This window comes from Neofelis nebulosa, chromosome 2 (genome assembly GCF_028018385.1).
Source record: "Neofelis nebulosa isolate mNeoNeb1 chromosome 2, mNeoNeb1.pri, whole genome shotgun sequence".
NCBI lineage: Eukaryota > Metazoa > Chordata > Mammalia > Carnivora > Felidae > Neofelis > Neofelis nebulosa.
In genome coordinates this window covers 8,001,404-8,143,046 of record NC_080783.1, presented here as the reverse complement: position 1 = coordinate 8,143,046, position 141,643 = coordinate 8,001,404, and the positions used below count along the sequence as shown (strand labels likewise).

The 141,643-nt window shown below is 47.8% G+C and overlaps 3 protein-coding genes and 1 long non-coding RNA gene across 7 annotated transcripts; 3 read left to right on the top strand and 1 right to left on the bottom strand.

The window, feature by feature from the left end:
• Positions 1-5,530: 5,530 nt before the first annotated feature.
• LOC131496136 (uncharacterized) lies at positions 5,531-8,999 on the top strand. Its single transcript, XR_009254334.1, has 3 exons — positions 5,531-5,938; positions 6,224-6,312; positions 7,729-8,999. It is a non-coding gene; the product is annotated as an uncharacterized LOC131496136 (long non-coding RNA).
• A 35,092-nt stretch (positions 9,000-44,091) lies between these two features.
• Positions 44,092-49,090, top strand: PTMA (prothymosin alpha). Of its 2 annotated transcripts, none has more exons than XM_058701317.1 (5): positions 44,092-44,333; positions 47,080-47,151; positions 47,418-47,514; positions 48,019-48,092; positions 48,339-49,090. In XM_058701317.1, the coding sequence occupies exons 1-5, from the start codon at positions 44,289-44,291 to the stop codon at positions 48,384-48,386; spliced, it is 336 nt and encodes a 111-aa protein (XP_058557300.1). In that variant the 5' UTR covers positions 44,092-44,288; the 3' UTR covers positions 48,387-49,090. The 2 variants fall into 2 exon arrangements, with proteins under 2 accessions (XP_058557300.1, XP_058557311.1); XM_058701328.1 differs by having other exon boundaries at positions 44,093-44,333; positions 47,421-47,514.
• Positions 49,091-64,199: 15,109 nt separating this feature from the next.
• Positions 64,200-116,832, bottom strand: PDE6D (phosphodiesterase 6D). The gene is made up of 6 exons (XM_058719541.1): positions 116,736-116,832; positions 116,246-116,537; positions 68,236-68,324; positions 67,501-67,626; positions 66,673-66,778; positions 64,200-64,805 (listed from the first exon to the last, which is right to left on the bottom strand). The coding sequence occupies exons 1-6, from the start codon at positions 116,830-116,832 to the stop codon at positions 64,724-64,726; spliced, it is 792 nt and encodes a 263-aa protein (XP_058575524.1). The 3' UTR covers positions 64,200-64,723.
• Positions 116,833-116,859: 27 nt separating this feature from the next.
• On the top strand, positions 116,860-141,157 carry COPS7B (COP9 signalosome subunit 7B). Of its 3 annotated transcripts, none has more exons than XM_058701294.1 (7): positions 116,860-117,077; positions 123,774-123,951; positions 127,659-127,734; positions 129,063-129,151; positions 130,816-131,018; positions 133,336-133,441; positions 139,707-141,157. In XM_058701294.1, exons 2-7 carry the CDS (start codon positions 123,790-123,792, stop codon positions 139,863-139,865), a joined length of 795 nt encoding a protein of 264 aa, XP_058557277.1. In that variant the 5' UTR covers positions 116,860-117,077; positions 123,774-123,789; the 3' UTR covers positions 139,866-141,157. The 3 variants fall into 3 exon arrangements, with proteins under 3 accessions (XP_058557277.1, XP_058557290.1, XP_058557283.1); XM_058701300.1 differs by lacking the exon at positions 116,860-117,077 and adding an exon at positions 121,538-121,645; XM_058701307.1 differs by lacking the exon at positions 123,774-123,951.
• The last annotated feature ends 486 nt before the right edge of the window (positions 141,158-141,643 follow it).

Below are 141,643 nucleotides of genomic sequence, written 5' to 3'. Positions count from 1 at the left end.
ATTAACACGCTATAAGAAGCCCAAGTTCTAATCACTCCTTTGAATTACTTACCACTGGTGCTTCCTTGTGTTTGTGTGATGTACATTTTAATAAACGTGTTTGTTTTTCTCTTAGTAATCTGTGTCTGACAGACTAATTTACAAGGCTCCAATCAGATAATTTAAGGTGGTAGAGGAAAAACATTATGTTTCTTCTCCTATACTCCTAGAGGAATCACCATAGTCTGATTTTTTTCTGTGTCTCAGCTCCTGTCTCTCCTACCCCTTAGTTCCCATGCCCGGCCCTTCTGGACTTGTTCAGCTCTTCAAGTTTAATGTGCCTCTTCTCTCTTCAGAGTTTAAGAGAAGGTTCAGCTCAGCTGAGGCATCTCTGCATCCAGGAAGCCTTCCTGGTCTTCTGCCTAAGTCATGGCCACTGCCACCTCGTGTTAGCACCCCACCATCCTACACTCACCATCAGGGTCGTATGCTCAAGGTGGGACTCCATCTCATGAACCATGAGATCATGACTGAGCCAAAATCAAGAGTCGGACACTTAACTGACTGAGCCACCCAAGCATCCCTCAGTGTTTTTTATAGTCAAGAATGTTTCTTGGCTTCTCGCTTTCCTCCTTTGATCATTTATTTCTTAAATTCCACATATGAGTGAAATCATATGGGATTTGTCCTTCTCTGACTTATTTCGCTATTATACTCTCTAGACCCATCCGTGTCATTGCAAACGGCAAGATTTCATTCTTTTTAATGGCTAAATAATATGCCATTGTATATAAATACCACATCTTCCCTGTTCATTCATTTATTGATTGACATTTGGGCTGCTTCCATATTGGCTATTATAAATAATGGTGCGATAAACGTAGGGGGTGCCTGTATCCCTTTGAATTAGTGTTTTTGTATTTTTTGGGTAAGTACCCAGTAGTGTGATTACTGGGTTGTAGGGTAATTCTATTTTTATTTTTTTGAGGAACCACCAACACCATTTTCCACAGTGGCTGCCCCAGTGTCCATTCCCACCAAGAGTGCAAGAGAGTTCCTTTTTCTCTACATCCTCACCAACACTTGTTGTTTCTGAGCAATCTTGGATGTTTTTTAGGGTAGAACTGAGCAAAATGCTGTGTTCAACAGAGAACTATATATTAATGTTTTCTCAAATGCAACCAGCTAGTTAATCCTGATACTTCCTTAACACAGAATAGCAACCAAACACGATAGCTGCCACTTGTTTATTGAGCACCTATTATGGTCAAGGCACTTTAGAAACATCATCTCCAATCATCCTCCCAAAACTCTGCCAGGACATATTCTTATCCATATTGTACATATGAGAACACAGAATCAGGAAATAAGTACTTGGCAAAGCCACAAGCTACTAAGTATTAAAGTACTTTGTTTTACACAATGTTAAGGAAAGGTAATTATCTAGAAAGCTTTTCACAGACACAAGCATCTTGATTTTCTAGGAATATTTCAAAATAATTATCAGGAAGCACGCTTGGCTGGCTCAGTTGGTGGAGCATGAGACTCTTGATCTCAGGGTCTTGAGTTCAAGTCCCACGTTGGGTGTAAAGATTACTTAAACAAATAAACTTAAAGATGCCTATGGGGGGGGGGGTGCCTGGGTGACTCAGTTGGTTAAGCTTCCAACTTTGGCTCAGGTCATGATCTCAAGGCTTGTGAGTTCGAGCTCCGCATTGGGCTCTATGCTAACAGCTGGAGCCTGCTTCAGATTCTGTGTCTCCCTCTCTCTCTCTGCCCCTTCTCCATTCATACTCTTATCTCTCTAAAAAATAAATAAACATTAAAAAAAATTTTAATGGGATAAGAAGGATTTTGATAAACAGATGAGTCCTTAAAGGATTAATGGTAAAGAGGGATATGTTGGCTGCATACCTCCCCACCTGTTTAAGAAAAGACCATCTTTCCCAGACTTCAAGCTGTATTACAAAGGTGTACTCATCAAGATAGTATGGTACTGGGGCGCCTGGGTGGCGCAGTCGGTTAAGCGTCCGACTTCAGCCAGGTCACGATCTCGCGGTCCGTGAGTTCGAGCCCCGCGTCAGGCTCTGAGCTGATGGCTCGGAGCCTGGAGCCTGTTTCCGATTCTGTGTCTCCCTCTCTCTCTGCCCCTCCCCCGTTCATGCTCTGTCTCTCTCTGTCCCAAAAATAAATTAAAAAAAAAAAAAAAAAAAAAAAAGATAGTATGGTACTGGCACAAGAACAGACACTCGGATCAATGGAACAGAAAAGAGAACCCAGAAATGGACCCACAAACATATGGTCAACTAATCTTTGGCAAAGCAGGAAAGAATATTCAATGGAATAAAGACAGTCTCTTCAGCAAGCGGTGCTGGGAAAACTGAACAGCGACATGTAGAAAATGAACCTGGACCACTCTCTTACTCAAAAATAAACTCAAAATGGATGAAAGACCTAAATGTAAGACAGGAAGTCATCAAAATCCTCGAGGAGAAAGCAGGCAAAAACCTCTTTGACCTTGGCCACAACAACTTCTTACTCAACACGTCTCCGGAAGCAAGGGAAACAAAAGCAAAAATGAACTACTGGGACATCAAAATAAAAAGTTTCTGCACAGCAAAGGAAACAGTGAGCAAAACTACAAGGCAACCGACAGAATGGGAGAAGATACTTGCAAATGACATATCAGATAAAGGGTTAGTATCCAAAGTCTATAAAGAACTTCTCAAACTGAACACCCAAAAAACAATCCAGTGAAGAAATGGGCAAAAGACATGAATAGACACTTCTCCAAAGAAGACATCCAGATGGCCAACCACCATGTGAAAAGATGCTCAACATCAAGGAAATACAAATCAAAACCACAATGAGATACCACCTCACACCTGTCAGAATGGCTAACATTAACAACTCAGGCAACAACAGATGTTGGTGAGGATGCGGAGAAAGAGGATCTCTTTTGCACTGCTGGTGGGAGTGCAAACTGGTACACCTACTCTGGAAAACAGTATGGAGGTTCCTCAAAAAATTAAAAATAGAACTACCCTACAACCCAGCAATTGCACTACTAGGTTTTTATCCAAGGGATACAGCTGTGCTGTTTCAAAGGGGCACATGCACCCCAATGTTTATAGCAGCACTATCAACAATAGCCAAAGTATGGAAAGAGCTCAAATGTCCATCAATGGATGAATGGATAAATGGAGTATTATTCGGCAATCAAAAAGAATGAAATTTTGCCATTTGCAACTACATGGATGGAACTAGAGGGTGATATGCTAAGCAAAATTAGAGAAAGAAAAATACCATATGACTTCACTCACATGAGAACTTTAAGATACAACAGATAAACATAATGGAAGGGAAGCAAAAATAATTTAAAAGCAGGGAGGGGGACAAACATAAGAGACTCAACTATGGAGAACAAACAGGATTACTGGAGGGGTTGTGGGAGGGGGGATGGGCTAAATGGGTAAGGGGCACTAAGGAATCTATTCCTGAAATCACTGTTGCACTACATGCTAACTAACTTGGATGTAAATTAAAAAAAAATAAATAAATAATTTTTTTAAAAAGAAAAAAAAAAGAAAAGCCCATCTTTCACCAAGCAAGAAGAGCACCTACCATTTATCAGCTGGGTGTTGCAATCTCTATATTGTCAAAGTTGTTAGACATAAAAAGACAAACAGGGACATAACAGATCCCATGGAAGCTGAGGACTTGCCAGACTGAGGTTTTCGCAAGGCAGATGCCTCAACTTAGATGAAGCACTTCTCCGCTATTATTTGATGAACTTGGTCCAGACTTCTAGCCATAAATCTCAGCTGCTTCACCTGTAAATGAGGAGATATGCCTGCCCTGCCCTCTCTTAAACTGACCTTACTCTGATCAAGGAAAATACCTTCCTTCCTCATAGGCTGAAATGGGCTCGGGAAATTAAAGTACGGCAATTATGACCTGAGAAAATGCTACAGTAGGAAAAAAGGGAAGGAAAAAAGAGAGGAATAAGGACCCTTTTCCTCCCAACTCCCAAAAATGGTCACCAGTCATGTGAATTCTCCAGGATCACTAGAGGCCAACATTCTAGAGTTGGGGTGCTCCTCGGGCATCAGCTAGTGCTGTCTCCAGACTAGGCAGGACCAAGCTGCTCCAGGCACAGTGAGGAACTAAGGAACCGGCACTGCCTGGTCCCTCTGAGCCTTTCTCATTTTCCAAACCACGGCCCTGATGATCAAGAGGCCATAGGCTGCATGTAACTTGAACCAAACTTATTCTTTTTTTTTTTTAAGATTTTTTTTTTCAACGTTTTTTATTTATTTTTGGGACAGAGAGAGACAGAGCATGAACGGGGGAGGGGCAGAGAGAGAGGGAGACACAGAATCGAAACAGGCTCCAGGCTCCGAGCCGTCAGCCCAGAGCCTGACGCGGGGCTCGAACTCACAGACCGCGAGATCGCGACCTGGCTGAAGTCGGACGCTTAACCGACTGCGCCACCCAGGCGCCCCGAACCAAACTTATTCTTAACGGACAGAAAAACACTGGCGGGAACCAGGCCAGTTTATGAAATAGTGATTGTCTTGAAAGGTGGGTTTAACACTTTTTGTACTTTCCTGTAAGTACTTTTGTGTGCTTAACCTCGCTGTGTTTATTTCTCCATCTGTACCTAGTTAGGAAAATTATAGCACTTAAAACGGTCTGACATGTAACTATTCAGTGAATGCCAGCTTTCATGATTTCTTCCGAGATTTTCTACGAAGAGGGATTTGTATCATGAAAAATACCCTTTAAAAGTTCTATTATTGTTTTTAACAAACATCCCATAACGGAAAAATTTTTACCTTTTCAGCATTAGTATCCTCACCCCTTCCCTATTTCCCAATTTGAAGTAGCAAGTTGCAAACTATTGTAGTAATTTGCGGAGATGTCGGCCTTTTTTTTTTTAACATCACATTCCAAACCTTTATAAAGAGCTGCATCGGTCAACTCCCGCGCTGAAGCGCGCGGACCGAGCAAAGAAGCTGGAGAGAAGGCCTCTGGCTTTCCCAGAGGCGAGTCGTTCCCTCCGCACCCGGGTAAAAGCACCCACTTCCGCCATTAGGGCGCGCGACGGAAAATGGAGGCGCCAGGCCCTCCCCGCGGCGGCCGGGAGTTCAGCGCCTGCGCCCTGCCGGCCCGCTCCGCCCCACCCCAGCTCGCGAGGCCGTTACGGCCGTTGAAGGAAGACGAGGGGAGGGGAAGGAACGCCGCCCAACGCCCCACCCGGCGCCCCAGCGCGCGGTTCCGGCGAGCCCGGCTCCGGCCCCGGTAGTCCGCTCCAGGCCGCTCCGGACCGCTAGCCGCTCCGTAGGTGCTGGCCGCGCTCCGTGCTTTCCCTCCAGCCCTTTGTGTCCCGGCGCGCGTCGGAGGGAACGCGGGAACGCGCGCCGTGCCGTGCGCCTGCGCAAGGGGGCGGGACGGCGCGCCTTGCCAGGAGTCGTGAGTGGGCGCTGTTCCGGGTCGCCCCGTCCCGCCCCGCCCCCAACCGCCATTTCGTGCTCCGGCGCGCGCGGACTCCGCGTGATGGACGCCCGGAAGCAGGGACAACAAAGGCCCCTGCGCAAGGGCCGCCCGGTCTGCTGATCTTTCCGCTGCTCGCGGGGCGAAGATGGCGCCCAGACCCTACAGCTGTGCCCGAGTTTGGGTCGAATGGGCGCCTCTACTTTCTCTGGACTAGGCCTGAGAGTTGGCCCAAGGGGCATGCGGGACCTCGTGTGTGCACAACCCTGGGGTGTGCCCCTTTCCACGTGTGTACAACCTCGGGACAGTGCACTCGTCCCAGTATACGTAGACTTGTGTTTGCACCATCCGATATGCACGAACCGGTGGGTTTCCACGTTTTCCTCTGTGCACGATCTCAAGGATTTGCTTTTCACACGAGTATGCGCACACTTGTGTTTGCACCGAATGGCTGCCCACAGAGGTAGGGGTGTGTACGGATTCCTGTTCGCACGAACCTGAAATGTGCACAGGTGCATGGATGCATGAGTCTGGTATATGCACCAACTTGTGTTTGCCCTGGGACGTGTGCAGACCCATTAGTGCAAGCTCGGCCTCCCGCAGTCAGGAGCACCCTCAAAAACTATGGTGTTTCTGGACTATTTTGGATTCTTTAGCCCTTGCTGAGTTTACATGCGAAGAATAAACAGCTGCCTGCTACTCTATGCTATTCTTAAGCTTTCTTTTAATCTTTTTTCTTTCCTTCCAGCTCATTGGGCGTCTCCCACTTTGCATTGGGGCCACGCGGTGACAGCGATGGGCAGCTAGTGAAAGAAATGGGCAGTTACGGGCAACACGGTGACGTTGGGAAGGAGTCCCCTGGCCTGAAAGATTTGAAAAACCTTTTTGGAGAAAGCATGAGCCAAGGCCAGGGCCTGGCTACAGAGGGAATCAGGGGTCAAGTCCCAATTTCCTGTTCAGGCCTGAGAAGTTTTTTCTAGAAAGCATTTAAACAGGAGATGCCACCAAATTCCTTTTGAGACTATGGGATTGAAGGAGAAGAGGCGGGTGATAGGAGGGTATGTGGTAAAGAGGACTGTTTGTGGGGCCCAAGGGACAAGAGAGTGGGAACAGGCTCAGAAGGAAAGTGGCCTCCCCAGGGAAGGAATGGGGTATAAAAACAGGATGGGGGACTGTGGTCTCCCCAGCTGTTTACACCTCCTGGTGTTTCAGGCTCTTCTGTGTTGAGCACACTCCTCTCTACGGGGGAGAGACAAAGACTTAAGCCCCAGGGCTGACCTTTACTGGCTGGGTGCCTGGGCAAGCACCTATGTCAGTGGAGAAGTCTGCAGGCACAGCAAGAATAACCCAGAATACACATGGGATGTTAGCATTTATGCTGGACTGACTTTAGAAGTTCCTTGTCTGACCCACCTTGTCCTGTTATCAAAGAACCACCTCTTCAGCATACATTTCATATGGTTATGAATATTTTCTTGTTATGCTTGCTATTCGTAGGTATATTTTATGGGCATAAAAATACATCAACTCTAACATGCCTCTACATTCCCATTGAGAACCCCTCTACAACAACCCCAATATGTTATCATTTGAATGTGTCTCATGATGGAGGACACTTCACAGGACAGCCTTAAAGCATAAAAAATTTATCCTCATGAGCCCCATATCTTTAGGATATGAAATGAAGTTCCGCGCGTGCGTGTGTGTGTGTGTGTGTGCGCGCGCGCGCCCCAAAAGATAATTTTCTGAGCGTATGCTGTGTGTTAGGCTTGTGTTAAGGCTAGGCATATAGCAGTGAAGGGGAACAAAATATACTACCCCAAAATATGCCTCTTTAGCATAACGATTATTTTAGGCTGGTTAGTTTTCAGAGACTGCAAACACAGGGGAAGCTCTGAAAACTGAGTAGAAGTTACCCTTTTGTAAGAAACATTTACATTTATAAGGGAAATCTCCATTTCTAAGGGTGACTCCTTCACTGTACTGAGAAGAGGAGGATGACTCTAAATCTTTAGAAATTCTTATCAATGGAGAAGACAAGGACTTAAATCTACAAAACAACCTTACACTTTTTTACTGTGCTTTGCTGGTAACTTCCTATAATTGATCCCTACCCCCAGCATCTTTTGTCTTTAGCTGAAAATGGTATCTAAGATGACGGGTTTGGCCATTTGGGGATTTTATTCAATTACGCATGTATGCTTTTGTTTGTTTTTCTCTTGTTAATCTCTCTTGTATCAGTTTAATTATTAGGCCAGCCAAAGAAACTAGAAGGGAAGAAGGGAAAACTTCATCACCCCTGCAGCAGCCAAACACTTCCTGCCTCTAGGAGTTTATAGACCCAAATTGCAGGACACTAGGGTCCAAGAGCAAAATAGCTTCGTCACACCTGATATGATGCTGAAAGTCTATCCAATGTGGATTACAGCCCGCTGGGCTGCCCCTGTGCCTCTGGGATTAAAACTCTAGGGATGAGGGGCGCCTGGATGGCTCAGTCGGTTGAGCGTCCGACTTCAGCTCAGGTCACGATCTCGCGGTCCGTGAGTTCGAGTCCCGCGTCGGGCTCTGGGCTGATGGCTCAGAGCCTGGAGCCTACTTCACATTCTGTGTCTCCCTCTCTCTCTGCCCCTCCCCCGTTCATGCTCTGTCTCTCTCTGTCCCAAAAATAAATAAATGTTAAAAAAAAAAAAAAAAACCCTCTAGGGATGGGACACCTAGGTGGCTCAGTCTGTTAAGTGTCCTACTCTTGATATCAGCTCAGGTCATGGTTGTGGGATTGAGACCCATGTTGGGCTCTAAGCTGAGCATGGAACCTGCTTGGGATTCTCTCTCCCTCTTTCTCTGCCCTTCCCCCACTAGAGCATACGCTCACACGCTCTATCTCTCTCTCTCAAAATAAGTAAAAAATTGGGGCGCCTGGGTGGCTCAGTTGGTTAAGTGTCCAACTTCAGCTCAGGTCGTGATCTCATAGTTCGTGAGTTCGAGTCCCATGTCAGGCTCTGTGCTGACAGCTCAGAGCCTGGAGCCTGCTTCAGATTCTGTGTCTCCCTCTCTCTCTGCCCCTTCCCCACTCATGCTCTGTCTCTGTCTTAAGAAAATAATAATAATAAAATAAAAATAAATAAGTAAAAAATAATAAAACATTAAAAAATAATAAAACAACTCACAGACCTGGCTAGCTTAGTCTGCAGAGCATGAGACTCTTGTTCTCGGAGCTGTGGGTTCGAGCCCCACGTTGGATGTAGAGAGTACTTCAAAATAAAATCTTTGGGGAAAAGAAGAACAACTGGGGAGCTGTGAAGGTGCAGACTGGATGGGTGCACAACCCCTGCTACCCTACCATGGGGGGTGACCTTGCCAAACATAGCCTCCCTCTCCCATATGCATTCCACAGTTGCCCCAGTCCTGGGCATGGTCCATAGTCCTTGCTACGGGGGTTAGGGAGAACTGACCTGATCAGGAGCACCAGGCACTTTATGCAGAAAAAACCACTAGGGACCTTCCTCACAAGGGCACTGTGGGCTGTCTTTAGGGGTGGGAGCAACCCTGCCGAGCCCTCTTGGCAGCCACTTCTTTTTTTTTTTTTTTTTTTTTTTTTTTTATTTTTTTTTATTTTTTTTATTTTTTTTGGGAGAGAGAGAGACAGAGCATGAACAGGGGAGGGGCAGAGAGAGAGGGAGACACAGAATCGGAAACAGGCTCCAGACTCTGAGCCATCAGCCCAGAGCCTGACGCGGGGCTCGAACTCACGGACCGCGAGATCGTGACCTGGCTGAAGTCGGACACCTAACCGACTGCGCCACCCAGGCGCCCCATTGGCAGCCACTTCTGGGCAGCCCTGCCTTCCTGGGAGGTGGGGCCTTGGGGAAAAATGGCTGCTGTAACAGTGTCACTCAGGCAAGGGTGACATGCCACCACTTTAATCCACCAGCAGGGCTGGCCACAGGCTGGCACCTCCTAGGAAACCAAGCCTGAGATCTGATCTAAATCAAATCCACGTAACCTGGAAGGAGGTGAGGTGGGCCCACCCCCTCTCCTGCTGAACGGGCAGGTTGTACTGGATCACCGCTCTGCATTTCACACTTTTTCCAAAGGCCAAGGATCTGGGTGATATCATCCTCCCTGAACGGCTCTTTTTGGAGTATGCTCCAGACTCACACTTCCCGGTCCCCCAGTCCCTGAGCAGAGGACCAGAACTGCCCCCTCTAAATGCTGGGCTGGGCGTGGGGTCCGGCCCAGGAAACACCTGGTGGGGAATTCATCTAGCTCCCAAAAGTAAACCACAGAGACCTTGAAGGCACCGCCCTTGGGCAGCTTCTTACCTCCAAGGGTCACATTTAAGTGGGGGGGGGATCCCTGGAGAAATGAGACCGTTTGTAGAAGAATAAATACCACCTTGTGCCTGCCGACTTCTTGCAGAGGTCTGTGGGCTTGTTCGGGGCCTGTGCAAATAATTTAATGGAAAACTCCAGAAGGGAGACAGTCCACGTGAGCCTGACCTTGCCCGCCAGCAGGCAGGTTATAATATGTTCCTCCTCTAAGGAGTGACTGGGACTCAGGATGCCTCGGTCCCAATCCAGAGAAATAAGACACTGCTCTGGACTCCCGGAGAGGGACAGCTGGCCGAGCGTGCCCGCTTCTAATGGGCGGGAGGGATTTCTTCAGGGGGACCATCCCTCCGGGCCCGGGTCACACATCCCAGCGTCTGAGATGGCAAAGCCAGGGAGGGCCCTGGTGGTCCCGGACGCGTCCCGTCCTCTCCCCCACCCCCATCCCCCGCAGGGCAGCCCGGGTCCCAGCCTTCCGCAGGGGGCTTGGGGCAGGAGAAGGCTTCCGGCCGATCCCACCCAGCCCGGCAGGCCGTCCCCCTCGGCGGCAGGGCCGGCCAACCCCGCGAGCCGTCCTCCCAGTCCGCCTCCCAGGGCCGCGGGCGGCTCCTCCTCGGTGCACCCGCCCCTGCCCGGCCCGTCCAGGAGGCGGCGAGCGGGGAGGCGGGGAGGCGGGGAGGCGGGGAGGGGGGCGGGAGCGAGCGGGCCGCTGCCCAGGGGCCGCGCCGCCCAGGCGCAAACATTTCCTTATGTGGTGGCTCCGCGGGCCGGGGCGGCGCCCGAGGGGCTGCTGGGGACGGCGGGCACGCCCGGGGCCTCGCGGCCACCCTGGCTCACTGGCACGGCCGCCGCTGCGCGCGGGAACCTGGCCTCCTCTGATGGACAAAACCAAGGGGAAGGCCCCCTGCCCTGTTCTGTGTCCCCCTGCCCGTGTCGCACGTTCCCCTAGAAGGAAGTGGTCACTGTCTGTCGGCCAGAACCCTCCCGCTCGCCGACTTCCCCTGCGTTTGTGGGCAAAGTAGCCCTGAGATCTGGAGTTCAAGGCGGAGACCTCTCAGGTCTGGGCGAGGAAGGGGCGAGGGGTGGGCTGCCTGGCCGGCTGCTGGGTCCCCTCGCCTGGTCCACCACCCTGGCCCCTCCTTGGTCCATCTGCACAATGGGGCACCCTCATTTGCCTCGGGGAGCTATATTTGGCCGTGGAGGGATAACAGGGTGACTCATGGGAGGGATGGCCCAGGGGCGGGAAGTGGATGAGAGGCATCGCAGAATGCCTGCTGCCTTCTGTTTCAGGGGGGGCTTCAGGCTCCGGGCCTCCAAGAACGCTCCGCATCAAAACGTGGGCCCCATGGTCTGCCTTCTGGCTGCAGGGGCAGGCCTCCAGAGCCTGATTAGGGCACCCCGGCCCTGACACAATCCCCACCCGAGGTTCTGAGCTGTCTGCCCTGACCCTCTGAACTGGTCTGGATTCTGAGTCCAGTATCTGTGCCAATTACAGCCTTTGAGCAAACTTTAATGTCTGATAGGGTAGGTTCCCTATGGGATATTTTTTAAGTGGGGCTTTCAGCAAGAAGCTTGCCACCCTAGTGAATCTCTAATTGGTCTAATTTCAGGGAGTATAATTTGACGCTGCATCTCAGGGATATGTCTGGTCCTGGAGGCCTTGGCATGCAGCACCACCCCCAACAGGCTGAAGGAGAAAAAACTCTGCTTGGCTCCCAGCCCTCCTCTCCAGCTTCCCTGTGACTCCCATCCCTCCTTCTGCAGCCCCTAGATTCCTGGCTCCCTGGGGTCTGCCTCTGAGTCACGGGGCACTCATGCCCAAGCTGCCTTCCCCAATACCAGAAAATCATTTCCAGCCTTAGACCCCCCACCACCACCGCCCCAGGCCACTCACCCATCCTTGTTCAGTGCGACAGAAGGATTCAAGACCCCCAGTTAGAAAACCACTCTTCTATAGGATATAAGGTTCCAGAAGCTGAAGTAAAGAATCCTGTCAGTAAGAGATCGATGGCCGTCCTTGCCCATCAATGGATAGACTCTTTTCACACTGGGGAGAAGCCCCCCAAGGAATCTGAAGAAAGAAGATGGGGAAATGGACAGTCAAAAGCATGAGATACTATAATCCATACACAGATAAAATGGCCAAATCTTCGAGTCAGAAATGATCTTTTTTTTTAATGTTTATTTGAGAGAGAGAAAAAGAGAGAGAGAGTGTGCACGCATGCACAAGCAGGGCAGGGGCAGAGAGAGAGGGAGACAGAGGATCTGAAGTGGGCTTTCGGGGCTCCAACTCATGAACCGTGAGATCATGACTTGAGTTCACGACCTCAGCTGAAGTCAGACCTTAATCGATTGAGCCACCCAGGCCACCCCAAGTTAGAAGTGATCTTAGTGGTGGTCTCTGTCACCTCAACACCTAAAGCAGACATCTCCCCTACTTTGTTCCTGGATTACTTCCAGTGGCAGGGAATGTACTTCTTCTGTGTGTTATGTCTTCAATAGAATTGAAATCTGCTTTCTTTAATGTCCGTCTTCATGGTCCCGGTCTGTGTGATCGTGTGTTCTAAGAAGGCAGGCTCCCAGGGTCCCAGAGCATCGTGGTGTTCAGTGAATGTGTTGTCAGAATGAATGATGAAATAATACTGAATGCTCACTGAAGTGTCATCTGCTCTGGGCTAAGCCACACCAGCTTTCCCCACCATTCCGTGTATGACACTGTTTCCAGAACACTCTTCATCCTTCCCACCTGGCTACCACATCCAGTGTTTCTTGCAGGCAGTAGTGTGTTCTGTGTTCCAACCTGTGCAGCCTGACCCTGCGAGGCCTTATTGCTAGTGTCCCCCTGTGGCTGTGTCTCTCTCAAAGGTCACAGCTTTTTACTTTCACAGTTTTAGCAAAGGGGAGGGCTCCTTGCTGCATATGAAAATAGTGTCATGGCCTGGGATGCAAACCAGCATCTCAGGAGGCCAGGTTAGGCAATGGGCAGCCCAAGTCCTGCTGGATGGTACCTGTTTACGGGGCCACGACCCTGGTTGTGGGCAAAGAAGATGCCAGAGTGTGCCCTTTGCTCAGCAAGCAAAACCTGGCTTTGGGGCTCTCACCAGGACCCCAAGCTAAGACCAGTTATCAGGTAATTGTCAGGTACCTGACCACAGTTATTGGAGCTCCTTAAGGTCTCAGGGCTTCTGGATACTGTGGCTCAGTCTTGCCCCTTCACAAAGCTGAATAGGTGCAGGGTGGCTGTGAACACACAGCTGGGGATTAATACATGTTTGTTGGCTGACTCCTGGATGAATAGGAGACAGGGAGCGACCCTATGCCGGGTCTACACTTTGGACATCCGCGCCACCCCCACCCCCCATCTCCTCTGCAGTTTGGGGCCAGGGCAAACTCACACCTCTTGCCATCAGTTTGTGGATCTGACAAAGGGTGGTAAAATGAAGCTCTGGCCCTGAGGATGCCTCAGGGGGACTGAGAGTCTAGCTGGGATCAGGCCTGCCCTGAACCTGCAGACTAAAGGCAGGTAGCAGGTGGAGTTCCCCAAGTTCCCCTAGGAAGGGACCGGGGACCTCTGCCCAGAGAGGTTTTTCTCCCCTAGAGGGACTTTATGCTACAGAGTGCCCACCCTCTGAAATGCCAGCCAGGGAGGGCCCAGGCATCATTCCAGGTGGTCGTGTGCCTGGCAGTGCAATGGTGGGAGCTCAGGCAGAGCCAGGCCAGTGGGGGAGGGGCCCGAGGTGGGGGAGGGGCCTTGCTCCTGCTCTATCCCATTGCAGGATCATTGTTTGACAGAGAGGAAACCCCAGAAACCAACAAGGTCAGTGCAGGGCAACTGAAAGGAAGATAAAATTCCCCCGAGTCTCAGAAGGAAAGGAAGGCTCAGGAGAGGCCCGCATGACGGTGACTTTCCTGGTTCCTGTGTGCTGCAGGCTCTCAGCTCTGTCCTGGCGGAGGGCAGGGAGGGCACTGGGGCACTGGCTCAACCTAGCTCCAACAGGACACCAGCTTGGCCCCCATACCGCAGGACTCACTGGGGCGGCCCAGATGTGCCAAGGAGAGCGGAACCCACGCCCAGACCCCACCCTCACGTTCGCTGTCCTTCACCCAGCTTCTGCACACACCTTCACTCTACCACCACCTTCCCGACTGTGCTGGCTCTGAGTGGGGGGCAAGTGCCTTCATCCCTGCTCCTGTACTCATGCTCAGGCTCAGACCCTCAGGTCTGAGGGCCCTGAGAGAGCTCCCTGAACCCCCTCTGGTCTAAGGGTCTAAGACAGGCTGCACGTGTAGGGAAAGAGCCTGGATGGATTCTCAGGGGCAGGGTTGAGGTCCAGCTCTGACCCTAGCTGGCTGGATGACTTGGAACGGCTCACTGTGCTCATTGGCCCTCAGTCCTAAGATCCCAGCTATGCTGGCCAAAGGGTAATTGTTCTGATTCTCAGAGAGTAGACCATAGGAGTCTTTCCTAGGTGGGAAGGAGGAGGGAGGAGAAGGTCAAGGCCAGAACCTGGGCGTGAAATGCAAACAAGAATTCAATATGTAAATCAGTCAGTGCTTGTTCCTGCTCTTCAGACAAGGCCCAGTGAGACCCAGATGCTCTAAAGAGTGCCTGTGGCCTGGCCTCTGGGTGTCCTCACAGAGAGCAGTGGGCTGGGCACCTGGGGGGCATGGTGGCATTCAGGTGCTGGGGACAGGGCCCTGGCTGGAAGCCAGCCCTCCTCTGCCTGAGCCCAGGGCCCTTGGTCCCTGTCCAATGAAAGGCACAGCATTCTGCCCCTCTGAGGCCACTTGTCCCACAGATTGTTGGTGGCATGCTCCCCTCCCCAGGCTCAGGGCGGAATGTCTTTCAGTCTGGGGCTGAGTTGGCCCTGTGGGTCTGGTGGCTGATGTGGCAAAGACCTTTGAGGAACTGCCTGGCCACCCACTATAACAGGGACAGTTGTGGCTTTGGCCAGGGGTCTCTGTAAGCCAGGCCCCCAAGGCTCTTTCTTGCATGAAATATCTTGGGATGAGAGGGTGCCAAGCTTGGGATCCTGCTTCAAAGGATGGCAAGTACTCAAATGATACTGATCAGGGTGACACCAGCCCTGGGGGGAGGGGTGGCTATTTCCTGAGGCTGCTGGCCAGGCTAGCAGCTGGGCCACTGGGGCCCTGGGGAGACCCAGATGTTGTCTCTTTTCAGCTCACTGCTTCCCAAAATGGGAGGGGGGACACTGGGGAGGCCACAAGGAGGAGCCAGGGGCCCCCAGGGTTTACTGAGGAGCCGTCAGGGAGGGGGGGCCATCTGTTCCCCAGGTTGCAGGCTTCAGGGAGCAGAATGGGCCATAAGGAGGGGCTTACCAGCACCACCCTACAGGGCCACCTTCCAGGCCTCACTCCTCCAGAAGGTGGCTCCAGGGGTCCTTGTGGGGGGCCAAGTGGATAGAGGAAGAGATGGGAGTTTGGTAGGGAGGGGGACATGAGGCCAGGAAAAGAGGGTCAGTCCCAAGGGAAGATGGGAGGGTCTACCCCCCAGGTCTCTCTCTCTGCCCACCTGCTAGAGGGCACCAAAAACACCTTAGACCTAGACCACCTGGCAGGCCCTGGACAAGGACAGAAGGTCCCCATTTTACTGAAGCTCTTGTTTTTCATCAAAATCAGTGAGCCTCAGTTCTTGAGCGTCCTAAGAGTCTGCCTGCAAGGGGGAGCTGGGTGAGAGCCTCAGGAAGGAGGCAAAGGAGACAGGTTACAGATCTGGGTGACTCTGGGCCCTGGCCCCCTCCCCGGGCTCTCACATCTGATCCCCAACCCCCAGCCCTGAGCCAGCTGGAAAGCCCCACTCCCTCCTCTCTACTCCTCCCTCTTCTTGGCTCCCATTCCCTACCGGCCAAGTCCCAGAGAAGAGAGAGCCCCTCCTGCCTGGGCATCCTACTTCCTGCCTCAGTCACCTGCCAACAGCTCAGATTGCTATCCCCCATGAGGAAGCAGAGGTGGCTCCAGCCACTGTGCTGTCTCCCACCCTGCCCCACCCCTGGTCCTGGGCACCTGACTCCAGCTGATACTCAGTGTTGGCTCCTTCCCATCAACACAGAAGCTACCAAGTCCTCCATGTTAACCCGAGTACCCTGAGCCCACCTCCCTCTTGGCTCCCTTTCCTCACAGCCACACTCTTGACAGAGATGACCTCACCCGGCAGTACTTCCTCCTCCTCTCCTCCTTCCTCAGCTCCTGGCCACCCTGAAACCACTCAAAGGCTAGTCTCTGCAGCGCCGTGTCTGGTTTGTTTGCTGACCTCCTTCTTCTGGACTCTTCCCACCAGTGTCCACCTCTCTGGCCCTTCTTGCAGCTGTCTCTGTCAGCCTGGGTCTCAGTGCCAGAGTCTTCCAGAAGTGGCAGAGGGTGGGGAGGGGAAGGAGGGGAATCAGACATCCTGGGTTCAAAGAGGCCTCACTGCCTCCCAGCTGGCTGACCTGGGGCAAGTTCTGTCTCCCTCTGTGCCTCAGTCTCCTCACCTGGCAAGGGGGTAGGGCCGCATGGAATGACCTCTCGGGCCCTGTGAGGATTTGGGAGCATGTGACCTCCCTCAGTGCAGGCTGACGCCAGCAGTGCTGTTCAGAGGAGCCAGAGGGAGCACCGGTTCTGCGCTCTGCCTGGTGGTCCCCGGCACAGTGACAGGGGGCCAAATCACTAAGCAGGAGGTTCACAGAGGGCTTCTCAGGGCTTCAGGTGGTTTGGCTGACTTGGGAATCCCAGTGATTTGAGAAGCTAAACACACACACACACACACACACACACACACGCACACACGTGCATTACTCTTCCTGAGCTTAGGGCGGGAACATTTTGAGGGACTCAGTCACTTGCACAGAATTCCATGTTGTCCCCACAGCACGGCTCCCAAGGAGGCCAAATGCCCCCAGCTCACCCTGCCCTGGCCATATCTACTCAGAACCCAGACGCCCCAGGGGCCTAAGGGGTGGAGGCTGGCAACAGACGGGTTAACTCCCGGCCTGGCTCCTGGAAGAGATGCTTTTTAGGGGGAATTGACACCCCACTCCACTCTTCCAGCTTTTCTCTGGCCCCCAAAGCAGCCGGCACCCCTCCCCTTTCCACACATCCCCCTCCACTCCCTCTTTTCTGAAAGTGACAAAGGGCTCCCCCAGGTGGCCGAATGCGCCAAGATTAGAAGCTGGGCAGTCTGCAAGGACTCGCTTCAGACATTTTGCTCCTTTAGCCCCATAAATACATCGACCTGGTCAGACCAGGTGCTCCAGTTTGAGGGTGGGAAAATGAGGTCTCCCACATGTGTGTTCCTGTGTGTATGACACAAGTGATGTGTGCAGTCCCCGTTTGTAAAGGATTCTCGTCCAGCCTGTGGGCAACTGCTTGCAGCCATTCTGAACACTGTCTGTAGGGCCTGGCCCAACACTTTGCCTTGTGCCATGGGTCACAGGACAGAGAGACATGGGGACAGGAAGCAGAGCACAGAGGCCCAGCCAGAAGCCAAAAACCTACCAGCGCCAGTAATCACCCCCATTTATCACCTACCATGCCCCAGACTTTCTTTTTTTTTTTTCAATTAAAAAAAATTTTTTTTAATGTTTATCTTTATTTTTGAGACAGAGAAAGAGCGTAAGCGGGGGAAGGGCAGAGAGAGAGGGAGACACAGAATCAGAAGCAGGCTCCAGGCTCTGAGCTGTCAGCACAGAGCCCGGCGCGGGGCTCAAACTCATCAACTGCGAGAACATGACCTGAGCTGAAGTCGGACGCTCAACTGACTGAGCCACCTAGGCGCCCCACCCTCCCGCCTGCCAGCCTTTCTATTCTTCATTTCGTTTACTTGCCACAACTGCCTAAGGAAATAGGCATTATTATTATCATCATTGAGCAAATGAGGAACCCGAGGCCCGATGAAGTCAAATCCCTTGTCTAAAAGTACACAGCTAGGGCCAACCTGAATCTGAACCCAAGCATGTCTGACTCCAAATCCCTTGCTCTTACACAAGCCTGCCTACACATAGGAAGCTAATCTGGCAAAATATCTGGGAGCGACACAGGTAGACCCATGAGATGCTCATGATGGCGATGTACACAGCTGGTGGCCAGCAGAAGCAAGCGGAACTATGACAGGCCAGTTATACAAGTACAGTGAATACTGAATTGGTATGTACGTGTGAGAGAGGGAGGAGTAAACCAGCTCCCCTCCAAGGTGGAACACGGGCCCAGCGATGACTGAGACCTGTTGATGTGTGCAAAAAGACTCTGAGTTTGGGTATTGGTCTTTCTGGAACACGGAAACCTGGACACCATGGAGCTCACTAAGATCTAGAAAGTTCCAGTAATAGGCTAGAGCCCACTCTCAGCTCACTGGCAGGCTGAGGCACACAGTGTGCTCAACCTAGATGGGGCCCAGTGATAGCCACACACAAGCAAGGGACATATACACGCATGCGGGCTTGGACACCTGCGCCCTCCCCCCCCCCCCCCCACATACATACATCTGAAAAAAGAAACTGCTGCCGCCATGTGTAGACACACTTGACCTCTTGACCTCTTGGGTGCACAGTCCAGCTCCTATTGACAAATATACACACACACAGAACTCTCAGAGAGAAGAGGAAAAAAGGTCGAGCTGGCCAGGGGGCTGAAAATCCCTGCAGCCGCATAGACACCTGGGGCCTAAACCCTGGGACTAACCGTGGGTTGCAGCAGAGTCTGTCCTCAGACAGCCTCCTCCCACCTTCCCAGGCGTTGAAACTGTCTTCTGCCCTCCCATTTTAAAGGTTGGGCCAGGTCCTCGAATGCCGAGGTTGGCCACATGGGGGCGCATGAGCACTGACTAATCCCCTCAAGCCAGCCTCCACCCCAAACCCTTATTCACTGATTGCTAAATGTGTAACAAGCACACATTCTTTGCTAGGTGATAGGGCGCAGAGAGGGGAGAGGGGAGGGGGGAAGGTGGTTAGGGCAAGGGAAGAGGCACTTACCTATGCTTCAGTGGACTGGAGGTTAGATGGGCAAAGGTGTTGGCAGGAGGGGCTGGGTCAAAAATAACAGCTAGAATGTACTGAGCACGACCAGCTGTGCTCCCAGTTCTTCTAGATTTTTTTTTTTATTTTTTTATTTTTAAAAAAAAATTTTTTTAACGTTTATTTATTTTTGAGACAGAGAGAGACAGAGCATGAATGGGGGAGGGTCACAGAGAGAGGGAGACACAGAATCTGAAACAGGCTTCAGGCTCTGAGCTGTCAGCACAGAGCCCGACGCGGGGCTCGAACCCACAGACCGTGAGATCATGACCTGAGCCGAAGTCGGACACTCAACCGACCAGCCACCCAGGCGCCCCAGTTCTTCTAGATTTTGACATGCACTAGCTCATGTAATCCACAACTGTATGAACTCGGCTTTCCCATTATTCTACTTTTATTGTGGGTATTGTGGGTGCAAGCATGGTAGTCACCTCATAGAGTTGCTACAAGGCTTAAATGGGTACGTATGATTATGCGTAAAGCACTCGGAACACTGCCCAGTTATTATCCCCAGTTGTTGGGAACACATCCCCATTTTACACATTGGGAAACCAAGGCACAGCTAACAAGGAATGGCTTCAGGATTAAATCATGAGCCGGCCGGTTGCAGAGTATGGGCTCACCCAGTTACTAGACCCCCTGGTAGGTCCAATCAGGGGATCCTGGAGGCAGCAGGGAGCCACTAGAGAATTTTAGTAGGGAAACAAGACTTAGTTTGCTTTGCACGCTGGCTATAGAAGGGGCAGCCTGGTGGCAGGGTGATACTGGTCAGGTGGAGGCTGTCCCATGGTCCCGGCTGTGACTAGGATAGCAGTGGAGGCGTAGAAAGAAGACATTAGAGAGACATTAAAGAAGCACCTTGGAGGGACTTGGTGACCAATTTCAAACCAGTGCTGGGGGAGCGAGGGGGTGGAGGGCAGTGGATGGGAAAGCAGATTTGGGAGAGGATAGGGGTGTGTGGGGCATCTCAAGGGAGAAGTCTATAGGCCCCTGGCCTGCCCTCTGGTCTTGACCTGGGAGAGGACTTGATACCCTTAGGGCTGAACATAAAAAAGAACCACCCCTAGATCCCTCTGCCCCATCTTTCCTGGAGAGCCTGGGGATGGCGTGAGGCCAGGTACCCTAAACTCAGGCTCTCTTCTGTTCAGTCTAGGGGGCTCTGGGCTCCCGGGGAATGGCACCAGGCTGTTGTCTGCCCTCAACCTGGCACCTCGGTCCTTGCTCCCAGGGCAGGACAGGGGAGTTTCACCCACCCTCTCCAGCTGCCCTACTGTCCAGCATGGGACAGGATGATCCCCTCCTTTCCCACACACACTTCGACGCTTCAGTCTCACAAAGCGACGGGATCTCATTTAATCCTCACAACAACCTGACAGTGGATCCTTTCTTATTACCTGCAGGCGCCACTTGAGAGATGAGGAGCTTGCCCTAGCTTCACATAGCCTGTGCCTCGACTGGCCCTCTGCTGCAAATCTTGGGCTCCTACCCCCTCCACTCCCAGCACCCTTAGTTCTTGGTGGCCATCTTGGGGCGATGGAGGCCGCTACAGCCCACAGCTTAGGTCTCCGGGCAGAGCGGAGAATGGGGCTGAGAGAGCGGCATGGTTTGGAGTCACCAGTGCTCCGGGGGAAGACAAGGGTCCAGCGTCAGTCTCAGCTAGGGGAACCAGAAGAGGAGGGAAACCAGGTGGGTAGGGGAGAGCCTTCCAAGGGTGGGGGTGGAGTGGGACGTGTCTAGGCGGGCAAGTGGGGACAAAGAGGCTGCCAGGTGTGCAGCCAGCCCCAGCCGCCGGCCCAGATTCAAACCGGAGCCGAGGCTGTGATTGGTGGCCCGAGTCCCTCGCCCCACCCCTTCTCTCTCACCTCCCAGGCAGCTTGGGCAAGAGGGATGGGATTGAGAAGGCCCCTCATCACGTAAATTCTTCAGCTCGAAGCGTGGCCTGGCTGGCAGTGAACTCAATTAACTTCCTCTCCTACCCCAAGCCCTGCCAGGACCCTGTCTGGTATTCTGGCGCCGCCATCAGCCCCAGTGACTCCCGAAGCTGCCAGGTTTGGGTAGCCCGGGCCTCAGGTCATCCAACCACCCCTTTTCTGGGCCGTCCTCCAGCCCGCGCCCTCCTCCACTCCTTTCACCCCTGGCCAGTCCTCTCTGAGTGTCTCCTGTTCTCTGACCCCTCTCCCAGGCTAGCCACGAGGCCCGGGCCAGGCTCCCGCAACGGGCGGCTTCCTGGGCCCTACCGCCTTTCTAGGTGGGCAACCTGGCCCTCCAGTGCCGGGGAACCGTGCCCTTCCGGCCTCCCCGCGGGGCGTGCGGGCGAGGCCCCTCTGCCTGGGCCCTTGGGGACCCGCGCGCGGCTGGGCCGGGGGCGGGGCTGAGGGCAGTGGGTGCACAGGTTGTCGGGCTGCGCGGAGTGCCAGCCTATGGGGGCTGGGCGGGAATCCGACTCCGGCCTGCACCCCGCCCCCCGGCGCAGATGGCGGGGGCGCGGGGCGGGTCCCGGGCGGCCGAACGGGGCTCCGGTTTCGGCCGCGAGGGGAGGGGCGGGTGCGAGGGGCCCGCTGGGGCCGCGGCCAATCACCGCCGGGCCGGGACAGTTTTCCGCCCCTCCCCCCCCCCCAGTCACCAATCACGGCCCGGCCTGGCCGCCCCCGCCCCGCCGCGTCCTTTGTTCCCGCTCTCCCCGGCGGCCCCCGGCGCGGCCCCCGCCGCCCGGCTCCAGGCCTCCAGCCCTGCGACTTCCGGCCCTCGCGGACCGGGCTGTGTGCATGCGCCCGTGTGCTCGGTGTGTGCGCGCGCGTCTGTGCAGCGCCCCCCTCCCCCCCCCCCCCCCCCCCCCCGGTCCCTGGGACACTCCGCGCCCAGCCGCCAGGCACAGGCCTGCCGGTGTCCTTGCACACTCGTGTGCCCCAGGGACCCCAGAGGCCCTGACCAAAGCCCCAGTAAAGCTCTTTGGAGAGGCTGAACTTTGACCGTGGGCAGGGGCGACGAGTGAGCACCAGGACCTGGGCAGCGGTCCAGCCCATGCTGCACCTTTCCTTTCTGGGCCCTGGTTTTCCTCATACTCTCACGCGTCTTTACTTTTGCTCGGCCCACCTGCCTGCTTGCTGCCTCAGATACATCCACCTGATGAGCTCGGAGCCTTCTTTTCAGGTTTATCTCGGGGGTTACGTTCTCTGTGGCGCTCCTGGGAGTCGCCGGTGCCTCCGGTGTCCCCCCCTCTCCCCCCCATCCAGCACGTGGTCCCCTCTGGTCTGGGTTTGTGGCATCTGCAACAGCGACGCTCCAAGGGACTCAGACTCAGTAACCCCAGCGCTTGGCAGAGCGTGGTGCTCCGTGGATGTCTACTCAAGGGACAGCAACAAGCTGTCATCCTAAATACTTCCAGAGTCACACAGCACCGTCAGGCCTAATAATGTTGGTTCCACTTGAGACTGAGGCTTGTTATTTCAAGCCTGTTGTAAGGATAAAAGTACCAAAATCTTTGAAAAATAGAGTGCGCACCTGGTAAGGAGCCCTGGCACCCGCTCAGGCCACAGTCCCTGCCGTACCATGGACTTGCCCTCCCAGAGCTCCTGGCACTTACAAGTTCCCAAATCCAGTGGGTATTCCTCTTGCCCCCCCCTCCCCTGCTGCCCCTCCTCACAGTGCCCTCCCTTGACCTCTGAGCCTTCTATTCAGGACTCCGTCCTCAACTGCCTTCTCCCCTTATTCCCTCCACCCCCCCATCATCATCATCATCTTCTTCCCCTTCCCCTTCCCCTGCCCCTTCTCCTTCTCCTTCTTCTCCTCCTTCTTCTCCTTCTCCTTCTTCTCCTTCTTCTCCTTCTCCTCCTCCTCCTTCTTCTTTTTTAAAAATTAAGTAGGCTCCAAGCCCAATGTGGGGCTTGAACTCACAACCTGGAGATCAAGAGTGGCATGTTCTACCAACTGAGCCAGCCAGGCACCCCTATTCCCTCCATCTTCTGTGAGCTCATCCACCCCCAGACCTGCACCTGCCCTGCCACAACCAGTCTGCTGGCTCCCCTGGAAACCTCCACCTGGATACCCCTCAAGCATCTCAAACCTGGTTTGTCTCAAACTCAAGGTCCTAACCCTGCCACACCTGCTCCTAGATCTGTATCACCATTGCCCACGCCAGAGACTTGGGTGTCATCCCCACCCCTCTTGCACACCATCTACTGTGACCAAGTCTGCACTTCCAGATCTGGCTGCCCTGTTGCCCTAGGGCCAGTACCTTGACCTGAGCTCTTCTACTTTTTGCTCGTTCTCTGCCTCCACAGTCTGCGGGGCCTGCTGCTGGCAAAGTTCCTTCCCCCATTGTCCTCAGCACCTAGTCCCAACTCCTGGCTGTAACTCCCAACTCCTGCTGCCTTCGCATCTCTGCCCCAGGTACACAGAATTACTTCAGTTGAAGCCCTTGACACAAGTTAGAAGGTTGGGAGTGGGTCCACATTCCCAGGGCTCCCCAGTCGAAGTGGTGCCAGGCACAGTAGGACACTTAGGTCTAGGGGGTAGACTGGCTCAGCAAACAGGCTCTGCAAACAGGCATACCTGGGTCTGGGTCCTGGCTCTGCACTTGCCCACTTTGTGACTTTGCTCTGTCACTCATCCTTTCTGGCGCTCGTGTCACGACCCAGATGAGTTTAATATTGCCTCTTTGAGGGGCTAGAGGAGAACTTAGGACCAGGGCCAAGACTGGCCAGGGGCTGCCTCCCCTCCCAGGTACCCCCCAGAGCCCCAGCTTCTAAATCACCTGGAGGGAGAGGCAGGGCCTGAGATGGGAAAGCCATTTGGGAGGCACTGGGGAGGAGGGAAGGGGCAGGGGGGAGGGGAGGCTGACAAAAGAGACCAGCTGCTGTTTGCACACAAACCCCAAGTTGATAATGAGTGGAGGGGCGGGGGGCGGGGCGGAGAAATGTCTTGGCAGGAGCCTCTGCCAGCTGAAGAGTCTGCCCAGAATCATTGTGCCCCTCCCTCCGCCACCCCCCACCCTGTGCCTTCACCGCTCACACCCAGCTGTACATCTGCTCCTGGGACTGCAACAGGGGAGGGCAGGAAGGACCCAGTCTTGGTCATCCGGCCCCTTCAGCCCAAGGCTCAAATCCTCCCCCTCAGGCCACACACATCCTGACAGCAGCCCCAGGGAAGCCCGCAGGAAAGGCGGGAGCCTAATAGAGCCCAAGGGCGTCCGAGGACTTGGAGCTGGCCCAGACTGTCAGTCTCTGAGCGTCTAGTCAACATGAAGGCCCTTGGAGTAGCTCTGAGTGCCTGGAACTCTGGAGAAGAGAGGAACCTCCCAAACGTGAGGCCTGGAAGAGTCCTCCGGCCCTGGGGCCTACCCCACAGGGCAGAGCAGCAGACAGAGGCTGTGGGGGAAAGCCAAGAGGCTCCGCTCGGCCCCTTGGCCCCCAGTTATGCCAGGAAGAGCCCTGGGTGGCCCATCAGAGAGGATGCATATAAACAAGGAAGACCAGACAGGACCCCTGGTGTCTGGAGTGGAACCCCTGCCACCGTTTGGTCACCCACGCCTGGACCTTTGTGGAAGAGGTTCCTCTCCTGTGGCCCCAGGGCCATGTTCTGTCTGTGCCCATCCCCCCCGCCCCTGCCCCCAGGGTCTGGCTGGCCTGTTGGCATCTTCCCTGGGCAGAGAGTTGCCCATGGCCGCGGCCGCTCCTGCCATGTGGGCTGTGGGTGCAGCTGACAGGCTGTGCCCGTACAGGAGTGTGTGCTCCTGCTGCTGCCGTGTGCCAGCCTAGCAACCGCCCCCAGGGGCAGGGAGAGGCAGCGCCAGGAGGGGATGGCAGCTCTCGTGCGCTCCCCTCTGCCTGCTGCCTCCTCTTTTCCCTTGATGTTTGAGCTCCCTGCCAACACCTGCTCCAGAAGAGGGTCAGCCTGCCTACGACACAGGCTCCAAGGACAGAGGCAGGGCCATGGCAAACTGCACATCTCAGAGCCTGGGGCTTCTGTGGGCTGGTCCCCAAGCAGCCTGGGGCTGAGCTTTGCAGGGAGCAGCAGGGAGGAAACCTCAGCAGTAGGGCCATAAGCTCTGGGCCAGAGCATGGTGGTGGGGAGACTGTCCCTTTCACTTTCAGCAGCCTATCTCTCCCTCTCCCAAGGCCCGAATGGGACTGAGTACGGTGGGAAGGAAGAGAGGGCAGTCCAAGGAAGCAGGAGAGCTGAGCAAAGGGGTGCAGAATGAGAGGGGCACAGGAGTAGGGGTTCACAGTGAGGAGGAAGTATGTGGTCCGGTGACAGACGGGCCTTGAACGCCAAGGTGACAGGAATTTATCTGAAATCTATGGGAGCCACGGAAGATGCTAAGCAAGGAATAAGATGGAGTGGAGAACAAGGGCAGTGGCGAGCCCACGGCCACAGTCCACGGAGAGGCAGTGAGGTGTGTTTGGATGCGGGACAGCAGTGGCCTGTTGTGGGGATAACACCAGGGGTCCCGGGGTCACACAGATCTGGGTTCCAACCTCGACCTCGAGCCTCTCTGGGCTCAGCTCCCTTAACTGTAATTTGAGGGCAACACGAGAGTTCCCTGTGGGTCTGCTGGGAGGGTTGGATGATGTGATGCACGCAGGAACTCTCCTGAAAAGTGCGCTATCGTCACTAGTGGGAAAAAGAGTGGTTTTTACATTTATTTATTTTTGAGACAGAGAGAGACAGAGCATGAACAGGGGAGGGGCAGAGAGAGAGGGGGACACAGAATGGGAAGCAGGCTCCAGGCTCTGAGCCATCAGCCCAGAGCCTGAAGCGGGGCTCGAACTCACAGACCGCGAGATTGTGACCTGAGCTGAAGTCAGACTCTTAACCGACTGAGCCACCCAGGCGCCCCAGAAAAAGAGTGGTTTGAACGGGGGCTCAGGCTCCTGAGTCACAGGGCAGCCTCCGTGTGGTCCGAGGCGTTCACTGTTGTGCACTTCCCTTCCCGGTGAGTGGGGGCAGCAGTGGTGTATACAGTGAGAATGTTGGTGGGCTCCCGAGGGGGGTCCTGCACAGCAATGGCTGTGCAGCTGGGGTCCAGAAACACAGGATGTGTCCCTGAGCCCAAGCTCAGCCTGAGCCGGCACGTGGGTGGGCAAGAAGGAGGCTGTTGGAACAGTGGCCTGCAGAGACAAACCACTTTGAGGGGCTCCAGGGCTCCCATACAAGGCCTGAGTGCCACGTAGGAAAAGGTAGGGTGCGGGCAAGAAGTCAGCACCCCACAAGGTTGTACACAGTGAATGGAGCTTGACATAAAAAGGGCCATTGGAGGGACCCCTGGGTGGCTGAGTTGGTTAAGCGGTGGGCTCTTCATTTTGTCTCAGGTCACGATTTTACCGTTCGTGGGATTTAGCCCCACGTCCGGCTCTGTGCTGACAGCGTGGAGCCTGCTTGGGACCCTCTCTCTCCTTCTCTCTCTGCCCCTTCCCCGCTCCTGCTCATTTGCTCACTCTCTTTCTCTCTCTCTCTCTCTCTCTCTCAAAATAAATAAACTTTTTTTTTAAAGGCCATTGGAGTGTAGAAAAATAAAGCTGCGTTTCTCCTATACACAGGCATGTGTGCACACGTGCCCATTGTCTTGAGCCCGCATAAGTGTGTGTTCAGGGAGATTTTCCTTCAGCTTGATTTCATGAGCTATAGGACCAGCCTCGGAGGGGGCTTCAGGATGGAGAATGCCCACTTAAGACCCTGAGGCCAGTGCCGAACGGGCCAGCCTGGTGCCACCCTGAGAGGGGACCGGGCTGGCTGAGGCCCAAGGCCTTACCCAGCCTACCCTCCCAGGCCCAGGCCACAGAGGAGGCATTGATGGCAAAAGAGGCGCCCAGAGGCCACCGCAGCTGGTGCAGCATGGGCATCGCTGGGCCTTGGAGGGGAGGCAGGATGATCTCGGCGGCACCCGGGCCTCCACGGGGCTCCAGGGCACCGCATCTGAGCATCTGTGGTCAGTGTGCGTGCCCTGGGCATCCTTGTCCTGAGGTACTTTTTTTTTTTTTTTAATGTTTATTTCTTTTGGAGTGAGAGAGCATGAGTGGGAGAGGGGCAGACAGAGAGGGAGACAAAGGATTCAAGCAGACTCTGAATTGTCAGCACAGAGCCTGTTGTAGGGCTCGGACTCGGAACCGTGAGGTCATGACCTGAGCCGAAGTCGGGCACTTAACTGACCGAGCCGCCCAGGCGCCCCGTCCTGAGGTACTTCTGTGCAGCAAAGCAGAACTGACTCAGTGCCTACACACCCTCAGAGGGAAGAAACCACGGGCCTTCCTTCCCAGGTGCTGGCAGGAGGCAGAGGGCCCTCCATCCACCCCGAAGCCCCGCAGTGTTTTTTTTCCCCTGGCCAGACTTCTTCAGGGATGCACCCTGCCCCACCAGGCAGAACGGGGGCCCCTGCGCCTGGCCCCCTCTCTGGCCCAGCTCTTCACCACTGGACTCCGAGTGGACTTTTTGCTTGTTTGTCTGGTGTGCTCTCACTTCCCGCTCTGATTCTCTGCTTTCTGTGCCCTGAGGCCTCTGCTCAGGCTTGCCTCCTCCATGATCCGCTTCGGGATTGCTCCAGACGGAGAGAGACCTTCACAGGCCGGCCCGTGTGCGTGTGGTTGCCATTCATCATGCGAGATAGAACTGTTCGCGTGTGAGCTCCTTAGGGACGGAACCCAGCTCGATATCTTCCTCTCTTCCTCCTCACAGGCACAGAGCAAACATCAGGGTGGCCAGGGGCCCACTCTGCCCCTCCCGGCCTCCCACTGATGCCCACGTGAGCTGTCCACTCCAGGGACCACCTGACCAGGGTGCTTTCTGCAGAACAAATGCAAACCTGGCAACCGCTACAAGCCAAGGCCGGGCTCTGTTCACACTCCACACACCAGGGCCTAGGCGGACATGCACGTTCACACAGACACGTGCACACGCAGGCAGGCACGGCTCACTCACACACATCCACACAAATACAAGCACCGATGTGCACACGTACCAACACGCACGTCGATAGGTGCTCACGCAGACACAGATATGCACACACAGGCACACACACATACACACACACATGCTCGCCTCGCACAGGCACCCATAGACACGCTCACAGACACGTACTTGCACACACAGGTAGCACACTCAGCCAGGTCTCAGGTTCCGGAGGAGGAGGAGCTACTGGTCTCGGCCACCGTTGCCACCTCCTTCCTCCTGGAGACACCAGGCCAGCAGAGGGCGCCCGAGGCCCCTTCCCTCCAGGCCCAGTCCCGGCGGGAGGGGGAGCATGTGGTCACCACCCACCTTCCCAAACCGGGTCCCCTTTGTTCCCCGGCCTGGGAGGAGGCCACCGCGCCTGGGGATCACTTAGTCACAGAGTCCTCTGGGCCCTGCTTGGTCTCACTCGTCTTGGCCCAGGGGATGAGCTGGGGGGCCACAGGGCAGTGAGATGGCTGACGCTGAAGGCCAGTGCCAGCACAGGGATGGCAGCCACAAGGAGGGAGAGCCAGCCCACTGCCCAGGACGCATCAGGCAGGACCGTGCAGCCCCCAGGGCTCTCACGGGCTTGCAGCCCTTCTCCCCTCCCCATTTTCTGTCCAAGAGTTTGTTAACGTGTTGTCTCCTGGGAGGAGAACCCTGAACACTGAAATGGAGAGTCCTCCCCTCTCACCAGTGCCCAGCTCTTCCGGCCCCGTCAAGCCACTGGGGAAGCCTCTGATTCCTCAAGAAATAAAAGCCTGAGGTTTTCCCGACCCCCAACCCTGGAACCCAGAGTCCTATGCTAAGCAGAGGCTATGCCTGGGAATCATTGGAGATCTGCCTCTGCTGCCTACAAGTTAAAAGCCTTGAGCCAGTGATCCACCCTTCTGAGCCTCAGTTTTCTCATCTGTAAAATGGGCATCCTTAACGGTTGCTGCCCTCAGGTGTATGCAAGGACAAACAAGGTAGCACATGCAGAGACCTGGTTTGGGGCCAGGCACCTGGCACATGGAAGTCGGGTGTTATTCCCTTGTGATTACTGTGTGCTGAGCCCCTTCCAGGCTGAGACGGTGTCTGGACCCCAGCAGAGAGTCGCACAGTATGTGCTCACTAAACCCGGGGGCATGAGCACGATAGGGGTCAGCCTGGGAATGGCACACCTATGCCATCAGCAAACAGCAGGCATCAGGGAGCACCTGGCAAGATGCCAGGCCTTGTTTTCCAAGTGGTTTGTTTCTCAGGGACTTGAATGTCTATTCCTGGTGGGGCCAAGCTCTCAACCTGGCCATGGGCCTGGGCTGAATGAGGTTCCTCCTCCTCCTTCTCCCAGGAGAGGAGGACTAGGCTAGTCCTCCCTGTCCACTTTTCCATACCCAATTCTTAGCTGTCCCACCATAACCAGGCTCTGCAGAGCTCAGGAGTGGGCATCTGCACCTCCTCTTCGCCCCAGGCTGGTCCGGGGTGGGGGTCTCCCCATCCCTCGAGGCACTGCTGCCCCTTCTGAAGGCAGGTAGGGAGCCCTGGCTGAGCCTGTGCCGGGGTGGGCCCTCCTATCTCCTGCCACCCGGCCCCTTGCTTAGTGGTGAGCTGTGCCTGGGGCTCAGCAGGGCCCAGGCAAGCTTCTCTTGTCATTAGCAGCCCGGCCTCACTCCAAGTGAATTAGCTAGTCCTCGGGGAACGAGTGCTGAGGCCTGCAGGCTCCTGGCACTGGCCAGTGATTCATTCACCATAGCCTCACCCCCTCCAGAGGCCAGCAGTGTCCCTGCCCCCAGACCACTGGCCTGGCTGGCGGCCGGGGAGCGGGAGGCTGGTGCCCAGAGCAGCCCCGGCTGCCCATCCATCTGCCTGTATCATCCTATTAATCAGGCTGCTCCCTGCTCCGTCCAGTGGCACTGGCTTCCATCCCCCTGCCCCTCCTTCATGCAGGCCCGGTGGCCCTGGATCTGTGCGCGGCCCCGCTTCCGCCAACCTGGCCACCCTGCCAGGCTCTGTCTCCCATTCCCTTCATCCCCTGGGCCCTTCGAGTGACCCAAGGGAGTCCCCCTCATCCTTTCCCTCTCCCTCTTTGCCTTCCTGCCCCCTCAACTGAAGCCCTGGGATTCACTTAACCAGTCTTGATGAAAAACAGAAGCGCTGCCCATGCCTTAGAAGTTCCTAGTAACTGCCTGAGGCCGGTCCCTGCCAGCCTCAGGCTGGGTCTTGGCTTTAGGTCTAACTGGATGAGGAAGATACCACCTTGCTCTCTACCACGAAAGCCCTTAGGAGCCCACAGGCATCCCTTCAATGACATCCCACCCCTCATTTTCATTTACTCAACAAGAAATGCATGTTTATTTTTTATTTTTATTTTTTTTAATTTTTTTTTCAACCTTTTTTTATTTATTTTTGGGATAGAGAGAGACAGAGCATGAACGGGGGAGGGTCAGAGAGAGAGGGAGACACAGAATCGGAAACAGGCTCCAGGCTCCGAGCCATCAGCCCAGAGCCCGACGCGGGGCTCGAACTCACGGACCGCGAGATCGTGACCTGGCTGAAGTCGGACGCTTAACCGACTGCGCCACCCAGGCGCCCCAAGAAATGCATGTTTAGAAACAGGTGTTGATGAATGAATGCCCTTCCCCACAGCAAATGGTGACTTCTCTTCATCAACTCACGTGACTCACATCTTCTCAGATCTCTGGCTTGAAAACTGTCCTACTGCCCCTACAGAGTGGAAAGCACCTGCATTCTGTGGCCAGAAGATGCAAATTCCAGCCCCGGCCTGTTGTCTCTAAGCCGTGCGATCAAGTCTCTGAGCCAACAGGTCCTCACGGTCATGTTGGGCTGATCCCCCTCCCCCAGGCTAGCTTTGAGGATTAGAGGCGTTTTATCTTGTGCAAAGAAAACAGGGCATAGAGATACCACCCAAATGGCAGCCACGAGAGGACTCCGCTCAAAGTGCTCTTCCCGGGGGGCCTCCCTGGCACATATGTGTGCCATTTCCCCTGTATTGTTCTATAATCCTTGATGGTTGCTCTGTAATTGCTCCCAAATGGTTTCATCGTAACAAATAGCATCTGCAGAGCTGTTCACAGTTTACAAACTAACTTTTCCCCCATCCCCTTCCCACCTTTGCAAAAAGAAACTTAGAGGCCCAGAGAAGTTAATAGATTTCTCTAAGACCACACAGGAAGGAGGAGGCAGAGCTCACCTCTCCCCAGCCTGTGGAGCCTGCTGGTCCCTAGACTACTGTCTCCCTAGTTCCAGGCGGGAGAGTGAGGCACAGGGTAGGAGCGGGCAGGAGGCAAGGGGTCTGATGGCCAATGGGCAAGGTGGGCATTTCCAAGGCAGGCTGGGCACACGGGTGTCTGTGCAGGATTGTGTGCTCATCTGTGTGTGTGGCTGTTCAGGTTGAGACAAGGTGATCCCGAAGGAGGCTTATGGAGGGATCATGTCTCCCAGGATGTGATGTGGAACTAGGTTATTTCCATAATCTTTCTGTTTTTATTTTAATTTATTAAAAACATTTTTTTAAACATTTATTCATTTTTGAGAGATGGAGAGAGACATAGTGCCCGCGGGCGTGGGGCAGAGAGAGGGCGACAGAATCTGAAGCAGGCTCCAGGCTCTGAGCTGTCAGCACAGAGCCTGACGTGGGGCTCGAACCCACAAACCGTGAGATCATGACCTGAGCCAAAGTCAGACACTTAACTGACTGAACTACCCAGGTGCCCCACTAATTTATGTATTTTATTTATTTTTTAGTGTTTTATTTATTTTTGAGACAGACACAGACACTGTGAGCGGGGGAGGGGCAGAGAGAGAGGGAGACACAGAATCTGAAGCAGGCTCCAGGCTCTGAGCTGTCTGTGCAGAGGCCGATGTGGGGCTCCAAACCCACAAACCGTGAGATCATGATCTGAGCCAAAGTCAGATGCTTAACTGACCGAGCCACCCAGGTGTCCCAATTTATTTTTTAAAAGTAGGCTTTATGCCCACCATGGGACTTGAACTCACGACCCCGAGATCAAGTGTTGCGTGCTCTACTGACTGAGCCAGCCATTTGCCCCCTCCCTTTCTGTTTTTAGACTTAGGTGACTCAGAAACTTCCAGAGAATACTCACTCATTGGAATGAAATGTCTCCACTGGAACTGAAGTTCCATTATCATGCAGATAAGCTGCATTATTAGCTGTTTGTTTGATTTGCTTATTTTGTTTGTTCAGAAAACTGAGGGACCTGTCCAGGACATGGTCCTGTCGTGGAGGTGCAGTGAGGTGAGGATGGGAGATGAAGGCAGCATAGCAAGGAGCCACAGAGGGGTGGCTCTGTGGCTCTGCCCCGGGAGGTCCAGAGCCTACCCAGAGCAGCACCGCTCATCATCTTTGGAGGAGTCCCCGTTGGAGGATACTTCCTCTGGGAAGCCCTCCATAACTGCTCAGGCAAAGCTCATGTGCTGTCTCCTCTGGTGTCCTCTGCTCTGGCCCCAGGACCTTCCCGACTGTGCCTGCCTCTCCTATTGGGTGGTGAGCAGGACAGGGAGCCTGTGTGTGTGTGTGTGTGTGTGTGTGTGTGTGTGTGTGTGTATGCTTACAGTTGGGAAGGTTAGAAAAATACAGAAGAGTCCAAAGGAGGATGAAGCAAACACCCATGCACCTGCAGGGTCTGGCTTCGTGCCCCAGTCCCTCGGTGGGAAGGGGGCTTACGTGACCGCTGACGTCCCAGGCACATGCTCATGTCTGCACGTGCGCGAACACACGTGTCTGGCCTGCACTCATGAAACATGTCACCCGACGTGGGGCTGTGTTCATGGTTGTACTTACAACACACGTGCACACCCGTAATCTGGAAGGAGGCGTGTCGCAGAGAAGAGGGAAGCTGGGCCGAGGCCGGGTGTGGCCGCTGCTGGCCTGCCCTGTCTGCTGACGGTTTCCAGGCCAGCTGCCCCTCCCACTCGGGCTTCCGTCTGGATAGACAAGGCAGCCTACCTTGGCTACCCAGAGCCCACACGTGAGCCAGCAGGGCTGGGGCTTCCTGACCCTATTTCCGGGGTTTCGGGCTGCAACACTTGGCTCTTTCCCAGCCTTTCCTGCTGAGCCCTCTGCCAGCCCTGTCCCCTGACCTCCAGCAGCAAGGAGGTAGCAGGCAGGCCTGTCTCCAGGATGACTTACGAGCACGGGTGTGGCTGCCGGGAACAGATAAAGACCTAGCACACGCCCCCCCCCCCCCCCCAGGAGGGGGACCAGAGGGCAGGGATCAGTGCCTTCAGGGCAGAGCTGGGTGACCTCAGAACTAATACCACCAACCACACTGCCACGGTTTCTTGAAAGGCAGCAATCACGGAGCTTTGTGCACGGAAATTACCATCAAGTAATGATAATAAAAATTACCAGTATGTTCGAAGTCGTGGCTTGCTGTCACTGAGATGTGAGCAAAACAATTGCTGCCCAGTGTCCTCGAAGAGCTCAGGTGCCCCCGTATCCTGCAGAGTGGTTCAGCTCTCTCCACCTTGACCCCAGCTCAGCTCCTAGCCCCCAGGCGGGCACATCTTGTGCCTCACGGGCTCTGAGCCTGCGAGGACAGCTGGGGTCATCGAGAGGGTCTTGTCCATATTTCGCTGGGCGTTTGTGAGCCCCTCGGGGTCCTGGGCTTTCCCCAAGGCCATCCAGGGAGTGAGGGCGTGTGCTCGGCTGGGTGGTAGCTCTTCCCAGCCTGCCTTTGGTTTCTCTGAGGGACCAGCCCAGGCACAGCCATGGAACGTCTAGGTTGACTGTCCCAGGAAATAGTCAGGGAGGCTGTCCGTGCCCCCCTGTTCCGAGATCCCGAGGCTCGTTTCTTTTTTTTTTTTTTTTTTTTTTTTTTTTTTCAACATTTTAAATTTATTTTTGGGACAGAGAGAGACATAGCATGAACGGGGGAGGGGCAGAGAGAGAGGGAGACACAGAATCGGAAACAGGCTCCAGGCTCTGAGCCATCAGCCCAGAGCCTGACGCGGGGCTCGAACTCACGGACAGCGAGATCGTGACCTGGCTGAAGTCGGACGCTTAACCGACTGCGCCACCCAGGAGCCCCCCGAGGCTCGTTTCTGGGAGTGTTTGGGGCCACATCTCCTTAAGGCTGAGAAGCGTGGCAGCACTTGGGGGACACATTCCTGTCACTTGAGGAGAGAGCCAAATCTGAATTATTCGATGTAAATGCCATGAAGAGGGTCGTGGAGAGGCTGATTTTTCACTCCTCCTCAAATCATGTGCTGAACTTTACCATCTCTTGGAAAGTCCCCAAAAGACAAGAGAATGGTAATGGGAAATGGAAGGTGGGACGGAAGTAAAGTGTCAGGGAGGGGCAGAGTCACCAAACCACAATGGGGCAGGGACGCTGGGAAGGGGCCAGAGCAAGGGCGAAGGGAGGCCAGTACTGGCAGTCGGGGCAGAGGGGGCGGACCTGTCTCTACCCCATCAGCACCCTTTGGGGGCCTCCATTTCTTCTCCTGTAAAATGGGGCAACCACCTGGCTTGAGGTGAGGCTTAAATGGCACAACCAGTGTGGAAGTGCTTTAGGTATAAAGGGCTCAGCTTGTTTAATTACCACTTTATTATTTTTTAAGTTTATTTATTTATTTTGAGCACATGTGCATGCACACATGCAGACGAGGGGCAGAGAGAGAGGGAGAGAGAGAGAATCCCAATCAGGCTCTGCACTGTCAGCACAAAGCCTGACATGGTGCCCGAAGCCAGGAACCGTGAGATCATGACCTGAGCCAAAACCATGAGTCCAATGTTTAACCACCTGAGCCACCAAGCACCCCAGTTACCACTTTAATTAATTTAGGCCTCAGCTCTAACGTATATTGAAATACCTAGAGGCCAACAGAAAAAGAATCATTGAAGAAGCGAGGCTAAGGAAATAAGGCAGCGTCTATGAGGAAGCCAGGCATTGGGTTCCTCCTATTAACCTCAGGGTATGTTCTGGAACTCAGAAGTGCCCTCAAGATGGTTGCTGTGCTTCCCACAGCCCAGTCAGAGAGGGAAATGGGATTTGGTACAAGATAAGGAGGATCTATAATGACAAAATGAAACATCCTATTCAAGAGAAGTCTTAGGACGTTGTTACTGAGTCCCATTTTACAGGTGAGAAAACTGAGAACTGGGGGGGGGGCAAATCTTGCCTCAGGACCCACACCAAGTCACAGAGGTAGGCGGGGAGCCCTGATCCAATGGGTTCCTCCCCTCCACACTCCTAGGGGGACATGAAGGGGACACCTGGGGTTTGCACTCCTAACCAGCAGGTCACACTGTCCTGCTAGTGCTGATGCCAGAGAGAAATTTATCCCGAGGGTCACTATAAAAGGAACATTGTGCAATGTTGTACATTCAGAGCCCAGGGCCAGGCTGTGGTGAACAGCAGCCCGTAGAATGTCTAAGGCAGATGTTACCAGTTGTCTACTGATGCCATGAAAAAATTCAATGGAACATCCTGGGAACAGTTCCTTTTCAGGAGGCCGATTTTCTCGTCAGCCCTTGGTGACAAACAGTTGCAGAGTGCCCTTTCACCCAGGTCTCTGGGTCCCACTGGAAAAAATCTTGCCTCACAACCAGAAATCACCAATCTGAGGAAGACTTCATCTCCTGCAACCTGAGAGACACCTGCTGGGGGATGAGAGCCTTAGTGGGTAAAAATAAACTCCTTAGTGATCAACAGAGGAAACCCCAAGATCCTGTCCCTGACGTTTGAAGAGGCGGGGTGGGCAGAGCCTGGTGGTGGTAGGGCTGCTTAGGACCAGGGACTTTTCCCCGTGAGAGCTGGGGGGCTCTGGACCCGGGCTGCCTGGTTTCAAATCCCAGCTCCGCCACTGACTTTGGGCCACACCTGCCTGCTCTGTGCCTCAGTTTCCCCTTTCGGAAGGCAGGGATAACAACAAACCTCACAGGACTGAACCAGTTGATTTGTCTAGAACTCAGAACGACATCTGGCCCAGAGATCGTTCAGGAAGCAGGGCCACCACTCTCTCGTGGCCTCTCTACTGCAACGTGCTGGGGTTGGGGCTATGGTCCCTTACTGTGCCCCCGATGGGGCAGGTCTGCAGGGTTCCAGTCGTGCAACAAAGTGGAAGTGCACGCTTGAAATGTCTCCGTTCGGTCGGGGCAAGCCAGCTTTCAGAAGAGCCCCCCTTCCTGGTGCCCCTCCTGCTGCATTCTCTCCTCACGCACTCCCCTGGCTCGCTTCCGTGTTGGAGCTGCCCAGACTCTCACTCCTGCTCTCACCCGCACATCCTGCCCTGACTTGGGGCTCCTGCCGCGCCCCGCTTGCTCCAGGATGCACCCCCTGACCACTCTGGTCTCTTGAGTTTCCAGAGCTAGTGTCAGTCGGGGCTCCAGTCATTCAGTGAGAGGGAGGGCTGGTGGCATGGAGCCCTGGCAGCCAGGGCCAAGGGGGGCTCTATTCCTGGCCAGGGGCCCCTCTGCTGGCAGATCAGTCTCCCATTTTGGGTCCCGGCGCCTCCATCTGTAGAAGGAGGCTCCTTTTCGTCCTCTCCATCTGCGGGGGTGCTTTGCCATAACTGCTTGAAGTAGGTTCAATTTTTCCCTTCTCTGGCACGAAGCAGGTGTCAACACCCTGGCATGGGGGCTCAGTGAAATGTCGAGCCCAATTCCATGTGATTCAGAGCAATCCAGCGGGCATTTCTTGATGAAGCGTCCCCAGGCATACAGGGCACGGGGCCATGCCGGGCGGGGTCACAGCCAGACCCGCCCTGCCACCACCAGCTCACAGCACACGCAGAGAGGTGGGCACTTACGTGACTGTCCCGGTCCAGAAATCCCTTCTCATTTTAGCTCAGATAATGGGAACAGGGTGGGGACGGAACCAGTGTCAGTTGAGCCTAGGGGTGGATCCTCCAGTCACTTGTGCGCCGATTCCTACCGGTGGCCCTGAGACGAAGAGAGGCTGGGACTGAAGAAAGCAAACACGGAGAACCCCCACCACGGCAAGATGACAGCCTTCCATGAAGCTGAGAGCTTTGACTAATTACAAGCTGGGATTCTGAGCTAAGATTCTTAACGCTCATCCCTCCCTGCTCTAAGAGCTGTTTCATTTCATGTAGGCTCACTTATTTACTTTTTTTTTTTTTTTTTAAGTAGGCTCCATGCCCAATGTGGGGCTCGAACTCACAACCCTGAGATTAAGTGTCGTATGCTGTGCTGACTGAGCCAGCCAGGCACCCCCCGCCCCCCGTGTAGGCTCACTCATTAACATTAATCATCAATTTCTAATTTCCCTTTTATCTGTTTCTGCAGGTATTCAGAATACATTTGACTCTCTTTCATGAATGTCATGAATTCTTTCATGAATGTCCCTGAATCCAAATTCAGCCTTTATAGTAGTGGTGACTCCTGAAGAACGTTCTGGAATACATTTTATCATCCTGAAAGTCTCGATTGAGGGACACCTCCAACGTATGACATATGGCCCAAGACTGATCACCACAAGGTGATAAATACTTTGGGGATCTCAAAAGCACGTCTTGGCCAAGGACTTTGCCCCTCAGAGCGCTGTGGCCCTGCAAACAGCCCAGGAGCATGGACAAGCAGCCATGCTGTTTTCTCCCTGGGAGCTGTGCCATGTTCTCTTCGTTTAGCAAGTGGGAAAACTGAGGCCCTGCCAGGAGCCAAGTGGATTGGGAGGTGTCTGGCTGATGCTTTTGAGGTAACACTCCTAAAGCGCCTCGGTGGCAAGAGACGGCATAATCTGGCACAATCTGGCGAAAGCCACTGAGAGCCATGCAAGGCCTGGCCCCAGGCAAGCGACTGAGAAGTGCCCCAGCTGGGGAAGATGCTGGGGCTGCTCGCAGTCAGTCGAGCTTTCCTCTCAGGCTTTAACGGCACGGCACGAGGCGCTCACATTTCCCTGGAAAAGGGACGCCAGCTGCCCTTCCCTGGGGAGGTTTGGGTTTTGAGGTAATGCTTCATCCTGCTTTGAGATTTTCCTGCAGGATCGTCCCAGTGAGAGCCATGCTTTTTCTCTCCTGTGAGATTCTCAGAAAACCTCTTGGAGGGAGTATTTCTTTCTTTCTTCCTCTTTCTTTTTCTTTCTTTCTTTCTTTCTTTCTTTCTTTCTTTCTTTCTTTCTTTCCCTTTTCTCTTTCTTTCTTTCTTTCTTTCTTTCTTTCTTTCTTTCTTTCTTTCTTTCTTTCTTTCTTTCTTTCTCCCTCTCTCTCCCTTCCTTTCTTCCTTCCTTATTATTTATTTTTGAGAGAGAGAGAGAGAGAGAGAAAGTGTGAGCACGGGAGGGGCAGAGAGAGACGGGGACAAAGGATCCGAAGTGGGCTCTGTGCTGACAGCAGTGAGCCCGATGTAGGGCTCGAACTCACAAACTGTGAGATCATAACCTGAGCCGAAGTTGGACAGACACTCAACTAACTGAGACACCCAGGCTCCCCTAAGTGGAGAGGACATTTTTTTTTATTAAAAAAATTTTTTTAATGTTTTTGTTTTACTTTTTGAGAGAGTATTTAAAAAATTTTTTAATGTTTTTATTTTACTTTTTGAGAGAGAGAGAGAGAGAGAGAGAGAGAGACTGAGCAAGAGCCAGGGAGGGGCAGAGAGAGAGGGAGACACAGAACCAGAAGCAGGCTCCAGGCTCTGAGCTGTCAGCACAGAGTCGGGCGCGGGGCTGGGACCCACAAGTCGTGAAGTCATGACCTGAGCGGAAGTTGGACGTGCAACTGACTGAGCCACCCAGGTGCCCTGGAGAGAGTGTTTCTGGAAGGAGTCTGAGACGTCTCCCCCTGCTCTAGAGGCCCTGGCTCCCACCTGGATCTAGAAAAAGATTCCCGTGCTCGTGACTGTCACCGCGCAAGTCAGCCTTCCCGGCGCATGGCAGCTGAGAGCCCTCTCGGCAGGGTGCGGGAGGTCCTGGTCCGGGCGCCGCCAGCTTGCTCCGTGATCTCCGCTAAGCCCCTCGATCCTTCTGCTCTGCCATGTGCAAACCAAATGCTCCCAGCGTCACCCTGGATCCTCCACGGCAAAGACAAGCAGAATCCAAGTGGGGGGCTGTTTTGGGACCGGGGGCCACGGGACGCTTCTTGGCCGTGCTTATAGATTTCTTCAGAAACGCCATTCTCACCCGCTTGTGGACAAGGACTGAACCAGTGTGACCAGCGTGTCCCAGGGTGCCTGGGAGTTTCCTGGTTGTAACACTGAGAAGCCCCGTGTCCCGGAACAACCTGGAGAGTTGGTCACTCTGTCCGTACTCCACTTTGGTGTGAGAGAATGAGTAAATTCTGGCGGGTGGTGCGTCCTCCACACCTTACACCCTCTCCCTGTAAACATGGCTGGAGGTGGCTTCTCTGCCAGGGGTGAAGGGAAGAGACCCGTTGGAGATTAACAGAGATGAGGAAAGCAGACATTCCAAGCTACCTCTCCCCAACTTCGAGCTTACTTCTGACCTGGAGGGGGCACACAGACCCTTATCTAGGACCCACTGGAGACTCCTGTCTTGCTGGGTTCCCGTGTGGGGCCAGGTGGCAAGAAGGGACAGGTATGGAGATGTCCAGTTCAATGCCTCCTCATGTCACATATAGGTGTTTAACCTTTCCTTGGATGCGCCTCCCTCACAGGCATTCACGGGGCAGGGAGACCGATGTGCCGGCACACGTGCACCCCCCCCCCCCACCCCAGCACCTTCACCTGCCAGCATGATGCCGGGCCCACGCACTCACGAACGGTAACCAGAGCTTAAGCAAAACACCCACGGAGCTTGAGCTATGCAAATAGGCGTGCACACACACACACAGATGGATGCAGGGAAGAGGGGCTGGGAAACGGCATGGGCAGGCAGAAGATTCCTGGAGACAGCATGGGGGGGGGGGCATGTGCACGGGAGTCCAGAACGGGCACCATGGCGCGAGCGTGCTCAGGAGGCGGCGGTGGCCATGGACACAGCACACACACCTCCCCCAGCCTCCTTATCTAGTCTCCAACCAGAGCTCCAGTTTGGCATGTTTGGGGGCAGGCCCTGAACATCAAGAGATGTCCCCCACCCTCCCCCTGCCAGGCAGGAGCCTCTTGGACCTCTGGCAGGAGCTGCCAGACCTGTGTAGGTACCAGGGCCTTCTGGCACAGCTCCCCGGGAGAAAGGGCAGGCCCGGACGTGCTGCACAGGGGAGCAGGCGTGTGGGGGGTGGCTCTTACACAATCCCATCCGGGCTCGGCAAGGCGGGAGAGTTGAAAGGCCCCTGGCAGCTCCCCAGGCCCTTCTGCCCGGGCAAGGAAACCACAGCCTGAAACGCCTGGGTTTCTGAAGGGCGGGAAGGCAGGAGTTTTTGAGGCCTGCTCCACTCAGGCTGCCTCCCAGACTCGGTCATTCCTCTGAGGCCAGAGGGGCTGCCGAGCATGTCGGGCACCAAATCATCGGCTTCCGGAAACTCCGCTAGGCTGGTGCCCTCATCTCCCACTGAATATGGGAAGAATTTGCTGAAGACATTGTTCCTTTGCCCAGAGACCTGCAGACACCGAAACCTATCCACTTAGGTGCAGAAAGCAGCTGGAAAATGGGGTCCTGAGAAGACCGATGGTTTTCCTGGATGGATGGATGTGCCAGATACTCTTCTAAGCACTTTCTGAATATTAACCAGTTCAATTCCCACCATAACCCCAGAAGGTAGGCAACTGTTATTATCCTCTCCATTTTTTTAGAGGTGAGGAAATGACTTGCCTAGTTTCACACAGCTAGCATGTGGCAAGACTGGGATATGAACACAGGCAGCTTTACCAGCGTTTATAACCTTTTTGGTCTTTTGGGAATCAAGCAGACTTGTGAGACAACCAATCAGGAATACATTGGAAATGGCTTAGGAGCAAGGGTTGCAAACATAAGTGCCTACAGGGCCAGACAGGTGAAATAAGTGTGACTCAGGCCTGGCAGTGAGAGGCCTGTGGTCCCAAATGGAGAATGTGTAGGTAACCCAGAGGTGTCCTTATACAAATTCCTTAAAAACAAAACTTGCCTGGGGGCCACTTGGGGCCCCTGCCTTAGAGAAGCTCTAACCTAAGCCCAGGGCACCTCTGACATGCACGTGGAAATGTGGTCTAACAGGGCATACCAGCTCATCTTGGGAGGTTTCAAAGGCCACAGAAGCAGCAAAGGACAGAGATGTATCAGTGAGTGGAAGTGACAGAGGACAGGAAGAACAGCCATTCAGAAACAGCAAAGATGATGTGAGTGGCCTGTCCCTGGAGGAACGGAGGCTCTTGATAGCCTAAATAACTCCATCACTTATGAGTCCAAGGAGGTCCAAGGAGGCCACTTCTGCTCCAGGACACATCTAACAAGGCAGAGTCTTTCATTTTAGGATTTTAGCCCCAGCTTGGTCACTGATTCACTTGGTTACTTCAAGTTCCTTGCTATAATCCTTGGTCTGCTCTTTTGACTTGTTACAAGTAAAGTGATATCATATTGGAGGCTGAACGTACAAATTCGCTGATTTTCAATTGGTTTTGACCTACAAAAACATCAGTTTCGTATGATTCAACCCTATAATTGTCCTGTCTACCTTGCAAGATGCAGAGGATAAATGAAAATGCTTGAGGGGGGAGCCAAAGACTCCCTGCTATGTACACAGCAAGCGCTCAGTGAATGCTTGCTGAATGTAAATACTGGTTCCAGAACCAGGTGCGCAGGAACCTTCCTTACTGCTTCTAGCAGAGCTAACAGCTTGGGGGACAGGGGGTGGGGAGGGGGACAGGGTCAGGCAAAGCAGTTCTTCGAGGGAAATTCACGCTCACCCAGCTCCTCCCAAACGTCTGCAGCATTGCCCAGAACCACTCCCCTACGCTCTCACCGCCCCCCCCCCCCCGCACCCCGCCCCTACCCCTGACCCTGCCCCTGTCCCTGAGCCATAATCCAGAAGTCATGTCCAGTTTTCAGCTTGGATATACAGACTGCCCAAGGTCACCTTCCAGGGAGGTTAGAAGCCTCAATTGCTTAGATGTGGCACAGACCAAGCTCTCGCTGCATCTGGGTTTTGTGGACTGAACAATTCCTTCTAGGGTAAACCAGAGATTAATGGATGCAAGGAAGGTAGAAGGCGCTGTCCTGCCTCATTTACGATGCCGCACAATCCCTCCAGTTCTTGGAGACTGTGGCACAAAGGAGGAGATCACAGCGGCAGCGGACAACAAACCCTTTCCTCCTCTGGGGCGAAGAACCGCCCCAGGTCCACGCCGCAATAAAGGCAGCTGGCCGGGGGAGGAAGGGACCGAACAAAGAGTTGGGACGCGTGATCCTTGGGGATACTATTGCGAGTCCCTTGGACTGACGCGCGCCCACCCTGCCGAAAATCCCACTTCCAGCCATTGGGGTGCCTGGGGGCAGGACGGAGACCCGCAGACGCCCCCTCCGCTGCCGCGTACCCGGGACGGGATGGCGACCGCCAGGCAGCAGGAGGTGGCGCGATGCTCCCGCCCTTTCCAGCACCTGTCCTACGTTTCTCCCGGCCAAAGGACAGGGAGCCCGGGCTTCTCTCTTCCCAGAGGACAAGTCGCTTGGGAAAAGCCCCAACGGCCAGACTGACAGATGTGAACCAGGATGCGGGCCTGACGCGTGCGGGACAGGGGAAGCGGGGAGGGGGCCCAGACCCAGGTGGCGCCCCTGCACTCCGTGCCTCCTCCCGGCGGGGCAGCGGAGTCCCGGGTCATAGGAGGCAGCCAGGCGGATGCGTGGTAAGCTCAGCAAAGGGAGTCTCGAGGTGGGAATGGGGTCAGCCAGCCCCTGACCTAAGAGAAACAAGAAGGGCGACTCAGTCTCTCCTCCCGTTCCTCACTTGAAGCTCTACTGGATTTGGCATCCGTCCCTCCTCCACGACTTAAGACTCCGGGTTTTCTCCATTCCCAGATCGGCAGCCCCAAGAGACAGACAGCGGAACCTGCCAATGGCAGGACGCAAAGCGTCAACTTTGTGTTCGCCCGCCACTCTCAGCCAGTGTGCGCCCGTTCCTCCGGAGTCCCGCCTTCCGTGTCGGGCGCCCCCTTCTGGCAACACGGGGATGAACCCTATCTGTCGCCATGTTGAGTGCGGCACAGAGAGTTTATTTTTTTTTTTTTCTGGAACGTTTTCCCATCTATTCTAATCTTTCTTCCCACACGGCTGGCCTGTTACTTCGACAGCCAAGCGCGATTGCAATAAGGAGGGTGTAGCCTGCGGTTTTCGGATCGTCTGCGTGATCTGATCGCCACGTCACGCCACGCTTACCGAGCCCAACGCCATCTTGAGTGTGGCGCCTTGATGGTTCTCTTCTCAGGGCTCCGCGTGGTTCCCTAAATGGCGCCCCAAACTTCAAGGAGTCCCCAAGGACTAGCCCAACTGGTCTAAAGGACGATTATTTCTCCCAGTAAACCCTCAGTGTATAAGCTCATGTGCCCCTCGCAGCCCCTTAAGGGCGGTGAGAGAGGGTAGACTCGATGGCCGGGCCGTGGAAGGAGGCTCCCAGAGGCTGTCACGACGGCAGTGACGGTCCGGGGTGCTGTCCAATGCCCTGGGGTGCGGAGACCGCTGTGTGGTGCGACGCCCGTGGGATTGTCCTGTTCGAAGGCAGGAGCCAGCACCGGCCCACGACTCCCCTCGAAGCACGAATCCCAGAGAGTATGCTTGGCACGGAGCCCGCTCGTCGGGTGGCTCAGGCGGCCAACGCCGGGGCTGGTCGTGGGCAAAGGGGTCACCTCTTCAAAGACTGGGGCGTCTAGGGCTGGGCAGAGGATGTTGACGACGTAAAGACGGGGCGGCCTAGGAGCGCGGGTCTCGGCCTCGCGCCCTCAATGATCGTCTTAGGGCTACCGCCCACTTGCCATGGGACAATTCTTGGTTGAAGGTGCCCAGGAGCGGGGGGCGGGCACCTCCCCGGGCACTGCACAGGGCACCGCCCCGGGCGAGCGCAGCCCAGCACCCGGCCCTCCCCTCCCCTCCCCTCCCCCTCGCTGGCAGCCGTCGTGCGCGCCGGTCGCCGCCTCCTCTTCCCTCCCCCTCCTTCCGAGCAGCAGCGGGGAGGGGAAGACGGGGGGGCTGGGCGGGCAGCTTTGCCGCGCTTTGGCTTTCTGCGTCAGCAGCCCCAGCAAAACAGCTGCGGGAGCGCGCGCCCAGAGCGCGCTCGCGCGCCCCTCCCCCACGGCGCCGGCGCCGCCGAGACCCGGCAAACTAAGGCCCTGAATGACAGTGCGGCCGGCGACTGCGCAGCGCGGGACGCACCAAGGCACTGCCGCTTTAAGCACGCTTGCCCATTGTTCGGAATCGAGCCAATGAGCGAGCGCCCGCTCCCTGTGCTCAGCCAATAGCATTCGGGCAGAGGAGGCCGAGCGCCGCCCACTAATCTATATTAAAGGTTCTGGCGCCGCGTGAGTTCCCCACTGGCTGCTCTGAAAAGCCATCTTTGCATTGTTCCTGCGTCCGGCTTCCCGTTCGCCGCAACCACCTCCGCCGCGCGCCTCCTCCGCCGCCCCGGACTCCGGCAGCTTTGTCGCCAGAGTCCTCGAACTCTCGCTCTCCTTTCAATCCGCTGCATCGGATCACCGGCGTGCCCCATCATGTCAGACGCGGCCGTGGACACCAGCTCCGAGATCACCACCAAGGTGAGGCTGGACGCCGCCCGCCCCTTCGGGGTCCGAAGGCTGCCGCCGGAGCGGTGTTTGGCGCGCGACGGCTGGGCTGCCCCAAGCTCGCTGTCGTTTCTTCCTGTGGAGAGACTGCTCGCCCCCGGCCTAGGCCCCCCGGCAGCCCACTCTTTTGTGTGCGGGGGAGGGGGCGGGAAGCGCTGCGGGCAGACGTGATGCCCGACGAGGAGTGGGCCGGGGTGCCCTCGGGGTCCGGAGGGCGGGTGCGGGGGCTGAGGGGCTCGGGTGATGGGTGTCGCACAGCTCCTGAAACTTGTTTGTGACTCGTCTGAACAGTGGCGGGAGGAGAGGGGCCGGGCTGGGGGTCGTCAGCCCGCAGGGCACACGGAAATAACTTTGAAACTCGAGCGCGTTTGGAATCGGAAGTGCTGGGGGGGGGGTGCGCGTTGCAGGCGCGGGTCGGCTGCGGGAAGTGGCGGCTCCGCAGCGAGCGCCCGCCGGCGGCGCTGCTCTTTGTTCGGAGCCGGGCTGCCTCGTTTCGCGCCTTGCAGCGGGTCCGAGGAGCTTTATCGGGACTAAGCTCTGATAAGGCGGAGTGGGGCAGCGGGTCAGCCGGCCGCTACGTCGATTGTCTCCGCGGAGGTGTGAAGGTCTCCTCCGCCCTGGGGGCCCTCAGGGAGGGCGGGGGTAGGCGTCCTCCGGGGAGAGTGCTCCGGGAGCAGCCGCCCAGCTTCAATAATTCAGCGGTGCCGGGTTTGGCTGTGGAGGAGGCGAGCCCACGCGCCGTTGGGGAGGAAACGGAAAGTGAAGGAACGGCGCGCCGCGGCGACGATGGGCGCCCCCCGCGGCTGCCCGGGAAGCACCGTGTGCGCGGCCGCTCCGGAGGCGACGCGGACACGAACAAAAGCTGTGGCCGCGGCTGCCCCGTTGCGGGGTCAAGCCGGGCGCCAGAGGTGTTTGGGAGACTGGTGCTGCGGGTTCACTGCCCTCGGTTTTGAGGTCTTGGGCGTTTGGCGCAGTTCTGGTCCTGCGCGCCGGGTAGTTTCCGCGGCCCGCGCGGCGAGCGTCTCCGCCCTCAGCGGGAGCGCGGCACTTCAAGGCACATCGGCGTTTTTACCCTGAGGCTCTTGTCCGCGCCTCTCTCGTGCCCCTACGGGGACGGGGACGAGTCACCTTGGCGTCTCCTTAACCTCTGTGCCCCTGGCGTCACCTCTGGCTCTCTCCCAGGGGTGACTCCCCCTGCGGAGTGGAGCTGGCGACTGGGATCTCCGCAAGGGCTTCAGCCCGGCCCCCTCTGGGCCCAGCCCGGGAACTAGTCGGGGGTGGAAGGGTCGGCCCTTCCCGGTGCGGACGTCCGCGTTCGCTTTCCTTCTAGGCAGTTTCCCGCCGGGAATAAATAGCGCGTGGAGCGCGTCCCCGACGGCCTCGGGCTGCCGGTCTGAGAAAGCCCTGTGGACTTCGGGGCGGCCTCCCGCGGGACTTTGCCCGCCAAATGCGAGACGCAGGCCCACGCGTCGAGGCCTGTGGTGGGGGCGTCGAGAGACCCGGAAAGACCGGCGCGCAAGTCGCGCAGTGGCCGGGCCAGCGCAGCCCGCACGCCCCTGGTCTCCAGGGTCAGGGGCGCACTCGGCGGCCCTGGGCCACGTGCTCCGCGCGCGCGGTGCGTGCCGAGGTCCGCGCGCAAAGCCCGCCGGGCGGGGGCTGCGCGCCTGCGCGCCGCGTTCTCCCCGCCCCCACCCGCTCCCCGGGGCTTCGGCCGCCAGGGGGCGGGAGCGGGCGGTGCCTGGGTTCGCGGCCCGTCGGCCCGGGGTAATGGGGCCGACAGGTGCCCCGGGGCCGCTCACTGGATGGAGGCCGAGCTGCACCGGCGCCCGGCCCGACGCCTGTTTGTGTTGGCAGCCGGCTCGGCAGTGCCAGGTGGAAAAAGTTACGGGGCTTTGGGGCGCCCCCGACGGCGTTGCCCTTTGGACCGTGTCCACTCCTCGAGGTGCGGCCGAACGCTGAGAGCCGCCGCGCGGACAGCGAGAAGCTGGGAGGGAGATGGGGAGCTCCGGGCCGCGCGCATCTGAACAAGGGTCGAGTCACCCAAGCTGGGGTGCATTTCCTGGCAACGGTCTGGGACCTCCTGGGACAGCTGTCACATATAGGGGATTGGTGGGTTCGGGTTTTTTCCAACGACCTGCCCTTGCAGGTCCTGGGCTACGGTGGGCTTGGAGCTTAAGCTCGGCTCTAAGGCGGCCTCCCCAGTTCTGCCTGTTTGCTTCCTCCCATTCCCTTCCCAGGCTAACCCGCCCACGGGAGTTCTCCCCGCAGCTCCCGGGCCCTCCCTCCATTACCTTATTTATTTATGGCGCATACCTGCTGTCTTCCAAGGAGGATTTGTGAGAGGCGGAGCTCCCTCTGGTTGGAAACCAGTCTGTGATGGGTGTGTGAGAGTGAAGTGTTCCCGGGCTCGTCTGCCCAGCCAGACGGGTTTAAGGCTGTGGTGCCACAGTGGCTCTTTTCCTAAGAAGCATGAGTAAGGGACGGTGGGAACAACTGTAGGGGACTCTTTGGTGTGTTTCTTAAGGGTTGAGAAATCGGAGGAAACCTTGACCACAGACACCCTGGGTATTCTGTGGCCCTTCCTTGCAGTATTTCCAAGTGTAATACGGGGCTGTTAGGACACCCACATCAGCGGTACATACATGCCTTGAGTCCTGGGCCTCTTTGCCAGCCCTGGGTTTCTCAAAAAGACTTACTGGTTCCCTCTTACTTTTTGAAGGACTTAAAGGAGAAGAAGGAAGTTGTGGAGGAGGCGGAGAATGGAAGAGACGCCCCTGCTAATGGGAACGCTGTGAGTGTCCACCTTCCCCATGACCCCTAACTGCTCCCGGCCAGGAAGTTCTCACTCCAGCTTGGGTTTAATCTTGGTTAGGGGAGGAGGCTGAGCCCTCGGACAGTTCCTGCATGGTGGTCCCCTGGTGGAGCTTTAGGAAGATGAATTGATGAGTTCTCTTAGCTGGTCTGGGACTGTAGACGCACTGGTGGGGTCCCGGGGAAGGGATGGGGCAGGACCGATGGCCTGTTCTCATTAACAACCTGGTTATGTTTTCTGTCGAGGAGAATGAGGAAAATGGGGAGCAGGAGGCTGACAATGAGGTAGATGAAGAAGAGGAAGAAGGGGGAGAGGAAGAAGAGGAGGAGGAGGAAGGTGATGGTGAGTAGCCTTGTTCATCTCCCCTTTTGGGGTTACCTTTCCCTTGCTTTGTCTAGAAAAGGGGCAGGAACTGGGGGTTTCTGGGGTTGGAGACCGGTGGACCCCCTGCAGCCGGGTTTGTACTGTGGAGTTAGGACTTTGTTGTAGGCTAGTGAGGCGAAGCTGTGCCCTGTGCGCCCACACTGACTCCCTTTGGTGCCTTCCGCTCACTGATCTGTTCATCTGTCCTCTTGGGGTGCAGCCGGCTATGTGGGCCCTTTTTCTTCCTCCGAAGACCTGTGCCCGTGTGGCTGGTGTGGTACCCTGGCTGCCCGGTTTGTCGGGCTGCAGAGATCAGGGGTCTCTTGTCCTGGCGATTCTGTTCCTGGCAGATCCCCTGAGGCGCTGTGGTGTTGCGTGTCTCTCCCCCCGCCAAGTTCTGGCTGTCGCTGGGTGGGCAGGGTACCAAGATTCTTCCCTTCGTTGAGGAGGCAGCATGGTTTACCCTGGGGTTTGGTTCTGCAGGTGAGGAAGAGGATGGAGACGAAGATGAGGAGGCTGAGGCAGCTACGGGCAAACGGGCAGCTGAAGATGATGAGGTGGGTCCTGGCTTGGGTGTGGCTTGGGGGCTAAGGTGTTACCACCCGAGGGGCCGCTGATTGGAGTCTGGGGTGGTGAGTGGTCCTGAAAGGCAGGCTCCCTTGTCTTGAGCAGGAATAGGAAGGAACCTAGGCCTGCCTTCCCAGAGCTCCGGAAGCCTCTGGAGGGGCCAGTGCCTGGCCCCTGCTTGGCTATGCCAAACGGTGGGGGCGCCGCAGGGGCCTTGACTGTCTTTCTCTGCCCAGGATGACGATGTCGACACCAAGAAGCAGAAGACCGACGAGGATGACTAGACAGCAAAAAAGGAAAAGTTAAACTTAACAAAACAAAAAAAGGCCACCGTGACCTATTCACCCTCCACTTCCCGTCTCAGAATCTAAACGTGGTCACCTTCGAGTAGAGAGTCCCGCCCGCCCGCCCCACGCGGGCAGCGCCACCCGCAGATGACACACGCTCTCCGCCACCCAACCAAAACCACAACGTGAATTTGCAACAGGGGAGGAAAAAAGAACCAAAACTTCCAAGGCCCTGCTTTTTTTCTTAAAAGTACTTTAAAAAGGAAAATTTGTTTGTATTTTTTATTTACATTTTATATTTTTGTACATATTGTTAGGGGTCAGCCATTTTTAATGATCTCGGATGACCAAACCAGCCTTCGGAGCGTTCTCTGTCCTACTTCTGACTTTACTTGTGGTGTGACCATGTTCATTATAATCTCAAAGGAGAAAAAAAACCTTGTAAAAAAAGCAAAAACAACAACAAAAAAACAATCTTATTCCGAGCATTCCAGTAACTTTTTTTGTGTATGTACTTAGCTGTACTATAAGTAGTTGGTTTGTATGAGATGGTTAAAAAGGCCAAAGATAAAAGGTTTCTTTTTTTTCCTTTTTTGTCTATGAAGTTGCTGTTTATTTTTTTTGGCCTGTTTGATGTATGTGTGAAACAATGTTGTCCAACAATAAACCGGAATTTTATTTTGCTGAGTTGTTCTAACAAAGCTGTCTCAAGCCTGTTTTTTCTGTGTTTCATTTCTCTTTAGACTTGAGGAGGGGGTGAAGATGGGAGGGGGAGGGTCTTGAGCTCAAGCCCAGCTATGTTTCCTGGGGATAGTGGGCCAAAATCCTCAGTTTGCAAGAAGGATGGATATGCCCGTTGGGCTGCATGGTAGGTGGCCATGGTGGTCAGCGACTGAGCCACGACAGGCCACCGAGACATGGGGAAGGACCCTGGAGTTCCGGGTTGAAGGGCGAGCTGCTTAACCTGGGTCGGTCTCCTGCTTACCTCACAGGGTCGTCCCACGACCACCTCATTGGGTACCCTGGAAGGTGTGATGTCTGCAGACCCAGGGATTCCAGAGGAACAGGCCCTAGGGTTGGGGTCTGCACTGGCCAGATGTGAGCCCGGGGGCCAAGACCCCAGCCAGGCTGCCTCCCGCCCCCTGGTAGTATAACTGACAACTTTGGCCTTTCCTGCTGGGGCCTCCCAATTAGTGTGGCCACAGTGGCTCCCCCTGGTGGTGGCATGTGGCATATGCCACCTTCTGGTCCCTTTAAACTTTTCAGGGCGCTAATGCAGCCTTGCCCTAATTTTCCAAGCTCCAGCCTGGAAAAGGAAGTAGGACCTTGGTTAGAAGGGCAGGCCAGCCTGACCCTTGAGCTCAGTTGAAGGTGGTAGGTGGGCACTTCGGATTTTCAGACACAGGTTGTGAGCAGTGAGGAAAGCTGAGTGAAGCAACGGTGACCTCAAGCTCAAGCCCTCAGGGAGAGGGAGCTATTGGAGCCCCCTAAGCTGCCTGAGGCCTGAAGATGAGCTTCACAAGCAGAAGCCCCCTACAGGCATCCCTAGTGTGTGCCCCTGAATCGTGGTGGTACCCATTCTCTAGGCTGTCAGCGAGATTGAAGTCCTACTGGCTAACAGGCTGCAGGACCCACTGTGAGGGGCCTGTTCACTGAGCATGTAAATGTATGGGCTCTGCCACCTGCTGGGGGGACCCTGGGCCTCCTCTGTCCCTCCCGAATTCGGTCTTAAAGATGCCTTGCTCTTAGATACGCAGGGATGAGAGGGAAAGGGGGCTGGAAGGGGGTGGTGCACAGATCCATCCTCAGGAGGGATACGTCTCAGGTCAGTGTGCCTGAGCCTATGCCACAGGCAGGAGTGGACAGAGGAGGAGGTGGGGACAGAAAAACCATGCACCCTCCCTACCTCCCAACACGGTATGTGGGAGTTCTTGCCTCGCACTTGAGCTGACTTACCCACTGCTTTATCCAAAGAGACAACCCTCTCCTGACAATCGCTCCCGTCTCCCTCTGCCCTCCCTCCACCTCAGGCCCTGCTCTGCATTAAGGAGTCTTCAAAACACCCGTGGGCAGTGAGGGGTTGGGGGGAGGGGGATGTTAGCTGAGGTACGTATCCACAACTCTTTAAGGAGAATCTTGGACAAGGGGACTCTGAGCACCAGGACAAGGGGTCCCGACAGCAGGGAGGGCCTCCCTGGGGAGGCAGCACTGAAGCTGAGACTGGAAAGGCCAGGAGGATGAAAAAGGAGACGCGGGACAGTTGGGGCGGGGGGGGGCAGCAGCAGTGCGCGGCCAGGCCCTGATGCAGGAGGGTGCTAAGAGCGCACGGGCAAAGGGGGCAGGCAGTCTGCACCAGGTGCTGAGGTAGGATTTGGGGGGAAGCCATGGAATGGCTTTAGTAGGAAAACTCCCTGGAAAGCACTGAAGTGACATCTGCGGAGGCAGGGGTCCTGGATTAAGAAGAAGTCCTGGGTGGAGGAGAAACAGGTGCATTTGAGATACAACACGGGGTAAAGTGTCAAGACTCCGGGATAGGTTGGGTGTTGGAGGCCAGGATCCCCGACCCCAGGCTGGGGCCTGAGCCCTTCGGCACAGGGAGGAGCCACTTGCCACGTGGAAGGGGCTGGAGATGAAGGTCTAGACCTGCACGATAACCTTGCTGTGTTTGAGGTGAATTGTCAGAGGCTGTTGGGTGCACAGGTCTGGGGGCAGAAGAGAGGCCTGGGCTGGGCCAGAGTAACCGAGGCCGAGGTACGAACAAGATAGGCCAGGACGAGGGCCTGGCAAGAAGACACAGGGCATTAAGTCACACCAGGGAACACAGAGCTAGATGCTGTCCCTCTCAGTAAGTGAAAGCTCTGAGCCCAGGGCCACCTCTCCCTTCATCCCAGGCCCCGCCTCCCTCGCTCCCCAGCACATTAGCCTCCTTGTGTCCAAGGCAAGCTTGGTCCTCCCGCAGGGACTCTGCACTTGCCACTCCTGCCCCAGGGATGTCTGATTCCCAAACTTCTCATGACTCGATCCATGTTAGGTCTCAGTGCCAGTGTTACCTCCCCAGACAGGCCATCCCTGTCCCTGACTTAAAGAAGGCCTTCCCCGGTTCTGTCCCTCAACCACAAAGCAGGTCTCACAATGTGAGCTCGTATATTTTACCGGTTTGTGTGTTTTTTGGCTGTCCCCGTGCCTTGTTTACCACGTTTCCCTGCACACAGTATTCTGCCGATTCCATTCATTCATTCGTTCGTTCATTCATTCGTTCATTTACATGTGCGCCCAGTGCTCTCCAGACACCACAGGGCACCTCCGGGTTGTGAGATAGCATTCCACACCTTTGTCTCCCCCACCCTCGTTCGTGGATTCTGCTGGGCACCCCATTCTGGCGGGGGGTGGGGGGCTTGCCCTGCACAGGTGTTGGAGCCTGTGAAGACAAGTGTGGCGAGTCCTGGGCTGCTCAAGCCCCAGGCTGCCTGTCGCCCACTGAACTGCACCCAAACTGCTGCCAGGGTCGGGGTCAGATCAAGGCGTCGGTAGGAAGGAACTTCTGGCCCTGAGCACCCACCCCATGTGTCCCGCACAGGCTGGGCTGGTTGGCTTCTCGAGGCAAGGCTGACCAGCTCCAGGGCAGCTCGGTCCTGCAGATGTTCCCAAGGCCCATAGCCCTGGCTGGGTCTCTAGCCCAAGGGGCAAAGAAGGCAACATAGAAGGCAACGCATGGAGCTGGCATCAGGCTCCCAGGCTCCCTCGGGCTTGGAAGGAACTACTATCCTCAAAACTTCTAGAAAAGAGGTAAGAGGCTTAGCCCCATCCAGACACAGATTTGACAGCTGTGTTAATGGGCAAGTAACTGAACCTTGCTGGGCCTCCCTGTCCTCCTCTGCACAATGGGAACAAGAGTGTGAGTCATGAGCCAGGCCCAGGGCTTTCTATCTTAATGTCCCATGTCCGCACCTAGCTCCCGGCACCCTCTGTCCCAGCCACATGGCCTCACCGCATCGCTTCGCCCCCCAAAGTTCGGCCTGGAATAACCCTTTGCTGCCTTTGGCACTTTGGCACTAGTCCTTCTAAAGGCTGCTACACTATTTGTCACTCCCTGGGGACCTGTTCTCAGACAACCTGTTCTACGCATCCATCTTCCTCCCAAAGTCCCCTCCGTGGGCCAGGCTGCCCGCACGGCCCAAATTGGAAGATTTGCAAGGGACGGGCTCCCTCTGGTGGACATAGAGGAACTGCAGGGGGCTCTGCTGGATTCTGCTCAGTCCGGGAAAGAGCCCTTCAGGGGCCCTAGCCTCGGGGAGCGCAACCTCAGCCACCCCCACCCCACAAAAAGACCTTCCTCCCTCTCTGTTTCTGGAGCCCCAATCAGACCTGAGAGTCAGTGGTCATTTCGCAAGCCTTTCCTCTGGGCAGCTGATGGCCCAGGAATCTGGTCCTTATTTTCCTCAAGGGGAGACCCCAGGACCCTCCAGAGTCGAGCTGAGGTCAGGGGCAGTTCCTCCTGTGTCTACCTTGAGTTCCGGTCCCCCGAGCTCCCTCTTGCTTAACTCCGGTCAAATGCTTGGTGTACACAGCACCCTTCTAGGGCAGGTCCAGCTCTTGGTCATCTCTGCTCGCTATTCACAGTGACTGCTGACCTAAGTCACAGTCCCGGGAGCCTCTGCTCCTTGGAATTGGGGGCTGGAGGTCCCAGGCTCCCAGAGGCACTCCCTGGTGCTCTGAGCTGCCTGCCAGGCTGCCCCAGGCCTGAGTGCCAGGGTCTGGTCCCACCTCTTCTCGGCTGCCAACGCCGGCCCACGGGTCCAAAGACGGCCTACATCCCCAGCCTTCTGCCATGCTTCCTCTGAGGCCTCCTATGTCCTGGATACCGGCCATCCCTGCCCGCCTCAGGCCCTGGCCACTGTGTGGTCCCTGCCTGGTGAAAGCTGCTTCATGGGGATGGAAATTCTGGTCCCAGCTCTCCTTGGGGTAGTACAATTTTGCAGTGTAGCCGCTTGTCAACCCCTAGCTCTAAGCCCTTGAAGGCAAGGGTAGGGCCAGCCAGGGAAGGGGGCAGTGCTCTCCTCAGGCCTGCCTCTTCAGAGACCTCAGCCTCTGCTCACAGGGTCTGGTCTGAGTTCAGAGAGGCGATGAGAGCTCCAATTAGGAAACAGCTGAAACATTCTAAGGCTGCCTGCAACACGGACCTTATATACTAGGGGAATGGTACCTAGTGCGTGTGCGCAATTTACCGAGAAGGCCTAGCAGCCTGTGGCTGGCCGGGATTCCGTGAGGTCCTGAGCATAGCCAAGGGACCCAGCTTGGAGGGTGTACGCCCTCGTGAGCTCTTTGTCAAGGCTGCTGCCTTTGGCAGCAGAAATGCAGCAACAAGAGCCAGGTGGTCACTCGAGACAACCTCATTTCACATGCACCCATGCTGGGGCCCAGCTGTGAGGCTCTTGGCAGAGAGCAGATCTCTGGCAGGAAGGAGCTGCTGGTGAGGATTCCATAAGGTACCAGGGGACATATGTTGTTTTTGTCACCAGCAGCCATCCCATCGTCCTTCTCTTGGCAATAATCTCCTGGAATGGCGTCCAGTTTGCCTCTTAAAGAACTTCAGCCCGGGCACTCTCAAATTCCACCGCAGAGTACGTGACTTGGTCTTGACCAATCAGTGCCCAGGAACCCCTGGCTGTACTGATTGGCTCAGGGTTGGCCCATGACCCTAGCTGGTCCAATCGGAGTGAGCCTGGGGATTTTCAAAAAGTAATTTATTTATTTATTCATGCACGTTTATTTATTTTGAGAGAGAGAGGGAGAGCCAGCGAGCAGGGGAGGGTCAGAGAGAGGGAGGAGAATCCCATGCAGGCTCCATGCTGTGCCACCAGCACAGAGCTGGACACGGGGCTCAAACCCACCAACCCTGAGATCATGGCCCCAGCTGAAGTCAAGAGTCGGACACTCAACCGACTCAGCTACTGAGGCACTCCTTAAATGCTTATTTATTTTTTTTTAACGTTTATTTATTTTTGAGACAGAGAGAGACAGAGCATGAACGGGGGAGGGGCAGAGAGAGACAGAGAGAGGGAGACACAGAATCGGAAGCAGGCTCCGGGCTCTGAGCCATCAGCCCAGAGCCCGTCGCGGGGCTCGAACTCACAGACCGCAAGATCATGACCTGAGCCGAAGTCGGACGCCCAACCGACTGAGCCACCCAGGCGCCCCTAAATGTTTATTCTTAAGAGAGAGAGAGAGACAGAGAGAGCACAAGTAGGGGAGGGACAGAGAGAGGAGGACAGAGGATCCAAACCATGCTCTGTGTTGACAGTAGTGAGCCGATGTGGGGCTTGAACTCACAAACCGTGAGATCATGACCTGTGCTGAAGTCAGACACTTAGCTGACTGAGCCACCCAGGCACCCTAGGATTGTTTGTTTTTTAAGTAAGCTCTAGCCCAACAGGGGGCTTGAATTCATGACTCTGAGATCAAGAGTCACGTACTCCACCAGCTCAGCCAGCCAGGTACTCAAAATCTGGGATTTTTTTATTGAGTTGTTGAAAAGGGAAGAAACTTGGACCTGGGAGGTGAGCCTTGAACTTAGATCGATGGTGGAGACTGCAGTCCATACAGATAGAAGCAGAGTTGAGCCAAGAGGCAGAGGAACTCTAAGTTCTTTTTTTTTTTTTATATTTATTTTTGGGACAGCGCAAGTGGGGGAAGTGGAGAGAGAAGGTGATAGAGGATCCCGAAGCGGGCTCTGTGCTGACAGACTGATGTGGGACTTGAACTCACAGAACTCACAAACCACGAGATCATGACCTGATCCAAAGTCAGATGCTCAACCGACTGAGCCACCCGGGTGCCCAGAGGAACTCTAAGTTCTGATGACATTGCTTGAGTCTCTGGGTTGAGCTGTGCCTAAATGCCGTGCCAATCTCTGGACTTTTCAGTTACGCAAGTCTGTAAATTTCCTCCTAGTTTAGGCTGGTTAAGGTTGGGTTTTCCATCGTCTGTAACTGAGTCATATTAGCAGATAGGAGAATAGGGGGCTCCAGGCTCCAATCTCCAAAGCCAACCAGGCCTCCATGAACAACAAAGACAGCTTGAGGAGGGAGGAACGAAGAGGTGTGGGCATTGCTTTCCTGGTGTGTTTTCTAGGTTGAGGGGGAGCAGAGGGAGGTGAGTCAACCTCAGAAGATACCGCGATGCTCATGGTTCATCTCTCAGTGGGATCGGAGTACTGCTTGACTCATTCCCAGCTGGGTTGGGGGTGGGGGAGCACAGCCCAGCCACCCGAGCTGCCCACCTTAATTCCACTGCTTGGAGTTGCCCTTTCGCTCTTCTCCAGCCGTTGGTGCTCTCTGGTCCTCTGGCCTCCCAGCAACTCACTGAACTTACAGTCTTCCCACCTATGCCTCACAGCCGAACACAGTCTCACTGGACTCAGTCGCTGTGCGACTCCTGAATAAGGGGAGAGGCCCCCCCGCCCCGCCCGTCTTCATGCAGCCTGGCACCTCCCAATTGTTTCTCTGCTCCAAGGTGTGCCTGAGAGGTGAGATCCATCCAGTTTGCCAAAGTGCTGAGGTAAGCAAGGTTGAAGGGTTTTCTTTCTGGAGAACAGGGTCTCACTGGGTCTTTAATATACAATGGAGTCTCTAAGAGGAAAATTTCACATGTGCAGCTCATTCCAAATTCGACCTGGATTTTTTTTTTTTTTAATAGAAAGCCTATTAACATATTGAAGGACATTAGTGTCCAGAAAAAGCTGACCTTGTACAAGGATCCCCACCAGGGTTCAGGGAATGTTTGCTGAACTAAACAGATGATAGGAAAGGATTCCTTTGGGAGCTGGTTCCATAGTCTGGCTCACAGAACCCTGCATGGGCCTCATGCAGGCTCTCTCAGCTGCCGGTAGTCTGGGGCCCTGTGACCCTTGTCAACACGGCCCAGGAGGTGGTTGGTATCAGTAGGTTTGGGTGGAGCAAAAAGTGGAAAGTGGTACAAATCTTTCTGGAAAGCATTTGACCCTGTATATCAAATTAAAAAAAAAGGTGCACATATTCTTTTGTCTTAGGAATTCATCTGCAACTCCATTCTGTACCCTAGGAAAATCGCTACCACTTCCCACAGGTATTCTCTGGGTCCTTCTCACCAATCTCCCCACAATGTCCCACTAGAGCTGGGGGCTGTGGCCTGTTGGAGACTGATGATGGGCAGACATCTAGTCTTGAATAGGGGCGCCTGGGTGGTGCAGTCGGTTAAGCGTCCGACTTCAGCCAGGTCACGATCTCGCGGTCCATGAGTTCGAGCCCCGCGTCAGGCTCTGGGCTGATGGCTCAGAGCCTGGAGCCTGTTTCCGATTCTGTGTCTCCCTCCCTCTCTGCCCCTCCCCCGTTCATGCTCTGTCTCTCTCTGTCCCAAAAATAAATAAAAAACGTTGAAAAAAAAATTAAAAAAAAAAAAAAAAAAAAAGAAGATACTGAGGCTGGATGGGTTCCAGCACCAGGGGGGAGGTGACAGTGGATTCTACAATTTCGACCCCTTTGTCAACATTGTCCCTAGCCAGCTTTGAGGGGCCGCTGGCCTCTCTACTGGTCAACCTCTCAGTAAATATCTCTCTCCAGGAGATGCTCATTTCTTTCCTTGGAGACAGTGTGGTCTGGACGCATTTCATTTTATTGATTTATTAAAAAAATTTTTTTTAACATTTACTTTTTTTGAGAGACAGAGAGCACAAGCAGGGGAGGGGCAGAGAGAGGGGGAGACACAGAATCTGAAACAGGCTCCAGGCTCTGAGCTGTCAGCACAGAGCCCGATGTGGGGCTTGAGCTCATGAAACACGAGATAGTGACCTGAGCCGAAGTCGGCCGCTTAACCGACTGAGCCACCAGGCGCCCCTGGATACATTTTAAAGACCTTGGCATTAAATGAGTCCCATTATTAGGTAGGCGGGCTTTATATTATTTTCCTGGTCAGCTCAGGGGCTTGCCAAAATCACAAACAATGACTTAGCTTTTAAATGGTAGCCTCTTGTGGGGCGCTTGGATGGCTCAGTTGGTTAAGTGTCTGACTTTGGCCTAGGTCATGATCTCGCCATTCCAGAATTCGAGCCCGGTGTGGGGCTCTGTGCTGACAGCTCAGAGCCTGAAGCCTGTTTTGGATTCTGTGTCTCCCTCTCTCTCTGCCCCTCCCCCCACTCATGCTCTGTCTCTCTCTCTCTCTGTCTCAAAAATAAACATTAAAAAAAATTATAAACGGTTCGTCTCCTGTAATGCCATGACATTTTTTAGATGTGGCACTCCCAGTGGCCACTTGCCTCTGCAAGGAGGCCAAGGAGGTGCCTGTGGGCAGGGGCAAGGTTTTTTTCAGCAAATGATTGTGTGTCTTCTTCAAAAAGCCACCAAATCCACAGTGAGGTCTCAGAATTCTGTGCCAGAATGATATCATCTGAGCCTGGAAATGTTTGAGGATCACTGTGGCCATAAAACCACCCGAGTATCATATAAGGTGTCTACTTTTGGGGTGCCTGGGTGGTTCAGTCGGTTAAGCCTCCGACTCTTGCTTTTGGCTCAGGTCACGATCTCCCGGTTCGTGGGTTCCAGCCCCACGTTGGACTTGCACTGGCAATGCAGGGCCTGCTTGGGATTCTCTCTCTCCCTCACTCTCTGCCCCTCCCCCACTCACATGCACGTGTGCTCGTGCACTCTCTCAAAATAAATAAAGTGTCTACTTTTAAGTAGATGTAAACCCCTCAAGAAAAACCTTAACCTAATTGTACCAAATGTATTGCTGATCATCGCTGAATACAAGCCAATTAAAAGAGGGTAACAATTAGACAATCTGCCAGAAGAAGGGATTTGGATCCCAATCCTGACCAAGGGCTGAGCCCTGAGTAAACAGTATATATATGGCCAATAATATACCATGAAAGAAAAGAAATGACCATTATCAATCTCTAACAACATAAAAAAGTGGAATGAAATTCCAAGTTCTGTAAATTGAACCCCTGATGACATAGGGGTTCCCTGTGCACCATAAAATATTCAAATACCATATTGTATGGCTTTAATACACATATGTTAGCCCCAGATGAAAATAATTATACATAAAACATTCATGTGATAATAATCTTGCTTATCCTCTTATAATTGAGAAGAGCTATTTGGAGGATGATTTGAATAAATCAAGTCACTTAAAAAGCCACTCTGAGAAATTTGAATAAATGCCTTCTTTTCCCTTGAAAACATTTCCTCTAATAAGTACAAGAATTCAAAAGCATTCCATGGAACCAAGAGCTGTCTGAGTTCGGGAGATGGGGTGGGGAGGGGGTGGTCAATACCCAGTTTTGCTAGCTGCCATTGAAGGTTTATGTGCATGTGTTTCTAGCCATCTGAAAGGTGGATTTCATTTTATTTTAAGTAATCTCTACACCTGATGTTGGGCTCAAACTAATGACCCCAAGATCAAGAGTTGCATACTCTACCGACTGAGCCAGCCAGGTGCTCCTGAAAGACATATTTTTTTTGAGATTTTTTTTCCTTAATGTTTATTTATTTTTGTGTGAGAGAGACAGAGACAGAACATGATCAGGGGAGGAGCAGAGAGAGAGGGAGACACAGAATTTGAAGCAGGCTCCAGGCTCTGAGCTGTCAGCACAGAGCCCGACATGGGGCTGGAACTCACGAACTGCGAGATCATGACCTGAGTGGAAGTCAGACGCTTAACCCACTGAGCTCCCTGAAAAGCATATGTTAAACTAAAGGCTTAGGGCACCTGGCTGGCTGTTGGTAGAGAATGTGACTCTTTGATCTCAGAGCGGTGAGTCTGAGCCTCACACTGGGTGTGGAAATTACTCGAAAATAAATCTTAAAACAACAACAACAAAACACCTAAGGGCTTTTACTAGAAAGTCCTTAAACTTCCTCTGTTCACAGCATCCTTAGCGTGTCAGTAGTTTTTTCATAATGCAACGAAACCAAAATAAACAACACTTCTCTTTATGATGTAGTATATTAAATATTTATATCCTAACCTAGTTAGTCGCTGTCATATTATCTGGGAAAAAGAAAAGCCACATAAATTGCGAGAAAAAATATTTTTATTTTATTTGTAATCACAATGACTTACTGATGGGCTATGTGCTTGCTGAGCACCACACAGCTTCTCAAACTTTGGAATCAGATTGGACACAACCACCCTCATTTCCTATTCACATGGATTTTTAAGGGGAGCTTACTTATCACCCAAACTTCCCAAAACTCGGTTTCTTAAAGATACCTCCTCGAAAAGAATGTAGCGTGGTGTAATGTGATGTTGAAACCGAACTGCCTTAGTTCATAGTGACCAGCGTACAACATATGTCCCAAATTGTTGCATTTCCTTTGAAAATTAAAATATCCTTTGGCACCCTTGTGAATTTGCTGAAGTGCCCTGGGGTGCCTCGGTGCACAGTTTGGGAACCAAATCTCTACTTTTCACTCCATTCCGCTTCACCCCTCTGTTTTATTCAAAACTACAGCCAAAGATGCTAGTTTCAGACCCAATAAAAGCACGAAAAAAACCGCTGAGCAGATTATGTCTTCACTGTGAGGACTATTTTAACAGTGTATTTTGAAAGCTGCCAAAACAATTGCCTGCTCACCAGCAAGAAATTCTAAAAATAAACCATTCAATACAGAGGGATTGGCAACCAGACGCACATTTTTGGGGCTCTTTTTGGCCGTGATGCGTAGGATAAATCAGAAGGGGAGGCAATGCAGTTGGCCCCACAGGCCCAGGTGGTTGTAGGAACCACAGCACGGGGAGCAGGGCTGGAAAAGATGTCTGTAAAGCTGGTCAACAGGCTGGTCTGAATTGTGGGGCGGCCCATTCTCCCCACTCACCTCCAGGGAGTGGTCATCAGCTCTGAAGTTCTCCTCCTTCCCTGCACCTGGGCAGATGTTTCTGCCTGCCAGTCCCACCCGAGCCTGGGGGGTGGTGGTGAAGGAAAGCAGGGACCTCTGTGGCCCGTTTTCTCCTCAGTTCTCCTCTCCACCCTGCACCAGGCTGCATGGGGCCGGTTCATGCCTCTCACAAGGAGGAGTCCCTTGTAGTAAATTAGAGAATCGTGGGTACCATACCAGGTTCTTGCTTTGTTGATAGTTTAGGGGACTTAAAACATCTTTTCGAGTAAAAGCCTGGCTGTCAAAGGCTGTTGGCTTGCTGGGGACTCATCCAGCCTGTTTTGGTGGTCAAAAGCTGAACGCCGTCTTCTGTTCCTTTTCACACCAGACTGATGCTGCCATTGCACTGTCCTATTTCTTCAGAGCATTGATCACTATCTGAAATTATTTGCTTTCTGTCTCCTCTCATTAGAATCTAATGGTAGGGACTTCCCTAGTCTTGTCCAGCAAGTACCTCCACCATTTAGAACAGTGGTTGGTATATAAAAAGTGCTCGATACATATGCGTGGAGTGAATGTATAATGCTTAAAGGGTTTGCATATTGTATATTCTCGATATTCAAGAGCTAAAAAAGAAAGAAAGAAAACAAGAGAAAAGAAAAGAAAGGAAAAGAAAAGAAAAAACAAGAAAATCCACTAACAAACATTTTAGGGACAAGGTGGTTGGAAGCAAATCAAGAGTCTGAAAGGAGCTGAACTCCCAGAAGAGGGGCTCCCAGAATCCAGAAGAATCTCCAGATGTCAAAAGGATTAAAGGCAGGAGACAGAACAGGAAGGACCAGAAGGGGGCAGTGGATCAGTGGCGTTCGAGTATGCACTGGAGGAGAGGAGGCCGGGGCCAGAGACAGACAGCAGTGGCTGAGGAGTGAATGAGAGGCAGGGAGTGGAAAGAAGGAGTAGAGACAATTCCAAGGAGTTTGCATCTGCAGAGAAAGAGAAGGATGCAGCAGGACTGAGGGAAAATGTTATTTTTAAAAACTTGGTTTTTAGGGTGACTTGAATACATTTTGAGGTTAAGAACTGAAGGACTCAGAGAAGAGAGCTTTGGCTGATTTTTCTGAATTGTGTGTCATCTCTTCTTCCTTTTTAAATTTTCATCTTATTCATTTATTTTTTTATCTCTCCTTCATTTCTTTTAAAGTTGTATTTAAAAAAAATTTTTTTAACGTTTATTTTTGAGACAGAGAGAGAGCATGAATGGGAGAGGGTCAGAGAGAGAGAGGGAGACATAGAATCCGAAGCAGTCTCCAGGCTCTGAGCTGTCAGCACAGAGCCCGAAGCGGGGCTCAAACTCACAGACCGCGAGATCATGACCCGAGCCGAAGTCGGACGCCCAACCGACTGAGCCACCCAGGTGCCCCTAAAGTTGTATTTTTTTTTTTTAATTTTTTTTTTTCAACGTTTTTTATTTATTTTTGGGACAGAGAGAGACAGAGCATGAACGGGGAAGGGGCAGAGAGAGAGGGAGACACACAGAATTGGAAACAGGCTCCAGGCTCCGAGCCATCAGCCCAGAGCCCGACGCGGGGCTCGAACTCACGGACCGCAAGATCGTGACCTGGCTGAAGTCGGACGCTTAACCGACTGCGCCACCCAGGCGCCCCTAAAGTTGTATTTTTTTTTAAGGGGCTCAAACTCACAACCTCGAGATCAGGAGTTGCACGCTCTTCCGACTGAGCCAGCCAGGTGCCCCGATCTCTTCTTCCTTTAAATTCACCCGTGCTTCCCTTATGGCAGGCACTTCTACCCGTCACGTCCCTCTACTAGAGGCACGTGAAAGGCAGGCCTGTGCCTCACACACACATATATAGTAAGAGTATAAGTGTGACCTAATGTGGCCTTTGGTAGACTTGACTGCCTGCAACCCCTGCTTTTGCCCAACTGGGGCCAGACTCAGTGCTTCACCACACGCCCACCACAGAAGTCCAAAAACACTGGCAAGGAACGCAGCAAACCTCAACCAGAGTTTTCTACATAGAAATCTATGTTTGAAAGGGTCTTCTAAGTTCTCCCACAGCTTTCTCCAAGGTCATCTGTCTTCTCCTCCCCTACCTACACAGACTCTTCAGGTCCTCTTGATTGCCCGCAGCATCTGAATGCTGACCCTCTGCTTGCACAAGTCCGAACTGGGAGCACCCTTTGTTCATCAAGCATGCTGCCCGGAGACTTTAGTTTATCTTACAGCCACCTGTGTGGCTGTACATATTTACTTCTCTAACTTTTCCTCAATGTCTCCACCAGTACTTCTCAAAGTATGGGCCACAGACCACCTGCATCAGAATCACCTGGGGTGTTCTAACAGGTGGATTTCTAGGCCCCGCGCCTACTGAATCAGAGTCTCTGGCAGGTACTTGTAAATGTTTGAGAACGAGTGGCTGTACGCTGTGCTATGCCTGGGCTGTATGCTCTCTTTCATAACGTTCTGTGGCCTTCGATGTACCCACGGACGGCCCAGCTCTGCAGGCATTCGGATCTGCACCCACTCTACCAAGGCGGACTTGAACCTACAAGGGCCTCGTCCCCGCAGCTCTGTCCTCTCCTTCTGCTTGTGCTCCCCGCTGCCCGTGCTCCTCCCCCCTTCTCCTAGTCCACCACAGCTGCAGCCCCCCTCTGGGCCTGCTCCGGTCCCTCCTGCACGGTCCCTCTATCACACTGTCCCTGGAGTACACACTTTTTTGGCCTTAGTTGTTTCACGATAAGATGATCCACGTTGCCTGAGCATACGCACTGTTGCCTGAGGAGACGGTAAGAGTCTAAGGAGGACTGGGCTGTAACTTTTTTTCTAAGAGCAGCTGGCAAAGAAGTGTGTCCCTGACAGTGAAGGAGGCTCTAAGCAGGTGGAGAAGCTTCCCTGGGATGGTCTTTTCTCCACTGGGAGGTGTCCAGTCCCCTGAGAGCCTTCCTTGATGGGGAGCAGATACAGTTTAGGAAAAGGAAAGGAGACGAGTTCTCACTCTGAGAAAAGAGATGGTATTTCCAGAAAGTAAAAGGAAACCTGGATTCATTGAACTTTGTTGTTGTTGTTTTAATCCAACCTTGGAATTTAAAAATTGGCTTTTGAAGACAACAGCCCTAATGTGAAGAATAGAATTACCACTGAAAGAGGGCAATAGTCTACTAAAAATGTACTTCTCTCCCCCCCATCCACAGATGCAAACAGACCCTTCGGCAACAGACAGAAGGAGAGGAGGAATCTGGGAGCAGGGGCTACACCACAGAGGGCCCATCTCTTGGTGTAGTCTCCTCCCTCTGGCCTCAGACCTTACTACTGTGGGAACCGCAAAACTTTTAATTGTCGGTATTTTATAAAGGATAGTGAAAGCTACTGGGAGGTCAGAGTAAGCTCCTAAAAAAGATCCCTTCTCTCTCTCATGTCGGACTTGCAGGCACTGCAGATATGATCGCTCTCTCCCACACCACACCGGTCACACCGCCATTTGACTGGGTCTTGAGGCCTCCCAGCACCCCACCCCATCCCAGATGCATTCCTATCGTTCTCCACGTGACTCGAAGGAGATTTTTTTCCTCCATTTTGTAACCTCTGTTCTCTCACTTAGGAATATAAGAGTCCCTACTCTGCCAAGGAAATCTCTTGAACAAATGTACATCATAAAGGTATGAAAAAAGTTAACAACAAACAAACAACGGGCGCATCTATGTTCTGGAAGAGAACCACTAAATATCATGTCTAAAAGACAAATGTTAAGGTCATGGGTCTTGTCTGGGTACGTTGTAACATTCTTGGAAAGCAGCAACTGAAGCAACAGGAACCGCAAGATCTATCAGTCGATCTCTGGAGTAAAACATAGTGGTGATCCTACGGTCTGATAAATGTCTTTCTTCCCATCATGGGGCCGAGTTCATGTTCCAGAAAAAGTAGAGATGAAAGCAGTGCCATGCTAAAGACTGTAGGAATATTTTAATTCATATGTTTTAATTCATTATGTAATAATAATATCAGTCTATTTTACAAGTTAGATGTATGAGAATGTATGAAATAGAAATGGTAGGAAAAAAACTAACCCTAAGTCAGGAATATGAATTTTTCCAAAACCAGGGGCCAAAGGAAGATGTGTTGCCTGCAGGGCCCAAGGAGGAGGCAGGGAGGGGGTGGGAAGAGCATCCACTCTCGCGGTCAGCGTTTGTCCCTGTGTCACCGTGGGAAGGACTCAAGGCTCGCCTTCTACCCCGGCCTGGGGTTGGGAGTTTAGTCTGGTCAGTGGAAGATGGCAGCTTGGGAGGAAACAGCCATCTGGTTACCTACACAGAACCGGTCCCCTGGTGGCTGCAGGTGGGTTTTGCCATAGAGGGAATTAGGGGTGAAAGTGTCAAAAACCAAATGTGTGGAGGGAAAAAGTAAACCGTTTCCTCCTTTCCCCCCCAAACCCCAAATTCTTGAAATGCACACACATTCTTCTCTCAAACGTAGAAAAGTCTCACTCTGGATGTGCTTACAAGAAGATCGTCGTCAAAAAACTTTGTCTCTATGATAACATTCCCACTATAAGTAAGAAAAGAGGGCAAAAGAGTGAATGTGTTAGGCAACAGATTTCATTCTCACAAAGTGGTTTCAGTTTGGGTCTGCTGGGCTCAAGGACACGCACCCACCTAGAACCTTGGCTTGGGGACACTAAAATCTATGTCTAAATGGGGTTAGAAGTCTAATGTGACATTTAACTTTCTGCAAGTTCAGAAAACAGAAGAGAGAGCATATCTTAATCCTTGATATATATAAAGCCCTTAGTAGAGGACTTTGCACACAGGGGTGCTTATAAAATGTGACTTTTTTTTTTTTTTTTTTTTTTTTAAATAACTGACTTTTTGATGCGCCTGGACACCTGCAGGCCTCAGGGGTCGTCTCTTTCCCTACAACACCTACTGTGGTGGACAGCTGAGGGTCGGCCTTTCCTGCATCTGTTCTCATCACTTTGGGTAACAGCACTCTGCTCTTCTTTTGGGGACCCGCACCGTCTCCAGTCTGTGTCAGTCAAGTAGCCCCCGCTTCACCTGGCAAAGAGGTGGGCGCAGGACATAATTTGGGCCAGCCAGACTCTCTCCCTAGAGCGGGATACTTCCCACGGCTGCTCCCGAAGGAGATCGCCCACGGATCCCTGCCATCTGCATCTTTTGAGCCGCCCAGGTCTCAGGACGCCCCACACCTTTCAGCTCTGTCCTATTAGCCGGAGTCACTTTCTACGGCTTGCCGCCAAAGAACCCCAAATGATACACCTGTATCGCCGCACAGAGTGGAATCTCATTTTTCTTGGTGGGTATCTCAGTGTTTCCAAACCACAGCACTCTTGAACCAAGTTAAGGGCAACAGAGGAACTGATTTCAGGTTCCAAAAAGTAAAATATGACCGAAATAACCTAGATATGTCATCTACCTGAAAAAAATTGGGCCTGGTCAAGGAGGAGTCAAATGAAGGCCAATAAAATATAAAAAATGCCCTTCTATATACTACCCTGTACTTTTCCAGGGGAATTAATAGCCAGCAGATACATTTTTGCTGGTAATTAATTACAAAGTAGGTACATAAGAAACTCAAGATTTAAATGGCTAATAGAATAGAAAAACACCTACTACTGTAATTAAAAATCTGTTAAGGACTTATAAACAACCTCTATATTCAGTGTGGCTTTCATCAAGGATCTGTTTAAAGGGACAATCCAATATTACACGATTATCTGTGTGAATAACCCACTACAACACAGTATTACTAAAACCTTTGAAAGACTAATACCTTTTTCCAAGAGAGAATGGTAAGTGGGTTGTTACTGACAGTGGTTTTGGACAAAGGACAAACTAATTATTCTTTGAGCAGGAAGCAGAGCTATTAAAAATGGTAAGCTAGTCTCTGAAAAACTGTAACCAAAGATTATCCTCTAAAACAAAATTAGCCCTTTGACAGACTCCATTAAAGGCTATTCAAGAAACGTACAGAGTATCAGACGTTTGGTAGTCAGGAAAGTGAGCAAAGTAGCATAGATTTAATATATAGCACACGCCAGTGTCCTTCCATATCATCTCATTTTGTCCTGACTACACGTCTGTGATACGGAATTATTAATTCTATGTTTAGAGAGGACAAAAATAAGGCCAGAGGTATTGTCCAAGATTGCACAGCTAGTTAGGGTTAATCAGGAATTTAGTCTAAATCTAAAGTTGTTTACTCTAAAGTTGTGTATATTTTCCATTTGATCACACTATCTTTTTCATAATGACAGAAGTCAGTAACCTGTAAATCTGATACTCTGGATACTCTTTACCCTTATTTCCAACCCAGGTTGCCTGCTGACCAGTCCCCCCACTGCCTGGAACGCCTGCTTCTAGACACACTCCACAATCCCTGTGGTCTGCTCACTCACGTTAGCACGCTGGCAGGCATCATCTGGGACTCAGGTGCTGCCTCTATCAGGGACTGCCAGGTGTTTGTGGAGTTAGGGATCACAAAGCCAAACTCGAAGAACCATTCTGAAGGAAGAAGGAAAAGCGAGTAAGTGGGCATCCCGGACAGTCTCAGGACTCTTTGTCCGCCCCCCTTTGGAGTGAGCCTCTTCTTACCCCAAGAACCATAAATGCAGCCGTCAGAAACCTCTGGAGCCAGAGCCATAAGAAAGGACATGGAAGCCCCCTCAGGCTGTCCTCTGAACCCACCAGAGGCTTGCTGCCTATGCTCCAGGGTCTAAAGCACTAGGACCAGTGGGCAGATACAGCATAAGCAAGGCTTTCTTAGAAGTAGGTAATATGTAAATGATAAAGAGAAGGACGGAATAGGTCTTCTACTTGGAATCTCAGCTCTAACACACATACGTGCACTCTTACAGTCCATGGTTAGAAAATCAGTGCAGAGTGGCCTTGCCAGTTAGATCTGCCTGAGACTGTATGGAGAGCACTGTACCAGGCCCCAATCGGCTGCTTCCTCGTGACCTCGTTACAATTCACCAGTGACAAAGTAGACACCGACCCAGGACCACCAGGGTCAGAAACCCTTTTGTTGGGCTCAGTGTCCCTTGTCATCAGCTTTGTTTTTGTTTCTTTTTGCTGGGGCCCCCAGTCTCGCAGGGTGTGGGAATCCTATCACAAATTGAGTTGCGAAGTGAATGTTACCAAAGCAGTGCTTTAGTTCCCTGGATCTTGCCTTTTTTTCCCTGTCACCCTAAGTGTGGCTTCTAGGCACAAAGGCCACAGAATACCTTCTAGGCATTGCCCTTTGAAGTAAACTTTTTGCTCCAGGCGGAATTTTTCCATTTGCTCTGCTGAAGAGAAGTTCAATTCTCGAGACACTGCCTTGCACTTGAGGATTTTCTTGGGAACACGGGCTGGTAAAGAAAAAAAAATATTGAAGCCACCCTCAACAAAAATCACATACTATGGTGCTTCAAGTTTCTGGAAGCTTTTTAGAGCTGATTTAGAGAACACATTATCTATGTTAAATTTCAGAGGATGCCTTGGTAACAGAATTATACTTTTTAATTTAGGCAGAGGTCCCCAATTGGTCAAGTGCATCTGACTGAAAGATCATCAAGAAACACAAGATATAGTGCATCTAAGGGCCTTCCCTAGCTGCTGTCATCAGGAAGTGGGCTGAACAGGCACCTTCTCTACTGTGTTCTGTTAGTTTTAACCCCTTAGTTTTTCTTTTATTTCAGGGGGATAAAAAGGCAAATTTTCTTTTGGAAAAAAAAACCAACAAAGTTGAGATCTTGGTTTGTATCTTTAGGTATGTTCTGATGCTAAAATTTCAGCACAAAGTGGACTTTGGGAAGTGAGAGAAAGAACGATAGGAAAGGAACTAGGAAGTTCAACAACATGTGCCGTGCCTGCAGGGGCTTGCCCCCCATTAGGGTCTGCATTAATTCAGCTCCCTGACGCTTGGGCCCTGCTCCCGAAACATGAGAGCCCTGTGCAGATAAAGGGTTGGAGAGTACCTTCATGCTCCACACCGGGGACTGACAGGTCTTCTGTTCCTTGCCATAGTATCTTCCCTGTCTCAGCATCCCGGAGGTTCATCCAATTTCTGAACAAATATACTAAGGAAAAATAGTGCACTGAAAGTGACTCTTACTTGGTACTCTAGATGTGTTCTAGCTCTCAGATCTGTTCCTACTGACTCCTGTTTACTGTTTAGCAAGTTGGCCTATCTGCTAAGTGCCATGGAAGCAAATAAGAGTACAGGAGGGTCTAAAGGACATCTAAAGAAAGATTTTAGCAGAGACCCAGTGGAGATATTTTTATCTACAACATAAGAACCAAAGACCATATACACCTAGAAATTGCAAGAAAGTGGTAGAAAATAAATAGTGCAAAGTTAGAAAATTTCCAACAGAATCAGACCAGCCAAGATAAAAGACCTAAAGAGGGGTGCCTGAGTGGCTCAGTCAGTTAAGGGTCTGACTCTTGATTTCAGCTCAGGTCACAATCCTGGGATGGTGGGACTGAGCTTCGCACTAAGCGTAGAACTTGCTCGAGATTCGTTCTCTCTCTGCACCTCCTCTCCCTGCCCTTCTCCCCTGCTTGTGTGGTCTCAATAAATAAATAAACAGACCTAAAGAAAAAGATAAGACAGGTATACCAGTACACATGCAGACCACCCCACCCCACAGTGAGGCTCACAGCCCGTAAGTTTTACTCACAAGTCCAGAGCTCTCACGCACCTGTTTAGTGGCCTGCTCTTAAATATCAGAAAATAGCCAAGGATCACCAGAAATTGAGGAAAGCATTTACTATGAAAGATAGACCAAAATAGGGAGAAAAAAGCAACTCAGAGGAAAAAAGAGAATATACAGGAAGATACAAACTTTTAAAAAGATACATTAAAAACAAACAAAACGGCCAGAGATAACATAACCCTTACGGTCGCTAAAAATTATATACAATAGAATTTTGTATATTTTGGTGATTTTCTCTGGCTCAAGCTTACAATTTTTTTAAAAATTTATTTATTTTGAAAGAGAGCGAGCGAGAGAGAGCACTGGAGGGATGGAGAGAGAGAGAGAATCCCAAGCACAGGCCAGAACTCACGAACCGTGAGATCATGACCTGAGCCGAAACAGAGCCAGCCCCTTAACCAACTGAGCTACCCAGGCACCCCAAGCTTACACATTTTGAGGCTAGTCGATTGACAATCTCTTTTTGTCATAAAATGCCTTCAAGTAATTATATTTTCTAGTTTCTGTATTGTTCATCATACAATAAAGGAGTCAGTAATAAATAGCAATGAAAAAAAGAACATTCAGAAAAATGTTAGAAATAATGTTAGAAAAAAATATTTTGTTTATTCATTCACATTTAAAAATGTTTCTTTTTGAGAGAGACAGAGAGAAAGCATGAGCGGGGGAAGGGCAAAGAGAGGGAGAAAGAGGCTCCGGAGTGGGCTCCGCACCGACGGCAGAGAGCTCGACATGGAGCTTGAATTCACAAACCACAAGATCATGACCTGAGCTGAAGTGTCTGACTTCAACTTCAAGCCACCCAGGCGCCCCAGAAAAATACACATTTTGATAGCAGAACCGAACAACTCAATGTAAGGGTTGGAAGACAAAGTTGAGGAACTCTTTCAGAAAGAAAAATAAAAAGCCACAATGATAGAACACAGGAGAGTAAAGATACAAAAACTGGGTATCAGTCTAAGAGGTCCAACATCTAAATAACAGCAGTGCAAGAAAGACAGAAGAGAAAGACCAAGGAGAGAAAATCATGAATGAGTTAATGCACAAAAATGTCCCAGATTGAAAGGGTCCAGCAAGTGCCCAAGTCACATCAGAGAGAATCTGCAGAACATCAATGTTGGAGAGAAGCTTTCAGAGGGAAAACAAGCTGTCACATAAAAGGGCAGAATCAGAATGGGAAAAAAAGAATCAGAATGAATTACACTTTTCAGCAGGGACTCTGAAGGATAGAGGAAAAAAAAGAATGAAGCAGTGACTTTAAAATTCTCAGGGAAATTCCTGGAACTAAAAAAAGATTTACTTTCTCAAGAAACTAATGGTAATACGCTATTTCAAAGTAACAGGTGAAGACTAAGGAAGAGAACAATATTGAATCCAGGAAGCAAGGGATCTGAAACAAGATACAGGTGAAGGTCCTCAAGTGATTGTGAAAGAGACCCCAGAACAACAGCTCCTTAGTGGGTCTGGAGGGCAACTGGTCAAGGGTCCAGACAAGAACAGGTCAGAATGCTTAGGGAGAGGGGTGCCTGGGTGGCTCAGTCGGTAAAGCATCTGACTTTGGCTCAGGTCATGATCTCATGGTTCATGGGTTCAAGCCCTGCGTTGGGCTCTGTGCTGACAGCTCGGAGACTGGAGCCTACTTCGGATTCTATGTCTCCCTCTCTCTCTGCCCCTCCCCCACTCATGCTCTGACTCTCCCCTCTCAAAAATAAATATACGTGTAAAAAAAAAAAAAAAAAAAAAGAATGCCTAGGTAGAGATTAAGAAATTCATTGAATATCTGATGTGTTTATATGGGAAGATTCCTACAATTAGGGGAGATTTGGGGGTTAAATTTGTGAGAAGCACAGAAAATCTAAGCAAATAAATAAAAAACCAAGACAGTAATTATCACCAGGGAAAAACCAAAGGTAGTGTTGGAAGAAAAGAGTAGTTATAGTTGACTACACGGCTTCATCGCAAAAATGTTCACATAGTCATAATAATAAAGACACAGGCTGTGGACCCAATACTGCTATCCCACGAGGCTGGGGGAAGGAGAGCATGTATGTGTGCTCAGGCAGAAGTGCTGGGAAAGAGTAAAACTCATTTTCCAGAGTGGGAAGTTGATAAACAATGTCTAAAATGGAAACACTAAGACATAGCCACAGTGTGCAACTCAGAAATATGAAGACAAATACCAAATAAATCAGCCAGAAATTGAAAACAGTTTTCTCCGGGGAGTAGAAAACAGGAGTCAGAGGGCACAGAACTCTGCTCATCATGCAAAACCAGGTAGAACTAGGACACTGAGCAACGCACACACACAACTGTGGCAAAGATGGACTAAACTTACGAAGATAGTCCTGAGGTGGTGTTGTTTTTTTTTTTTAACAATGGACAAATAATTACAGAAAAAGAAAATTAATATTATCTATCCATAGAGGCTAAGGCTGAGAAAAATCGTTCATATTTGTAAAGAGACTGAGCTTCAGCTAAATACAGGTGATAGGGTTTGGTTTGCAGGTCTTGTGTTTTCTCTTTCTGCCGTCTAGCAACCAAACCCTCTTCCCAACAGCACCCTGCAGCCTCCATGCCCTCGTGGGAGACAGCCACTGCTCGGCGGTACTGTAACTAGCAGACCCAAATCCTTCTCTCGGGAGCCTGGAACAGCGGGAGGCAAGCACATGGCCTAGGCTTGGACGCCTGGGCCCCAGTTCGAGGGCCCAGTCACACAAGGGCTTGAGGAAAAGGCGGCCGTTCTTCAGAACGGGGCAGCAGGAAGTGCTAAGCCAACCTTTCCTGCAGTGTGGCTGTTGCTGCAGGTTCTGGTCCGACTGCCAGTCAGTTCTGAAACCCCAGGGAGCCTTTGGCTTTTCCCACTGTTTGGGCAGCTTGCGGTGTTGAACCCCAAGCGGCACAGCTGGTTAGCATCACTATGCACGTAATGGTACATTTAACCCTCTGGAGAGATTCTTTCTAGGTTTCGCTGCGGTAAGAGAGAAGTCACAAAAGGTAGCCAGGGGTTATCCAGTAGAGTGCCTTGAATATGAGGGGTACCCAAGCCTCCTGGGCCCTCCATTTGCCTGTGCACTATACCCCCACCCTCCCACACGAACCTACCACTGCTGTGCTACTCTCCTCTCGGTGTGTGCAATCCTAACCACGTCTCCTTGTATGCTCATTGTATCATCAGATACTGCTGCTCTTATACACCTATGTGGTGTTCTCTTCCCTGCTTCATATTTTGAAATTCCACTTTATTTTTAATGTTTATATGTTTATTTGGAGAGGAGAGTGAGAGAGAGTGGGGGTGGGGGGGAAGGGCAGAGAGAGAGTCCCAAGTAGGCTCTGTGCTGTCAGCACTAAGTCCAATACAGGGCTAGATCTCAGGGACCCTGAGTTCATGACCTGAGCCAAAACCAAGAGTCGGATGCTTAACTGACCGAGCCATCCAGGCATCCCTGAAATTCCACTTTTTTTTTTAAAACAACTAAATTCAAAAGCAAGTCAAAAGTATACATACTTATTAGATCACTTTGTTGTTTTTTTTTTTAAAGTAGGTCCTACACCCAATGCGGGGCTTGACCCCATCATCCCAAGATCAAGAGTCAAATGGTCTACTAACTGAGCCAGCCAGATGCCCCTAGATCATGCATTAAAATTCCAATTACTACAAATACACTTATGTATTCTGGGGTCTCCATATATTAAGAGAAAGCTTCCCCAACTGGAGAAACGAAACAATGTATACTATCGCTCTGTCCAGCAAGTCCACTCTTGAGCTCAGATCTAAACAGAACTGCCTTGGGGCGCCTGGGTGGCGCAGTTGGTTAAGCGTCCGACTTCAGCCAGGTCACGATCTCGCAGTCCGTGAGTTCGAGCCCCGCGTCAGGCTCTGGGCTGATGGCTCAGAGCCTGGAGCCTGTTTCCCATTCTGTGTCTCCCTCTCTCTCTGCCCCTCCCCCGTTCATGCTGTCTCTCTCTGTCCCAAAAATAAATTAAAAAACGTTGAAAAAAAAAAAATAAAATAAACAGAACTGCCTTAGACATTTAAGCTCAAGGTTTTCAGAAGACATGGTACTCATTTAACCTATCGTATACATGCTTTTCATTCTTTCTCTTCAGATAGACACGTGTACCAATATAGCTACGTTGGACACCAGATTTTCTTAAATTAAACAACAATACTAAAATTATTCTTCAAGTTTCAGGCTCACACACAAGTGGAGCTTTCTAGCAAAACTGCAAGAAAAGCCTGGGAAAAGGGGCTCCCTTCATAAAGCAACAGCTAGATCAGACCTAGCAGTTTTCAGAAAAAGCATTATTGCTGCTTGCCCAGGTCAGCAAAGAAAAGCCTGGCACCAGAACTTACTCTTCGGTCCATTAGAGGATAGAAAGAAAATGAGTGTTCTCTCCGGTAATTAGTGGATAGTGAATTTAAGCTTCCTCCATTTTATAGCAAGGGAGATAAGCTGCTAAAAATATATGGCTTATCTCCCTAACATAAGCACCTCTTCTCTTTATAAATAATCAATTTAAGAACTTTAATTATCTTTTTGGGAAATAGATTAAAAAAATATTTTGGCTAGTTCAACAACTAGGCATTTCCTACGTGTACCTTAGTCTGGAAACCTATCAGTGTCTATGTCATGTGCTTCACTTTATAATCCTAAGAAAACCTGTAAGACTTTACCCTCAATAAGTCACACAAAATGAGAGAAATACATACAGAGTTCCATCCAGTGATGTTGGGGTGGAGGCTGCTTAGAACCCCTCCAAGTTCTGTAAGTCAGAGGTACAAAGGAATACTCTTTAATTCATGGCAGAGATGCAGCCATTTGGGAACAGCTTTATAAATCATAAAAATACAAATCCATAACAGCCCAATAGCAAAAATAAATAAATATTATTATTTAATGTTGATCTACTTTTGAAAGAGAGAGAGCACAAGTGGGGGAGGGGCAGAGAGAGAGAGAGAGAGAGAGAGACAGAATCTGAACTGAGAGCAGAGCCTGATGCGGGGCCTGAATTCATGAAGAGCGAGATCATGACCTGAGCTGAAGTCGGAAGCTCCACGGACTGAGCCACCCAGGTGCCCCAGAAATAAAAATTATTAAGGTAGGTATCTTAAAATAATAACAATGACAAAAGATGGTCCTCAAAAGCAGCAGCATATTTGGCTAAAAATGCTGGGAATGAAAGGCAAGCTTTGATGGCTGATCATCTGGCTGAAAACATTTTTAACAGCTTTTTGCTAACTAGATTTTTCAGAGAAAAAGAGCCTGAGTTTTAAGACTCAAAGGTCAAGTCACTTCCAATCTTGAGAGAGGAGAGGATTAGGCAGACAGGCTTTAAGGAGGGGGGCTGGAGGACTATTTATAAATACCACCTTCTGGGTCAGCCAGGTCTTTTCTCATTTAAAAGCTCCCAGGTGATTTATAACCAAGATGAGCACAAAGGAACACTCCTTTACTATGGGAAGCCTCTCTCAGAGAGCTGTTCCTGGTAGCTTATTTGGAACCAGGCAGACAAAAGTAGCACTCTCATATGTAAGAGCATCTTAAAAATAAGCTTCGGCCTGGAAACAATAAGCTCCAGAAAAAAAAAAAAAAAAAATCAATAGATGGTAAAATGTCCAGCCTTTTAGGAAAGGTAAAAAAGGAAGTATAAACTAAGATAAACATGGAAGAGTGAGAGTCACTTGGCTCAACACAGAAGGTTACATAAGTCCTCTTATGTTTTAAATAGCTGTGACCTGGTATGATTTCGATCCAGTGCGGGAGCTGAGGACAGACCTGAGGTAGAGAAGACAGCCAGGGAGGTGGTGGTGGAGTGGGAAGTGAAGTCTTGGGGGCTGGAAGAAACTAGTCAGGTGAATGAGGTACTAGGTAAATTTCCTTGAGATGTGAATGAAGGAACTGGAATAAAAGAATTTAAAATATTTAGTGACAATCATCTAGAAGCATTTTGGAATGAGTACTGGCTCTTGCTTAGTTTTAAATGGAAATGGTCAACCTCAATTTTTACATATTAAACAGAACAGATACATGGCAGTACCTCACTGGCCAGTTGAGAGGAGAGACAAGAGGGAGATTAGGGGAGGGGGAGAAGGAGAAAGGAGGAATGGGGAAGGCAAAAAGGGGAAAGAGGAAAGAAACATAGAACACATAAACACACAGAGAGGCATACACAACAGATGGAGTGAAAGAAAAAAGATACTGAGAAAGAGACAAATAGAAATGCCCACATGTAACTGATAACCAAGAGACAGGCCCAGAACAGATGGGAACAATAAGGAAGAAGTTCAGAGATGAGATTCTAGTTTTTCCTGCTTGAATCGTGTATTGTAGAGTTGTCTTGGTTAGTGGCTTTCATACAATGATTTGAAATTGATGGGTAGGTTGACTGCCTCCCTGAAAATGTTAATTGGCTGATTCATAGATTCCTGTAATTTGTCATCCAAACTTGTACTTTTGAGAATGAAAGAGGGTGCTAACTGGACAGCACACTTAAATGAGTTGGTTCATGTAAGGTGCTTAGAACAGTGCCCGGGCATTTAGTGAACAGAGTGTTGTTACAAATTCATTATCATCTCCTACCTAGTCTCCTGATGGTTTTCCTTGCTTCCATTCTTTTTTAAAAAAAAAAAAATTTTTTTTAATGTTTTTTTTATTTTTATTTTTGGGACAGAGAGAGACAGAGCATGAACGGGCGGGAGAGGGGCAGAGAGAGAGGGAGACACAGAATCCGAAACAGGCTCCAGGCTCCGAGCCATCAGCCCAGAGCCTGACACGGGGCTCGAACTCACGGACCGCAAGATCATGACCTGGCTGAAGTCGGACGCTTAACCGACTGCGCCACCCAGGTGCCCCTCCTTGCTTCCATTCTTGCCTCCTCTTTCAATCCATACTCCTCAGAGAAGGCAGTTTCTTAAAAACTGTGAATTAGACGGCAATCCCTTGTTTTCCTTTGCACTTAAGAACAAAACGCAAGTCCTTTCCATGGTTTGCAAGTTCCCCAGTTGCTACGTTCCAGCCATAAGTCTCCTTTCTTCAACACGCTAGTGTCTTCTGCTCACGATGTCACCTGAGTGCTCTTGCCCTTACTCTTCACACCCCCACACTCTTGGGACCACTCAGTCTACAGTGATCTCTGAATCTAGATCTGCTGCCTCCTAAGTTGGCCCCCCTCCTTCTGTGCCCCCATGCCAACCCTGACCACAACCTGGCTTCCCCTGAGCAGTCTGTGCTATCTCCATTTCCCCTGAGAGGAGACTAAATACCACTTCACCTTTGCTGTATTACTTTCCTGGTCAAAGACCTTCAAAGGATCCTCACAGACTGATCCAGGTCTCTCCATATATCTGATTTCAAACTATTCTTCTTCTTCTTTCTTTCTTTTTTTTTTTAGTGTTTATTTTTTAAAGAGAGAGAGTGTAAGCCGGGGAGGGGCAGGGAGAGAGAGAGGGAGACAGAATCTGAAGCAGGCTCCAAGCTGTCAGCATAGAGCCCGATGCGGGGCTCGAACTCACGAACTGTGAGATCATGACCTGAGCCGAAGTCAGACACCCAAACGACTGAGCCACCCAGGCATCCCCCCCCCTTTTTATTTATTTTGAGAGAGAGAGAGAGAGCGAGAGAGAGAGAGAGAGCGAGAGAGAGAGAGAGCGAGAGAGAGCGAGCACATAAGCAGGACAGAGAGAATGGGAAAGAGAGAGTCCCAAGAAGGCTCTGTGCTATCAGCGTGGAGCCCTACTTGGGGCTCCATCTCACAAACCATGAGATCATGACCTGAGCCGAAGTCAGGAGTTGGATGCTTCAATGAGCCACCAAGGTGCCCCTCAAACTATCATTCATTCGCTAAGTACTTATTAACAACTTCCTATGTGCCAGGTATTGACATGAAAGTTGCATGTAAAAAATTTGGGCAATACGGTTTCATAAAAAGTGACATATAAAGCACAATATTTTTATATCTATACATTATTTTGTAAACTTATGGTGTTAGAGAAGTAAAATATATATTTGTCTATTCCACTCACATCACTTTAAAAAATATTTTTTCATTGGAATGGTAAAAGATTGCCTTATGTTCACGGTCACCTTATATTTGGGCATTATTCTACTAATTTTGTGGATTTCCTCTATATATATGGCCAAAAAACTTATTTATTCATGCCCTTCAAAACAACTCATACTCAAGCTGGATAATTCCCAGTGATACTGAGATAACTCTCTAATGATATGAACTCAGATCCTGATCACTCATCTAGGGATGGAAGATCTATATCATTTCAATTCCTAACAATCCACCAGGAAGGGAACTGGTTTATCAGGTGTTATTCTGTTCTAGCTCTTTTTAAGAAGTAAACTGTTTTAGATTTACAGAAAGGTTATAAAATAGCTCCGTTCTCATACACCCCCACACCTAGTTCCCCTATTAGAGACAGATTCGCCACGACTAATGAGCTAATATGGATACGCTATCAGTAACCAAAGCCTACAGTTCGTTCAGAGTCCCTTAGTTTTAATCTAATGTCCTTCTTCTGTCCCAGGATCTGGTCCAGGATCCCACATCACATTTAGTTGTCATGTCTCCTGAAGCTCCTCTGGGCTATGAGAGTTTCTCAGACTTCCTTTGTTTTTGATGACCTTGACCGTGTTTAGTACTGGTCAGGTATCTTCTGGGTGTCTGTCAATCAGGGTTTGTCTGATGTTTTTCTCCTGATGAGGCTGGAGCTGTGGGTTTTCAGGAGGAAGACCCACTGAGGTAAAACGGCATCTTCATCCCATCACGTCATGGCTACGTACCATCCACGTGGCTTACTCCTGTTGATGTTGATCTTGATCACCTGGCTGAGGTGGTGCCTGTCGTTTCTCCGCTGTGAATATACTTTCCCCTCCTTTCCACGTCGTATTCTTGGAAGGAAGTCACTATATATGCAGCCCAAACTAATGAGTGGGGAGTTCTCCATCTCCTTGAGGTAAGAATAACTACGAGTTATTTGGAATTTTGCAGTAGAGATCAGTCTCTTCTATTTTTTAAAGTAGGCTTCACACCCATCGTGGAGCCCAACGTGGGGCTTGAACTCATGACCCTGAGACGAAGACCTGAGCTGAGACTGAGCCACTTAGCTGACTGAGTCACCCCTCCCATTTTTGATTCAATTATTTATTTATATCAGGCCATGTGTTTATTATCAAATGACTGTGCTCAGATCCCTAAATTTTTATCTCCCAACATGAAAATATTTCAACACTAAGCAATCTGCTTAAGAATATTTAGTTAAGATGCTCATCTATACAGGTGCCTGGGTGGCTCAGCAGGTTGAGCATCTGACTTCGGCTCAGGTTCAGGAGTTTGAACCCCATGTTGGGCTCTCTGCTGTCAGTGTGGAGCCTGCTTTGGAAACTCTGTTTCCCTCCCTCCGCCCCTCCCTTGCTCACTTGTGTAAGCATGCATGTGCTCTCTCAAAAATAAACAAACATAAAAAAATTAAAAAAAAAAAAAAAGCTCACTTATAAGTCTCAGGGATTCATTTGGGCTGTGGGAGGAAGAGAGAGACCACAGGATATATTAGCATATAGTCATAAGGCAAGGCTGAGAGAGGGGAAAATAAAAATTGGTTTGGAGCAAAACACCTGGGTTGGAGTTGCTTCTATTGCATAATAGCTGTGATCTTAGAGAAGTCTTTTAACTTACAAGAGTTTTAGTTTATAAACCACAGATAATACCAAAGCCTTAAGGTTATTGCGGCATTATATGAAATGCCTACAAAAATGGTTTATACATTGTAAAACATGATGCAAATGTTGGACATTATTATATCATTATTATTCGGGACTGGAAAAAGCAAAAAAACTTGATGAAGTAACTTTTTACAAGCTATTTCAAATTCTCTAGTAAAAGCACATATTATCTTGGGGCACCAGGGTGGCTCAGTCGGTTGAGCATCTGATTCTTGATGTCAGCTTGGGTCATAATTCCAGGTGGTGGGATCAAGCCCCATGTAGGGTTCTGAACTGAGCATGAAGCATGCTTGGGATTTTTTCTCTTTCCCTCTACCCCCACTCTCCTGCTTGGGCTCTCTCCCACAAAAAAAAAAAAAAAAAAGAAAGAAAAGAAAAGAAAAAAGAAAGGAACATATTATCTTAGATACTCTATAATTTTCAATAAGGGAAAAGTCACCAAAAACTTAGTTGTATGAATATTTGACTTTGGTTTTATTCACTCAAAATCTTCTAATTCCCAGAAAATATGCTGCAGTCCTTTGTGTTGCTCATATATTAATCTGCATCCCTTCATCTGTTTCCAAGTACACATAAGACCTAATTCTACTTTTGTTTGTAAAAACTTATATTCTACATATCAGATATAGAGAGAAAAACTGCATTTGAGGGGTTTGAGATATCTTAACCATAAAACAATTTAAAGGTAGGGATGCTCCCTAGTTTTAGCATTTCCAATAAAACCTAACTTTAAGTCCTGATTTTCTACCTTACCCAATTTCACATAGAAATCAGGATTGATATGTATTAACTAAAATAGAGACTTAAGTAGATTTCTTTGAGAAAAATGACTAGAGAAGAATGATTTCCCCCCAGTGTTGGCACTTGTAGTTTAGCCAGTTGTCTTAAGGTATTTTTTCTCTTATTTTTTTAACAATTGTTTTAATGTTTGTTTATTTTTGAGAGAGACAGACAGAGTGCAAGCCGGGGAGGGACAGAGAGGGAGACACAGAATCTGAAGCAGGCTCTGAGCTGTCAGCACAGAGCCTGATGTGGGGCTCAAACCCATGAACCTCGAGATCATGACCTAAGTCGAAAGAAAGTCGGAAGTTCACCCAACCGAGCCACCCACGTGTCCCTATTGTTGTTACAATAGCCTTTCAACTAACTTATCTCCTTCAATCTCTAGTCCATTGTTTCTCAAAGCATAGTTTGATGATCTTGTTAAAAATGCTGTTTCTAGGGCTTCATCTCAAACCTACTTAATTAGAGTCTCCCCAAGTGAGGTCTGGGAATGCTCATTTAAAAATGTATGTATGTATGTATGTATGTATGTTTGTTTGTATGTAATCTCTATGCCCAATGTGGGGCTTGAACTCATGAGAGATCAAGAGCCACATGCTCTTCTGACTGAGCTGCCCAGGCGCCCTGGGAGTGCCATTGTAAAAAGCAATTTTTATGTGCAGTAAAGTTGAAGTACCACTCATCTAGCCTTTATAATCGAATACACAGTGACTAGAGTAACGCTCCTAAAATCCAAGCTGAATCATATCATTACTTCCCCTTCAAAAACTTTCAAAAGATTTTCACTGAGTAAAGTCCTAACGTCTTAGTGTTTAAAGTTCTTGTTTTTTGAAGGGTGCCTGGGTGGCTCAGTCAGTTAAGCATCAGACTCTCCTCGCACTTATAGTGCGGAGCCTGCTTGGATTCTCTCCCTCTCTGTCTGCACACCTCCCCACACCCCCACACATGCTCTCTCTCTTTAAATAAACTTTAAAAAAAATTAATAAAAAAAATAAAGTTCTTGTTTTTTATTTTTTTTATTTTAGAGAGACAGAGTGAGTGCAAGTGGGGGAGAGGGACAGAGGGAGAGAAAAAGAATCCCAAGCAGACTCCATGCTTAGCATGGAGCCCAATGCAGGGCTCAATCCCACGATTCTGGTACCACGAGCCGAGCTGAAATCAAGAGTAAGACTCTCAACCGACTGAGCCACCCAGGTGCCCCTAAAATATAGCTTTTAGTCCTTTCTTAACATTAGGTCACTTAAATTTCTCTTTCATTTTCTTTTTAGTGATGATTTGGGTCTGGGTTCCTAATCAGTCTAATATACACCAACTTCTTTTGGAAGGAGAAGAGTCCAGCAGGGTCCACTGAATTTGATCAGATTAGCCTGTGCACCTTCTACCATGTCAACTCTGGAGTCACTGGTGTCACTTCACTGAAGGCAGAGGTGTGCAGCCTCTCTAAAGAGAGGGGCAGAATTATCAGGCCATATACATGTACTTCCCAGCTAAGACACTATAATTCTGCATCTCTGAACTAATAACACTTAAAAATCAGCTTCTACTTGCCAAATGGCCCCTCCTCAGTGCCTGTTTCTTCTCTTCCTCTTTGCGATTTTCTAGTACTTGCTCCCTCTTACACTTCTCAACACTCATAGTGCTTTCAGTGGGGGTTTTGTGTACTAGTTACTGTCTCCCTAATTTGACCAGGTGCTTCTTGAGGGCAGAGGTGTTTCCTCTCGTTGAGCTGACAGCAAAAGCAGGGAAATCTTTGACTATGAGTTTCTGGCATTTAGCTACGTCAATCGGTAACTTTCTGGTGTACGAAGGTACTTACCAAAGATTTTATTTTTCTTTTGGATAATATGGCTAGGAAGGACAAATGATAGAGAAACTATTTTTAGATTATTAGGTTTAGGGCACTCTGTATAAGAATAGTCAGTATCAGTTTTTTCCGGGGTACATTTTCTTAGGAAAGCCTTTCATTTTATTCATTTTTATTTTATTTTTTTAATGAAAGCTTTTCATTTTAGAATTATGTTTGAATTAAGGCAAAAAGGGGACTGATTTCTTAATCGGCATTAAAAAATTTTTTTAATTTTAGTTTTTTAAATTTAAGTTTATTTATTTTGAGAGAGAAAGAGAGAGGGAGGGAGGGAGGGAGAACAAGTAGGGGAGGGGCAGAGAGAGAAGGGGACTGAGGATCCAGTCGTGTTGACAGCAGAGAGCAGGATGTGGGGCTTGAACTCAAGAAGTGTGAGATCATGACCTGAGCCGAAGTTGGACGCTTAACCAAATGAGCCACCCAGGCGCCCCTAAATATTTATTTTTGAGAGACAGAGAGAGAAAGAGAGAGAGAACGAGTTGGGTAGGGGCAGAGAGAGTGGGGACAGAGGATCTGAAGTGGGCTGTGTGCTGACAGAGAGAGCTGAACACGGGGCTTGAACTGACAAACTGCAAGATCATGGCCTGAGCCGAAATTGGACTCTTAACTGAGCCACTCAGGCACCCTTAATTATTATCATTTTTTAAGTTTATTACTTATTTTGAGAGAGAGAGAGAGAAAAAGCACGAGTGGGGGAGGGGCAGACAGAATCCCAAGCAGGCTCCACACCATCAGCCCAGAGGCCCACTTGGGGACCAAACCCACAAACCATGAGATCATAACCTGCGCCGAAGCCAAGCTGGACGCTTAACAGACTGAGCCATCTAGGTGCCCCAATCAGTATTTTATTTTTATTCTACTTTGTAAAGTCCAAATGATCTCCTTCTTATGGCACTTATTAACAGGTATCTTAGAGTTGTTGTACAGTTCTTATTTTTAGTCTATTTAAAAAATAATCAGATTCTAGAAATAATCCTTTCCTGTCATTTTAAGGACAGTTTAGAATTATAAACTTTGGAAAATGAAATCTCTTAAAGATACTACCAACAGGGGCACATTCCTAAAGCTACGCCAGAAAAACAAAGATCACTAGCTCAACTAGCATAAATATTTTTTTGTTAAAGTTTATTTATTTATTTTGAGAGAGAGAGAGCAAGCCACGAACGTGCGTATGAGCAGGGGAGGGGCAGAGAGAGAGGGAGAGAGCAAGAATCTCAAGCAGCCGTGTGCTGACAGTAGGGACGTGGGGACGCCATCTCACGAACCTGAGGTCATGAGCTGAGCTGAAACCAAGAGGCACACGCTTAGCCAACTGAGCCACCAAGGCACCCCTCTACTAGCATAAATCTGGAACAAGCACAAATAAATCATTATTTTGGTCTTAAATGCTTTTAATGAACAAATCTCATTTAGAATGATTTTTCCCATTAAGTGTAGAAATCATAAACACACAATCTTTATCTTATAAATGTCTTCAATTCACTTTCAAATAATAGGCACATCCATTTGGAAGTCCTTGAATTTTGCTGACATAAATATTCCACAGGATTTTACGCTGAAAAATTTTTTGTATTTTTATTTACTTACAATTTTTTTTATTATTGAAGTATAGTTGACACACAACAAAGGGATCTTTTTAAAATGGGTACTGTTCTAAATAAACAACAGAGTCTTTTCAGATTTCCATACTATTTTAGGAGATTTGTTAGCTTTTATTTATTTATTTTTAAAGGTTTTTTTTGTTTTTGTTTTTTTTTAATTGAGAGAGACACACACACAAGTTCATGTGTATGGTCGCAAGGGGGGAGGCAGGTGGGGACAGAGGGAGAAGAGAGAATCTTAAGTAGGCTCCATGCTCAGCACAGGAGCCTGATGAGAGGCTCAATCTCACAACTGTTAGTTAGCTCATGACCTGAGCCAAAATCAAGGATCACAGGAGATTTGTTAGCTTTTAAAAATAAACAGGTACATCTGCTCGCTGGTCATGTGAATGCACACTTTTAACTAGAAAAAGATACCGCATCTAAGAGCCTGTGAGATGCCTTAATATGAGAACACAGAGGGCTGCCTGGGTAGCTCGGGCAGTTAAGTGTCGGACTTTGGTTCAGGTCATGATTTTGTGGTTCAGGAGTTTAAGCCCCGCGTCGGTCGGTCTCTGTGCTGACAGCTCACAGCCTGGAGACTGCTTCGGATTCTGTGTGTGTGTGTGTGTGTGTGTGTGTGTGTGTGTGTGTGTCTCTGCCCTTCCCCCACTCATGCACTGTCTTTCTCCCTCTCAAAGATAAATAAAAACATTAAAAAAAAAAAAAAGAGGAACACAGAAAGAATGCTTTTTTATACAGGCGAATTTTAGCAACTTAAAACAGTTGGTGGGAGGGGTGCTTGGGTGGCTCAGTTGATTAAGCATCTCCCTCGGCTCAGGGCATGATCTCACAGTTCGTGGGTTCGAGCCCCACGTTGAGCTCTGCAACTTTCAGCACAGAGCCTGCTTTGGATCCTCTGTCTCCCTCTCTCTCTGCCCCTCCCATGTTCTCTTTCTTAAAAACAAAGACAAAAACAAAAACAAAACAACCCAAAACCCCTAAGACATTAAAAACAGTTGGTGGGAAAAGAAAAAGAAACAGTGAAAATGGAGTTTGTTTTTGTTTTTGTTTTGGTAAATTAAACAATTTAAAAAGCTCTGTTTTAAAAGTACCAAATGGGGACTGCTGGGTGGTTCAATCAGTTAAGTGCCTGACTCTTGATCTCAGCTCAGGTCTTGATCTCAAAGTGTTGAGTTCGGGCCCTGTGTCAGGCTTTGTTTTGGGCTCCACACTGGGTGTAGAACCTACTTAAAAAAAAAAAAATTAAAAGTACCAAATGAGTTATCTAATCACATTGCAGATACTGACTCCCCTAAAAAGCCAGACCTTAATTTGTCATACCACTGTAATACACCTTTCCTTGCCACACAGGACCTCTCAAAAAAAACCCAAAAAAACAAATTTCCTTTGATGTCTTCATAAAGTTAGTTGTTTTTTTTTTTTCCCCAAAGAACCTGAAATGTAGCACTATCATATATACCGATGACACTCTATGATAAGCATACACTTCCAATATTGCCTCAAGCAAGGGCGAAGACCAAACTATCTATGGGAAACATCCAGGGCAGCACAAACTTTGTGTGACCAAAAGAACCTGACATCTAGGCTATATTAGTAACTGCTGGCAGATGCGGCCACTGTCAACTTGTTCCTGTCATATTATTTTCCTTTGTCTCAGTCAGAAGCCACAGGGGAGGGCTACGGGGTTTGCTTTTGACTTGTAACAACAGCAGAGGCTATGGATTCCCTCCCCTGCCTAACTTGACTCCTGGCTCCTCCCCTGGAAACAGGATAGAGCTGGAGACAGAACATACCAAACAGGACGAGTAATCTGCTATTCCATGAAACTTCTGGTTGGCTACTTGGGGAACATGGAAACGTCTGTCAGAGGAGGATCAGGAGGAAATTCTGAAGAGCTGGCTTTGACAACAAAGTCCAATTATTACCCTTTGCTTCTTTGTTCAACTTCTCACTTCTTTTGATGTACATCACCAAGCCTGAATGTAAATAAGATACTTGAAAAGCTGCCGGTTCCATGACTGTTTTGCATGGTTATTTGCCAAGTGAACTCTCAGGGTAATTCTAGAATGTCTGTTATCTAGGTAAAACAGCAGTTAATGGTATTCTACCACTGTCCATTTCCTGGTTTTGATAATATACTATGGCTATGTAAGATGTTATCATTGAGGGATACTGGATAAAGGGTTTACGGGAATTCACCGTACTATTTTTACAACTTCTTGTAAGCTAAAATTATTTCAAAATGAAGCTTAAAAATAAAAAAAATTAACAAAGACACCCACATGTACACCCACATTGCTAGTTTCTAAAACATTCAAGACTTTACAGTTGTGCCTTTCTTTATGGCCTTCAATACCCCATTGTTGTTTTACTTATGTTTTAAACCTTATCACTTAGTTTTTATTCCTTAGTAATATCAGACCAAATGATATTCCAGTAGTATAACAAAAATTTCAGTAGGGAAAAAAGGCAAAGAGAGGCCAGGAGTATAGTCCAAGTGAAATTAAAGGGAAACTATGGAAAAGGCTGGGAGGAGGGTTTTGTTTTGTTTTGTTTTTTGTCCTCCTTTGACTGGGGTTCATTCCTCTGCCTGACAATTACAGGTTTCAGGGTGGGAGAAAAATTAAGAAAAGTTAATAGTGGTAAACAGCTGGTGGTGGTTTGGAACCAGGGTAGCTAGAAAAATAAGGAAACTTTCTAAAACTTAAGGAATTCAATGGGGCAGCTGGCTGGCTCAGTCAGTAGAGAACTGGACTCAATCTCAGGGTCGTGAGTACAAGCCCCACATTGGCATGGAGCCTACTTTAAAAACAAACAAACAAACAAACAAACAAGGAATTCAAGAGAGAAAACGGATTTTACTTTAGAGAGGAGGGTTTTGGAAAGGGTTGGTAAAGAAGGAGGCTAACAGGAAGGCCCTCCACAAACCTTAAGAATGGGGGGAAAAAAGGTAATGTAGAACGCGTAGGTGGTAGTGGCGGGAAGTACACTAAAGTATACTTTTCCAAACTACAATTAGTGTGGTACTAGCATAAACATAGGCAGATTGATATACCAAAAAACTTAGCTGTGGCCCTAGCATATACTGACTTTTATATATGCTAAATTCCAAATCAGTGAAAAAACAGTTAATTATCTCACACTGCTTACTGTAATAGACAAGTTTCCCCCACTATCCAAAAGTACAGCGTTCCTATAAAACCTTTCGTAAGCCGAAATGGCAAAAAGCAAAGAAGTAATTAGAGTTTATGTGGAAAAAGTTCTGAGTGTTTCTACACCTAGAAAACCATCTCTCTTAGGCTTTTCTGATACCTTAGAACACATCTTGCCAACAGATGCGCAAAGTAAATCCAGATAAAGCACAGATTCTCACAGACACAGTTCAAAGCTATGGTGGGTGTAGTTTCCAGGGTAGGAGCCGGATGGTGCTGTGCTCGCAGCTCGGGGTGGGTACTGCTTCCATAATGGCTCACGGCTGGACAAACGCTCAACGCTATTGTTGCTTTTTACCTTTTTCCATAGAAGTGAAGATTCTCTTTGGATTTCTTTCAGTTAGTGAAAACAAGTACTGATGTAGGTCTTTCATAAAAGTGAAGTGGCCAAACACGAACTTTTGAAAAGCAGGGGATCCCTTAACCCAGGTGGCCTCAAGAGTTAGATATAAAGAAAATAGACGTGAATATTTTATATGAACTAAGGATAAAGAAGTCCTCCCCGAGCAGAAAAACAAAAGAAGAAATCATAAAAAAAAACAACAACAAAACTAAATATATATGATTCCACAGAAAAAGTTTAGAACCTGAGTGGTTTCAGTAGAAAGGAAAGAGGACTAGGGTTGGGTACATACAGACAAAAAGAGACAAGTTTATTCAAATTGTTGTTAAGTTTTTACAAGTAAAATATATTTGTGTATTCCCTGAATTAATTTAGTTCTGAAAGTATTTCTGAAAGTAAAAACAGAACACCTTCTACACCTCAAAGCCACCATAAATCAAGTCAAATGAAAAACTAGAAAAATATTTGTATTATGACAAGCAAAGGAACAGGGTCTTTACTATACAAGGAGCATTTATACAAGAAAAAAAATAACGTTTCAAAAGAACATTAGGCAAAACATGGGGAAATGCAAATTTTCACCTGTCAAACTGGCACCCTGAGCCTGGCCCTCAGCGGGTGGGGAAGAGCTGTCCTCCCTAGCCCTCCCAAGGACGTGGCCTCCTGGGGAAGGGTCAGGTGTCAGGGAGGCAGGAATGGGAGGGAGGACTCTGTGAAGAGCCCCAGGAGGGAAGGGTTTTGTTTAGAATGGAAAAGGGCATTCAGACAGGGTGCTGTTGGAGAGAAATGGGTGGAGTATAAGCAAAAGGCTGAGGCCCGGAGGAGCCTGCATTTTGGAAGTACAGGAAGTTTACAGGAATGAGAGTCAGGGAGACATTTATAGCCTATTCTCAAGGCTTCCAAATTTGACAAAGCTATTTTGGTGTCAAAATTGCCTGAGGGCTCTGTCTCTTTGGGCACTGACCTTCACGACCTCCTGACCTTCCTTTGTAGTCAGTCACCAAGCCCTGCTATTTCTCCCATTGAAATGCATTTGCACGTTTTTTCAACCCAATCTGCACACTACTGCCAGACTATTGTTTCTAAAATTTCACTTGGATCCTGCCATCTCTCTGCTTCAAAACCTTTCAGTGCTTTCTACAGTCACTGGATCAAGTATAAACACAGCCCTCATCCAACACCCTTAACTCTGAGATGCCTCCAGTTTGCCTCAAAAAATATCTGCTCCAGTCTACTGGTTCAATCATTGACCTATCTCTATATGTGACACCACCCCCTGAAACCTTTTCTATGTCTTCCTATGCCCGACACTGCACCTGAAATCCTCTTTTCTTTCCCTTTTACTTCTCCATATTCTAGCATTCTCTCATATTTGGTTCCATTCCCTCTCTTACCATCAGTGTACATGCGGTTAAAGCACAGGTGTGGAGTCTCATAGCCAAGGTTGTAACCATGGCTCTGCCAGCCAAAATGTAATATGTACTTACATGATTTTTCTGAAGATTTGATGAGAATTAAATGACAGTGCCTAGAACATAGTAAGTACTCACTAGATCAGTATTAATATTATTGTCCAAATACACTCTTTTCTCTGAGTGTCAAGTCTGTTTCACTAGCTGGTAATAGCTTGTGTGCATTGTTATTTTATCTCCCACTTAAACTTTTTATACTTAGGTCTTGTTTCCTATACTATAGACTTCATCTCATTAACAGTCGGTGTGCCAAGCTGTGCATTAGGGGCTTTACAGATACAAAACCCCATGATTTAGGTATCATTACCTCTATTACTTCACTTTCTGGATGGGAAAATGAAGTTTTGGAGATATTAAAACCTTACCCAATATTAAACAGCTAGCAAACAGTGGGATAAAGATGCAAGTGATTTTTTTTGATTGACTTCTTTTTAAGATTAAAAATTGCCTAGGATTTCTACAAATGATCACTGGGCAGTCCTAATGAGCCAGTTCTGTCATTCTTCCCTTACCTAGAGATTTCCCCAGGGAGAACTGAGCATTGTCACTAGATCTGGCTTCAACATCACTCAGCAAACAGTCAGAGCCCATGCTTTCCTCCAGGGACTGCTTGTTACCCTTTGACTTTCAGACAGAGAATATACTAGAAGCACCATGTTTTGTTAGAAGAGAGGAAGATCATTTCCAGAGTCAGAAATCATGCCATCAGGGATCAAGAACAAAAACCAGGTTTCCATCAGCAAAAGGCATCCTTTATCCTCCTTTAGTTTTTTGAGGATAAAAAAGAGGCTCTTAATACAAAGAGCCAAGCCTCCTGAGCAGAGAAGAGGCCAAATTTTCCCAAAGGTAACATTTAAAAGAGTGTGAATCTTAAGAGTAAGAAAGACAAAACCCTCAAGGGCATGGGAAGGACAAACCCTACCACTGTGTATTCTTGACTCTGATCTATTACATGAGAGTGCAACTACATACAAGTAGAATTTGGCAGGGCGGGGGGGTGGGGGGCAAGAACTGAAGGAACATAAAAATGAGCCATTAACTGATCTTGTATTTAGGTTTACAAACTGATTTCCAATGGAATCATTACACATTGCTTCTTTAGAAGCCTACAGTTTATAGACTGAAGAAGCATGGCGTCTACGCTAAACCTGCAAATTTTATCTTGCTAACTCCCAAAATGTTTTGGTTGATAAAGTTTAAAGAACTCCTCCAAAAAGACAAGCAAAAGAAACTAACAGCCATAAGACAAAATGGCAACAACGAAAAGCAATCTTCTCATGTTCAGGAAAGTGAAAGTTCTGAAGGAAGACAAAACCAACGGGTTCATCTACTTAGGAAACAAACATGTCTCCCCTGCTCTACTGTGTCTGATCACTTAGTATACTTTAGAGGTCAGAAGGAGCAAAATATACATCCCCATCAGTAGGGGAGAGGCCCATTGTCAGCCTATGGAAACCCGAGGTGTGGATTCTCCAAGGCTTAGTGTTATATAACTTCCTGAGCTAGGAAACTGGGAAAGATGGATGACTAACAGGGTTCTGAGGGGTTTTTTTCTTTATCCATCCACTTGTTGGATTCTCCCTGGAGGCTTTTTACTTGTGGAAGGAGAGCAAGAACTTCTTCCATGATGCTTTTTGTTATTCTCTCCTGTAGATCAAAAAAGAATTACATGGATGGCACAAATTAATACTGTTAAAATGGCAATACTTCCCAAATTCATCTACAGATTCAGCTTAATTCTTATCAAAATCCCAGGTGGATTTTTTTTTTTTTACGAAAATTTACAAACTGATACGAAAATCATATAGAAATCAAGGGTCTCATAGCAGCCAATCAATCCCAAGAAAGAGAACAAAGTTGGGCAACTCAGATTTCCTGATTTCAAAACTCACTATAAGCTACAGTAATCAAGATAGTGTGGTACTGGCATAAGACAGACATATAGATCAATGGAATGGAATTGAGAATACACAGATAAACCTCACATATATGGTCAATTGATTTTTGCTAAGGTTGCCAAGATAATTCAATGGGAGAAGAGTCTTCAACAAATGGTGCTGAGACCACAGATACCTACATGCAAAAACAAACTGGATTCCCAACTCTCCCATACATACAAATGAACTCAAAATGGATCACAGATCCATATGTAAGAGTTAAAAATTATGAATCTGTTAGAAAAAATACAGGAGTAACTCTTTGTGATCTAGAGTTAGGCATAGTCTTCTTAAATATGATAACAAAAACATAAGTGACCAAAAAAAAAAAAATCCCACCAATTGGACTTATTCAAAATTAAAAACTCTTAAGCTTCAAAGGATACTATCAAGAAAGTAGAAAGACAATCCACAGAATGGGAGAAAATATTTGCAAATCATAGATCTGACAAGGAAATTGTATCCAGAATATATAAAGAATTCTTATAACTCGATAATAAGCCAAATAACCCAATTAAAAAGTGAGCAAGAATCTGGACATTTCTCCAAAGATGGCCAATAAACACATAAAAAGAAGCTGGACATCATTAGTTATTAGGGAAAGGCAAATTATAACCACAAAAAGATACCATTTTATACCCTCTAGGAGGGGTATTATCAAAAAGACGTAAGTGTTGATGAGGATGTGGTGAAATTAGAACCCTTATCCACTACTGCTGGAAATGTAAAATGGGGCACCCGCTTTGGAAAAGAACCTGGCGTTCTTCAAAAAGTTAAACATGGAGTTACCATATGGCCCAGCTATTCCACTCCTTGGTATATGCCCAAGGGAGATAAAAACATACGTTCACACAAAAACTCGTATATGAATGTTCATAGCAGCATTATACATAATAATCAAAAAAGTGGAAACAACCCAAATGTTCATCAACAATATATAATTATTTTTTAAAAAAATTACAGAAATATAAAAAAAAGACTTTCAAAATTAATAAAAGGGTCATAAAATGTTTCAAAAGCAAAAATCCAATAAAGAACAGAGAGACACTTGGTAAGCATGTGAAAAAGGGATCTATAGGAATGGAAAGGGTCTAGAACAAAGAACATATTCTTGGTCTGGATTTGTTCTGAAAAAAAAAAAGAAAAAGAAAAAGAAAAAACATGTTGATTATATTGTGATAAGACTGGAAAAATATTAAAAGAAAAACTAGGGAGAGTCTAACATAACCTGTTCCACCTTTCTTTGCAGTATTATTGTATAAATTACAAAAAAGAGTCTAGTCTGCATATAGACTCTGTAGATATACAAAAAGCTTAGTGGTAATTATTTTTTATGACCAAGAAAACCTTCCAACCAAATGTTTTCCAAACCATTGTTTTACTAGATTATGATTACGCAATAACAAAAAGATACAGAATTGGTTTATCAAACCTAAGGCCATCAATGAAACCCATCATTCATTTGTATAGCACCTTAAAGTTTATAAATCATTTTTAAACATATTTTCGGGGCGCCTGGGTGGCTCAGTCGGTTAAGCGGCCGACTTCGGCTCAGGTCATGATCTCGCGGTCCGTGAGTTCAAGCCCCGCGTCGGGCTCTGTGCTGACAGCTCAGAGCCTGGAGCCTGTTTCAGATTCTGTGTCTCCCTCTCTCTGTCCCTCCCCCGTTCATGCTCTGTCTCTCTCTGTCTCAAAAATAAATAAACGTTAAAAAAAAAAATTTTTTTTAAACATATTTTCTCAGCTGACCCTCTTAAAGTAGGTATCATTCCCATATTAAAGATTAAAATACAGGGGTGCCTGGGTCACTCAGTTGGTTAAGTGTCCGACTCTTGGTTTCAGCTCAGGTCATGATCTCACGGTTCTTGAGTTGGAGTCCTGCATCAGGCTCTGCACTAACAGTGGGGAGCCTGCTTGGGATTCTCTCTCTCCCTCTCCCTCTGCCCCTCCCCCACTTGTGCACATATGGGCATGCACTCTCTCTCTCTCAAAAAAAAATTAATAAAGATTAAAAAACAGCCTCAGAGACATTAACAGACTCAAAGCCTCATAGCTAGTGAGAGGTAGAACTACATTAGAACCCAGGTCTTACCTCTACTAAGCCACCTTTTAAGCTTATGAAGAAATGCTCTTTTGTACAGAATATTCCTTTATTTTTAAACTTTATTTAAGTGATCTCTATACCCACTGTGGGGCTCGAATTCACAACCCCAAGATCAAGAGTCAGATGCTCTACTGACTAAGTCAGCCAGGTGCCCCAAGAATATTCCTCTTACATACAATATTTAGAACTCAGTATAAATAGTAATTTGGTATATACTAAAACACAGTTAAAAATACAGTATAATATATATTCTACACTAATCTCAATCATATATATTTCATTTATTAAAAATAAAAATAAAAAACTATCAGGCTGAACAAATTCCAAGCTGACTACCGCAGATACTAATGCTTAAGAGGTCAAAATAATGCTCTCAGGCAATAACTTTGCGAGGCATCCAAATATCAAACATTCAGTTTACCTAATATATTAACATCAGTAGCCAGAGAAATCATTTTCTTTGTGTTTTCATCTTATTTAAGAGGTAAAGCACTATGAGGACAGTGCACTATACACACATACTCCAACACATGTTCATTCTGGACACAAATGTGGTCTAAAATTTAAATTCCCCAATTTTGGGGGAAGATTTTATTTTAGGGGCGCCTCAGTGGCTCAGTCGGTTGAGTGTCTGACTTCAGCCTAGGTCGTGATCTCGTGGTCAGTTGAGTTTGAGCCCTATGTCAGATTCTGTGCTGACAGCTCGGAGCCTGCAGCCTGCTTCAGATTCTGTCTCCCTCTCTCTCTGCCCCTCCCCTGCTTGCACACTGTCTCTCTCTCTTAAAAATAAACATTAAAAAATTTTTTTTCTAAATAAAGGTTTTAAGTAATCTCTACACCCAACATAGGGCTTCAACCCACAACCCTAAGATCAAGAGTTGCATGCTCCCCCGACTGAGCCAGATAGGTGCCCCCAAAGCCCCAATATTGATGTAATTTTAGATAAAAGGTTTCATAATTATTTGCTTCCAGAATGTCCAGAATAGTCATCAACTTTACAGTTGTTAATCACTCACTGGCATTAAGTGATGATCAAGTTATAACTGGTGAAAAAATAAAAAATAAAGCTAACCCAGATTAAAAAAAAATTTGTTTAACATTTATTTATTTTTTAGAGACCGAGCACAAGAGGAGAAGGGGCAGAGAGAGAGAGGGAGACACAGACTCTGAAGCAGGCTCTAGGCTCTGAGCTGTCAGCACAGAGCCTGACGCGGGGCTCGAACCCACAGACCGTGAGATCATGGCCTGAGCCAAAGTCAGATGCTTAACCGACTGAGCCACCCAAGTGCCCAAAGCTAACTCAGATTTGAATACGATCAGAGGGTTTTGGATTATAACAAGGCTGAATTGGACATTCCAATTGTCTAACATCTACTGAAGATTTAGAAGTGTCGGGCTCAGGGCCAGGGTATACTATGATTAATAATACATAATACCTGTACATATTCCCTGGAGCTTCTCCTCCAGGAAGGGAAAACCACCAGGTAAAGTAATAATTACAGTGCCATGTGAGAAGGACTGTCTATAAGGGAAAAGCTTGTACAAAGTACCATCTTCAGCTTACTTGTGATCAAGTCTTGTTAGATAAGATAAATATCAGTGTCTAAAACATGACTCCAAAGCTGAACACACACTCGCTAACCTGTATCACCTTGCAATACAGTGTTATACCCTGTCCCTGCGCTATCTTGTCTCTTCCTGATTTGCATATTCAGATAAGATAGCCAAGGTTGATAGTGTGCTACCATCTGAGGTTAAGGGTAAAACTCAGACCAAACATTAAGTACTTTAAAGAATATACATCATGCCATGACCTCAGTCAACAGGTACAGCTCCTGAAGTCTTCAGGTTATGAAGTGCTTGGGAATCTTTCTCTTCAGAAGAAATGCTAAGTTTAAAAGCTCTATTAGTCAGAACTTCAATTCTGTGAATAAATATTAAGCCTATTTTTCCAAAACTGCACATTTCTGAATGTTTCATATACAGATTTTGGTAGAGAAAAGGTTATAAGGTAAAGATGCCAAATAGAGCTTTTCTCCTGCGGTGCAAGCTACTGGGCATCTTTGAAAGTTTCCCCAAAAGCAGACTGTGTCTTTCTTGCAGAGACCACTAGCAAAATTATTCTCTTCCCATATGATACAACTTAACTGGGTTAAGGACAGAACAGTTTGAGAGGTAGATCATTGTTTTGAAGTTGTAAAACCAGTTTTTATTCCTAAGGTTTGGGAAAGAGGATGTACTTGACTTTCTTTGATTACATAGCTTGGCCAATTCCACACCACTGAGGTTTCAAGATGTTGCTCTAAGAATTTGCCAGCTTTCCATATCATAAAGTACATATTAATAAACAGGAAACTCAAACTATAAGAGATACTGTCCTGAAGCACAATTCCAACTAACCTAAAAAGGAAGTTTAGAAATATAATTCCCTCCAATAGGACACACAGGTTGCAATCCAAACATCATTAAGAATTCCCTGGGAGCAGCATATTCTGCAAGAGGAAAGTCAAGTTCTATTTATTGGGTTTCAGAGCTCAACAAAACTAAAATGCAGCCTACAGAATGGGAGAAGATATTTGCAAATGACATATCTGATAAAGGGTTAGTATCCAAAATCTATAAAGAACTTATCAAACTCAACACCCAAAGCAAAGAATCCAGTGAAGAAATGGGAAGACATGAATAGACATTTTTCCAAAGAAGACATCTAGATGGTTAACACATGAAAAGATGCTAAACATCACTCATCATCAGGGAAGTACAAATTAAAACCATGATAAGAGCCACCTGTCAGAATGGCTAAAATTAACAACACAAGAGACAACAAATGTTGGCGGGAATGCAGAGAAAGGGGAGCCCTCTTGCACTGTTGGTGGGAATGCAAACTATGCAGCCACTTAGAAAGCAGTATGGAGGTTCCTCAAAAAGTTAAAACAGAACCACCCTATGATCCAGCAATAGCACTACTAGGTATTTACCCAAAAGATACAAAAATACAGATTTGCAGGGGTACGTGTATCCTGATGTTTATAGCAGCATTATCAACAATAGCTAAACTATGGAAAGAGCCCAAATGTCCATTGGCTGATGAATGGATAAGGATGTGGTATGTATGTATGTATACACACACACACACACACACACACACACACACACACACACACACACTGGAATATTACTCAGCCATTAATAGGAGTGAAATCTTGCCATTTGCAACAATGTGGATGGAGCTGGAGTATACTGTGCTAAGCGAAATAAGTCAGAAAAAGACAAACACCATATGATTCCAATAATGTGGAATTTAAGAAACAAAACAGATGGGGCACCTGGGTGGCTCAGTTGGTTAAGTCAGACTTCGGCTCAGGTCATGATCTCACAGTTCTTGAGTTTGAGCACTGCATCGGGCTCTCTGCTCTCAGCACAGAGCCTGCTTTGGATCCTCTGCCTCCCCCTCTCTCTCTCTCTGCCCCTCCCCTGCTTGTGCATGCTATTTCAAAAATAAGTTAGGGGCGCCTGGGTGGCTCAGTTGGTTAAGTATCCGACTTTGACTCAGGTCACGATCTTGCGGTTCGTGAGTTTGAGCCCCACGTCAGGCTCTGTGCTGACAGCTCAGAGCCCGGGGCCTGCTTCGGATTCTGTGTCTCCCTCTCTCTCTGCCCCTCCCCTGCTCATGCTCTGTCTCTCTCTCAAAAATAAACATTAATAAAAAATTTTTTTTAAAAGTTTGAAAAATAAAAGACAAAAAATAAGAAAGGTATAAATCCTATAACCCAGAGATTACTGTTTAATATTTTGGTGTACGTATTTCCAGTATTTTTTCTATGCATATATACTTCCTCCCAATAGATGTGATTTTAAAAAATATAGGTTTTTTTGGTTTTTTTTATTCATTAGTTTTGCATTGATTTACATATACATGCTATTCTAAAAATCTAGGACAAATTATAAGATTCATGTACAACAGTCGTTCTCAACCTTGGATACATATTAGAATTGACCTGGGGAACATGTAAAACTCCCAATGGGACCTTTCCCAGACCAAGTAAATCAGAATTTCTGGAGATGGACTGGGGTGCCTGGGTGGTTCAGTTGGTTAAGCATCTGACTTGGCCTCAGGGATCTCACAGCTTTTGAGTTCGGGTCCTGTGTCAGGCTCTGTGCTGACAGCTTGGAGCCTGGAGCCTGTTTCAGATTCTGCGTCTCCCTCCCTCTCTGCGCCTCCCCCCTCACGCTCACTCGCGCGCTCTCTCTCTCTAAAATCAACATTTAAAAAATTAAGAAAATAAAGAATTTCTGGAGATGGAGTCCAGGTATTGGTATTTTTCAAAGTTCCTCAGGTGATTCCACTGAACAGCCAGGGTTGAGAACTACATGACAGTTTCCCCTGCTTTGAACACATCATGGTTGATAGCAGTGCTTTCTTAAACTGGCATGTGCATACAAATCCTCTGGGGACCTTGTTAAAATATACATTCCAGTTCAGTAGATCTGGGGTAGGACCTGAGATGCTGCGTTGCTAACTAGCTCTCAGGTTATGCCAAGACTACTGGCTCAGGGACTGTACTTGGAGATTTAGGGTTCTGGGAAAGAACCTTTCTTTTAAGAATGTAAAGAACAACTTGTAGCCCCTGAAGCCCATATTTTACACCATAAGACAGGGAGTGGTGATCAACAGGGGATGAACAAGGAACTGACGCCGTTTGTTAAAAGATGTTTCTAGGAAGTTAAGATTTTAGAGAACTGGAAAAAAGTTCGCAATAATACATTTTTCAGAGGAAAACCAGTCATTGAAGCTTATCTATTTTGTGTGCACAAAGGAGGACAAACAAGCGGGGGGAAGAAGAGAGGTGGGCAGTGAGAAAAAAAGATCAAATGTCTAAAAAATTGTTACGGAAAAAATAAAACCCTTGGCTGCAGTGCTAGAAAGGGACAGAGAAACACTGCAAGGAGACCTGCAGAGTTTATTTCTCTGCCAAAAACATGTTTGGGAACCACTACAGCTAATAAACTGAAGGTGGTGTAGATTAAAACCGTCTTCCATCAACTCCCTCCTGGGAGCCTAAGAAGAGACCCCAAGAGTATTAAGTCTCCCTGGGCAGTGCTTTGGGAACCAACAACAAACAGTGGACTATTTGCCCAAATGTTTCTCTTTGTGCACAGAAAGAACATCAAGAAACTCAAACGTGGGGTCTCTTTGTGGCTTCTCCACAATACCCTTTGAATTTCTAAACGTCACTAGAGGTATTACAAAAAAAAAAGGGAAAAATTTCTTCTCCCTGAGGACTTCCCCATGGAAATTGGAAATGTTTAGGATATTTTTTTAGCATGACAAAGTTAATAAATACTTAATATAAAAATATTCATGTCACTACCATGCTGTTACTTTTTCCAAAGTAATTTTAAAAACAATAAAATATGAAAACTTTCATATAAGATTACCTGGAGCAGTTATAAGAATCAGTTGGTATACTTTATCAGACATTCCTTATTAAATGGGCCATTTTTTGGTAATGTCTATTTATTTTTGAGAGAGACAGAATGTGAGTAGGTGAGGAGCAGAGAGAGAGGGAGACACAGAATCCAAAGCAGGCTCTAGGCTCTGATCTGGCAGCACAGAATCCGACACGGGGCTCGAACTCATGAACCGTGAGATCATGACCTGAGCTGAAGTCAGATGCTTAAATGACTGAGCCACCCAGGTGCCCCTAAAGGGGGCCATTTCTAAGTAAATTTCTGTTTAAATGAACAGAAGAAATGAAAGGGGAAGATTTTACTAAGAAATGAAAAGAATTCTTTTGCCAGATAATTCATGTTACTCATTTCTTGAGTGTAAGGATCTTTGGCAGAAACATAGACAATCATAACAGTACCGCTGATCTTTACATTCAGCACTTATTTACTGTATAATGACAATGGCTAACATTTACTGAGTGCCAGACATGGGGCTAAGTGCCTTATCCATATCTAAATCAATCCTCACAATGCTATGAAATAGGCATTGATTATTAGAGTTGGTATATGAATGAGGAATCTATGGTTTAGGGATGGCAAGTACCTTGCTCAAAGGTCAGCAAGCCAGTAAGCAGTAAAGTTAGTTTTTGACCACCTGATTTAATGTCTATATTCTTAACATTTATGACAAGATCAGCTATCCTGCATGCCCAGTTTGTATCAGGGAGAGACTATACGTAAGACAGGGGGACAGAAGATGAGTAAGTCATGATACTTAAGCTCATGGTACAGGGTAAGCAGTCCTTCCAGGACCAGAGGCTAGAAAGGCAGTTCGAAACACTGCAGGATACAGCTGTCTTTGGTATCATAGAATGCCAGCTCGGATTATGCTTGCTAGTGTTTTCCCCAGGTCAGAATTCATTTACTCTTGGGGTCCCTGATTCTCTCTCTCTCTCTCCCTTTTTTTTTTTTTTTTTTTTTTAAGTGAGAGAGAATGTGAGTGGGGGAGAGGGGCAGGGGGAAAGAGAGAGACTCTTAAGCAGGCTCCATGTTCAGTGCAGAGCCTGATGCAAGGCCCAATCCCATGACCCTGGGATCATGACCTTAGCTGAAATCAAGAGTCAGGAAGCTCAACAGGCTAAGCCACCCAAGCACCCCTGGGGTCCCTGATTCTTGATCTTTTATATATCTTTGATGGGTAAAAAATATATTTACAAAATGACACTTTGTGTGACTAGAGACACCATATTCTAGCTTAGTCAAACTTTTTGGAAATTATCGAACCACATCAAACTATATAAAATTGATAAAGCCACAATGTCCAAGTAACAGATCTAGTACCAGTTGAGGGTTGGTCTCTTCCACGTTCAAATGCTAAGGCGTGTGGCCTAGTTAAAATTGGGAAAACAGATCAGTCTAAGATTAAGGTTCTGGTCTCTCTTCTGAGTTTCTATAAAGTCTTCCAAGGGTAAGGAAAACCTCACTCACTGCATCAGCCTAAGGATGGCTAAAAGGGTTAAGAATTCTTTTTATTTTTAAGTTTTACTTATTTAAGTAATCTCTACACCCAAAGTAGGGCTCAAACTCACCACTCAGAGATCAAGAGTCACATGTTCTTCCCACTGAGCCAACCAGATGTCTCAAAGTCAACGGATTCTTTTTTTTTTTTTTTTTTTTTTTTTTTTTTTATTTATTTTTGGGACAGAGAGAGACAGAGCATGAACGGGGGAGGGGCAGAGAGAGAGGGAGACACAGAATCGGAAACAGGCTCCAGGCTCCGAGCCATCAGCCCAGAGCCTGACGCGGGGCTCGAACTCACGGACCGCGAGATCGTGACCTGGCTGAAGTCGGACGCCTAACCGACTGCGCCACCCAGGCGCCCCAGTCAACGGATTCTTCATCAGTGCTTCATTACTAATGCAGACGAAGTCCTAACTCTTTTGCATTTCTCAGAGCTGGCTTCCTAACAGTCTTGCTCAACTTAGTAATTGCTGACAGTATAAGGCCAGGGAAAAGGTAAACAGTACCTCCAGCCTTATCTGGCAGCTGGCTACATTCATTGCTTAAAGCTAGTACTCAAAGAAAGATGAGGCAGGGTAAAAGAACTAATATTTGAGTCCCTACATTCAATATATATATATCTCAAGCACAGTAGGAAGAGCTCTTTTTCTTTTAAATTTTCCAATCTTATTTAATACTCACATTCACATGAAACAGTGGTGCTCTCAAAAGTTAAATACCTTTCTAAGCAACCCACAGCTAGTAAATAACATAGCTAGCATTCGGAGATATGTCTACATTATATACTCTTAGAAAGACAGTGGCTTCAGGCAGCTGCAGGGTCCTAGGTATTTTTTTGTGAGGACAGGTATCCAGAGCTGGAAGAGCTGAGGGAATTGATAAGAGGGTGTGAAAGGCAGCCAGATCCCCAAATATGCCATGGAAGTGATCTTTTTGGTCTGCTAACAATGTTCTCCTGGGGTACGTTTAGCAGAGAATGAGGATGATGTACTGAGTTATTGATGCTGTACTGATCCATGATGGATACAAAATTCTACTTATGATAATAAAACTCCCCTATTATAAGTTACATTCAAATATTGAGTTTGAATATTTCAAAATAACAATATCCTTCAAAAGCAGCCAAATGTCTGAATATTAAAAAACAGACCTGCTTTTCTATCTTCTGAATGATACCATGAATCCCTGTTATTTGAAAGGGATTCAAGACCTTACAATTGGCTTTTAAGAATTGAGAATTTGCAGTGTTGTAAGCAAGCTAAAATTATGTTAATTGACATTGAAGGCTAATTTGTTACAAAGTTTTTGATAAAAAGACCTTTTGGAGTGCCTGGGTGGCTCAGCTGGTTATGCATCCCATGCCTGATCTCAGCTCCAGTCTGCTCTCAGAGTCATTCATGAGTTCAAGCCCCACATTGGGCTCCATGCCTGGTGTACTTTAAAAAAAAAAAAAAAAAAAAAAGACTTCTTACCCTATTCAGACGATACCAAAGGAAGCGAAAATCTGAGGCAGGGAAAGCATTTGGCAGTATGGTCCATATTACAAAATGGAGAAATAATGCTTTGATTCAAAGAGCAGGGGTTAGTATTTGAAATCAATCCTAGCCAACTGAAGGCTTGCTCATGAGAGCTAGTTCAGAGACATGGGTTGACATCTGCAGACACTGAGTTAAGTTTTGCATAATCGGCAAGATCAAACTATCATTTCTCAGAAATCTACACAAGTGATTTACTAATATGTTTCTTCTTGCTACAGAAACAAAGGAACGACAATGTTCAGAGAGAGTGATGAGAAAGAGTTTGTTTTATATGGAGAGTAACATGCAGCATTCTTTCTCCCTTTATCATTTCCCCCAACCCTCCAAGGAGAGCTGCTACTGCTATTTTCTCTTTTCTACTGTAATCATGTAGCCGTCTCATTACAAATCAAAACATGCACTGAAGTCCTACTGTTTACCCACAAGCTGTATTGAGGATTCTATAGCTGTGCTGCCGAAAATGTGATCCACAGACCAGTGAAGCTGGTTTGTGAATAGTCTGTTACCAGTCTGCGGCAAGGTTAAGTGTTTAAAAACTTTAATAGCAATTAAGCAGAGTAATTTGTTGATTCTAATAAAATTTTTCAGCTTTTATTTTGTATGTCATTTTTCTAATAACTCATTTTTATTCATCTTATGAAAATATTGGTCTGTGAAGGATTAGAAGTAAAAGCCTGGATTTTTACCAGTAATAGTTTAAGGACTGTTCTAGATACAAAGATAAGACCTCTGGTCCTGACATGGTCTCAGTATAATCCTATGTCAATGTCCAATAAAAAAAAAGTCCTTCCATTTTCAGACATAAACCTTTCCGAGGGGCATATAAAGTTCAGGTTTTGTAAAAAACAGGGTTGGGGAATGTTGATTTTTTTTTGAAACTATTTTTTTAATGTTTATTCATTTTTGAGAGAGAGAGAGAGTGAGAGAGAGAGAGAGAGAAAGTATGAGCGGGGGTGGAGCAGACAGAGAGGGGGACAAAGGATCTGAAGCAGGCTCTGTGCTGACAGCAGCAAGCCTGATGCAGGGCTTGAACTCACAAACTCCAAGATCATGACCTGAGCCAAAGTCAACTGACTGAACCACCCAGCCGCCCGATTTTCTTTTTAAAGGGTTATGAGTTAATAGTAGGTTAAAAGAACAACAGAGAGGGGTGAGATAGGAAGGTAGTGTCAAGTAGAAAGGACAATTTGATAAAGAACAAGAACTCAGAGGGTAGCAGGTATAATTAAGTGCTATAACCCTGGGATAATGAAGTTAAGAGGGTAAATTAAGGTTTGTTGGGGGAAGAAAGACACTGAGTCTGGTCTCTGCCTTTCATTCCATTCTTGAGCCCCCAGATGCACCCTATCCTCCAGCCATGTTTAGTTGCTACATTTCCCAAAGACGGTATATTCTTGTGCTTCAGCGCTTAGCACATGCTGCTCTACTCCGCCTACAACATGCATCCCACTCCCAGCATGCTCCTTAAAGCCACAGTGCTACGCCAACTTCCTCTCTAACTGTGGTCCCCGATACACCCTGAGGCAAGGCTATTTGATCCCTTCTCAGTGCACCTGTACACGTTTACACCTGCATCACAGTACTTACCAGAATGCAAGCTAAATTCCACTGGCACAATATTATTTACCCCTTCTCAGTGCTCAGCCCATAATTGGCACTCAAATGTGTGTTGAACCACAATGAGTATCAGAGAGCAAGTCAGAGGGGTTGACTAGAATTCTCTCTCTCAGGCTGAGCAACCAGAAAGCAAGGCTCAGCGAAGAGTATCCAGGAGCCAAACATGGAGAACTGCTCACTGAGGATTCAGAAGGCTGTCGAAAGGACTACTTAGAACTGGAGCTCGGCAAAAACAAGAAGCAAACCAACCAACCAAAAAACCCCCCTTCTCCCTAAGGAGAACAGCTAAGTCAGGCAGCCGAATTGCAGGTAAAAACACATTAGAATTTAAAAACCCATTCTACTTGAAGTTGAATTCATGACTTGGCAGAGTATCTGTAAATTATATATGGGCATGTGGTTCATTACCTATAGTTTGAGGAATTTCAAGGTAAGTAGAATTTCCAGGCAAAGTGCCTGACTCAGCACATACTGATATATGCTAATGTCTACCATGGCAGGCCAGAGCAAAAGGAGGCAAAGCTTCAATACCAAGGTCACGGGCATGAAGAAAAACCTCTCTCTTCTCATTTCTCTGGGCTGGAAGCAGCTGCAATGACCAGAAATAAACAAAGGGAGTTTCTATTTGGTGGTATCCTAAACATTTTCATCATAGGAATGCCTTTCTTTGCTCTGCTTTCCTAGTTTTGGGTTGTGGCTTTTTCTTTTTCTTTCTTCTTCGTGCTTGCTTTTAACACTCTGCCTTTATGATCTCTCCCCACTCAAACTCTCTCCATGCTCACTTTCTGAACTCATTTCCTTTTCTTGCTCCCACCTTCATTCTTTTACATTTATTTATTTATTTATTTAGTAATCTCTACACCCAACATGGGGCTTGAAATCACAACCCTGAGGTCCAGAGTCGCGTGCTCTACTGACTGAGTGGGCCAGGTGCCCCAAACTTTTGTAAATTCTTTTTTTTTTTTTTTAACGTTTTTTCATTTTTGAGAGGCAGAGAGAGACAGAGCATGAGTGAGGGAAGGGCACAGAGAGAAAGGGAGACAAAGGATCTGGAGTAGCCTCCAGGCTCTGAGCTGTCAGCACAGAACCCAAAGCTGGGTTCGAACTAATGAACTGCAAATTCACGACCTGAGCCGAAGTTGGACACTTTACTGACTGAGCTATCCAGGCGCCCCGAACCTTCAATAATTCTTAAATATCACTTCTTTCAAAGCCCTTCTTGTAGGCTTTTTCTGCACTAGCACTGGTTACACAGAGCAATCTGTAGATATCCTTACATTTATAATTCACAGACATTTACACATCTTTCTCTGCCCCAAAATTTCCCAGTGATTTTCCCTGTGGCATTTTTCCTGTTTGTGGGGGACAAGGTGAGAAAATATAAATGGATCCCTGAGAAACCAGGTTTCAGTATCCTTGAAACATAATATGCAGCACTGTAATCAGTGGTGATGATATCCCTGTGAAATAATACTCTAGCCCTGGCAAAGGCGCTGTGTTTGGAAAGCATACAATCAAAATTCAAACTGGCCTGGGAAACAGTGGAGGCAAGTAATTTAGTAATGAGAAAAAGATCACTATTTGAAATATAACACAGTCTTCTCACTAGCTAAGTCAAATGAAACAAACCCTTTTTCTTCTAACAGGTCAATTACTCTACTGATGTGTGCAGTTATGTGCCTAAAACTGGTCAGAAACAAGCTAGAATAGACATAGCCCTAGAGATTCTTAGAGATCCACTTTGCATTTTTATTTGCTTCCCAGAACCTCCTGATTGAAGAAGAGATAATACAAGGTCCTTTCCCAAGGATATGTTCCTGAAAGTATCAGCCACTATTTCTTATATACTATTTGGAGGCAGAGGGATATTGCTTTGAATCTAACCAAAAGCCACATTCAGAGATCTGTGAATTTTACCTAGATTTTAAAAAATGCTAGTATTGAGAGGGAAATCAACTTCCTCAAGTTATAACCCTCTTTTTTTTTTTTTTAAAGATTTTACTTTATTTAAAATGTTTTATTTAGTTTTGAGAGAGAGAGAGGGGTAGGAGCAGACAGAGAGAGGGAGACAGAGGGGTAGGGGCAGACAGAGAGAGGGAGACAGAGGATTGGAAGCAGGCTTTGCACTGACAGCAGAGAGCCCGATGTAGGGCTTCAATTCACAAACCCCAAGATCATGACCTGAACTGAAGTCAGACACTTAATGGACTGAGCCACCCAGGTGCCTCTAAAGATTTTATTTTTTAAAGTAATCTCTATACCCAACATGGGGCTAGAACTCACAATCCTGAGATCAAGAGTTATATGCTCCATAGACTGAGCCAGCCAGGTACCCTCTTCAAGTTATAATCCTCTTAAAAAAAGAAAAGCAAAAGCAAAGATGATTTTGGTTTTCAAATAGGACATAAGTGTCATGTAGAAGGCTTCCTTTGCTATCACTCTAATAGTCACTACCTCCCAGAACTGTGAAAACAAAGCTTCAGATTTCTAAGCTGGAGTAAAAAAGAATCACTAAGACTCTGGCTTTTTATTAATACCCTGAAACATGAAACCTACACATTTACAAAAGAGAAAGCAACCCTGAACTTTAAAGCAAAAATAAATAATTGAAACAATGCTATAGTAAGCATAATGCATTTGTAGAGCTATGGTTTTTAAAGTGAGTAGGCATGTATTATTTCACTCAAATTTCCTAACATCTCTGTAAAGCAGACAAAGCATTTTCCTTGTTTTATAGATGTTAAGCAACTTGCACAAGGTTAGATAGCTTAAATAAGTGATTTCCATTTTTTTAAACTAAGTAATCTCTATGCCCAATGTGGGGCTTAAACTCACTGCCCTGAGATCAAGAGTTTCATACTGTACCAACTGAGCCAGTCAGGCACCATAGTGATTTCCATACTTTATTTGTTTAAAAAAAAATATTTTAATGTTTATTTTTGAGAGACAGACAGAGTGTCAGTGGAGGAGGGGCAGAGAGAGAGGCGGAAACACAGAATTTGAAGCAAGCTCCAAGCTGTCAGCCCAGAGCCTGATGCGGGGCTCAAATTCACGAATGGTGAGATCCCGACCTGAGCTGAAGTCGGAAGCTTAACTGACTGAGCTACCCAAGTGCCCCTCCTTTTTTTTTTTTTTTTTTAAGGTTTATTTATTTTTTAAAGAGATAGAGAGAGAGCTAGCAGGGGAGGGGCAGAGAGAGAGGGAGACACAGAATCCGAAGCAGGCTCCAGGCTCTGAGCTGTCAGCACAGAGCTCTAAAAGAGGCTGGAACTCATGAACCATAAGATCATGACCTGAGCCGAAGTCGGACACTTAACTGACTAAGCCACCTAGGCACTCCACCCCTCCATTCTTTAATAAAGATCTATCTACTAAAGCTACTTTTCATTCATTCAGCTATTCATTTAAAATTGTTAAAAAAATGTTTATCTTGACAGAGAGAAAGCACTCATGGGCAATGGAGGAGAGGGGAACGGGGAGGGAGGGATTAGGGAGAGAGGAAGAGAGGGAGAGAGAGAGATCCCAAGCAGGCTCTGTGGACGACAGCAAAGAGCCTGACAGGGGGCTCCATCTCATGAAACCATGAGGTCATGACCTGAGCCAAGATCAAGAGTCAGACACCTAATGGACTGAGCCACCCATCATTCATTTATTTTAGAGAAAGAGAAAGAGTGTGCTTGAGCAGGGGAGAGGGGCAGGGGGAGGAAGAGGGAGAGGAGAGGGGGAGGGGGAGGGGGAGGGAGAGAGAATCCCATGCTGAACATGGAGCCCAAAATGGGGCTTGATCTCATGACCCTGGGATCAGGACCTGAGCCAAAATCAAGAGCTGGACATTTAACCAACTGAGCCACCCAGGCTCTTAAAGCCACTTCTCTAATCTCTGCTTTCCTAGGTCATCAGATTCTTTATAAAGCAATTTATTCTTGGGGCGCTTGGGTGGCTCAGTTGGTTAAGCGTCTGACTCTTGATTTCAGCTCAGGTCATGATCTCAAGGTTTGTCAGTTCGAGTCCTGTGTTGGGCTCTGTGCTGACAGCACAAAGCCTGCTTAGGATTCTCTCTTTCTCCCTTTCTCTCTCTGCCCCTCCCCTGCTCACACACTCTCTCTCAAAATAAATAAACTTAAAAAAAAAAAAAAGAGTAATCTATGCTTGGTGACTTTATTTCCTCATCTATTATCCATTTTCAAATCTTGGCAGATTATAGTTAATTTGTTTCCCCAAATATCAGGTACTGTCAAAAGGATCGCCAATGATCATAAGGGATCATCAGATGTTCAGTAGAGTCTCAAATATTCATTCAGTCAATGAATAGTTTCCAGCAATTCCAAGGACTTGTTTTTAACCCTCCTTCCTCCTCCTTCTTGATCCCAAATCCCCGCTGAAACACTCTCTTTCTGAATTTTTCACATCATCATTTTTCTTCCTGTTACTCTCCAATGTCTTCAAAATTAAACTGCTCAACACCTACTCATCTTTCAAGATCCTATTCAAATGACAATTCTGAAGTCCTCCACACCTCCAGCAGCAGCCATTCTTCCTCTGAGATTCCACAGCACTTTATGCTACTAGGCACTTATCACATTGTGTTCTGCCTGTTACTGTCCCTTCCTCTCTCCCTTATACAACTTCTTTGGATATGGAAACTGGTTTATCATTTTGCATTCGGTTAACAGTTTACATGGCACTTATAGATCCTGCTAACACGAGTCTGAATGAATGGCCAGTTAAGTGGCAGCCTAAGGCCAGAGCTCCTCTGCTTTTGCTCTTTCCACAGAAGATGGCTCAAAAGCAAAGGCTTAGAGTTAAATTCCTTATTTCTTATTCCATGAAAGTGGCCGGGTTAGATTCTCAGATTTAGTCTCTCTTAAAAACCCTTTCATTTAGCAACAACCTGTCCATGAACCACCCTTTCCAAGTAGAACTGTCACCCAGGTAGCAGTGCCACATATGGTATAGTTGTGCTGTCCTACCATCTGCCCATCCACTCTCTTGCCACCATGTGAGGACACAGGGAGACGGTGGCCATCTGCAAGCCAGGAGCAGAGACCCCTCTAGAAACCAAATGAGAGAGTATCTTATCTTGGACTTTCCAGCCTCCGAACTGTTGAGAAATAAATGTCCATTGTTTAAGCTACCTAGTCTATGGTATTTTGTTATAGCAGCTCTAATAGACTAATACATGCTGCTTAAAACTTTCTGGAAGATGTCCTTTTCAAGTAACTCTAATCCCAAGCTACACCTTACTCTCTGTAACTGAGAGTTGAGGAAAAACAAAGAAGACCACAATAGAAAAGAATGATTTTCAAGTGAAAAATAAATCTGTAACTTAAACACCGAGGCAAGTTTCTAAACTCAAAATCAGTAATACAGAAAACATCTCTCTAGAGAGACATCATGGTACACTGTAGAAAAAACCAGTTTATACAAAGATAAAGCAAGGTTTAAATTAAGGTTCTGCCTTTATCTCAGTGATAACCTCATCAATCTTTAATTTCCCATCTAGAAAGTGAGGATAGTAATGTATAGAATTGTTGTCATAATGTAATAATATATCAAAGTACTTTGAAAAATTGAAAAAGACTATAGGAAGGTCAGATATTATTAGGCCACCCCTTTTCTTCTTGTCATAGTTAAAGTGTTATTTATGTTAGAGCTATTTTGTTTAGTTCTGTAGGCCGCATCTAAATTCAGAGACAATAACTGCTCTCCATGACTCTGAATCAGTGGATCCACAATGCACTGAACAGAATACTTCATCAATACTGAGTATCTAGGAAGAGTGGTCTGAAAAATAAAATGGAAATGATATCTTGTTTAATTATATCAAATTACAAAAAAATGTTTTGCCTATTTTAGGTGTAGCATATATCTGAATAGAAATACTTGCTGAAAAGAATGCTTGTTAATTAAGAATGACTGTCACCAAATCAAAGAAATGCGGTATTGGAAAAGGATTTGAGTCCTTCTGGAGACCATCTACTCTAACACCTTCTCTGATGCATGTATAATCTCCTGCTGCAATACTCTTGATGGACAGGAGCACCCATGTGCTGCTGAAAATACTTTCTGGAAAATGTGTGTGTGTGTGTGTGTGTGTGTGTGTGTGTGTGTGTGTGTATTTTTTTTTTTTCTTTTTCCCCTCAAGGTAATTCTAATTGTTAGAAACTGGGCTAAGTAAACCTTGTCCCCTATAATGTCTACCCTTGAGTCTCATACTTCTCTGAGAGCCACACAGAACATGTTTACTTCTCTTTGGAACAGTATCTTAAGCTTCAGAAGAGAACACTCACATCCTTTGCCTCATTTTTCATCTTTAGGTCAAACCTTCCCACTTCTCAGATCATTGTATGTATGACATGTTTCTAGTGCCTCTCCTCTGGGACAGCACCACTTAACCATGACCCCCTCATTGTAGACCAAACAAATTCCTCACGTGTGGGACTATTACCTTCTTTGCCAATCACTGTGATCTTTATGGACATGGGACTGTAAGAAAATAGATTTGCTTTTCCTCTCAGCTCCAAAATTATCAGCAGGTCAAAAGCAAATAAAGAACACTGCTCTTAAAAATCTTAAAAATGAAATTTTAAGTATTCAAGCAATGACTGGCCTTTAAACTACCTTCCTATGATGCTAAAGCTCAGGAATAGGGACAAGTCCATACATTCAGAAGTCAAGTTCTCCTCTGTCATGGGGATTTGAGGATGCAGAATGCTGACAAGGAAGGCTTGTGAGCCAAAAGTGAGGTCAAGTTTAATAAGAACTTAGGGCTGCCAAACCTCAGCACTGTTGCTAGCCCTTTATCAAATACATTGATAATACAGCTAGAATTTTTCATGGGAGTCTTACCATGTTCTGTTCCATTTCTCCAGAAGTTACTATAATTTTCACTATAAACCATATATAGAATCCTGAAAGAAATTTAGAAGGTCTGAAGAAGACTATAAATATCTAATTATATTCCAAAGTCTTCCCCAAAATGTGAAAGTAGGAATACCCATTTTAAAATTCTAAGTAACATGATCAATAGGACATTATATTCATTTAATCTGTTCAGGATAATAATAACAACTTCTCAGAGTCCATGCTTGAGGATCCTGGAAAACATACTAGCAATCACAATCTACTTGAAATTTATGACTAGACAATGTGTGATCCACAGTGTTCACTGGCTATATGAATGCTATGTTTTGGTTGCTTTCCCAGAGCTTCAGTTGACAAACAAAACTGTATTTTAGAAAAGCATAAACCACAAACTCATTTTTAACACTTGGCAAAGGCATCTATTAGGGAATACTGATATTCAAGAAAAGTTTGACGGTCTACTATTTTTTTTTTTTTTTTAAAGTAGGCTCTATGCCCAGCGTGGAGCCCAACGTGGGGCTTGAACTCATGACCCTGAGATCAAGACCTGAGCTGAAATCAAGAGTTGGATGCTTAACCAACTGAGCCACCCAGGTGCCCCAGTCAACTATTTTTAATAAGGAAATCTAAGTGAACAAAAGATCTAAAGCCAACTATTTTTGACTGGAAGTAAAGTCAAAGATCAAGGTGCTATGAGAAAGAGGATATGGGGGATCCAGGACCAAACTATGGACAGGAAATGCAAAAACACAAGTGAAAAATACTTTCAGAAACCTTCTGAGCCAAACTAGCTCTTTTTCTGTTGTCATAAATTGAAATGTAATTAGTTCCTAGAAAACAAGAAAACACTAGGCATACATATTTGCTTATTAACTAAATCATTTCTTCAAAGAGGCAAAACAGAAATATTATGGTTTCTCAATAAGGAGAATAACAGCATGAAGGCATTGGTTTATCTCAGGAAAAAAAAAATGGCTTTCCAGTAATACTAACATCATGGTTATTATCATAATGTTAGTAATTATTAATAAAACAAATAACAGAGTTAACATTTATTACTATGTGCCAGGCACTGTACTAAGTTCTTTATATGTGCAGTCTCATTTAAGGCTCATAACAACCCTCTGAGGAAATTAAATGGATACCGAGGTTCCGAGTTTGAATGCTCTGTGTAGGGTAACAATAGTGGAGGCATTAAGTCTGAACCCAGAGTCCACACTCTTAACCACTGCTCTATGCTCTGCTTCAGTTATGTGTAAACTTTTGTAGGTCTCAATTATTCTCCATAAAAGCTATACATACACAGCAAATGAAGCAAATGAAGTCCCTTTCCATCAAGAGTTGCCAATACTGAATATTATCAATTGATTGGTTGTTTGTTTGTTTGTTTGTTTGTTTATTTATTTATTTATTTTAGACTCCGCGCCCAATGTGGGGCCTTGAGGGGGCACCTGGGAGGTCAGTTGGTTAAGCATTCAACTTCATCTCAGATCATGATCTCATGGATTGTAGGTTTGAGCCCTGTGTCAGGCTCTGTGCTGACAGCTCAGAGCCTGGAGACTGCTTGGACTCTGTGTCTCCCTCCCTCTCTCTCTGCCCCTCCCCCACTCATGCTCTGTCTCTCTTTGTCTCTCTCTCCTCAAAAATAAATAAACATTAAAAAAATTAATAGGGGCCCCTGGATGGCTTAGTCGGTTAAATGTCTGACTTTGGCTCAGGTCATGATCTCATGGTTTGGGAGTTCAAGCCCCATGTCGAGCTCTCTGCAGACAGCTCAGAGCCTGGAGCCTGCTTTGGATTCTGTGTCTCTCTCTCTCTCTCTCTCTGTCCTTCCCTGCTCATGCTCTGTCTCTCTGTCTCAAAAATAAATAAACATTAAAAAAATTTTTTTTATTTATTAAAAATACTCCAACGTGGGGCTTGAAATCATGACCCCAAGATCAAGAGTCACAGGCTCCACCAACTGAGCCAGATAGGCACCCCTATTGACAACCTTTTAAATTTTTGTCAATTAATTGGGAAAAAGGGATAGTTTGTTGAGTTATTAAGGTTGAATATCTCTTAACTTATTCATTGGCTATTTTTCTTCTGTGAACTGTTCATAGCCTTTGTCCATTTTCAGTTAAATATCTTCTTGATTTGGAGGCAGTCATTTACATTCTAGATATTATATTAACTTCTGGAATATAAGTAAATAGGAATGATTAGCTAATCTTCAAAGAAAAAGTTAAATTACTACTTCATACCTTAGACCAAAGCAAATTCCAGATGGAGTAAAAATAATAAAATCATAAAAGCATAATTTTTCTTATGGTAGTCTGTCAGTTTCTTGATATTAATAAAGTTGTACAGTTGATTCTTGAGCAATGCAGGGGTTGAGGCATCAATTCTCCTCACAGTCAAAAATCTGTATATAAGTTTTGACTCTTCAAAACTTATTAATAGTCTATTGTTGGCTAGAAGCCTTGCTAACAACATAAACAGTCAATGCGTGCTTCATGTGTTTATATATATATATACATATACATATACACACATATATATATAAGAATATGGCATATATTCTTATATACGTATAAGAATATGGTATATACTTATATATATATATATACATATATATATACATACACATACACACACACAGCATATACACTGTATACCCATTCTTATATATATGAATATATACCATATTCTTACAATAAAGTAAGGCAAGAGGAAAAAATGTTATTAAGAAAATCGTAAGAGGGGTGCCTGGGTGGCTCAGTCAGTTAAGTGTCTGACTTCCACTCAGGTCATGATCTTGAGGTCTGTGAGTTCAAGCCCCGCATAGGGCTCTTTGCTGACAGCTCAGAGCCTAGAGCCTGCTTTGGATTCTGTCTCTCATTCTCTCTTTCTCTGCCCCTCCCCTCCCTCAAAAATAAATAAACATTAAAAAAATTTAACAAAAAAAAAGAAAGTCATAAGAGGGGCCCCTGGGTGGCTCAGTCAATTAAGGATCTGACTTCGGCTCAGGTCATGATCTCACAGTTGGTGAGTTACAGCCCCGCATTGGGCTCTATGCTGACAGCTCAGAGTCTGGAGCCTGCTTTGGATTCTGTGTGTGTGTGTGTGTGTGTGTGTGTGTGTCTCTCTCTCTCTGCCCATCCCCCACTCAAGCTCTGTCTCTCTCTCTCTCAAGAATAAACATTAAAAAAAAAAATTAAAACAAAAAGGGAAATTGTAAGAGAAAATGCAAAAAAATAAGGAAAATACATTTACAATACTGTATACTGTAGTTATTGAAAAAATTGTCGCATAAGTGAGCCCATATAGTTCAAACCCATGTTGTTCAAGGATCAATTATATTTATTTTGAGGAGGAGCAGTTTGAATAGGTAGAACAGTGCATTATACAGACTACCCTAGAAAACTAGTGTAAAAGGACTGTGATACGTTTATGTCATGGAAAGCAATTAAAAGTAATTATCTTTGGAAATACGAACATGGTAAATTTATTAAGTGAAAAAAGTAAGTTACAAAATAATGCTTGTGATTCTATTTTTATAAAAGCAAATACATTACATTAGCTACATTGGAAGGCTGTATTAAATTATCAATAAAGGTCATTTCTAGGTGGCTGGAGTTTGTAATAGAAAATTTAAATACCATTTTATTTACTTTGTAAAGATTATATATATATTAAGTAATCTCTGCACTCAATGTGGGGCTCAAACTCATAATCCCAAGATTAAGAGTTGCATGTTCCATCAACTGAGCCAGCCAGGTGTCCCTAAATATTTCTTTTTCTTTTCTTTTTCTTTTTTTTTTTTACATTTTTTTAAAAATTTATTTTTGAAAGACAGAGACAGAGCGTGAGCAGGGGAGGGGCAGAGAGAGAGAGGCAGACACAGATTCAGAAGCAGGCTCCAGGCTCTGAGCTGTCAGCACAGAGCCCCACATGGGGCTCGAACCCACGAACTGTGAGATCATGATCTGAGCCGAAGTCGGACGCTTAACCGACTAAGCCACCCAGGCGCCCCCCACTAAATATTTTTTTTAAGTGGGCTGTATGCACAGCCACCCAGGCGCTCCCCTAAATCTATTTTAAAACTGCACAAGAACTTAGAGTTCTACCACATATCATCTGTGTAAATACATTCCAGGTGGATTAAAGAGCTAAACATTAAAAAAAGATGAAAATAAAGAGTATTTAATTAATCTTGGGATAAGGAAGGTCTTGTTTTATCTGTCTGTTATAACAATTCACTTAATCTGTATGATTTTTATCAGTTTGAATATTAAAAAAATGGATGCAAAATGAGAGTTGAATGACTAGCCCAAGGTCAGGAAGATCTTCTTAAGACACAAAATGCAAAAGCCATGTGCAAAATATTGATGAATTTGAAATGATAATTTAAAATTTGCTTAACAAAAAAGGAGATGAGCAATACATTGATAAAAAATAGTTGCAATATACAGAACAGGCAAATGATTGATATTAAAATAAAAACACCTATAAACCAATAAGAAAAGTAAAAAAATCAAAAGTAAAATGGGCAAAGGGCAAATTAACAAGCAATTCACAGAAAAGAAATTGCCAAACGGAAGATTTTGCAACTTTTCTAACAATAGCTAATACATAATGCTTACTAGGGATCAGGTGTTTTTTTTAAATGCTTTTAGCTATCAACTCATTCAATCTTCACAACAATCCTATGAGATAAGTACTATTTTTATCCCTGATTACAGATGAGGAAATTGAGGCAGAGGTTAAAGGAGTTGCTCAGGGACACACAACCGAGAGTGCAAGGCTGGGATTCCAACGCAGACAGCATATAGCTCTACAGTTCGGAATCACTCTTAAGCACCATGCTATATTGCCTGTCCAGGGATCTAGGTACCCAGGGAAATACAAATTAAAACAAGATTTCATTTGTCTAAATTGGCAAAAATAAAAAAGACATAGTCAATGTGAAAAATGAGTATTGTCAACACGGTCAGTAGGAGAATATCTCGGCACTTTCTTTTTGTAGAAAAAACTATTACAGAAACAGATACAAGGAAAGTTTAGAAAAACAATTTACCCAATAAAAGGTGGGCGACAGGTCATTTGTTTTACTAAAATATTGGTTTTTTTCCTCGAAGGTACTAGCAAATATTAGAACTCTTTTCCTTTTCTCTCTTAATCCTCAGATGTCAATAAAGGGTACCAGACGATGGCATCTTATTGGTCCTATGCTAACTTTTTTATGTGGCTGCTTCCCTTGAGATTTAATCAGCTCAGGTCAAACCTTCTCTGAAAGCCTGTTTCTTGACACACTAGCGTCATCATTGAACTGATTAATTCACCTGCCCTTCTAGAGGGCTGTCGCAGGTTCTTCTTTCTACTCTCTTCCCTGTTTGTCCCTTAGCGTCTTTCTGCAAGAAAGACAAAGCTTTCTTTCTGCAAAGAAAGACAGCTGCAAGAGCCCAGAATGAGGTGAGAAGTTAAACTTTCCCCTTCTGCTTTGTCTGAAAGCCATTTAAAAAATTCTTTCTTGTTTTCGGCAATACATCAATTCCTATCGGATAAAAACGTTGCTTCTGAAATCTCCCAATTCTCCACAGTCTCTGGCTTTACTGTCTACAGCATACCTGTTAAGTAACAATACAAATTCCTTAAGGGAAAAATGAAATCTGTGTCAGAGTTCTTCTAACACGTCAGCCATCCCTATTTACTTCTAGGTGCCATTATGAAGAGAAACAAGGAAAGGTGCATGAAGCGATGAAAGAGGCTGTCACTAAACTTCACCACGTAAAAGTAGGAAAGTTTACAACGCATGGCAGTACGCATAGGTGATGATGCCCTCTGTTTTTTCAAAGGAAGCACAGCAGGTCAGTTTCCGTGTGAAACTTCTCATTTGTACATCCAAAACATCCTGCAACTTTTTTGCATTTCTGGTTCTCACATTTACTACCAAGTTGGTTTCTGACGGTGACAAAGCAATTAAAACCTGCAGGGCTGAAGTGGGCATTGTGAAAACACACAGGCGGCTCAGAGAACAGTCTCCGCCAAATCTGTTAGGGGAGGAGACCGAAAGGGACGACTACGATTTCGCTGAGAGAGGAATTTAAGAATGTTCCATATCGTAGGCACAGGATGTAAAAAAGAGATTAAGGTCAGCAGGAAGATGTGAAATTGGAATGTACGGGATTGCATTTTTTCATCCGCATCATACGGTTACCGACCAACACTCCGTTAAAACACGAGGCTTCCTCACTACGTGAAGGAGAGAGGCTGCACACGCGGCACCACAACAGGCCCGAGGCAATGATTTCTATATCCTGCTAAATCCTACCGGGTCCCCAACGTAATCAAATAATTGCTGGACAGCTCCACCCTGTCTACGCGGTAACCACACCGACGCGATCCAGCAGATACCTTTGCCGGGAGTCCCAGTGCAAAACCCAAACACCTGAAGGCATCTCACGCACGAGTTTAGGGTCCTCATTTCGCTGGACAGAAAAGTGAAAAGCTGAGAAAGCAGCAGCCACCATCCAATGCCTCAGAAGGCCAAGCCAGAATTAAGATAAGGTCGATCCCGGACTTCTCTTTCCCCACCTTCCTCGGCTCCAGTCCTGGAAGGAGCCACAAGTGAGGCAGAGAAGTTGTGGAAACAAGGCGGGGGTGGGATGGGGTGGGATGGGGTGGGATGGGGTGGGGTGGGGTGGGGTGGGGTGGGGTGGGATGGGATGGGATGGGATGGGATGGGGGAACCCGGGAGAGTTTCACACAAGCATCTGCATTTGTCCCACACAAGGTCACTCGCTCCAAGTCACTTTTTCCTGCTCGCCCGGTGCTTCCCGCCAAATGGGCTGCTGGGCTCCGAGGCCAGCCCACCGCGCCCCCTCGGCCCTCCCCTGCGGGCCGCAACCCCTTCCCGGCCTCTGAGTGCGGGCCGAAGCTCGGAGCCAAGTTGGCCTCCCCGACACCCGTGTCCGACGCTCCGCGCTTCTCCCAGCCCAATTCCGGGTCTCCTCCGCCTCCAGCCCCCGGGGCTCGCGTCAACGTCCCCTTCCTCCCTCAGGACGCCCCTTGCCCCGCCTCCAGCGCCCGGTCCCGCCGGGGGCATGGACGCCGTTCTTTCCCTCGCCTCCCGCCGCACTCCCGTCCGGTGTCCACCTGGCGCGACCCTCGCCCCCCGCCAGTCTCCTCAGCGAGCGACCGCCTCCCAAGTCCTCCCGGCCCCGCCCCGCTCCCGGGCGGATACAGTTTGAAGCCCCTCAGGATCTCCCTGGCCCGCTCGTCCTTGGCTGACATGATGCGGCGGCCGCCGCCCGCGGCTCTCCCACGCTGGCCCGGCGGAGCCTCGCAGACGGTGCCCAGGAGCCGAGGACAGAGCCGCAGCCCGGCCTGGAGACCTCGGGCGAGCAGCGGTAGCAGCCAGACCCGGACCGGCCTCTCCCTCCCCTCAGCTCCCGCTCCTGATCTCTTCTCCTTCCCCCTAGCCTCGGAGTGCCCGCCCCGAAGCCAATGGAAAGCCCGCCTCGCCGACTGGCAACCTGACCAGCCAATAGAAATACTCAGCGGCTTCGCGGAGGGGGTGGGGGGGACGACGAGCGTCAGCGGGAAGGGCCCTCCCCGGGAAGTCCCGTAGGACAAATCGTTCCTTAGGTCTTGTTGCCTAGAGTTTGCCCCAGCGGAGGGTTGGCTTCAAATCTGCAGAGGCTCGAGGGGCCCGCTCCCGCCGCTGGGCACACTAAGGTTCTGGGATGACAGCAGGTTGCACTGGGCGATGCGAAAGAGACTACATTTCCCAGCATTCCAGGAGAGTGCTCGGGGGACCACAGATCCCATCACGCAACAAAGAGGCCCGGGGACTACAAATCCCAGCATTCCCTGCACCCCGTTCCTCTGTAACTTAGACTCCAGTGTGCCGCGCAGTGTGCGCAAATTCATAAACCGTCCTCCGCCTTGGGGGTTTCTGAATTCGGAGACTTGAAACTAGGCGGGAAGACCCCGTTAACTCTCAGAAGAAGATGACAGCCCACAGAGAGGTAACATCTATTTACATGGAACTCAGAAATCTCCTGCAAATCATGGTAAGACTGCAAACAACAAACAAAAACACTGATTAAACCATGGAAGATAATGTAACAAAATGACTCCTTCAAATTGTGCTTGTTTGCTGGTCTGGGGCGCTTTTTACTTGTTTTGCAGGGGTTTCTGGTGTGCTACTGCGTTGGACTGGGAGAGATATCGATTGTATACTCAGAATATCCATACCGGAAGGGATATTAAGAGAATTTGCCAATCCAACCCCTGTCGTTTTACATATGAGGAAACTGAGGCCCAGAGAGGCTCAGAGATTGTCCACCGGCTACAGCAAGTTGGGATAGAGTTAGAATTCGGCCCTAAGTCTCCTGATCCGCAGTCTGGGCTGTTTACACCACACTAAGGTGGCGATATTTTTAGCAGCATGGCTATGTGATTATTATTCTGCTTGGTGAAGTTTCCCCATCCAGGTTGAAATACCCAGAGGTTAAGTAAGCATTTATTTGGTGAATTTCCTGCAAGTGAAGGAGTGTGATGTTTATCTTCAGTCTAGGAAGGACTTGGTGTTTTGATTTGTTCTTTGTTGCTCAAGGTGACATTTAATGTGATTTCAGTTCAGGAACTAGGTAAAATTGTACTGTAAGCTAAGGTTTCCTTAGAGATCTCCTATCTCTTTTCCTAGGCCTTCCTTCCTCTTCCTGTCCCCTTTTCACCCACCCAATTTTTCCTTCCATGTAATTCAACAAAAAGCCTTTTCAGGTTTCCGGTAAAGGGTGAAAGGCATTGTCACTGCCACAAGGAAGATAACCATCTAGTTAGGAAAAAAAGGAGACTCTGCTGAGATTTAAGATGGGCTTCAATAAATGTCATAAGGGAAAGGTCATCGGAATGCCACAGAGGTTCTGTGGAAAGATTAATTCTAGCTGACAAGACTTGATGGAGGAGGTGGCATTTGAATTTGAAGGACGGGTGGATTTTTTTTCTGCTGAAAAACTTACTCTTAAATTTTTTTGTTGTTGTTAATGAGGTATGGCATATGCAGGAAGGGCACAGGTTTTGCATATGTATACACCTGTGTCACCATCCCCCAAATCAAGATTTCTAACACCCTGTGCCCCTCCGCAATCAGCACTGCATCCTCCCACCCCCAAAACCACTCTTCTGACTTCTATTACCACAAATTAGTTTTGTCTTGAATTTCATTTAAATGTAATCATTTAGTATGTAGAGTAAGTGGCATTTTTTGTTCAGCAGTTATTTTTGTGAGATTCATCCATGTTATATGTAACAGTAGCCTTTTTTTAAAAAAAAATTGCTTACTAGTATTCCATTGTATGTATGTAGCAATATTTATCTATTCTGTTGATGGGTATTTAGGTTGTCAGCTATCAGTTTTTGGCTTTTATTAACAAAGCTGCAATGCTCATTCTTATAGGTTTCCTTTTTGTAGACTGCACTCATTTCTAGGAGAGGAGTAGCTGGCTTGTACAGTATGCATATGATCAGCAACATTAGATATTGCCAGTTTTCCTAAGGGTTTGTATCATTTTGCCTTCACCAGCAATGTAAAAAAATTCTAGTTGTCTTTCATCCTTGTCAAAACAGGGTCTTGTCAGTCTTTCTAATTTTAGCTATTTTGGCTAAATGTGGTCTCTTATAGTTTTTTCTTACATGGTCTCTGGTGTTGAACACCTTTTAATTTGTTTTTGACCATTTGAATGTCCTCTTTTGTGAAGTGCTTGTTCAAGTCTTTTGCCCACTCTTTAGTTTGGGCTTTTTGTCTTCTTATTTATTTGTAGTTCTTTATAAAGTTTGGGTATGGAGTTCTTGGTCTGATACAGGCTTTGCAAATATCTTTTCCAAGTCTGTGGCTTGCCTTTTCAGTTTCACACTGGTGTCTTTGGTAAACAGCGATTCTTAATGGAGTGCAATAGTTCAGTGTTTTATGACTAGTGCCTTTTTGCATTGAGTTTAAGAAATCTTTGCCTACAGGGTTGGTAGGATTTTTTTTTAATGTTTACTTATTTTGAGAGAGAACGTGAGCGAATGACAGAGCATGCGTGTGAGCTGGAGAGGGACAGAGAAAGAGGGAAAGAGAGAGAATCCCAGGCAGGCTCCACGCTGTCAGCACAGAGCCCGATGCTGGGCTCGATCCCACAGTGGTGACATCATGACCCGAACTAAAATCAAGAGTCAGACGCCTAACTGATTGAGCCACCGAGGCATGCCAGGGTTGGTAGGATTTTAACAGGCAAATACGAAGGAAGAGCATTGCAAAAAAGAAGAGAGAGCTGGGGCATCTGGGCACGCTGGCAGGGCAGAGCCTGCTTGGGATTCTCTCCCTCCCTCTCTCTCTGCCCCTGCTCGCTCTCGCTCTCTCTCTCTCTCTTTCAAAATAAATAAATAAAACTTTTTTAAAAAAAGAGAGAGAGCAAGTTTCAGCATAGACCCTGGTGTCAGAGGGAAGGTACACCTCTTGTGATGGGCATGGGAAGGCCTGGAGTTTGGACTGTAAGAAGGTGGGGTGAGACAAAGCTGGAAATGTTGAGGGAAGCATACTGAGAAGGGCTTTCACTGCAGCCTTGGAGTCTGGACATTATTCTGGAGGAAGTGGAGGCACTGCCAGAATATTTATGAACTCAAACAGAACTTAGTTGTTTTCCTTCCACTGCCAAATTTGCCGCTTCTTTTCTGCAGCCCTATTCACTTAACACCACCTCCAAGACAGCTCTGTCTGGCCTACTCAGCCAGAATCCTGGGTAATATCTTCCTCCCCATACCTGCATTCAGCTGGTCACCCAGTCCAATAGATTCTATGGTCTAAATGTCTCCAACAACATCCCTTCTTTTTCATGCCCAACTGCCACTGCCTTTGTTCAAGACCTCACAATATTTTATCTAGACTGTATCCCCTCAAGAGTTTCCTGGCTTCCAGCTCTTTGCATAGCCAATCCATTCCTATAGCAGCTAGTGTGATCATTCTAAAGTGGCAATCATTCACACTTCACAGGTTAAAACTAAATAGTTCCCCAGTGCCCTTAAGATAAAATAAAAACTCCTTTCCATGGCTTACACTTTTTGTGATTTTCTTGCTTATTTTTCCATGCTCAACTCAAGCCTCATCTCCTCTAGAACCCTGCCTCAAATCACCTCTTCCCAGAGCAGAGGCAGGAGAGCCTTATCTGTATCACTAGGGTGCCTATGGCAACTGTTTGTCATAGCCAGACAGGTCTGTCTGTCTCAGGGGTTGTGGGCTCCCCCAGGTAGGAACTTTGCTGTATTAAGGTTTTTGCTGGGTATAGTGCCTTGCATATGGTTTAGAAGACCCTTGATGACCTGACTCCGGGTCTGTAGCCCTCATTTCTCACCCCTGAACCTTGGGTTCCAGACACTCCGTGTTTCTTTTCTGCATTAGTGTATGCTACACAGAGCAAACCTCTGTGACTATGGTCTGCCAACTTTTTGCCTTAAAATAAATTTTTTTTTGCCTTTTTGCCTGGAAGATGCCTTTCTCTTCCCTAGCATCCTCATAACACATTGAATTTTTTTTTTTTTATAAGTAGGCTTCATGCCCAACGTGGGACTTGAACTCACCACCAGACATTGAGTGTCACATGCTGTACCTAGTGAGCCAGCCAGGCGCCCCCACATTGAAGCCGTTTGAGGGCAAGAACCTTGTCTTCTCTTTATATAAATCTTCCAGAACATAGAAATTAGAACAAGACATCTTTTGAATAGATCAGTGAGTTGGTGCTAGGTTCCTTTGCATCTGTCTGATTTCTGCACTCTATTTCACCAAAGGCAAACAGGGCTCTTCAAGTCTCGAAAGTCTGTGGTATACGCTTTAAAGGAACCAGCTTAAGTGTTCAGCTGCCTCGCATCCCTTAGCCATCTTCCGGGAGAGTTGCTGAGTACCAAATGCAACGCAACCTCTGTCATTTTGCTCACAGAACCATTGTTGGCTCAACCCGTCTCTTGCTTATTTTAAAACGTATTCTGAAGAGGTCACGAATATGGTCATTGGCTTCCGAAGCCTGGGTTCCAAAGCAACCTTTGCTACTTACTGGCTTTTGGATTTTTAAGCTTTGGTAACTCATCTGAAAAATCGGATTACTGCTACAGGCCATAGAGTTTTGATAATTCAACAAGATAATGTACGCGCCTGGCACAATAAGCCGTAGCTGTTGTTAGACTTAATAGGTCTTTGTACCCCTGGGTAGCCGCAGTCCCCATAGGGAGCTCCTGAGGGGTAGCTCGGCCGAAGAGGTGAATTTCGGGCCCAGGATGGTGATGGCGACGGTTTGGGCCCCAGTACTGCCCTAGGCTGCGCTCCTCGGACTCCTCTCCACCCGGCTCCTGGGCTACGACCCGCCTCTGACGGTCTCGCCCAGGCCCAGGCCGCACGGGAGATCTGAGGCCGCCTACGCCGCGGGGGGAACTTAGTGTGGGCGGAACTCGAGTGCAGCGGCAGGAGGCTTCCGGGGGAGCCGCAAGGGCAACGGGTCGGCGGAGGCAGAAAAGCGTCGGACGCCGGGCCGATCATGGACGCTTGACAACCTGCGGACAGGCGCCGGGAGGCCGAGCCAGCGACCGAGAGGACGGAGAGGTGGCGAGGGTAGGTAGGGGCTGGCGAGAGGGCGGAGCCCGGCGCGCCAGCCTTGTCCCAGCCGTCTGGCTTAGCGCCAGCCCTCAGGAAAGCCCGCGGCCACACCGCTCCGGCCCCGCCCCGGGGAGCGCGCCCCGCGGCCCCTCACTCCGCACCCGCGGCCCTGCCTGGAGCACGCCGTCCGCCTTGAAGTCCACCCCAGCCTGCGACCCTCAGTTCCTAACCCGCGGCTGCTCTCGCTTCCCCACCCCCACAGGCTGCCTCTTTGCCCCTCTGCTGTCCATCAAAATAGCGCCCCCCCACGACGCGAATTCTTCTCCCCTCCTCCTCCGCCCCTCCCACTTCACAAAAAAGCGACTCTGCGTCTTCTAACCTCTTTGCCCCTAAGGGCTTTGCGCCTTAGGCCGGAATTTTTTTGAGGGACTGAAGTTTCTGTCTTTTCTCCACTCCCTCTCCACCCCAGGCCTTTCCATTCAGCCTCCACACGTGTCCGCTTGGAGGGGAGGTTTTCTTTCTTTACTCTCCTAACCATCACCTCTCTCCCGCCTTCTCCCACCCTACCCCATCCCTCTCCTCTTTCCTCTTTTCTCCTCAGCAACTTTTATTCCCTTAGCACTTCACTTTTTCTGTTTCCGACGAGACGTTCTTACGTAACCCTAAGTGAGGCGACATCATTGTTTCTGTCATACTCTGAAAAGGCTGCTGCTCTCTATGCCTGCCTCCACAGGAAAACTTAGTTTCTCTTGCACCAAACAGTTCTTGGAATTGTTCTCTTCTTTTTGTCTTAGTACCCCCAAAATGTGTCATTCTTGGAGGGGTAGTCTTTTCTTATGCAGGACTCCTGCAGTGTAGGTATGCAGTGTGTGTTCACATACACCCAGCATGTAATTGGATTGTACAATTGAGGGGCCGTCCTCCCGGATATCTTCAGGATTGCAGTACAGTATCTTCATTGTTTTCTCAAACCTTTTTATTTTCTTAGGATTTTGTACAAATTCTGAAGTCATAGTTGGTAAAATCATCTGGCAGTGGGAAGTCAAATAGAGGGATTTTCCTTATGGACTTACACAGCATGTATTTTCTGAGTTTGAATATGTTGCTTATCTTTCAATATGATTTCCCCCCTTTTTCTATGCTTAAATGACTTCTTTGACTTAATGAGAGGTCTTGTCTACTTTTTGTGGCTTTCCTCATTTGTATCTGGCTGTAGGTGGGATTCCATTGATACACTGAAAGCTGTAACTGATTGCTTTTGCTTACATCTGCTGCCTCTGTGTACGGGCCAGATTCTCTCTTAACTAGAGTCTGTAAGTGAGGTAGATAAAACAGCTCCTGAGAAACTCCTGTGTGTTTCTTTGGGTCTGGTCAGGTTTAAGGGCTTAGAAGGTGCTGCTTGCTGTTGGGAGAGGGCCAGATGGGGATGAAGTGGTTTTTCCTAAATGTGTTTCAAACCTTTGAGCAAGGACAAAATCCCATTAACTCTAGGTGGAACCCTGTCTGTCTCACAAAGTGGCTGTAGCATACGGACTCAGGAGCTGTTTTTCTTTTTGAATTTTTAGTTGTTTATTTTTTTTTAATTATTATTATTTTTTTTAATATTTTTTTCAACGCTTTTTATTTATTTTTGGTACAGAGAGAGACAGAGCATGAATGGGGGAGGGGCAGAGAGAGAGGGACACACAGAATCGGAAACAGGCTCCAGGCTCCGAGCCATCAGCCCAGAGCCCGACGCGGGGCTCGAACTCACGGACCGCGAGATCGTGACCTGGCTGAAGTCGGACGCTTAACCGACTGCGCCACCCAGGCGCCCCTAGTTGTTTATTTTTGAGACACACACACACACACACACACACACAGAGTGCAAGTGGGGGAGGGGCAGAGAGAGAGGGAGACAGAATCTGAAGCAGGCTCTAGGCTCCTAGCTGTCAGCACAGAGCCCAATGCGGGGCTCGAACGTACAAATCATGAGATCATGACCTGAGCCGCAGTTGGACACTCAACCGACTGAGCCACCCAGGCGCCCCTCTTTTTGAATACTATAAAATTAAAGTATTACTGATGTCTGATCTGGCATTAAATAAGCATAGACTTTGCAAAGGAGAAGGAAGAATGACTGAAACACTTTTCTTTTGGACAGATCTCAAGGTCAGAGAATGGCAGGTGAACAGAAACCATCAAGTAACCTCCTAGAACAGTTTATTTTACTAGCCAAAGGTACCAGTGGCTCAGCCCTCACTGCTCTCATAAGCCAAGTCTTGGAGGCTCCTGGAGTGTATGTCTTTGGAGAACTGCTGGAGCTGACCAATGTGCAGGAGGTAAGAGCAGTTTCCAAACAATTTCTCTGTCTTCTTTGATCTAAACCTTCCTGTGATTCTCCAGGTTTCCAAGGAATTTCAGGGCTGAAGCTCTGTGGACCTGTGAGGTGTACTGTTGAGGGAGAGATGGGAATTTGGGGGATGGGGAGGAAAGGAGAGCAAGGATGATGTCTTGAGCTCCTTCTGGTCAATATTTTCGTCTCAACTTGGGGTAAAATTAGATTGGGTTACTAATAATTTGAAAGGTAGGGGAAAAATCCAATTGAACCTGATAAATAAGAAAAGTAGAGTATAAGCACCGGCTGATATTTAACAGAGGTTGTTTCAGGCATTTGCAGGGATCAAAAACCTCTAGGGCAAATATAGACAAAGATTGGTTAGGTACATACGTAGCAGAAGATGGTTGCTGTTGAATGAGCTGGGCATGAAGAAGGAATATATTGTGGAAGGAATATATTGTCCTGATGAAAAGGACAATGTTATGCTAAGTTGGTATGTAAAGAAAATATGACATGAAAAGCTGGGAAGTAGTCCTTTTTGCTTTGTTTACTTTTTTTTTTTTATTGATTGTTGTCCTTAAAACTTTGGGTATCTAATTTTGGTTATTGTGCCTTAAAAATGAGAAGACTGGTGAAGAATGACCAGGTAGAACAAAGAGTTGTGAAGCAACCTATACTTTTCAATCTCTGCTTCTCACTTTGGATACTTTTACATTTATTGATTGATAATTTTGTGTTGACTAATTGATTGAAGTCTGGTGACATCTTTATTACTTTGGGGGTTGTGCTCAGAAGCTCTTGGAGGGTGGGTGAGCTTGCTCTTCCCCATCACAACTTCCCTCTGGCTGCCTAGGATGGTGTTGGCGCTGCCAATGGCCACTGGCTCTGTGGACGGCCAGTGGCTCTACGGATGGCCGCCGTGCACAGATCTGTGTGGTGCTCGTTCTTGCGTGCGCCTTGCTGTGTGCACCATGCTGCTGAGGGCGGCATTCTTGTCGATGGTGGTCCACATATAGGAGGTAGTGGGTTCTTGCCGACTGGTTCTTCACTTCATGACCACTAGGACACCTTGGCTGGCAGTTGCTGGCTCCGTGTCCACAGCCTTGTGGTGAATCAGCCCCTCGTAGGAGAGGTGTGGGCCATCAGGCTGTGGGACTCACTGCTGCACATCTGCTGTTCCTCTTGATTAGGAAACTGGAGCGGTTCCCCGTGGCTGTCCATTGCTGATGTATGGACCTGCATCATCTTGTCTCCCTATGGCAGCCGGAGACCGAAAGAGCCGCTTTTATTTTTTAATTGTGAATTTTTATTTAATGTCAGCCTTGCTTGCTGGACTGTGAGCTCAGTAAGGGTAAGGTCTCTTGTGCTCCTCATTGTTTCCTTAGCACTTAATATATAGCTTGACACACAGTTGGCTTATAGTCAAATTTTAATTTACCAGTGATGTAAAAGGAATCCTGTGAAGAAAAATTTTTAAAGCTAGGTTGTTTTTGTTTTTTTTTTTTTAATAGATTTTATTTTTTAGAGCAGTTTTAGATTCACAACAAAATTGAGAGGAAAGTATAGAGATTTTCAATATATCCCTGCCCTCATACATGCATAGCCTCCTCCATTACCAATATCCCCAGCCAGTGTGGAACCTATAGTGACACATTATCACCCAAACACCGTAGTTTACATTAGGGTTCACTTTTGATGTTGTACATTCTGTGGATTTGGAGAAATGTGTAATGACATGTGTCCACCGTTAACAGTGTCATGCAGCGTAATTTCTCTGCCCTAAAAATCCTCTTTTTCCACCTCTTCATCCCTCCCTCCCCTCTTAATCCCTGGCAACCATTGATCTTTCTACTGTCTTCCTAGTTTTGACTTTTCCAGAATGTCGTAGAGTTGAAATCATACAGTATGTAGCTGTTTCAGATTGGCTTCTTTTACTTAGTGATATGCACTTAAATTTCCGTGTCTTTTTATGGTTTGATAGTTCATCATTTTATCAACAGAAGAGATGACAAAGGGGTAATATGTTCCTTCAGGTTCATGAAAAGCCTAAATGAATATGTCAAGTGGTGGTTTCGTAACTAAGGAAGATTGGCTAAGAGGAGATGGATGGAAATTAAAGTGAGAAAGACATTGATTTAGGCCAGTGGGAGCAGTTTTGGAGTATCTACTCTAGAGAAAATAGTCTTTTAGGGTTAGTTTTGTAATCGTCTGTCTGAAAAGTAGGGGCTACGTTTGATGATCTCTTCCTCCTCTGATTCAGGACCTCAAGAAGTTCTTGATAACCCTGATAGGGTAGACTAGGTTATTAGGATGTGAGAGTTCTCATGCGGGTGCTGAGCAAATCACCTCTATCTCTCCACAGTTTTTTTTTTTTGTTTGTTTGTTTTTCTGTATGTGAGCTGGGAACACTAGTAGTTTTTCAGTGATCTGAAATTATGGATGTAGTTCTTGGAACCTTTTTTTTTTTTTTTAAAGATGGTTAGGGGCGCCTTAGTGGCTCAGTTGGTTAGGCAGCCGACTCTTGATTTCAGCTCAGGTCATGATCTCATGGTTTTGTGAGTTTGAGCCCCACATCAGGCTCTGTGCTGACAGTGTGGAGCCTGCTTGGAATTCTTTCTCTCCCTGTCTCTCTTCCTCCCCTGCTCGCACTTTCTCTCTCAAAATAAACTTATAAAATAAAATAAAATAAACAGATAGTTTATTTTCTTTTAAAAATTTTTTTAATGTTTATTTTTGAGAGAGAGAGCAAGTTGGGGAGGAACAGAGAGAATGGAGACATAGAATCTGAAGCAGGCTCCAGGTTCTGAGCTGTCATCAGTACAGAGCCTGACGCGGGGCTTGAACTCAAGAACTGAGAGATCATGGCCTGAGCCAAAGTCGGACACTTAACTGACTGAGCCACCCAGGCGTCCCAATAAAAAGATAGGTCAAATTAAGTAGTATTACTGTCAGTATCCACAGAATACTCCTTGGGTACTACTTTATGGAGTTTGGTATATGGAGTTTATGGAGTAACAGGTACACATTTGTAAGTAAAAGAAACACCCAGTTAACCAACAACAGAGCAGAGCAGTTCCAGACAGATTAGTATCTCTGTTTTACTTCCACAGATGACTCTTTGCCATTTTAGTGAGGAATAAGTAATTTTAGTGAATGTTTTTATTTGAAGCTGCCTGATATTGTGGTTTCCTGTCCCGCCTGGGCTCTTGTGTTACATTTTATGCTGTGCTAATCTTTCCTAGCGCTCCTTCTACTTGCGTGGTCCCGAACCTCGGAACCTGCCCTACACCTTGTTCAGGTTGGACTGATAGTGGCTAGTGTTGTACCCACCAACCTGGTATGTAGACAAGGCTGCTCCACTCTTTGTTTTAATGGCAAGGAAATCCTGAGAAAACCTGCACTGCTTCCAGTACTAACTACTGTGTGTGTGTGTGTGTGTGAGAGAGAGAGAGAGAGAGAGAGAGAGAGAGAGATGGACAGACAGAAGTAGTTACTTGGGCATGCTGTGCAGTGCGTAAAACACGTATTGCTAAGAGAGAAGAATTAAATTTAAAATTAAATTTTATTTTTTTCCAAAGAATCAGAGTTGGAAGGAACCTCAGGGACCATGTAGTGAAACAGTCAACTGAGGCACACGATCATCATCCTTTGCTTGAACCCTGCAGTGACTGGTAGATGTCTGTGAACTTTTTTTTTTTTCTTCCTCAGCTTGCAGAAGGAGCTAATGCTGCATATTTGCAGTTGCTGAACCTGTTTGCCTATGGAACATACCCAGATTACATAGGTGAGTTGGTTAAGATCTTCCAAAGACTTTTCTTATGTCACTCTATTTGGTTTCCAAGGAATTTCAGGGCTGAAGCTTTGTGGACTTGTGAGGTGCACTGGTGAGCAGGAATGGGAAGTTGGGGGAGGGAGAGGGAAAGAGAGCAAGGATGATGTCTTGGGCGCCTTCTAGTCAATATTTTTATCTCAACTTCGGGTAAAATTAGATTGGGTTACTAATAATTTGAAAGATCGGGGAAAAATCCAATTGAACATGCACTCCTTGGGCTAGATGTTTCAGAATTTAGAATTTTGGGGACTCTAAAGAGGTAATATGATACATATATACCTTTTTATGTAACACGCTTCAAGACGTGGACAGCACCTGTAGTCAAAACACATTCAGTTTTTCAGCTAAACAAATGGATACTTACAACAAGTAGGATTAAAAGCCTGCATCAATTCAGGTCAGGAATTGCCACCAGATGGATTTCAGCACCATGCTCAAGAAAAAAATTAGTTTGGATTCACCTTTTTGGAATCCAGGATTACAGATAAGGAATTGAAGGCATTTGGGAACTATCTTGTGAGGTCGTTGTGAAGGATTAACTGCATGTGTGTGTGTACACATGGTCTTTGCTGCTGCCTTTGCTGCTGTTATTATTATTACTAAAATTTTGCCCAGTCTTCAAAGCTCATCTCAAACTCCATCTTTGTTTTCCTTTCCTGTACCTCCTCAATGTGATTGCACTCACTTGCTCTCTCCCTTTCTGTTTCTTTCCTTTTCTCCCCTGCCTGCCTCTCTCTCCCTTTCTGCCTCTCCTCCTCTTCCTCACTCTCTGGCTCTCTTCTGGTGGTTTGTACCTTTCTTCTAGTATTTCTGTCTTGGACTTGTAGCTGTTGAAATACCTGATTGTAAGACCGAGGACAAGTCCAAGGCCATTGAGTTGCACGAGTCTGGTGGTTATTATCCCTGGGGTTGTATAGCGCAGCAGCCCTGACAAAGCCCATCTAATTTATCCTTGACGTCTCTGAATCACTTAGGACAGTGCATTGCACGTAACAGATTCCCAGTGAAGACATGTTGAGCTTGGTTGAATGTCACAAAGGGCACAGATAGATTAAGATGATTGTCCTGTCATTTTGTGCATTCATGCCTGGCTTTTCAGGAGCACATGGTCCTTCAAAGAAGACAGGAGGTGCTCGTGGAACATTTGTCTCATGAATAAGTGCAGAGTCATGACAGTGACTCAATAGTAGATTTCATGTGGGGAGTTGGTAAGCTTGTTCGGTAAAGAAATTCTAATTTTATTTTGTGTCTTGATTTTTGTGGTGGGTGGGACTGAGCAGCCAACAAGGAGAGCCTGCCAGAATTGAGCACAGCTCAGCAGAACAAGCTGAAGCACCTAACCATCGTGAGCTTGGCGTCGAGAATGAAGGTACAGTCCTGAACTCTTTCCTGTCTTGCTCCTCACCCTCAGGCGGGTGTCGCACTGGCATCAGTGTGCGAGCTGCTAGCTGTGCACGGTAGTCATGTCATAAATGCATAAAATTTGCTTGGCAAAGGACAAAAGAAGAAAAGATAACAATTAGACAACTACTCACCGTTTCATTCAGGAAAAGTATGCCCAGGAGACATTGTGAATCAGCAGGTCTCAGTTCTGGCATGCTGTGGTGACTCACTCCGTGTGAGCATTTTGCTGTACTAAAGGGAGACGTAGTTTTTCAAACAGCAGGACATCTCAAGGCAGGTTAACCACTTCCATCTGTTGCTCAGTGCACAGTGAATTGTGCCAGTGCTGGAGGAAAAACTGGCTTTGTTGGACTTACCGAGACTAGGTTTTTAATATGTGGCCTTCTGGGGATTGTCAAGGTTAATTATACTAAGCTGGATTTTTGCGTTATATGCTATCTTTAGACCCTAACTTTCTATAAGAAAACTACTTCATCATCTCTCTGAGGTCTCTGCCCCACTCAATTTAGAAAAGGCCTTGCAGCCAGCTTCTCATAGCCGTTAACAAAGAAGATCCAGATTCCATTAATTTATAGTTGATTTTGGCTCTCTGCCCAACCTTGGCATAACTGTCAAAGTTTTTGTAGTGCTTTGCCATCGGAAGAGGTTTGCCCTTTACATTTCCCCTTTGTGATTGAGCTTGAGAGATGTAGATTTGTTCTTGCATTGCCATTTCAGTTGCTGAGATCATTTTCCCTGGTCTAGTCACAAATTTCTGATTCTCAGCCTGGCATTTCAGGTGGGATGGCTGTTTTGTTAGGAAATGAGGACCTGATCTTTCTTTTTGTCCTGATCATGGACTTCCCAAGTGTAGCAAATTTTAGGGGTAGCTTTTTTTTCCTCTTTCTGCAACCTGTCATTATAAACCTTTAGTTATTAAAAATCTCCCTAGCAGTGTTTGCTGTTACTCTCTTTTTTGTATACCTCTTCCTCCTGTCTGATTTTGCAGATTTGATTGTTGTGTTAATTTCTACACTAGTAGTGATGTGTCCACAAAATATTTAGATATTTAGTGGATATTTAGATATACAGTTGTCTTGGAGAAATGCAAGATGTTGGTGTACCCCAGTAAGGGACTGTTGTTGGGGCACTGACATTGGTTGCAAGTCTGAGAAAACAGATGCAGTACCCACTGGCTACCTGTAGGTGGATATGTTAGCTTGCAAATGTTTTTTGCTTGTGCTTTCCTGGGCAGGCAGCCAGTTCTCTCCAGTGTCTGAAATTGTTTGGAGTTTTTTGATGATCTGGCATTTTATGTCAAGTCTGCAAGCTTCCAGAAGGTGGCAGAGTGGCACACACTGAGTATTTCCCTTTCTTGTTTCGGACACTTTCTAAGAGTGCTTCACAACATGAAAGCTAAAGTCTGGGTGAAGTCCAGGGGTAGAGAATCTAGGAGAATGCATTCCTAGAGGCTCTGGGTCTTGTTTGGATCCTATAGGTCTCACAGCTCATTTATCCATGTCTTATTGCCATAGATGTTAATAACTACAACCAGACTGCATTTCCCAAAGCCCCGAGGCAGGTGTACACCTGCATTTTCTTTAGTGCTTGTCAGCAGTTTTTGTAAATATCACATGGCTTTATCTACAGTGTATCCCCTACTCCGTGCTGCTGAAGGACCTGGAGATGCGGAATCTCCGGGAACTGGAAGACCTCATCATTGAGGCTGTCTATACTGACATCATCCAGGGCAAGCTGGACCAGAGAAACCAGCTGCTGGAAGTGGATTTTTGCATTGGCCGTGACATCCGAAAGAAGGATATCAATAATATTGTCAAGACCTTGCATGAATGGTGAGGCTGAAAGAAGGAGGGGTGTGCCATTCGTGCCTCCGCTTGGGGAAATGTCTTCCAGTGTCAGCTGGGGCTGCCTGGGAGCTGGAGCCTTGGGACAGTAAGCCAGGGGGTTGGGCTGCATTTGTGACTAAAGCTGTGTGGCGGCAGGAGTCACTGCAGGCCTCCCAGGGCCTTGGTTGTCCTGTTGCAGTGGGGGGACTATTGAATGGTAGTCTTGGCAGCTGGAGTCTCTGAGACCTGGCTTCTGACGTGGATCCAGTGCTTTGCAAACTCAGCCTCTGAGCTTGATGAAGCTCAGGAAGTTAGTGTTGATCAGATTCCTTGGATAAGAGAACCCATGTTCAGCATCAGTAACCTTGGGCTAGTGTTGGCAAAACATTGTGAGGGATCATGAAGACAAGGAATGGGTTATTCTAAGTTGGAACACAAGCTGTACACATAGACTGTTTGATAACTTCTGGTATGTAAAAAGAAGGGGGGCATTTGCATGTTCTGTATTTTATTTTGTTTTTGCATGTTCTCTATGTTAATAGGATTTGATGTTTGCAATAGCTTTGCATGTTCTAGAAGGATTTGTTATGGAGTTATTGAAATGATTTGGAGCTTACAAAGCTACATGGGACTAGTTGGAGAAGAGGTTCTAGCTGAGTTTTGAAGGAGGGCAGGGTTAGGGCGTAGTTGGAGGTCAGGAGAGCATGTCCCCAAGCAGGCACGTGGTGTTGTTGGAGATCATGAAGCAGAGCACTCAAGCTTTGTGCAAGGGGTAGGGAAATTGTCCTCTTTATTTTTTATTTTTTCATTTAAAAAAAAAATTTTTTTTTTAATGTTTATTTATTTATGAGAGAGAGAGACACAGAGACAGAGCACGAGCCAGAGAGGGTCAGAGAGAGAGGAAGACCCAGAATCCAAAGCAGGCTCCAGGCTCCACACTGTCAGCACAGAGCCTAACACGGGGCTCGAACTCATGAACTGTGAGATCGTGACCTGAGCTGAAGTTGGATGCTTAACTGACTGAGCCACCCAGGCACCCCTGAAATTGTCTTCTTTAAAACAGACTGAAACTTTCCAGGCATGAATGGCTCAGCTTTGACTTCCCACCCCCACCCCACATTCAGAGCCCCCCAAGTTTCCCTCCTTCAGCTACTATTGGACCCCAGGGTATGTGTTGTCTACCCTTTACCCCAGGTTCTGTCCCAGGTATGACCCCAAACACCTTTCTGACACAGGCAGGAACTTTCAAAATACTGTAAAAGTCTTCAATCAGAGTAAATGGGGGAAAAAAACTTAGAAAACGTCCCTTGTGTGGAAGTGCTCTAGCTGGAGTACAATCCAGGCCTCTAGCCCTACTGGTGTTGGCTCTTACTCCATCTTTGAGATGGCTGACACTGTTCTCACATCCATAGTCTGGCTTCACTGTGTTTCCACCTAGAGGTGCCATCCTAACCCCATCCCAAGATGTTTGCCAGTCCAGGTTCTTTTTTTTTTTAATTTTTTTTTTTAACATTTATTTATTTTTGAGACAGACAGAGAGAGAGCATGAACAGGGGAGGGTCAGAGGAAGAGGGAGACATAGAATCTGAAACAGGCTCCAGGCTCTGAGCTGTCAGCACAGAGCCCGACGCGGGGCTCGAACCCACAGACTGCGAGATCATGACCTGAGCCGAAGTCGGACGCTTAACCGACTGAGCCACCCAGGCGCCCCTGCCAGTCCAGGTTCTTAAAGCTTATGTTAAAGCACTGAGTTAGATTTAAAACAAAATTGTTAGGTAGAACAGTACCCCAAATATGGCAGAATGTTTGCACCTGTTGACTTTTAGGTAGAGGGTAAATGGGTATTGTACTGTTCTTTCAAGTTTTTTTTAGGTTTTAACATTTTCAAAATAAAAAGTTGGGAAATGAAATAAGGGGGATGGCAATTAGGAAGTAACAAACTTCTGAGGAAAGGGGCAATCTTTAAAATGGGAGGCTTTTAGAAAATCATTATTTCCTTTGAGAAAAGCGGTGAATCTGTTCTACCTGTAAGGGCTGTCCTAGTCTCTTTAAGGGCACATTCTGTAAACCTTTCCCATTGGAGACAAAGGTTGAAATTCAAGCTGTGTTCTAGGAAACCATCCCACATCCTCCGTGTTTGTCTCCAGGTGCCTTGTGTTTTGTATTCAGAAACACTGGTCTTGGAAGGAGTGAAGCACAAGAGCCCTCCTTGGCAGACAGGGTGTTAAAGGAAGTCCCCATAAGGGGTTAGGGAGGGAGATTTGGGAGAGGTGGAGAGCTCCCAGACCTTTCTGTGGCTCAGAGCCCATTATCTCCTTTGTAGGTGTGATGGCTGCGAAGCAGTTCTGCTGGGCATCGAGCAGCAAGTTCTGAGAGCCAACCAGTACAAGGAGAACCACAGCCGAACTCAGCAGCAGGTAGAGGCCGAGGTAAGGAAGAGAACATTTGTTACTTGCTCCAGGGTATCCCTGTTTGCTCCTTCATCTTGCGATTCTTGGAGCAGGTGAAACAGTCACCAACAGATAGGTACTGGGCTAGTGGGGTAGAGATGAGTATGACATGGTCCCTGCTTTTGATGCTCTCTGTCTCCTTTCTGATTCCTGGTTACCAGAGGGTGAGCAGGCTTGGGAGAGTGGAGAATGCTGTCCTTCCGCAGTACACATGCATTCTGCAGCTGTGGAGTAAAAGAAACGAGTTTGGGGATAGGTCTTCGAGATGGGTGAGGGGATGGTGGTTAGCTGGCGGGATGGAGGAGGGGGGCAGGGGGCAGGGGCGCATGGAGCTTCAAGGCCCTGGTTCTGTTCTGCTTCTTAAAGCCGTGTGATAGGCTCACAGTGTCCATTTTATTCTTTAAACTATACGTGTGATAACCTTTTGACATGCATGATAGATTTCATATTGAAAAAAGGAAGAAAGGGAAAACATTTGGCAGGTGAAAAGCAGGTGAAGTTAAAAGTGTGTGATTGTGGTTTTAGTGACACCTAGTTGTTCCTGACACTTTTAACCTGTCCAAAAGACATAGGCTCTAGCCTTTGGATTAATGGGAGTTTGTGTGCCTGTGGCCGGGACACCTGTAGGGAGACCTCAGAATTTGGAGCCCATAAGATAAACATTTTAGCATTGAAAGTCCTTTTCTAGTGTGATGGAGCTTGAAGTGTTAATGTTGTTTAATGGGTTTTATAAATCAGGTGGCCAAGAGTATGGCAGAATGGGACCCAGAGTTATACTTAAGAAACATAAGAAATATGTAGATGTAGATGTGCTTTTCTTTCTTTCTTTCTTTCTTTCTTTCTTTCTTTCTTTCTTTCTTTCTTTCTTTCTTTCTTTCTTTCTTTCTTTATTATTATTTTTGAGAGAGAGAGAGAGCACAGACGGAGGAGGGGCAGAGAGAGAGGGAGACACAGATCCGAAGTAGGATCCAGGCTCTGAGCTGTTAGCACATAGCATGATGTGGGTCTCGAACTCATAGACTGTGAGATCATAACCCGAGCAGAAGTCGGACCCTTAACTGACTCAGCCCCCCTCAGGCGCTCCTCTTTGTTTTTTTAATTTTATTTAAGTTTATTTATTTATTTTGAGAGAGAGAAAGTGTGAGTGGGTGAGGGGCAGAGAGAGAAGGAGAGAGAGAGAATCCCAAGCAAGCTGTGTACTGTCAGCACAGAGCCTGACATGGGGCTTGAACCCACAAAGTGTGAGATCATGCACCTGAGCCGAAGTCGAATGCTTAACCAACTGAGCCACCCAGTCTCAGTCAGGTTTCAAAGGGGGACTCGTGGAATTTGAAGATTTCCCTTACTCTGTCATATGTATTCCTTGAAAATAAAACCTCTCTTGTCTATGTAAGACCATCTCTTTGTCACATGCCTGACCCGTAGTAGGTGCTGAAATGTTTGTTGTACTGAATATTTCTGGTACACCCTATGTGTCGGTGGACTGCTGAACTAGACTTTTCATGAACTAGAACAAATTTATTTTGGATACACACAGCCCCCTACATGCTTGTAGGTACATACCTACCAAGTCTGTGAATTGGTTCAGTGCATTAATTTTTTAAAATATATTTTTTTTAATGTTTATTTATTTTTGAGACAGAGAGAGACAGAGCATGAACGGGGGAGGGGCAGAGAGAGAGGGAGACACAGAATCGGAAGCAGGCTCCAGGCTCTGAGCCATCAGCCCAGAGCCCGATGCAGGGCTCAAACTCATAGACCGTGAGATCGTGACCTGAGCTGAAGTCGGATGCTTAACCAACTGAGCCACCCAGACGCCCCCAGTGCATTAATTTTTAACCCTACTTCTAGCCATAGAAGTATGAACTACATTTAATTTAGCACTAGCCAACAACATATACAATTAGGATAGAAAGCCTGCTGTTTCTCTAATCTGTATAATTCCCCTCTTAAATATGGTGACCTCTTCTCTGAGCTGAGATTGATGTCTCAGCAAAGTAGGAAGGGCTGAGCACTCTCTCCTATCCTTGATACTTCTCTGTAAATCAAACCGTGGAAACATGAGGTTTGGAGGTGAACCGTGCCCACCTGACTTGGGGTGGCCTGTGTGAAGCAAACCATATTGTAACCTGGTTAGTAGCTGGCTGCCCCATTGTGCCCAGACTGTTGCTCATAGTGTGGTAGGTGGTGGGCTTGGAGTGTGGTCACTAGCAAAAATGAATGATATTAATTTTAGAATTTTGAGTGGTTCAAGTTTATTTCTGTGACAAATGGCATCTGATGAAAGAAGGCACTGACTAATGTTGAGCCATGACCAATACTTGAGAACAGTGTGGGTTCCTTAAATTACAGATATTAAAACAAAAAAGAGAGGGGCGCCTGGGTGGCTAGGTAGGTGAATCGTCTGGCTCTTGATTCTGGCTCAGGTTACGATCTCACGGTTTGCAAAGATGTAGCCTGCGTCAGGATGTGCACTGGCAGCATGGAGCCTGCTTGGGATTCTCCCCCCTCTCCCCCCTGCTCTCTCCCACTCATGTTCTCTGTTTTTGTCTCAAAATAAATAAACATTAAAAAAAAAAAAGGGCCTGTGCACATGGATTTGTTGGAAAACCACAGCTGAGGTTACTCCTGCTGCCAGAGCCTGATGCTGCCACCAGGTGGTGGTGATAATTTAATTAAATTTTGAGAGAAGGAAATTTGAGAAAAATACCAAGGCCACTTCCACCACCAATTAAAACAGTCTACTGACTTAACAGTCTTTTAGAAAACCTGGAACAGACCAGTATGAGAAGAGAAGGAACATGGTCAAAACCCAGAGCCTTGTCAGTTTTCCATTCAGTACATGCATACTCTGTGTAGGATACTTACTGACCATTCCCCAGCTTAAGGCACATGGAAGGCTAGCTGTTTTTTGTTTGTTTTTATTTTGAGAGAGAGAGTGGGCGAGCGTGCACATCCAAGAATGAGCAGAGGAGGGACAGAGAGAGGGAGAGAGAGAATCCCAAGCAGGCTCCATGCTGTCAGTGCAGAGCCTGATAGGGCTCAATCCCAGGAACCATGAGATCATGACCTGAGCCGAAATCAAAAGTCGGACGCTGAGCCACCCAGGCATCCCAGTTTGTTGACTTGAAAACAAATCTATTAAGAATGAATGTGTAATTCTGTCATATTCTGCTTGTACTTATGCTTCTGTTACCCTCAACCCAACTTTTTTTTGGCATTTTTTTCAACTAAGTTGATCTTTTATTTCTCCTTAAATTAGATTGCTTGTTCTCAGAGGGAAAAACTTGATGTTTTTTTTCCCCCCAAATCTTATAACAGCAGCTTTTTTCTGGTGAATATTAGTTTTGAGAGCCTTCCCTATTAGTGAAGTCAGTCCCATCATAAACTGCTTAGGAGTCTTCTCTCCTTTCTGCCTTTCACAGAAGTGATACATATTAGTTACAATTCCAGCATACCCGGGGGAGATAGAACATTAACATTGTGAGCTATTTCCTTATCTCGCAGCCAACAATCTGGAGGGGAGGTAATGATTAGCTGAAACAATATGAAACACCTTTTCATTTATATTTGATTTTGGAATGTATTTTTCTTTACATTTGAATGTGCTTATGTCTGATGTTCTATGGAATGTCAGCGTATAGCTCTTGCTACATTCACAAAATAGGCTGTGTTCCAGGCATGTAGGTGAAAAACCATAACTGGGCAAAGTAAGCTGCTTTCCATTCTGTAGAGAATCCCAGGGGGTTAAGTTAGTGATGGATATTGAGTCTGGCGGCTGCCAGAGTACGGGGTGCCCCTGCTTCCTCCTGGAGGCTCATTCTCACCACTCGCTGCTCTCCTCATCTTTGACCTTCCCAGCTGTGACTCTGCTTCCTCTCGTCCACCTTTGCCCCACAGCCAAAAGTTTTCCTCCCCCAGGAAGCTCTTCTCCCTCCTTTGGCTTGAATCTTTAAGGTCTCTGATGGAGTTAGGCTGCAGTCTTGTTAGCGGGTACAGTCCCATTTGAAAGTTCCTGAGGCCCATGGTTTGTAGGGCTTGACAAACTCTAGGTCATCTGGTAAATGAGATGTGATGGCCTGCCAGCTAGCTACTCAAAGAAAATTGGAAGGGGCCAGGGACACTTAGGCCAAAAAAGACAAGTCATTGGGGATGTTTGCCATCATTTGAAGGGTGGCTCTGTGAAAGAGGAAGTGGACTTGTCCTGATTGTTCCACGCGGCCACAACAGGTTTAATTGGTGGACCTACCTTGGCAGCCAAAATACGCCTTGAAATAAAACAGACAAAACCTAAATATCTCTTTTACAAGATGAAAGTGGCAAGCCATCCATTTGCTTCAGGTTCTTCTCTACTCTATCCCCAAGTAACTCTCCTGAACAAGAGATCCCAAAGCAGGCAGTGACGCCCTGGGAGGTGTGCCGCCTGGGGTTCGAGATGGCATGTCTTGGACTGACTGGACACAGGACGAAGCCACACTTGACTTAGGCTGCCCTGTGTCTTCAGTGTCCCAGCCCACAGCCCTGTGTTCACCCTCCTTTCAGAAAGGTTATAATGTTGATCAAGGTGACATCAGTTTAGGGCGTGGCTGTTCCTTCATCACAAAACAACAACAAAAACCAAAATAAATGATGAGCTTTAATCTAGTCAAGGCTCATTCTGCAGATGATAGATCTGCAAGAGCCTGGTGTTGGCCTCAGTCACAGCATTGTTTCGTCTCTGGGTTGAACTGCCTCTTATTCCAGCTCCTGGTAGTCTAACTGCTGAGAACTTTTGACCCCACAATTCCCTTCTTTATAGCAAGCCAGGCCTGCTTCCCAGAAAACATGGGGGCCGTCAAACTGGGGAAACATCTTTACTTTCTCTTCTTCCTTCCAATGCTTTTCCTCCCATTTTTCTTCCTCTCATCTGGCTGAAGGGCAAAAGCATAAAAGATCTTTTTTTTTTTTTTAATTTTTTTTTAACGTTTATTTATTTTTGAGACAGAGAGAGACAGAGCATGAACAGGGGAGGGGCAGAGAGAGAGAGAGAGGGAGACACAGAATCGGAAACAGGCTCCAAGGCTCTGAGCTGTCAGCACAGAGCCTGACGTGGGACTCGAACTCACCATGAGATCATGACCTGAGCCGAAGTCAGACGCTTCACCGACCAAGCCACCCAGGCGCCCATAAAAGATCTTTTAGAACGGCTGTTGGGGAATGTGTATATAAACAGGCACAGGAGGACACAGTTGGTGGAAGTACAGGGTGGTGCAATCAGTTTCCACAAGATAATGATAGTTGTTAAAATGTAAAATGTGCCAACCCTTTGATCTGGAAAGCTCACTTCTAGGAATATGCCCTCCAGAGCTGGTCACACAAGTACGAACAGGTAAACATAGGAGACGGTTCATAGCAGCACTATACCTAAGTGCAAAGCAAACTGGGAACTAATTTAAAAATTGTAGAACATTCTTAATAACAATACGCAGATGTTACCAAGGACATAGATTCCGATGTGGAAAATGTTCAGAAGTTGCTTAAATATTTTTGAGCCCTCCTTTGTTAAGTGAAGAAAGGTATGCTGAAACCTAGCGTAATCTTGTCTGTCGGTCCTTTTGCTGTGTTTTCGTCATTTGTCACTTGGTTGGCTAAATTTCATCCACTAGTTGTTTATTCCAGAAGGCTCGTGGAGCTGTATTCCCAAAGTTCCTATGAAAGCATTTTTAGTTTCATACATGAGCCAGTGGTTAGCTGACTATTGCATTCTTGGGACCTCCTTTTTGTTTCTAAGGCCATTTTAACCTGGTGTGTTGTACCTCTTTGTCAGATGGTCCACTTCCACTGGTTTATCCTCTCTCTCTCTCTCTCTAAGTTTGTTTATTTTGAGAGAGCGAGCGAGCAGGGGGAGGGGCAGAAAGACAGGAGAGAGAGAATCCCAAGCAGGCTCCGTGCTGTCCGCATGATCATGACCTGAACCAAAATCAAGAGTTGGATGCTTAACTGACTGAGCTGCCCAGGCGCCCCATATTCACTCTTTTCAACCAAGAAAGTGTTAGTTCCTTTTTTTTGCGTGATTCATTTCCACGTATCTTCTATGAGTGGCCCCTGCTTGTTTCTCCTCATCTGGGTTTCTGAAGATAATCTCAGATTTTCTTGCAGAGGATTCTGATTTCTTCCCTGGGTGGCCCCCAGTACAATGAGAACAGGTTTCAGTGAGTTTCTGGCACTTAGAGGCTGAGCACCTTAATCCTGTGTCTCCCTCCAGGTTACCAACATTAAGAAGACACTCAAAGCCACCGCCTCCTCCTCGGCTCAGGAGATGGAGCAGCAGTTGGCTGAACGGGAGTGTCCCCCTCACGCTGAGCAGAGGCAGCCCACCAAGAAGATGTCCAAAGTGAAAGGTCTGGTCTCCAGCCGCCACTAGGGCCGGCTGGGGCAGCTGGCACTCACCAGGCCTGGGTCAGGTGGGGAGGGGACACCAAGGGCCTATTTCCTCCCCTCTCTACCTTCAGTGAGTTCCAGACCTGCCCGTCCCCTCACCAGCGCCTCCCACCCTGTTGGTACTGTTCCAGAAGAACCGTTAATCCTTCCCTCACCCACTCCCTCCTCCCCCAGTTCCTTCAGACTCAGGGGCTCCACTGATGCCATCCCAACAGGGTCAGACACTGCCCAGCTTTCCTCCAGGAGGTTCTCGTCTCTGTGTAAGGGCTTGTCTCCCTCCCAGTTTTTCTTTTGCTCCATGTCATTTTGTCAGGCTGGTCATAAGCCGGAGGCAGCTTTAGCCGGCCCACAGGGATGACTGCGGAGGAGGCCCCTCTCTGCGTGAGGAGGGGGGTGTGCCTTCTCCAGCCCATGTACCACAGTTCCCACACTGGTGCAGGTGATCTCTAGCCAGGTATCAAATGCTTTGTTTCCCCTCTCCTGCCTTATCCCTTGTTGGCAGCTCCGATCAGGCCACGGAGGGATGTGATGCTGGGCTATGTTTACTAAACCTGCGGGTTTTCAGCCTCTTAAGCCCAGCTCCAATCTCTCATCCATTGGGAGCACTAACCTCTGGAATCTGAGCACCAGTGGAGGGCGCTGTGGGTCTGCTGGGTGGCAGAAGTTTCTTCCGGGTTGGTGTTCTCTGCTGGCCTCGCTTCCTGCTGCCCCTGACCACTCAGACTGGTTTTCGGTGCGAAGGCCCCAGCTGCCGCCCGGGACTGTCTGCCGACACTTGCTCCCTGCGCCCCCCCCCCCCCCCCCCAAGATCTTTAATCCCTCCCGGCTGTGTCCGTGCTGGGGATGGCAGTGCCCAGGCCCCTCTGTCTGGTGAAGGACCTGTTGCTGCTTCTGTTTCTCTCTTCCTGCCCCTCCTTGGCTGATGACCCAGGGCCCTCTGATGACGACATTCTCCTGGCAAGAGAAAAGGACTTGACTGGCCTTTCTGAACTTGACTGTTTCAGGTTATATTTTAATTTTTTTTTTTTTTTGTACAGGTTCTGATTCTAATACATTTCAACATGCTTTTTTTCCCCTTCGTGTCAATATTTGTTACAGACTAATCGCCGGGGATTTTTCACCTGGTTGGAGGGTGGCATGTGTGTATGTGTGCGTGTGTTGTAGTTGTTGTTGTTGTTTTTAAAGGGGAGGTGGTGGTCCTGGACCGACTTATTCAAGTTCATTGGGAGTAAAAGCACATTTTAGAACAAAAAATAAAAGTGTAGATTTAACGTATGTGACTGTGGAGTGCGGGGTTGCATGGCTGGTGGATCTTGAGGGTCTGGAGTTAGGGTGGTTCAGGGAAAATGTGACACTGTTTCAGTACCATGGTGAAAAAATGGGTTTCTCCTTTTTCCAAACTGTCCAGCAGGTGTCGACTGTTGGATTGAATGTCAGCGAAGTATTCTCGTTTCCCTTTTCAGCTAGTCTGTGTGCCCATCTAACCTTGTGCCCGACTGGAGAGTTTAATTCTCAAAGTATGTTCCATGAAACCCCTGACAGATGCTCTGTGGAAAAGGGGTTCCATTATTAAATAAATACGGCACATCCTCTATCCCACATCCACATTGGAAATTCATTTTTAAGGTCTCAGAAGAGGCCTGAGTGAGGAAACCTACTCCCACACTGATCTCTCCAAATTCTTGGTAATAGCTAGTGGAACACATTTTGAGGAAATCTTTGGAAACATTATCTGTTTCTCAGAAACACCTTCCAGCCTCT

What these genes read in the sequence shown, in the direction of transcription:
- PTMA (XM_058701317.1), top strand. Translation starts at nt 44,289, where the DNA reads ATGTCAGACGCGGCCGTGGACACCAGCTCCGAGATCACCACCAAG. An exon ending in CCCCTGCTAATGGGAACGCT is followed by an intron (nt 47,152 to 47,417) that starts GTGAGTGTCCAC and finishes TTTTCTGTCGAG; the next exon opens with GAGAATGAGGAAAATGGGGA. An exon ending in GGGCAGCTGAAGATGATGAG is followed by an intron (nt 48,093 to 48,338) that starts GTGGGTCCTGGC and finishes TTCTCTGCCCAG; the next exon opens with GATGACGATGTCGACACCAA.
- PDE6D (XM_058719541.1), bottom strand. Translation starts at nt 116,832, where the DNA reads ATGGGATCTGTGGTCCCCCGAGCACTCTCCTGGAATGCTGGGAAATGT. An exon ending in ATCCTGAGGGGCTTCAAACT is followed by an intron (nt 68,325 to 116,245) that starts GTATCCGCCCGG and finishes ATATTTGTTCAG; the next exon opens with AAATTGGATGAACCTCCGGG. An exon ending in CAAAGGGCAATGCCTAGAAG is followed by an intron (nt 66,779 to 67,500) that starts GTATTCTGTGGC and finishes TTCTTCCTTCAG; the next exon opens with AATGGTTCTTCGAGTTTGGC.
- COPS7B (XM_058701294.1), top strand. Translation starts at nt 123,790, where the DNA reads ATGGCAGGTGAACAGAAACCATCAAGTAACCTCCTAGAACAGTTTATT. An exon ending in GTCAAGACCTTGCATGAATG is followed by an intron (nt 131,019 to 133,335) that starts GTGAGGCTGAAA and finishes TCTCCTTTGTAG; the next exon opens with GTGTGATGGCTGCGAAGCAG. An exon ending in AGCAGCAGGTAGAGGCCGAG is followed by an intron (nt 133,442 to 139,706) that starts GTAAGGAAGAGA and finishes GTCTCCCTCCAG; the next exon opens with GTTACCAACATTAAGAAGAC.